Genomic DNA, 113,215 nt, shown 5'->3' with positions numbered 1-113,215 from the left:
TACATGTATCTATTCTTTTTCAGATTCTTTTCCCATTAGTTTATTACAGAGTACTGAGCAGAGCTCCCTGTGCTATACAAGCAGGTCCTTGTTGGTTATCTATTTTAAATATAGCAGTGTGTACACGTCAATCCCAAACTCCCAATCTTTCCCCCTGCCTTTCCCCCTAGTAACCATAAGTTCCTTCTCCAAGTCTGTCTCTGTTTTGTAAATAAGTAAGTTCATTTGTATCATTTTTTTTTAGATTCTGCATAAGTGATGATATCATATGATATTTGTCTTTCTCTGTCTGACTTATATCACTTAGTATGATAATCTCCAGGTCCACCCATGTTTCTGTGAATGGCATTATTTCATTCATTCCATTGTACATATGTACCACATCTTCTTTATCCATTCCTCTGTTGATGGACATTTAGGTTGCTTCCATGTCTTGGCTATTGTAAACAGCACTGCAGTGAACACTGGGGTGCATGTATCCTTTTGAACCATGTTTTTCTCCAGATATATGCCCAGGAGTGGGATTGCTGGATCATAGGTAGCTCTATTTTTAGTTTCTTAAAGAACCTCCATACTGTTCTCCATAGTGGCTGTACCAATTTACATTCCCACCAACAGTGCAAGAGGGTTCCCTTTTCTCCACACCCTCTCCAGCATCTATTATTTGTAGACTTTTTGATGATGGCCATTCTGACTGGTGTGAAGTGATACCTCATTGTAGTTTTGATTTGCATTTCTCTAATAATTAGTGATGTTAAGCATCTTTTCATGTGTCTTCTTTGGAGAAATGTCTATTTAGGTCTTCTGCCCATTTTTTGATTGGGTTGTTTTTTTTGATATTGAGTCACATGAGCTGTTTGGAGATTAATCCCTTATCAGTCACATCGTTTGCAGATATTTTCTCCCATTCTGTGGGTTGTCTTTTCATTTTGTTTATGGCTTTCCTTCCTCTTTTGTTCTCTTCTCTTGTGATTTCATGACTTTTAGTGTTGTGTTTGGATTCTTTTCCTTTCTGTGTTATCTATTGTAGATTTTGGGTTTGCAGTTACCATGAGGTTTTGATAAAACAATGTTGTTTATATATAGACTGCTATAAGTTGCTGGTCTTTTAATTTCAAATGCATTTCCAATATCCTGCATTTGTGCTGTCTTCTCACAGTTGCTGGGTTTGATATATCTGTGTGCAGATGATTTCCTCCTTTTTCTGTATGTTGGCCTTTACTGGTGAGCTTTTCCATTCATAATTTTCTTGTTTCTAGTTGTGGCCTTTTCTTTTCTGCCTAGAGAAGTTCCTTCAGCATTTGTTGCAAAGCTGATTTGGTGGTGCTGAATTCTCTTAGCTTTTGCTTGTCAGTAAAGCTTTTGATTTCTCCATCAAATCTGAATGAGAGCCTTGCAGGGTAGAGTATTCTTGGTTGTAGGTTCTTGCCTTTCATCACTTTAAATATATTGTGCCACTCCCTTCTGGCCTGCAGAGTTTCTGCTGAGAAATCAGCTGATAACCTTATGGGAATTCCCTTGTATGTTATTTGTTGCTTTTCCCTTGTTGCTTTTAATATTTTTTCTTTGTCTTCAATTTTTGCCAGTTTGATTGCTATGTGTCTCAGCATGTTCCTCCTTGGGTTTATCCTGACTGGGACTCTTTGCTTCCTGGACTTGGGTGACTGTTTCCTTTCCCATACTAGGGAAGTTTTCAGCTATTACTTCTTCAAATATTTCCTCAGGTTCTCTCTCTCTCTCTCTGCTCCTTCTGGGATCCTTATAATGTGAATGTTGGTGTGTTTAATGTTGTCCCAGAGGTCTCCTGGACTTTCCTCATTTCTTTTCATTCTTTCCTCTTTGTTCTGTTCCATGGCAGTGATTTCCACCATTCTGTCTTCCAGTTCACTTATTGGTTCTTCTGCCCCATTTATTCCTTCTAGTGTATTTTTCATTTCAGTTATTGTATTGTTTATCTATCTCTATTTGTTCTTTTAATCTTTTAGCTCTTTGTTAAACATTTCTTGTACCTTCTTGATCTGTGCCTCCATTCTTTTCTGAGATCTTGGGTCATCTTTACTATCATTACTCTGAATTCTTCAGGTGGATTGCCTATCTATCTCTTAGTTGTTCTTCTGGGGTTTTATCTTGTTCCTTCATCTGGGACATATTCCTCTGCCATCTCATTTTGCCTAACTTTCTGTGATTGCGGTTTCCATTCTGCAGGCTGCAGAGTTGTAGTTCTTCTTGCTTGTGCGGTCTGCCCCCTGGTGGCTGAGGCTGTCTAAGAGGCTTGTGCAGGCTTCCTGGTGGGAGGGACTGGTGCCTGCCCACTCGTGGGTGGAGCTGGGTCTTGTCCCTCTGGTGGGCAAGGCCGTGTCAGGGGGTGTGTTTACCGGGCAGCTGTGTTCTCAGCAGGACTTCAAGTAGCCTACCTGTTGATGGGTGAGGCTGCGTTCCCACCCTGTTGGTTGTTTGGCCTGAGGCGTCCTAGCACTGGCTGTTGGGTGGGGCGAGGTCTTGGTGAGAAAACAGTGGCCTCCAAGAGGGCTCAAGCCAGTGAATACTCTCCAGTGTCCTTGTCCCCACAGTGAGCCACAGCCACCTCCCGCCTCTGCAGCAGACCCTCCAACACTAGCAGGTAAGTCTGGCCCAGTCTGTTATGAGGTCTCTGCTTTTTCCCTGGATCCTGGTGCACATGAGACCGTGTGTGTGCCCTTCCAAGAGTGGAGTTTCTGTTTCCTCCAGTCCTGTGAAATTCCTGCAATCAAACCCTGCTGGCCTTCAAAGCCAGTCTGGGGAGCCTAACATGGGGCTCAGAACTTTAACTCCTGTGGGAGAACTTCTGTGGTATAATTATTTTCCAGTTTGTGGGTTGCCCACCTGGCATGTATGGGGTTTGATTTTATCACGATTGCACCCCTCCTACCGTCTCATTGTGGCTTCTTCTTTGTCTTTGGATATAGGGTATCTTTTCTGGTAGGTTCCAGCGTTTTTTTTGGTCGATGGTTGTTCAACAGTTAGTTGTGATTCTGTTTCCGTAAGAAGAGGTGAGCTCACGTCATTCTATTCCACCATTTTGTCTCCTCCCAAAAGCACATGTTATTTACAGCTAAGATGAGACAAGCCTTAACCTTACAGATGTAAATACATAAATAAGCAGATGGGACAGAAAAAATTCTGTTATAACAATGTCATGCAGTTCTTTTGAGTTGCATATCAAAAATCACAGTGACCTATCAACTTAACAGCTTGATGAGATCCTCCTTTAGCTTGTTGAAGACAGAGAACCAGAAACTACCTACCTTGCTAAGGATTCGTTAGCTAGGCACAATAATCACTCTGGTGCCCCTGAGGTTTTTATATTCCAGAGAGCAGTGCACCACAGTAAGCTGGATGAGACGTAAGGTTTTCTTTTTGTAAAGAGGAAGGAAAATTGCACAAGGGGGGAAGAGGGGAAGGAGAACTGGCTGGGTCACCCTCGGGTAGATCAGTTTTAGGACAGCGCACATGCCTGCACCCACGAGCCCCCTGGAGAGTGAAGACCAACGCTTAAAGGATTATAAAGCAGCTATGAAAAGACCATGACGGAAAAGCCCATAAAAGAATGCTTACCTGTTTACCTCTGTGTTCTTCAGAGTGGTGTTAAAAGCTGTGCTTTTGCAAAAGCAACAAAACAAAAAGCAGGCAGGTCCAAACATACAGTCTAAGCAGCAGCCACTCCATGCTGCCCCTGGAGGGGAGAGGGAGAGCTGTGGTGTAAGAAAATACAGTCTGCGTAAGCCAAGAGAATCTGGCATATACTGCTTCTATAACAGAGTGCAAAAGACCTGCACAGAATCTTAGCTACCAGCATGTATGTGTTTTAGTGATTCTAATTTTTCCATAGAAATAATGGAACATATGATTGGGGAAGGATATTTAATTCAGATTAGTATTTTTTAGTCATTTTTAAATGTATATATGTCCTAGTTCAAATTTTGTTTCCTTGATTCAGACTATTTACTGAGAACGTGGTTACCTTGTCATCTACTGCCGCCTTTCTGTTGTCCTTCCATATGAGGTCCACGTAAAGGATGTTTCAGCAGCTATGAGAGACCCTCACCAGCTAGACCTGGAATGCTGAGGGGTCCGAGGAGAACCCGAGTCCCCCCTTCTTGTTTAGTACAAACCTTTTGTCAGATTAATTTCACTCAAAAACCAAGAGTATTTCTATTAAAAACAGAGCAGATATTTTATATTAAATATAGTTTAGTATAAAGCCTTTTGCTTAACCCCATGGCCGATTTGTATGCATGGCTGTAATTACTATGTGCCAGTGCTTTACACATGCGACTGATTAGCTGTGTTCTCACAACCCTAGGAAATAGGTAATATATGGTCATGTCACTTGGAAGGTAGGAACCTGGCTTGGAACACAGAGCTAACAATGTTAGGAATTGAGTCTATACTGCCTTAAAATAAGTAAAACTCCCCAGAAGGTTAAAAATAAAATATGTGTGTGTCTCAGTATATAATGTTTTAAAGTAAACTTTAGTAGGAGGAAGATGTGAAACAAAAAAGCTTTGGTCTCCGTGGGGTCCTTCTCCAGAAGTTGTCTGATATGATGGAGGGTGCACAGTCCTGGCTTTTCTGATGGAATGGGGATGGTTATTTCCAACTTTGGTTTCATTACCTGGAGAATGTGTATCCAGACCATGGCCTCAAGGAGGACAGGCACCAGCTCTGGTTTCTTCCGTCATCACCGTAAGTGAGGTCGGTGTTGAGCGCCATGGATTCTGCTCGTGCCCGGGCTGTTGCTCCTTCCTACCACAAACCACGTTTCTTGGACCAAGTGAAGGACTGCAGCACACATGTTCATGTTAAAATGTGAATTTTAATTGTAAAAACTGTTTTCTGTAAATATATCAACCTCTCTGCGTACAATTTGGTTCAGATACATACACATATGATATACACAGATGTTATTTGTACCACAGAACAAAATCAATTCAAGAAACATTTACTCTTCGGGATGAACCCCAGCTTCCTTTAGGCCTTTAAAATGATCACCATTGAAGAGACAGAACAACATACCCAGATGCAGTATATTCAGGGTGAGATCTATGAACTGTCTTACTAATTTCATACTATGAGGTAAATACTCAAAACAAAAACAGATTTGGTTTCTCTTATTGCTGTAACTCTTACGCTGGGGTATTAATCAAAGTAGGGGTTTGACATTTAAGGCGACAGGGAAACTATGCTGATCCTAATTTGGAAAAAACAGAACTTTTCCCAAGGCTTACAACTATTTCTTTATCAGAAAAGGTTTCTCTCTCAGACCTATAAAAAAATTTAGCCAACAAGCTTGGGATAAACAAAGGAGGTTAGTTTTGTTTTTCCTCTACTCCGTACCCCTAAAGTCTCCTACCTAGTCTGTTCAAAAGCACAGAATCTACAGCTCTCCTCACTGGTCCTTGGAGGGCTAGACCGAAATGCATTTCCTGATGCTGCCTTCAAAATTTTTTGAGACTTTTATCTTTGCTTGATTTGGCCAAAGGAAGGAGTTTTCACTCCAATGTCCATGGTATATGTTAACAACCAGTGAACTCAGTGACCTGTGTGTGGATTTTTCGTTTTGTGGATCATCTCCGGCTAGTTCATAATACCCTACACCCCACCCCTGCATCCCCCCAACTGTCCTTAGAAAGCAAAGTAGACGTACCATTAGTCTAAAGAGGCATTCCACAGCAAACAGAGGTAATTCATACCTATCCTTCTATGGGAGCTAAATAAATTTTCTGAATTTAGATCCTATTACCTCTAAAAGCCCACTACGCTGAGCTTCTAGAATAAATGCTAAAGAGATGAAAGCAGGGCTTTACTTCTCCATCATCATTTCTCTATCTAGCTCTGGAAAATTCTTACTTCCTTTCTAAATGTGCAGTTTCACCAAATGGCTCCTGTGTTCCAGCGCCACAAATGAGTCAAAGTGCCAGTTGTAAAACTACCCCTGCCTCCCATCTCCCTCCAGCTAAGGGGCCTGGTAATCAGCGTGATCACATTCACCCCCGTTCATACAAGAGTCTCACTTAAGGCTGGTGACTGTGTGTCCTCCTCCATCGGACTGTCAACTTCATCTCAAGAGGCTGTTTGTTAGATTTCACAGGACAGTCCTTATTCACTCACCAAAACATTCAAATAACAAAACTCTTATGGGGTCTCAGCTGCTTCCAAATTGCAATACTGCCCGTTTCTTCTAGGATTATAGTTTTGAAATTTCCTTCCAACATCTGCATACTCAATTCATCACATATTAATATCGATATAAAAATAAACTTCCATTTCTTATAAGAAAAACATGAACTAAATTCACAGTTAGCCTTTTCCCACAGCACTCTGCACCCCAGTAGCTCCGGGGAACAGAGGTATATTGGTATACAAATGGAATATTAAAAATCCACGACTTGGGAGTAAAAGGAGCCCTGAACTCCTCTTCCCCTACCTGAATCACAAAAGGGCTTTCCCGAAACGAGAGGGGACGGACTGGCCTGCTGAAGTGAGCCCCAGGTGCAGGATCCTCACGGCAGGGCACTAAGTACCGCAGGAATGCAGGGAAAAGACCCGAGGACTGGCCCTTTCACAGAGTCTGAGCCCACCAGCCAGGAACCTAACGGGGAGATGAAAGCCCATGTGAGACACACTGGTCCCCGTACTAACCTTGCCTGTTTGAGAACTGTCATCACACCAAAGCAAGTTCACTGTCTTATTTTATTCAGCAGCGCCCTCCCCCTCCTCTACCTCTGCAAGTATGATCCGTCCTGGGAGTGGAGAAAGCATCTCAATTCATTCCCTGGGCTCTGCAGTTTCATTTAAAACAAAACAAAACAAAACAAACAGTCCCTGAGGTCCCCGCCTCTTCCTGGAGGGTTGCTGTACTGCTGTTAAAAGGTTAACTCATCACTGCCCTTTACAAAAGGTTCCCCAAAGGCCTCGGTTTAAAGGTGAATAATCTTATCTTTTTATTGCGTTTGAAGGGCTTTCAGTGTATCAAGACAAATAGCAAGTTCATCCTCATAACCACCAGAATGAAAAACAGTGATTCAGCTATGATTTCATTTATCTTCATCTTCTAGCTAAAATATCATAGGTAGTTACACTGATAAATGAATCTTCACACGTGGTATTGAGAATTATCTGCACCCTGTGCTATACTTAAATTTCCCATCTTGATTTTCACGTGGGACAAAACAAGGTAAGTTATAAATGCAAATTCCTATGCTAAATTATTTCTATCAATATATCAATGAATTTAGCTTCCCGTCTCCAGCCAAATGGAAGACATGATGCCAGGATGAATGATGGCTACGGGAGACAAATGCCTGCTGATGCACAGCAATCGTAACTCACTGAGGACTGTACAGGCACTTACGTTAGACAGGATCTACACCAGGCCTAAGGAGTGCTTCATGCTTAGCAAAAGCCAAAGCTAATTCTAAACTATTATTTGGCCCATACTTTTTGGTCTGGTGAAAGATAAGTCCTACCATTTCTGACTCCTGAAGAGTCCTAATCCAGAGGACAACTGGACATTGTCCCACAGTCTGAATGGTACCATCTGCCCAGCCTGCACAAGTGAAAAATCCATTTTACCAGAACTCTGTCGTATCTTACAGACATCAACAAACCCCGAGCCTGGATTCTAGGTCCCACAAGGACTCTCGCCACTGAGAACTTCTTCTAACTTGACTCAGGGATGACCTGGCAGCCCCCGTGTCTCAGGTCAGCAGTGTTTCCAAGTTAGGACGTGGCTCACAGCTTGGCGTTAGATCAGGCTTGAAGTTCCCCAGCAGGACCAAGCCAGCTGGCGCGGTGGGCGGTGGGGAGGGAGGGAGGTTGTCCAAGAGTCTAGAGGGACAGAAGGCCACCATCAGTCAACGTACCCGAGGTTCCCAACCTGCTCCAGAAGGTCACAGTAATAACAGTAAGCCCTGTCCCTGCGGAGGACAGGGAAGAGGGACATTCTCCAAAGCTTCCAAACAAAAGCAGATGGTTTCTCAGAAAATACTTCCACAGTGACACAAAAGCAGGTCTGTGTGGCTTCTAGCTTCTGCCGTCCCTGTGCAGGGAGTCTTGCCTGGTACCTCACCAACGAAGTCCCCTTTCCGAGACCTGGCAGCAAGTGACGCTGTGGGTACTGCTCACCTGAGAGATCAGGGAGAAGGCGGGAGCCTTCAAACGGTGACCTCTGACCTCGGAAGCAAGAGGCTCCACATCTGCATCTTTGGGGGACCACAGGCAGTGACGAGGGTAACTACAGGGCAAGCGCGCGCTGGCCAGCCCAGCAGAGGGCGCTGCACCAGACTCCTGCCCCCCAACCCCACCCCGCCACCCGCCCAGGAAGCTGGCAATGCAGGGAAGAACCGATTCTTGGGTTTCCTCTTCAAGGTCAGCCGAGCCCAGGGTGCGGATGACCTCAGAGTGGCACTGCCTCATGGGTGCACCCCTCCCAGGACCACCCCCAGCCCAGACCTCTGCGTGAGCATCGGGGGGACACACAGAGATGCCAGATGGACAGCTGCCTAGGACGGCAGGGAGCTAAAAGGAGCACAGAAGCCTGGGCCCACCATTCAAAGGGAAATACAGGAATCTCATCTTCATCCTACTACCTTTGCATCAGCACGTCTGAGCTTGGAGTTACAATACCACAAAAACAAAAGCGTTCACACGCAGAAGGCCTCTGGGGCAGAAGTGCTTAAAAAGAGTATTCTCCCAACAAATTCCCCAGTTGCACAGAAAGAGGGTCTGCCTGTGTCCTCCACGAGAATCTGACCTTCCCTTTTACGCCCACCCCTACTTCTGACCACCCACCCCCAACTTAGAAAGCCTTGAACCTTCAGATACCACTAAAAGTATAAAAGTAACCATAACTTGACCCAAGTTAGAAAGGCCGCTTCTTCTCCAGGGGCAAGAGGAGACAGTCACTCTTCCAGGAAAAAGGCAGTGAAGCTTCAGCTTCTAAACACAGATTCTTTTTTTCTTTTGTAAACATATGTATTACTGAAATGAAGGCTAAACCCACAGAGGAGAAAAATGTACAGTTTACAATTCAATGCCCAAACTTATTTATATACTTACATAAAAGATGCTACCTTGATTAATCAATGTCTGTTTGCATTTCCACATGTGAATTTCTTTAGTCTTGAATTCCATGTCAAGGAGCTACAGTGAAAATATTTTTAAATAAAGCAATAAGCCCTATAAAGCTAGTCTTGAGATAAGACATGTGATCCATCTAATTGGAAGTTTTTTCTCTCTGCTGTGTACATTTGCCTGGCTGGAACTTGGTCCCAGACATGGATATACTGATGGTTTTTCCAATAACAGAGCCAGGCAGGAATGGTGAGGGGCAAGAAGTTATTTGTCACCAACAACCCAGGATCCCAAGTCAAAATCCTAAACAGACCCAAAAGGCCTAAACGCTACTCCAGGAGCTAGCTTCTCTGGCTAACAAACTGTGGCTGTCTCACCTAAGCTGGCATCCACTGAACGCCCCAGCCAAAGAGAACAGGCAGGGCCGACAGGAGCTGTCCCAGGTCAGAACGTTCCAGAGCAAAGCAGAGGAGCTCATCGCTCACACTCAGGGTTCCCAACTACTTTCCTGGGTGGAGGGACTGCCACGTTTGCTCGCTAACAAACCTGTACATCTCTGGTCCCAATTACTTAGCTCGACAAATGTCGTCTCTGCTAAAGAGAAGTTTGTTTACGAGGGCTCCAAACTGGTACACACTCTTGTTAACATCGGCCTGAAGGAATCTGCCAGCCCGTCCCAAGAGGAGGGGATTCAGAGAAAAAGGACTATTACGTGGAGTGGCCGCCATTAACTCACTCAGAGAAAGGTTTCAAGGCTTCATTCTAAAATTTTAGTTCTCAGGTGACTGAGAAGCAACCTCTCCCAGTCATCTGTCCTTAGAGAAGCTCATACTTGGTGACAGAAATATCCTTTGTCCCTCTTTGAAGTCTCTTACCTACGTGAACAGAGAAAACACAGATTTACTCTAATAAACAGGAAAAGGGATTTGATCCCAAGACTAGACTTCCAGAACTGATTAAAATAACCTTGAAAAGCCACCTGGTCTAGCTTCTGCTTCGGGCAGGTGGACATCCAACGCCACACTGGAGAGTTCTCTTATTCTTGATATGTCAAGCGACAAAGACTGGACAGACTTTCTCAGCAGCCCAGCCCCACGTTTCCAGAGCTCGGCCCGCTCCTGGTGATATGCGGTCTTCGCCCCATCTCCTCAAGTCCCTCAACAAGGCAATGAGAGCATCTGCTCTGATAACTCCTAAGACCACACCGGCGGCAGCTCTGAAGGTGGTAGCTTCCAACGACCTACAAAACCAAGGTGCTCTCATCTTACCTCTTGGGAGGGAGGGAAGGAGATGCAAAAGTTACATTTGTTGGAAGTATAAACAGTGTTCCTTTGTGTCAACTTAATTAAAAATCAGGCCATCTGGGGCCTGGGTGAACTCATCCTTCCTATGGGCAACAGGGGTTGTCAATGACCAACATGACATCGATGCCGTAGGCCTCCAGCAGGTCCATAAGAAAGCTCCGGTCTCCTTGGGGGTCTAGACCCATGCCCCGGGCATGCTCAGCTGTCAGAGTTTTGTCTTGACTGGCGGACACCTCCAGCAAAGTCTGAAATATCCGATTGTTTTGCTCTAGGAAAAACCTGCATTCACAAGACAAGACGTGGGAAAGGGAGGGCAGAAAAGACACGAAAGCTCACCAAGTAAGCCGCACATGGGGAACCAAAACTACACTGCTTTGCTTGATATACTTTTAAATGGTTTCAAAACTCAGACATATCTTTTAAAAGAAGAAAACAGGATAAAAGTTAAACGGTTATTCAAGTGCCGCTAAGGTCAGCAAAGAACTGGCGTTAACCATGGTATCATGAGCAAAATCTCTAAGCAACTGACGGCCTGACTGCCAAAAATTTATTTTCCTGTTGAGAGGGAGGTCACTAGGGGTTTAAACACAGCTGTAGGGAGAGGCCCCCATAAACTCTGTTCCTCTCTTTCTGCTTAGTCATAAAGGGAAGAGAAGGACAGAAAACAAAACCAGAAAAACTGATAATGCAGTTCTGAGGTCAAGACTTTATGTGAGAAAGTGAAATTCACCTTCAAAGCCCTGGATGGGTAATTAGAGCCGGCAGCAGGAGGTGAGCCTTCCTAGAGGCAGAGAAGGGCTCTGAATTGGCTCTCCAGCCCCTGAGGTACCCACACAGAAAAGGTGGAGCTCAGAGGCACCGGGGCGGGCACGGGGCAACCTGAAGCCAGCCGTGCTGGAGCGGGCAGTGAAGGAGGAAGGGGAGTCAGCCTGGAGGGACCGATATCGCCATAGCTCAGCACCATCTGTACGCAGCTGGGTTCTTTCGATTGCTTTTTTTGTTTGAATTATGCAAAGAGCATGATTTGAATGTCACAAACTTACAGTACTGTATGAATATATGAACTGTAGTCAGAAAAGGCATTAACTGTCTAGATTTTTCAGCTGTGTTGCATAGAGCAAGGTGCCTAGTGCCCAAAGCAGCTCTGGGCGCTCTGGAATTTCAGATTCAATAGACTGTCAAGCCTTGATGAGACTGCTGGTTCTCTGCTCAGTTCCCAGATACTTTTACAGCTAAACAGCATGTATGCATTAGAAAGTATACTTTATTAGAATCAAAGTACTGTACCTTTGTTGAATTATCAAAGCCAATGTCAAAGCCAGAAACATTTCTAACTGCAAGTGCTATTCCCCACCCCCATCCCAGGAGGCGGGGTAGGAAGACCAAGCCGGAAGCTGGGAAAATTGTTTCTGGTTCAATTACAATTCTGTTCTTATCACTGAGCACTATTTCACACAGCTGCTTATGAATGAGATCAATGCAACGAGGTATAAAGGCCATGGCTCCCACCCTGACCACCAACAGCTCTGAAGGAAAGAAATGTCTTTCAATTCAAGAGTTAAGTTTCTGATTATCCCATAATACTCAGTACAAGGAACTGCTCTATTCAAAGGAAGCAATGGAATGAGAAGTCCCTGCATCCTGAGGGACACACAGAGCTCCTATGCAGCAGACATCTGGATGTAAATGCCCAACAGGAAGACAACTGCGGGGACTCCCATTTTCTCTTAATAACCTTCCCCTGCTGCTTTAACTTTTCTGGGTCCCCCTAACAGCATTTTGGGGCTCAGGTTGACTCTGTGTGGAGCCCAGCTCGAAGTGCCCTTGGTGGCAATAAAGGGCATCCTTGGGCTGCAGCAGGTAACACGGGAGGGACCCAGGCTAAAGCCGTTAGTGCTAAGGGACCCACGGGGAGGCCCACGACCACCGCCTGGGCCGACTTACAGCACAAAGAGGTCCTCTTCACAAGGGTTATAATCTTCTTCTACCTCCTGGGAATACAACAGCATCTGCCTGCCGGGGGGGGAGACGACCGTCAGCCTCTGGCGCAGCTACAAGGACCCCACCAATGGGCTAGGTCACCGGCCAGGCATCTGCACGGTCCACCGCCTCCCAGGGGGGAGGCTGATCCAGAGCGACACACGCACCCTGGCCCCCGTCCAAAGGCAGGGAGAGCGGCAGCAGCAAAGATCAACAGGGCTTGGAGTCCAGGGCTGGTTCTACCCCGTGTAATCCCACTCAAGGGACCACCTCTCCTAACTGTCATAAAATAGGGATGATGTGATGAGGCCATTTATTTCGCCACTGATACCCACACGCTTCCTCGGGCTTCACAGGTTCCAGAGGCCGCCAGAAAGGAGTCACCCCACACATGCCTGCTGCCCATCACTATATGCCTCAACCCCGGCTCCCGGCAGAGGGGCAGAAATGTGCCCAGAGGGAAGGGGCGGCAGGCGGGCTTGACGCGAGCCCCCCGGCTGTCCCGACAAGGGCGGCACCCCAGCCCCGGGCTCTCATCTACCTCTGCTCGTTGAGCCGCCGGTACTTCTCCCGGTCGGCACTGTTGATCTTCAGCAGCGGCTGCAGGTGGTCGTGGTGCGTCTTCACATTCTGATTGTCCACGTAGACGTCGTACAGCTCCCGCTTCTCCTCAAAAATCTTCTCGGTGGTGCCTGCGGGAGCTGGGGTTCAGGCGGCAGGACCCCGGAGGATGGCCCTACAGGGAACCAGCCCGACCCTGTCGGGAAATCGGGGCCCCGGGCGACCCCGCCAGGAACGTGCGGGCAGGATGGGGCAGGCCCCGTACTCACAGGCCACGTAGGACACCTCCACCTCCAGGCTCTGGATGTCGGCCACGTTCACATAGAAGAAAGGCTTGGACTCGGGAACGGTGCCCCCGATGCCCGGCAGGGAGACGTTGGCCAGGCAGCAGCAGCAGTACACTGCGGGGACAGCGGGGGTGAGGCCGCCTGGGGCCCTGCGGTCCCTCCCTCCCAGCCTGCCGGCCGGCTTCTCAGAGCTGTCAGCTCCACCAAGGCGCTCAAACCCAACGGACACGTTTCAGTCTTCGTCTCTCGAGGTCCTGCTTAGCATTTGGCGCTGCTGACCCTCTCCCTTCTCAGAACTCTTACCCACCGCGAGCCCCGCGTCTCCTGGTCCCCTCCCCTCTTCTGACTGCACGCCTACACCCCCTCTGCCTTCCGCCTTCACTGGCTCACCTCGCAGGCCCGCATCTTACACGCTGGCACGTCCCTCCTACTCACATTCTCCCAAAATGACGGCACCCCCCACCCCCGGCTATCAGCTCGGCCTCTGTGCCACCCCCAGGTCTGTCTCTCTGGCCCAGCGTGTCCCCCAAGGTCCTGACCCAACTGTAGCAGTGCCTAGAGTACCGCTCGAGAAGGCCTCAGAGCAGCAACTCGTCACGTCCAAGGTAACTCTGTCACGCTGCCCCCCACCTGCTCCTCCTCGGTCCCCCGCCTGGTGGCCTCACCGTCCTCGGCATCCTAGATTCTTCCTCCGTTACCTCACATACATCAGCACCTTACACCCAGACGCCAGACCTTGTCAGGTTTCTCTCTTAAACATATCAAGCATCCATCCTCTCTGCTTTAATCCAGACCCTTCTCCCTCACCAGACTACTGATGTGTTACCCGATCATCTTACATTATAGTCCACATTCTACAATACTAATCCAACTGTGTCACTCCCGGGCCTAAAACCCCCGAGGCCCTGATATGGCTCAATCCCTTCTGGCCTTGGTCAACACTGGAAAGACTGGGGCAGTTTCTGTTGCAGAGAACTTGGGAAGAGTCCCTGACTTTGGCTTCTAGTTACCTCTATAGCATACGACGCCCACTGGAGGGGGAGAAAATATCAAAATGCGCTTTCGAAGTAAGGCAAATTTCCAAAGGATGAGGATCTGCTCCCCAAAGAACTTAATAAACTGAGACATGCAGCCAGCTGGGTGTGTGATCTGAAAAAATTAAAAGGGGGTGGGAGGGGAATAACTTGTTAGAAATATTGCGAAAACTATTCAGTACAGGTGTGCGCTAACCACCCCTTCCCCTGCCAACAACGACAACAAAAAAAAGGTACCACCAAACAGATACAATAAGGGACGGTTACTTCCACGTAAAATGGTATTTTTCACTTTCAAAGTCTTATCTTTAAACTAGAGGTCCATCATTCAACAGCTCCCCTGATACACCGAAGTGTGAGTTTAGGGATCATTAAACTACTTTCCCCGGCGGAAGCGGTGCAGAGGAAGCGAAGCTGGACGTTAACTTCGGGGAGTCTCTCCGAGGTGACGGACACCTCAGTGAGAAAGTTCAGCTCCCAACACGAGTGAGCACCGGAAGGAAGAAAAGGATGCGCTGACAGTCCCGGGTGAGACCCCAAATGTACAGGGACCCGGCTCCCGTGCGAGGTGACGTGCTGGCAAGTCCCGGGTGAGACCCCAAACGTACAGGCACCCGGCTCCCGTGCGAGGTGACGTGCGGGCAAGTCCCGGGTGAGACCCCAAACGTACAGGGACCCGGCTCCCGTGCGAGGTGACGTGCGGGCAAGTCCCGGGTGAGACCCCAAACGTATAGGGACCCGGCTCCCGTGCGAGGTGACGTGCGGGCAAGTCCCGGGTGAGACCCCAAACGTACAGGCACCCGGCTCCCGTGCGAGGTGACGTGCGGGCAAGTCCCGGGTGAGACCCCAAACGTATAGGGACCCGGCTCCCGTGCGAGGTGACGTGCGGGCAAGTCCCGGGTGAGACCCCAAACGTATAGGGACCCGGCTCCCGTGCGAGGTGACATGCGGGCAAGTCCCGGGTGAGACCCCAAACGTATAGGGACCCGGCTCCCGTGCGAGGTGACGTGCGGGCACAGATGACGGGCTACCCCACGGGGCTCCCTGACACGAGCCCCTGCACCTAACCCCACCCCCGTCTCCTCTCAGTGTGGGATGCGAGAAGCCCTCAACCCTGAGGGTCGCCTCCCGGGACCCTGCCGCCAAGGCACATCCCGGGGTCAAGAGCTCGAGCTCTGACCCAGGGAAAGCTGGGGGCCAGTCCTGCTCTGCCCTCTACTCACAGGGAAGCCTCGGGAAAGCCAGCCAGCATTTTGGGCTCTCTTTCCTCATCTGTAAAATAGGGAGACTGCTGTCGCATCCTTCGTATGGCTAGAAGGACCATTTGAGAAAAACCGTGTGGAACCCTTGGCACGTGGGAAAAGCCACATGCAGCAGCCACAACTGTCGCCGACGAGACATGAGGCTTCAAGCCAGGTGCTTTGTGAGCCTTCTGGAAGGTCACTTCATGCTAAAGCGTCAGAAGTGATACTGCTCTTCAGCCGTTCGGGATGCAGGTGAGAGCACTTCTGGAGGCAGGTGCCACCGGCACCAAGGCCGCGCCCTGGGTGTGACACCTGGCAGCCCTCTGGGGCACCGCCACCCGAGCGCCGGGGTGGCCGCAGCGGTCCGCCAGCCCGCCTCCTCTGGGGCCACCCGGGGAAAGGGCTTCCCTACCCAAGGCATCGCCCCGCACCACAACCAACCCCCACCCCATGCCTGCAGAAGGGCTGTCCCTGAGGGGCCCCGCCTGCCCTCTGCCACTCCTTTGCCACCACGTCCCAACTCTCCAGGAGGAGGGTCAGCGCGAGACCACGGCTGCTCACGGCCTCCAATCACACTCTCTCGTGAAAGCCTCGCATCCTCTGCTTCCCTCCCTCCTCCTGACTGTTCCACCTCAGCCCCCGCCGGCCTCCACCCGCCAACCAGACAGAACAGAGCCAAAGCCCCTCAGGTTCTTCTCAGCGCCCACTCTGCTTATCTTCACGCCCTAAACGTGTGCTTCTCCTGCACGAAGGCCTGGCAGGGTTTTGTCCAAATGTGTCCTGGGCCCTAGAACCCTAGAGCAAACCATCAGTCCTCAATTCTGCCTGTACTTATTTATTCATTCATTCATGGACACGTGTGCCTTCTGGCAAGAAGCATTTCCTACGTGCTCGCTTTGTGCCCTGAGCTAAGCAGTCTGGTTCCCACAATGAACAGAAGGCCAGGCCCTGCCCTGGCACAGTTTACAGGCTGGCGGCAGAGGCGGGTGCACAAGCCCGTAAAGGCCAGGCTGATATGAGCCGCGATGGGGGGGATGGGGGGACGGGGGACTGCAGGAGGGCGTGCGGAGGCCTGCAGGTACGAGAAGCAGCCCCTCCTGGGCCCGGCGAGGGGCCCTCCTCACTTCGGAGAGAGGCGGCCCCGCAGGCTGCGCCTCGACCCTTCTCCTGTCCAGCTGCACAGCGCCACTGACATTTCTCCTGCTTTCGCTCCAAGCCATTTATTTCCCTTCTCGCGGCCTTGTAGCTTCTTCTCTTGACTTGCACAGTTCCCACCTCTGTTTTCCCTCTGCCCTTTCATGCCAGGTACGCTCTCCTCTTCCTGTTCCTTCACCATTGCTGGCAGGCCCCTCGGGGTTCACGCTTCGTCCCTCACCTTTCACCTGTATCCCCCTAGGAAATTCACCTGCTCCTGGGGCTCAGTCCCCCCATTTCTGTCTCTCTCCCACTTTCCCATTTCCCTGGGGGAACATTTACCAGCCACTGTTGGGCCTCTCAGAGAGACTGCGATCCTGCCTTCCTCTCACTTTCCAGGTTTTTTTTTTTTTTCCTCTGTAACAGTCTTAAATCTGACCTCTACTTTATAAGCTTATTTGAAATTTTTCTTTATGTATGTGTTCACTTTGTAAAAAATCCACCGAACTATATACTTAAAATTTCTTAACACGTTGCAGGTGCACAGTGCCAGCGGTCTGAGCACCAGCTGTGCAGGGCCCCTCCCCCAGCTCCTGCGGTTTTGATAATGTCACTTTCCCCTCTTTGTTACTCCAGCCCCGGGAGCACGTGGCAGGCAGCCTCCAAACCCCCAGGGACACCCCCCACCTATTGGTGTTTATGGCCTTATGCAACCCCCTCTTCCTCTTGAGTAACTTGCTTTTAACCACCAGAATACGGCAACATTGCAGGGCTGTGACTTCCACGGTTAGGTACAAAGGATTATGACTTGCATCTCGCTAACAGTCTTTTTCACTTGTTGGCTTTGTTGAAGCAAGCCATCATGTTGGAGAGACCCACTGGGGGCAACAAATAGTCCGCAAGGCGCTCAGTCCAACAGCCCTCAAGGAACTCAATCCTTCCAACAACCACGTGAGCTCAGAAGTGGATATTTCCCCAGTCAAGCCTTCAGATAAGACCCCAACCTTGACTGCAATCTCATGAGAGACCATGAAGCAGAGGACCCAGCTAAGCCATGCCTGGATCCCTGACTCACAGAAACAAATATGTACTGTTTTAAACCATTAATTTGGGGGCAATTTGTGATGCAGCAACAGATAAAACTAATATAAGGTGGTAGCCACTGTCTGTATTTCTAGTGTTTAGGTTATCTTGTTACCTTTCTGTGCCTTTGGTTTTCCAATTCCTGTATTACCAATTCCCTGTATTGACATATCTGACATAGTTTGTGTTTTCCTAACAAGACCCTAACTGGTACTTATTCAGGTTCAAATTCCATGGTCTAGTATCTAAGATTCTCTACAATCTGATTCCAACCTATTGTTCCAATCCTTTCTCTCCTGGCCAGCTAACGTTGAAATTCAGTCCCAGTCAAACTATTCTGCTCACATCCCATGAACTTGCCCTGTGCTTTCCCACGCCCACGACCTCACAAAGGCAGTGGAGCAGGGTAAGGAGTGAGCACTGGCCTTGGCATCAGGCCTGTGTTTACATCCTGGCTTTATCTCCTACTAGCTATAAGGCCTTAACCAAGTCACTGAACCTTTATAAACCTCAACTGGTTTATCTGTAAAAAAAAAAAAAAAAAAAAAAATCCACTTTAAAGAGTGCTGCAACAGGTACTGATAAATAGCCAGCAGAATGTCTAACTCACAGAAGGTGCTGACAAAGTGATGGACCATGGTCCCCACTGTTGCTCATGCCTTCCCTCAGTCTGGAACTAGCTTCCCTCACTTTCCCCCAGCCAAATACTTCAAGGACCAACTCCTCTTCCAAGATGCCTTCCCAGAGTTCTCTAGAACTCATGGCATAATTTCTCTACCAGGGAGCCTGAAATTTCCACTGAAGTATCTTGCGACCACCTGTAGGGGACGGGAGATGGGAAGGAGGAAGAGGACGATGGAGGAGGGGGCATGGGGGAAAAAGGAGGAGGAGGAGGAGTGATCTTTGTACCTTCCCAACGCCTAACACTTGGCTGGGTGTTTTGTTAATGGTAAATAAACATATTCTAGTATTTACAAAGTACTTCAGAAAAAAATACACAATAAAGGAATACCAAAACTACTGTAACTAAGAAATATCTTAACTGCTCAAACTCTTCATCTTTAGTTCAAATGTCTGCCTTTAAACTACCTGAAGCAATCACTAGAATCAAGTCCACCTCATCCCCACTGGAGTCCACCACAACTGGCCTATCAATATGGCTTTGCACTATGATTATAGAAGTATTAGAAAGCATATTAGTTTAAGATAACTTGCCTTATGTTTTAAAAGAATCAAATGCTTAGGTTACAATCCTATTCTATCAAAAGCAGACTTCGGGCATCAGCCTTATTCATTAAAACAATAATCAACAACTGCTGTCCCCAGACCTAAGTCCCGGGCTGTGTGAGTGTTTGGCTGACCTACCTTCATCTCGGGGTACATGTATCGGTGGATGGAAGGCAGCCAGTAGACAGGGGGCAGGCTGCCACCGCTCCCCGGACCGGCGTGGAGCACCCCCTTCTTGTCCTCGTAGAATGCCGCCAGATGAGAGTAATGTCCCGGCATCTCCAGCTGGTGTCTGCACGACACACACGCGCAGTGAGAATGGCTCTTCCCACAGACCTGCCACTCACTCCCTGGCCCCAAGGGAAGTAATACTTTGGTGGGGGTGGGGAGGGCGAAGGCCTGGATAAACAAAGAGACCCCCTTCTTGAGGTCGCCTAGAACGCCTCCTTTGGTGTTACAGAAGCTCCTTATGGAAAACTCTTACATAGGCTCTGAAACTCCCCAACAGTGCTGTGGACGCAATCTCCTCCTCTTGGGAAAGAGGGGGAATTAACAGACTGTGACTAATGTCTATTGTTCTCCAGCAAAGGATGCTTCCCAGAGAAGGGGTAACTTGGAAGACCACAAATTCCCTACTTGAAAGCTGCTCTTTGTTTAGAACGCATGCTCGTGTTCTTGCTTTGCTGATACAAAAGAATAAGATGAAGAGTACCCCTCAATGTCTCAAATAATGGAAAACAATTGCTGGATGTCACGAAGGGCTTATAATTTTTGCACCAAGTAATAAAGTAATAAAAAGCTCAGAACCTCTTTTTTTCCCCACCCTAGCCTGCTCGGGTGGCAGAGACTTGGCTGTGGGTAGTTCTGTCAACTGACCCCAAAATCAAGAAAGCAACATTGAGGCCCTGGAGCATCTGGACAATGGAGAATCCAATCCTGTCTTCAGGTCAAGCACAGGAGGACCATATTGGCACTATGATTACTGACAGCACAATGGGTTGAATTTTAAATGAGGCCATAATCCAGTATCACTGGTGTCTTTATAAAAAGGGGAAATTTGGAAGCAGACGCACACACACACATGAGAACACCATGTGAAAATGAAGGCAGAGATCAGAGTGATGCATCTACAAGCCAAGGAAGAGCAAAGACTGCAGAAGGTAGGAGAGAGGCAATGAATAGATTCTCTCTCAGAGCCCTGGGGAGAAACCAAGCCTGCTGACACCTTGATTTTAGACTTCTAGCCTCCAGAACTGTAAGATAATACATTTCTGTTGTTCTCAGTCACCTAGTTTTTGGTACTTTGTTAGAGCAGCGTTAGGAAACTAATATAGGGAGAAATAAAAGGCACTAAAACCTTTTTAGTCCATTTAAATTTCTTTAGAACCCTATAATTTCCATTCTCTTACACTGAAAAAGAATCAAAATACAGCTTTACTGAGCAAGGGGAGGCGTCGCTGATTACGGCTGGCCCTGGTACAATGATGACTGAAAGGCAACCTGTCATTGCCGGCTTCCTCCAAACGCTGACACAAACTCAGATTCAACATTCGCACAATCCAACCAGTACCCAGCTGCTCCCCAAACATCTCTGCTCCAGAGGGACGTACAGCTCCTGACGTCAAGGCTACGGCTGCCACTTCTTCCCTGTGAGATCTCGGTCAAGCTACTGAACTTTTCAAAATCTGCTTTTTTCCCCCTCCTTAAAAATGCAGATACTAGTAACACCGCGATATCATTCTGAGGTGTAAATGGAGTTAAGCAGAAAATGGGCCTCATACATCTCAGCCCCTCACAGTAGGTTCCTTCCTCCCTAGCACATGGGGCAGAGTCTAGCCAGGTGCACAGCGAGGGCTCGGAAACAGTGGGTAAATGGGGAAGATTCAGGGCAAGCCCTGGAAGAGAACTTCAGGCAAATTTACATTTTTTAAAAAAATTAATTTATTTTTGGCTGCATTGGGTCTTCGTTGCTGCGCATGAGCTTTCTCTAGTTGCGTTGAGCGGGGGCTACTCTTCGTCGCGGCGCGCGGGCTTCTCATTGTGGTGGCTTCTCTTGTTGTGGAGCACAGGCTCTAGAGCACAGGCTCAGTAGTTCTGGCACACGGGCTTAGTTGCTCCGCGGCACGTGGGATCCTCCCAGACCAGGGCTCGAACCCGTGTCCCCTGCATTGGCAGGCGGATTCTTAACCACTGCACCACCAGGGAGGTCCCAAATTTACATTTTTAAAAAGAAAAAAAAATCATCAAGTACACCCAAAAAAAGATTACAAAAATAAACTCTTCTCTGCGTGATAGCTCTCTAATCTGGGGGCTCCTATACATTTTATTTTAAGCTTTGCAAAAGGAGGCAGTTGTGTGATGTAATAACAAATGACCCTGGGGGTATGTGTGCTTATAATCATTTCTTTCACTCTTACAAACGTTCACACGCTAGATGGGAAACCCATGGGGGCTAAGCGTATCTGACGATTCTGATGGCCGACTTCAGACACCCTTCAGGGATGTGTCAAAGGGATAAAAGCTTGATTACTACAAAATAACACACAGACAATTAAGTTCAAAGCTGTGTTCATTAGGACCTAATTTCCTTAAAAAGAACCGTGGGAAGCATTTTATTGTATTTTTTTTTTTAAATCATTGTTTTTGGGTTTTTTTAATTAATTTATTTCTTTATTTTTGGCTGTGTTGGGTCTTCGTTTCTGTGCGAGGGCTTTCTATAGTTGCGGCAAGCGGGGGCCACTCTTCATCGCGGTGCGCGGGCCTCTCACTATCGCGGCCTCTCTTGTTGCAGAGCACAGGCTCCAGACGCGCAGGCTCAGTAGTTGTGGCTCACGGGCCTAGTTGCTCCGCGGCATGTGGGATCTTCCCAGACCAGGGCTCGAACCCGTGTCCCCTGCATTGGCAGGCAGATTCTCAACCACTGCGCCACCTGGGAAGCCCTACTGTATTTTTAATACTATATTTTGGCTACTATTTTCTAGGTTCCTTGTTGATTTGCCTCTGAATTAACTGTCTTACCTGTTTGACTACATTAAACTCTATACTTGAACCAAGATTCTAAAGAAAAGCTCACTATTAAGTTAGGGTCTCTTACACAAAAAGCTAGTTTCAGGATCCTGTTCTCTGACAGCCTATACCACTGGCTGATGGGACAGAACAAGGCAATCATATGGAATACAGAACACGAACACTGACATAAATATAAATTGGTAGTTCCTGGATAAATGTTAAACAACCGTTTTATGAAAGCCTCAAATTTTAAACACTATATAGATTTTGCAATAAACAAGATTGATTATCAAAGTGTTAACACCAAGATAAACCCAAAGGTACTGAAACAAGGCTGAGAGTGTTGGAAGATAAGCTGGGCTTCAAAGATGATTCATGAGGAGGCCTTCCTGGTGATCTTATCTACACAGACACATAGATTAAGGAACACAGCCCAAGTATCTATGGAAACTGCCCAAGAGACATGACAATGTAGAAATGAGAGAGTAACTGGCACAATATGCGCTACTGACCTGAAGCCACGGGCTCTGGGCCAGATCAAGGATTCCCCTGAAGGACCAGAGACACTGGGGTGCTACGTAAGCCCGCAGCCCCTTCACTGATACAACATAAGCTATGTGTCCATGCTGATGCCCACTGCAACTAACCCTCCCTTCCCCACCACACCGGGCAATAATGCACCCAATGTAACTATCAGAGATGCCTCTGTACAGCAATTACACTTCATCACTCCTGTGTACTCATTACTGCTCTGCACCAGTCTGTCTTCTGGCCTTGCAAGTACAGAAAAACAGGCATTCCCACTTACTGCTGGTGCAGGTACAACATGGTACCACCTTTCTGAAGGGTCACTTGAAATTTGTATCCGATTGTACCCTGTACGTACCCTGCAACCCAACGATTCCACTTCTAGGAACGAGGGCTAAAGATCTGTATATGGATATGAACAATCATTTACCCGTAAGGATACTCATGTTCATGGTGGTGAAAAATAAGAAAACGCCTAAAAGCCCAGCAACAGTGAAACAACTAAATAATCTGTAATTCGTCTGTATACTGAGATGCTAAGGAACCACCAAAATGACGATGAGGACTATGACTATTCATGATACACTGAAAGGTTAACATACCTGTCAGTTAGAAAATTTAGGTACTGAATGACCTCAACATTCTTTTTTTTTTTAATTAATGTGTATGTACACATTTATACAAGGTAAAAAGACCAGAAGGATATAAATGTTAACAGCAGATATGTCTGGCTCGTGGGATTACGTTCTTTTTTTCCTGTTAGCCTTTGTCCATTTTTCAGTTTTCTGCAATAACTCTATGTTAAGTTTATATTTAGTCTTTTTAAACTTTTCAATATGGAAAATTTCAAACATAAACAAAAAGTAGAAAGAAGAGAATAATAGACCCCCTTATCCACCACTTAGTTTCAACAATATTTTATCAATATGGTTACATCTATACCCTATCCGCCCGCCCACCCACCACTCTTTTTCCTGAAATGTTTTAAAGCAAATCCCTTATAACATTTTACCCCTAAATATGTCAGTATACATCTCTAACTAATAAAGTCTATTTAAAAAATAACATAACCACCACGGCATTATCTTGCCTAACAAAATAATGTGCCTTAATCCAAACTAATATCCAGTCCACTTTCAAATTATACCAACTGTCCCTGAAATGTTATTTTACAGTAGGTTGTTTGAATCATGATCTAAGCAAGGTCAAAAATGTGGTTTAAAATTAATCCTTTAAAACTATATAGTAGTTCTCCAATATCTTCTGATTAATAAGAAATAGTCATAGAAAAGACTCTCTAACTAGGGAGATATCGAAGCCAAGAGTTATAGATGAAATATTAACAAATAACGTTAGGATATCATAAGTAAGAATAAAAATAAAACATGGATACAGTGTTTTCAAAAATCAAGTCTAGGGCTTCCCTGGTGGCGCAGTGGTTGAGAATCTGCCTGCTAATGCAGGGGACACAGTTTCGAGCCCTGGTCTGGGAAGATCCCACATGCCGCGGAGCAACTAGGCCCGTGAGCCACAATTACTGAGCCTGCGCGTCTGGAGCCTGTGCTCCGCAGCGGGAGAGGCCGCGATGGTGAGAGGCCCGCGCATCGCGATGAAGAGTGGCCCCCGCTCGCCGCAACTGGAGAAAGCCCTTGCACAGAAACGAAGACCCAACACAGCCATAAATAGATAAATAAATAAAAACATCTGATTGTCTTTAAAAAAAAAAAAAAATCAAGTCTAGTTAATTTATATAAAAGTCATTGCTGCAGTCAAGTATCACCCCTGCCTAGACCTGGGCTTAACATCACTACGCTTCTTTCTTTTCCTCATACCTTCTCATGCAAGTCCTTCTCTCATGTTACCCTGAGCCCTCTTTAATCACCAAACTGCAAAACCATTCTAGCTATGACTCAAAATCTAGAGGCCATAGGAATATTATCGAACTCAAGGAAGAAAAACATCTGCATGACAAAAAGTAATGTTAAAAGACAAACGAAAAAGTGGAAAAAATATCACAAGAACGAATCTCCATATTACACAAAGAACTCCTAGAAATTAATAAGAAGAAGCCAACGATCAAAAAATAATGTAGCAGGGCTTCCCCGGTGGCGCAGTGGTTAAGAATCCGCCTACCAATGCAGGGCACACGGGTTCGTGCCCCGGTCCGGGAAGATCCCACATGCCGCGGAGCGGCTAAGCCTGTGCGCCACAAATACTGAGCCTGTACTCTGGAGCCCACATGCCACAGCTACTGAGGCCCGCGTGCCTAGAGCCCGTGCTCCACAGCAAGAGAAGCCACCGCAATGAGAAGGTCACGCACCGCAACGAAGGGTATCCCCCGCTTGACGCAACTAAAGCCCGTGTGCAGCAATGAAGACCCAATGCAGCCAAAAATAAATAAATTAATTAAAAAAAAAAATAATAATGTAGCAAAGGCTCGGAACAGTTCACAGAAGAGGAAATATAAATGACTCAAACATGTATGAAGGTGCTCGTCCTCACTCCTAAGAAAAATGCGAATTAAAATTATACTCGTGTACCGTGTTTTACCAATCAGAATGCCAAAAATCCACAAGTTGTATTTTTGTGTGGGCAATGCTGTGAGGAAACAGCATTCTCTTGCATTACTGCTGGGCATGTAAAATGGTACAATCTCTATGTAAAGCAATTTGACAATATCTATTAAAATTACAAATACATATGCTCTTTGAATCACCAATTTCATTTCTAGAAATTTAACGTACACATATACTACTCATGTGTGAAATTATACTTGCTCATAGGTATTCAGTGCAGCATCATAACAGCAAACGACTGGAAACAACCAAATGTCTATCAGTAAGCGACTTGATAAAGCAAGCATGGTTCTTTTATACAGGGCACGTAATACAACTGTGAGAAACAATGAAGAAGCTCTCCATGTACTAATACGAGAAGGTATCCCAGATATATTGTTGAATGAAAAAGGCAAGGTGCAAACAACATGCATAACATGCTACCTTTTGTATGAAAAGAGGGAAAATAAGAATATACATTTGTATTTGTATATACACATACACAAGCTTTGGAAAGATACATGGGAAATCAGCAGTGATTACTGGGATGACTGGATGGATATGGGAACTGGGTGAAGACTTCATTTTATGCCAGTGGTTGAGACTGCCACTCTCTTCTTCCCTTAGTAACAGAACCTTCCAAAATTTAGCTGGTCACATGGCCACCCAGTTAAGGACCCCATTTCCTAGACTGTCTTGCTGCTAGGTGTGGCTAGAAACTAAGAACAGGTCAATGAAATGTGGGCAGAAGCGATGTGTTCAATTTCTGGGATTCCTGTGTGTTTCCCCTTCCTGCAAGACCTAGTAATGGTGAATCAACTTCTACCATGTGGGTGAGGACAATACTCTAGCAGATGGCAGGATACAAAACAGAAAGACTTGGGTCCCAGAAATGACCCAGTGGAACAAAGCCATCTACCACACTGGACTACTTCCCTTCCTCTGGGATTGTCATGCTAGAAAAGCTGTACTTCTACCTTGTTTGAGTCACTGTATTTTGGGTTTCTTTGTTATAGCAACTTAGCCTGGATTTGAGCTAAAGCAGAAAATGATATTTAGGAATGATTTACCATAGTATCAAAAACCACACTGTAGCATTGGCTTAGTGGCTAGAAAGGGAAGATGATTAAAAAAAAAAAAAACAAGAAAAAACTTTGCTAGAACTTCAATAACTTGGAAGACAGGCCTTGTATCATCTGAACTTGTAACTTTAAGGGAAGCAGTGAGAAACAGAGCACTGATAGCTCCTTGATGTTTTTAGTTTTTAGTAGTTTTCATCTTACTACTACAAGAGCAAGATGAAAATAAGCAAGACTTGGTCAGTTTGCAAGCAGAAATGGTGGGATATACAGTGTAAGGGTGTACATTCTGAGTTCTGCAATATAAATTAATTGAGACTTGAAATATCTGGGACCCCACGGGACTGAAAAAACCAATTCCTCTGTACCCAAAAAGCAGGAGATAACCTAGAGAAATGGAAATAAAAATAAACAAATGGGACCTAATGAAATTTAAAAGCTTTTGCACAGCAAAGGAAACTATAAACAAGACAAAAAGACAACCCTCAGAATTGGATAAAATATTTGCAAATGAAGCAACTGACAAAGGATTAATCTCCAAAATATACAAGCAGCTCATGTAGCTCAATATCAAAAAAAAAAAGAACACCCCAATCCAAAAATGGGCAGAAGACCTAAATAGACATTTCTCCAAAGAAGATATACAGATTACCAACAAACACATGAAAAGATGCTCAACATCACTAATTATTAGAGAAATGCAAATCAAATCCACAATGAGGTATCACCTCACACAAGTCAGAAGGGCCATCATCAAAAAAATATACAAACAATAAATGCTGGAGAGGGTGTGGAGAAAAGGGAACCCTCTTGCACTGTTGGTGGGAACGTAAATTGATACAGCCACTATGGAGAACAGTATGGAGGTTCCTTAAAAGACCAAGCAATCCCACTACTGGGCATATACCCTGAGAAAACCATAATTCAAGAAGAGTCATGTACCACAATGTTCATTGCAGCACTATTTACAACAGCCAGCACATGGAAGCAACCTAAGTGTCCACGGACAGATGAACGGATAAAGAAGATGTGGCACGTATATACAATGGATCATTACTCAGCCATAAAAAGAAACGAAATTGAGTTATTTGTAGTGAGGTGGATGGACCTAGAGTCTGTCATACAGAGTGAAGTAAGTCAGAAAGAGAAAAACAAATACCGTATGCTAACACATATATATGGAATCTAAAAAAAAAAAAAGGGGGGGCTTCCCTGGTGGCGCAGCGGTTGAGAATCTGCCTGCTAATGCAGGGGACACGGGTTCGAGCCCTGGTCTGGGAAGATCCCACATGCCACGGAGCAACTAGGCCCGTGAGCCACAACTACTGAGCCTGCGCGTCTGGAGCCTGTGCTCCGCAACAAGAGAGGCCACGATAGTGAGAGGCCCGCGCACCGTGATGAAGAGTGGCCCCCGCTTGCCGCAACTAGAGAAAGCCCTAGCACAGAAACGAAGACCCAACATAGCAATCAATCAATCAATAAATCTTTAAAAAAAAAAAAAGGTCTGAAGAACGTAGGGGCAGGACAGGAATAAAGACGCAGACGTAGAGGATGGACTTGAGGACACGGGGAGGGGGAAGGGTAAGCTGGGATGAAGTGAGAGAGTGGCATAGACATATATACACTACCAAATGTAAAATAGATAGCTAGTGGGAAGCAGCCGCATAGCACAGGGAGATCAGCTCAGTGCTTTGTGACCACCTAGAGGGGTGGGATAGGGAGGGTGGGAGGGAGACGCAAGAGGGAGGAGATATGGGGATATATGTATACGTATAGCTGATTCACTTTGTTATACAGCAGAAACTAACACAACATTGTGAAGCAATTATACTCCAATAAAGATGTTTAAAAGAAAAAAAAAGCAGGAGATAAGAATTTCTCTCAAAGCCTCTATGAAACTCTCCCAGACACGGGAGTCTGCCCATTTATAAAGCCCAGATTTAGGCTACAGTCTCAAGGTAGTTGCCATTAAGACCAGGGCAAGATAGATACGCCAAGAACAGTGACCAGTAACTAGGCCACCATCTACTGACTTAAAAACTAAGACCCAGAGGAGATCTTGGGCAGTGGATATTTTTACGTGGGACTGACTGGAAGCAAACAGACCAAGAAGCCTATTCAGTTTCTGAGGGAACTGTATTGTCACATTCTTGTCTACGGCCATAGCACCCTGAAATCGCCGGATCTCGTCTGTATTGTCATGTTCTTGGCCTATATAAGCCGCTGACTTCTCAAACCTAGACCCCCAAACCCACACCAGCAGGAAACGTGTTCCAAAGCCATGCAGCTTTCCCCAATGTTCACCAAAGCCTGCTTCAAAAGTGGTTATGGCACAAAATGGATAAAGAACCCCCAGAAGGCAAAGCCAGGAGCCGTGGAGGAAAACGGACAAGGGGATTCTAGTGAGCAGGGCCCAGGTGTAGCCAGGAGCATGGCACTCTGTGAGGACAAGGGGTCTCTGCCATCCCTGCTCAGCAGAATTTCATTGTTATTATGGACTAACGACCGCTCATATTATTTCTCATTCTTCTTTTTCAAATGGGAGCTTGTATTGTGGTTCCTTTTCTACTTCTATTCTGCATTTGGGAGGTGGGAATGGAGGACGTGACGGTTCTTTCACAGCTTTCCAGGATAAGAGAACCATGTCCTGATTGCCTCAAATCACACAGAAACCCTGGATTTCAGACTAGAAACATGAACCAGATGAGACTCTATGATGTCTCGGGGTGGGAGGAATGTCCTCTGTGTCTGGGAAGAAGAGTACACACGGATACTGAGGTCGCCGGGGGACAAACTGAAGCAGAGGCTGCTAAAATTTCCTCCAGATCCATTCTTCTCTTCTTCCTGTTTGCAACAGGAGCCCCCGAATTTTAACTGGTCACAAGGTCACCCAACTAGAGACTACCTTTCCCAGTGTCCTTTGCTGTCACGTGTGTCTTTGTGATTGAGGACTTGACAATGGGATATGAGAAGTGATGTACGCAACTTCCGGGTCCTTCATTCCTCCCTATGGGCTGGAATGCAGACATAGTAGTGGTGAGCAGCTTCAAGCAGGTGAGAAGAACATCTTAGAACACAAAATCACTCTCAGGATATGGTAGAATAATAAGAGAAGCAGCGTGGGCCCCGAATTGCGGGGACGGCAGGCTGCTCGCCCTGACCACCCTCCTACTTCTAGAACATTACATGGGGAAGAATCTTCTGTCTTGTTTGAGCCAGTGTATTTTGGGGCCTCCGTTATCACCATTTAGCCAGGACTCTAATATAATACCTCCTTAGAATTTTTGGCTTTTGAACCACGAGAATGTATTGCCTCCTTGGGAAATTAATTTTTCAAAAGCAGTAATAATTTTTTTAAAGTGTCAAGATCCCAATAAAAAAAAATTTTTTTTTAATTCAATGTTACTTCTGAGACACAAAACTGAGGAAATATTTCAAATACAGAAAAATATGTATCACAGCTCCAAACTGTAGAGGAGTAGTTAAAACAATTAGAAGCATGCTAACCGCTTAACCATAGGGAATAATCGAGTAAACTAATGGGACAGCTCTAGCACTATAGAGCTATTAAAATAATCATCAAAATGAAAAATATGGAGGACAATGGGGAGAAACATATACATAACTGGTGTTCCTGAAGAAGAAGGGAAAATGCAGAGGAAAAGTTGAGTCCTTTATTGTAGAAGAAAAGGTTCCTGAAATTAAAAATAAATGTCATATCTATAGATAAAAAGGGACAAACTATCCCAGAAAAAAACTGTTCAGAAACATCACAGATAAAGAATCTATAGGGATCTAGACAAAAGAGACTTCTCTGAAACAACCAATATCAGAATATTGCTGCACAATATTTATAGCATCCTGAGAGGAAGAAAGAAAAGATTTAAGGATCTTATACCCAGCCAAGAGTAAAGGTAAAAGACCAATACTATCAAGCATGCAAGATTTCAGAGAAGGCAGCACCCATGATCCTTTCATGAAAAAAAAAGAAACAAAAGATGCTTGATGGCAAAATCTAACCAACCAAGAAATAAATCACGGGCTCTGGAACGTAGCAAGCCACAGTTAAGCCCTGGATGTGGTCGTAAACATATAACTGAGACTTAAGAATCATGGGAATCGGGGCTTCCCTGGTGGCGCAGTGGTTAGGAATCCGCCTGCCAATGCAGGGGACACGGGTTCGTGCCCCAGTCCGGGAAGATCCCACATGCCGCGGAGCAACTAAGCCCGTGTGCCACAACTACTGAGCCTGCGCGTCTGGAGCCTGTGCCCCGCAACAAGAGAGGCCACGACAGTGAGAGGCCCGCGCACAGCGATGAAGAGTGGCCCCCGCTCGCCGCAACTAGAGAAAGCCCTCGCACAGAAACGAAGACCCAACACAGCCAAAAATCAACAAATAAATTTTAAAAAAAAAGAATCATGGGAATTGTGATTACAGAACTAAATGTAATAAATCTCACAGTATATGAAAGTTGAGAAGTAAAGTCGGGGAGGCGTTCTGGGAAGAAGTATAAGACACCTGACCGTCTACAACTAAAACACAACCTAAAAACACCAATGACACCTATACAAAGATTTGTGCACTTTATTATATATACGTTATTTCTCAATAAGAATGACACTGTATCTTCATATTTTGCAGTCTTTTTTCTTAACTCTGAAGGAACATTCCAAGAAATAACGTATCTTACTGTGAAAAAAATATTAAAGTTTGACAATTCCTTCAGTTTCACTTACTCTTTTTCTCTGATATATACAAATAAATATATTTCAAACTAGCCTATTTGATAAAATTAAATCTTCATAAAATATTAACCCTATTTTTGTAAAATTATGTCTATTTTAGAATGGCATTCGCTGAATACTGACAATGGATATCCCACTGGGTGTTAAGATTTGGAAGAATTGTTAAAATTCATTTGTACGTTCACATAAATTTTTCAATAATAAACATTTTTTTCCCACAATTTCATATTCTTTCAAAGATGATCAAGATAGACTATTATATCAAAAATTAAAATAACAATAACTTTTAAACGCATATGATATAAAAGTATGTATGTCCTATGGTGCCAAGTATGTATATATTATTTTAAAGTACACACACATGGGACTTCCCCAGTGGCACAGTGGATAAGACTGCGCTCCCAATGCAGGGGGCCCGGGTTCGATCCCAGGCCAGGGAACTAGATCCCACATGCATGCCGCAACTAAGAGTTCACATGCCACAACTAAGGAGCCCGCAAGCCGCAACTAAAGGAGCGTGCCTGCCACAACTAAGACCTGACACAACCAAATAAATAAGTAAATATTTAAAAATAAATAAATAAAATAAAGTACACACACATGCATACCAGAAGAGAGGCAAATGTGCTAAAATTTTAACAGTGCTTCAGGGCTTAGGGGTAGATTTTCCCTTCAAAATCTGAAATGAAATTAGGTTACTCACATGATGAAAAAATATGAAGTAATTAATAGTTTTGCAGCTTCTGTTAAAAATTCCCTTCCTATTACCCCCAATGATAATAATTACCACCAATAATAAATGATTAGGCTTAAAAAAAAGTTGAGAGTCTATTTGCCTGGGGCAAGGAGATAATTACTGTGGTTTAAGGTAAGCAAAGATCACGTCAATGTCAACAAATTAATTCAACAAAATTGATGACAATATTAGTATAAGCTGAAAGCAAAATCTACCCCAGCTGTCATTCGAGGATGAAGAATCATTTACGCAGGACGCTGGCTGAAACACGAAGACCACCACCCGAGGTGTGAGACTCAGCCATGGACGCTCTTGGTGAGGCATCTGCCGTTCTGATGTACAGCCTTTACCCCTGAGGGCTCAGCCCAGCACACCAACTGGCAGGGCCCTGCCGCCTCTGCCCTCCCTGCACCCCACCCCGTATGTAAGCCACATACCGGACTTGGCTCTCCAGGAAGTGCATGTACCGGTACAGCAGGGTGTAGGATGGAGAGAGGATGCCCACGGATTTCATCCGGGCGCCACGCTCCAGCTCGCTTTCCACAGGCATGTTGGCGAAGCAGGCCAGGCCAAAGAAGGGCCCCTTTCGGAAATAGCTAAAATAGACCCAATGTGTAGCGTGGCTCGAAATCAGAGAGAGAAATTTCATTTTACTTTGTGTTTTGCCTTTTGAGATGCAGTCGCGAGCAAAAGACATAACTGTGTCCAGGGCTCTACCTGAGAAAACTCAGCCTGAGAAAAACCTTTTTTTAGAATCTCAGGGGGACTATCAGCCCAAGGCCCTCAACCTCACAGATGGGACAACCAAGGCTCAAAGAAATTGTGGAACTCGCCAAGGGTCATCCCGCTGGAGCCAGGACTTGATCTCTGCAAAGCCTGCCGCTCAGTTGCCCACGACCATGGTACAGCCCTTCTCCTCCTGCATAACAACTGACCTGATGGGGGGGACCTCTGTTTTATTAGCATAAACTGTGTTGATTCTCTCCTCGCTTCCTGAGTCTCTGATATTTTAAATAGAACATTTGACCAGAGCTGTCACTCTGTTTCCTTCCCCTTTCTCACACTTATGTCTGTCATGGTTTCAGCCCAATGAGAAGATGAAAGCTACTCCATCACCCTTACATTCTTTCAATGTGCTCCTCACAAGAATCTTGATTACACAGGACTACAAACTGGCCTTACTTAAAGCTCGAATTTCAAGTTTTAGCACATACATGTCTTAAGTTAACCCAAATGCAACCGAAACTCTATTCCTTTATTAAAGCCAAACCTCAAGCAAGGCCCAATCATGTCTTAGGAAAGGAGAGAACCTCTATGGCAGGAGTTCTTAACATTTTTGGATCATGAAACTCATCGAGAACCTAATGAAAGCTTGGGAACTTCTTGCTAGCAAACTGATATAAAAACACAAACCAGTATATATTTTCAGGGCATTTACACACACTTCCTGAAAGTGCCCCGATGACAGCCCTTATTCTCTGGGGGAAAGCACAGAGGCAGAGGAAATGGTACAGAGAAGACTTGCAATCAGCAGTACTTACATGAAATCAGACTGAATTTTATGGGACCCACTGGCCATAGACTTGAACTCAACGCCTTCAAGGTCAATATCTTGAGGTAAGCACCATTCCACCATGTTTCCTGTGGGGAAGGGAGGATACAAGTTTGAAAGAGACAAAATCATTCAAAGGGCCTAGTGCAGGGCTAAGTGCACATGGCTTCGGAGTAAATGTACTACTGACTTGACCACCAGGATGCTCAGGTGGCTCATCCCTCCATCGCCCACATGCCAGCAGAGTCCCTGAGCCATCCCGAGGGCCAGGAGATGGGCGTTGAAGGCACCTCCGATCTCTGCCTTCAAATGAACACAGTTCTTCCTAGCAAGGCTGCCGGCTTTGGTTCTCCCATTCTGCTTGGCCACCTCCAAATCTCCTTCCTCTTGCAGCCTCACTTCTAAGTGCATGTTTTGACCCTCTACCCCCATTTCCTCATCTCGTACTCTGTCCTTAACCCCTCGAGATCCTGCTTCCATCTTGCCTTTTTATGGCCACTAATGACTCTGACAAACCCCCAAACTCTTTTTAATTCGCATTTTCATTGATGTCTTTGTGGCATTTGATAATTCCTCAAAAATGTCTCCCCTTTTTCCCTTGACTCTCGTGATAGAATACTATTTTGGTTCTTTTCCTTCTTCTCTGATCAAATGTAGCTCTGCTTCCTTCCCTAACTCCTTCTCCTCTCTCCTCAAAATGAAGCTCTTCTCCAAGGTCCAGACACCAGTTCTTTGCCTGAAGAATTTCAGGGCTTATTCACTTATCCCTAATTACTGAGTTTCTACTGAGCCAGATGCTGGAGCTCCAAAGTCAAATAAGACACAGTCTCTGACCTCAAACAGACTAGATTCCAGGGACAGATATGGAGATAAACAAGGAGACCAGTGATTACAGTTCTGGGGGCCGGGGGTGGTGGTGTGTGGTAAATTCTATGACAGAAGATAACATGGGATTTTAGAACGTAGCGATGACAAGCAGCCATCAGATTGAGGGAATCAGAGAATTTCACAAGAGCAGTGTTTCCTAGAGACTTGAGAGAATGCTACAGAAGATGCCTTACTGTTTTCTTGCATATTCAAAAATATTCCAAATAAAAATACTAAGATACTTGTAAGATTTCACTTTAGAACAAACTTCTCATCAACACCTCAAACCCTAATTTCCCAGGCATTAGAAATACCATTACTAATCCCAGACAACAATGCTTTCAGATAATTGTTCGGGGCATCAGAGGTACCGCATATCAAGTCTACCTGGACATAACCCAGTCTCCGAATGGGGTGGACACCACAGGGGATCAGCCTATCCTATATTCAGCAGCCTAAGGCACTTTCAAGTAGTTTATTTTCAAAAGAGGACTCATAAACTCAAACAACTAATCAGTGGGCTAAAACAGAAAGCATGAAAAAAGGAATTAAGATTTCACACAACAGAAAGGCTAGAACAATGTTGTATCTGTCAGGGTTAAAGACAAGAAAAAGCATGCTGCACGCTGAATGAGGGGCGAACGTGGGGAGAAAGGTAAGGTTTCGCACACCGACTTCCCCCACATTCCTGTCTTTCTGCTAGCATCCCCGTCTACGGTCTCCTCGGTCCAGTGGCTTTCACCCTGTGTTGTGCATCAGGACACCCAGGAAGCTCACAAAGGTGCTGACCCTCACCCCAAATCTACACGATCATGATCTGTGCCACGTGGGTGCTTCTGTTGACGAGCCTCCTGCGCACGCGGTCCTAACCCTTCATGATGGCAACAGATGGCCAGCCTAGGAGAGGGACAGCCTGCGACGTCCCTCTGGCAGACTCTGTCCTCTCACTTACCTGCTTCTTCTGGTACCTGCTGCCTTGTTCCCCGCCCCCATGCCACTCCACGCAGGGTTCAACTTGCTCTTAGTTCCATTCCTTAACCCAGCCCGTCCATGACTACTCAAGGACTTGTTAAAACTTTAATGTACCTAAACTTTGTGCTGAAGGATAAGTTTAGAAAAGTGCACAGATCATAGCTATGCAGCACAATGAGTTTTCCCAGCATGAACATACCTGTGTGAGCAGAACCCAGATCAAGAAGCAGGACATGAGCAGCAAAACAGAAGCCTCTCTTCTGCCCCGTCCGAATCATTATCCCTCTCTCAAGGCTAACTATTATCCTGACTTCTAACATCATAAATTAGCTTTGCTGTTTATGAAATTTATATAAATGCAATCATAGTTTGTATTCTTTTGTGTCTGTCTTCTTTGGCTCAATATTTTTTTGAAAGATTCATCCATGTTAATGCATGTAGCAATAATTTCTTCATTTACTATTTCCATCCTATGCACGTAACACAGCTTACTTATCTGTTTAACTGTTGATGCACATTTAGCTTACTTCTTATTTGAAGCTATCACAAACAGCACTACTGTGAACAATTCCATACTTGTCATCTGGTGACTACACGTGCGGTAGCTTTGTAATGTGTGACCCGGCTGGGCTGATTCACATTTCTCAGCATTCCCATTTCCGTTTGAGACTGGGGAGGCGAAGTGAAGCAGTAGCCATATTGTGTTTATGTCGGAAGGCCAGTGTGAGGGCATCAGGTAACTCATGGGCGTTGCTGCTTATTTTGCAGGCTCATCGCACTTGGGGGGTGGCTGGCAGGCCTGCTGCCGATGGATCCACCTTCCCTGGGTCCTCTGTCAGCTTCTCTGACTCCCACCCACCCCAGGCGTGTGCTTAGTTCCATAATGAAGGGCACCATCTTCATCAGGTCAGGGCACCACATCATTAGAACAGGAGGCAGCGACACACTGACCTGGGTTCCCACCCACCCTCATGAGTTCCAGCTTGTTCTCCTTCTTCTCAACTTTACTCTCTTCTTCCTAACTGTCCGCTCAAGAGACTTCAAGCTCCACCATCAGACACAAGGCAACAGCTTTACACAGACTTTCTAACCAGCTCCCACAATTGCACAAGATCCAATCCCTGCAATAAATCCCTTTATTTATCTCCCAGTCGTTCTGTTTCTTTGATTAAACCTTGACTTTGACTGACACAGTATGCACACATTTCTGTTGACTACGTCCCTAGGAGTGGAACAGCTGTAAAAATGTTTGCATCACTGCAAACTAAGGAAACTTTAATAATTCCCAAAGCAGTGTTTCCCAAAGCTTAGGTGACTAGGGCTTCTGCAAAAAAACAAAATTTGTAAAAAGGGATTTTAGCCAAACAATCTTTGTTTAGGTTAAACAAAGACAGACATGTTCCTTTACTGCAGAACTTCTCAGAGCTTTTAATGTTTCTCTACATTACAAATCTCTACGAGATCAATACCATGCTAAATGTTTCCAAAATTATTTGGCCAATAAACCTATTTTTAAGGAGCATCTTAAGGGCCAAATTTTATAGAAGGCTTTTTTTTTTTTTAAAGAAATACCAGTGTATTAGGGGCTGCAAGTTGACCCTTAGTACATACCACTCCTCCTTTCTTATAGGGAATAGGACCTCCTATTCTTAGCCTGGCATATGGCCTTCCAAATGGTGACTATGTTTCTCTGGACCTTCTTGCAAATAGGTATGGCTACACAAGTAAATTCTGGCCAGTGGCATACAGGCAGAAGTGAGGTGTGTCTTTCCAAAACGTGCCTTAAAGGGAAGGAGTATGTAGTCCCTTCTTCCATCCTGCTACCTGGCATATGGATGTGGTGACAAGCCGTCTTGAATCATACAGGTGAGGGCATCAGCCCACATATCAAGGAGGGGATGATGGAGCGAGAGCAAACTTGAGTCTAGGTCCTTGGATGACCCCATGGATCTGAACTGGCATTCCAGCCCTGGACCGGCTATCTCCTGACTGTTAAGTGAAAACTAAACGCTTATCTTGATTAAGTCACTGTTAATTTGGGTGTCTGGTATTCATAGCCAAACATACGTCTTCTTACTTAATACAGGTGATCTGAAGAATAAAGCCCCCAATTCCTCAGCCTGGTTCTCAAAGCTTCTTTCTTATTCCTCTGTGCCTGGCCAATCCTCATTGTATAGGAACTGAAAGAATCAGACGAAGTGAATGATACCGTGTTAGTTACATCCTTCTCTTCTAGATGGATGCAAGCCCCTCTAGGTCGGGGAGAAAGGTCCATCAGGGTCAGGCCGGTGAATCACAGAATGGAGCATGGACTCCAGAACACCACTCTGGGAACAGTTCTTTATCCCACAGGAAGAACATTTCTGCTGACACACTCCTTGAATGAAAGGAAAGTAGATAAAGCTACTATGGCCCTCATCCCAGCCTAATACAATCATTGTCTTAGATATCTGTCTCCCCAGGAGACTGGACTTCTTAAAGGCAGGAACTCTGCTTGTTTATCTTTACATCCCAACACAGCACAGTGCTTACCACAAGACAGGATGGACACTAAAAACAAAAACAAAGCAAAAACCCAGCTTTATAGAGGATATGCATGTTTTTAAAAAGCTAGTAGTAATGACATTGTGGTTATGTAGAAAAATGTCCTTTTTCTTAGGAGGTTTATACTCAAGTATTTAGGAGTGAAGTCATGTCTGCATTTACTTTCTTTCTTTAAATTAATTTATTTTATTTACTATTTTTTATTTTGGGTTGCATTGGGTCTTCGTTGCTGCACGCGGGCTTTCTCTAGTTGCGGTGAGCGGGGGCTACTCTTTGTTGTGGTGCGCGGGCTTCTCATTGTGGTGGCTTCTCTTGTTGCAGAGCACGGGCTCTAGGAGCACAGGCTTCAGTAGTTGTGGCACGTGGGCTCTAGAGCGCAGGCTCAGTAGTTGTGGCGCACGGGCTTAGTTGCTCCGCGGCACGTGGGATCTTCCTGGACCAGCGCTTGAACCCGTGTCCCCTGCATTGGCAGGCGGGTCCTTAACCACTGCGCCACCAGGGGAGCCCTGCATTTACTTTCAAGTGGCTAAGGAAAAAAGTTTTTATCTGTATTTAGTCAATTCTAGTGCAATGCTTGCTGAGTTTGCGCCAACACAACTGATATATTAAGACCAATGTGCACATAGGGAATGTCACATCTGCTAAGCTATGGATTCAATGCAATCTCAATGAAAATCCCAATAAGCTATTCACGGATACTGACAAGTTAATTCTAAAGTTTACATGGAAAGGCAAAAGGCTGAAATCAGCCAATACAATCCCGAAGAGAACTAACACTGCCTGATTCTAAGACTCACTATAAAGCTATAGTAATCAAGACAGTATGGTACTGGCACAAGATTAGACAAATAGATCAATGGAACAGACTAGAGAGCCCAGAAACAGACCCACGCAAATGCAGTCAACTGATCTTTGCCAAAGGAGCTAAGGTAATACAATGGGAAAAAAGATAGTCTTTTCAACAAGTGGTGTTAGAACAACTGGATATCCATAAGGAAAAAAATGAATCTAGACACAGACCTCACACTTTGCACAAAAATTAACTCAATATGAATAGTATACCTAAATGTAAAATGCAAAATTGTAAAACTTCTAGGAGATAACATAGGAGAAAATCTAGGTGGACTTTGAGTTTAGCAATGAGTTTTTAGATACAACACCAAAAGAATCATCCATGAAGAAAAAACTGGTAAGTTATACTTCATTAAAATTAAAAACTTCTGATCTGTGAAAGACACCATTAAGAGAATAAAAAGACAAGCTAATGATGGGGCAAAATATTTGCAAAAACATATCCGATAAAGGCTTATATCCAAAATAAGAACTCTTAAAACTCAACATTAAGAAAACAACTCAATTTAAAAAATGGACAGGGCTTCCCTGGTGGCGCAGTGGTTGAGAGTCTGCCTGCCAATGTGGGGGACACGGGTTCGAGCCCTGGTCTGGGAGGATCCCGCATGCCGCGGAGCGACTGGGCCCGTGAGCCACAATTGCTGGGCCTGCGCATCTGGAGCCTGTGCTCCGCAACGGGGGGCCGCAGTGGTGAGAGGCCCGCGCGCCGCGGTGAAGGGTGGCCCCCGCTTGCCGCGACTGGAGAGGGCCCTCGCACAGAAGCGAGGACCCAGCACAGCCATAAATAAATTAATTAATTAATTTTTAAAAAAATGGACAAAAGATCTGAACAGATATCTCACCAAAGAAGACATACAGATGGTAAACGTGCATAAGAAAACATGCTCAATATCACATATCATCAAGGAATTGCCAATTAAAACAACGAGATCCTACTATACACCTATTAGAATGGTCAAAATCCAAAACGCTGAAAACACCAAATGCTGACGAGGATGTGGAGCAACAGGAAAGCTCATCCACTGCTGGTGGGAGTGCAAAATGGTACAGCCACTTTGGAAGACAGTTTGGCAGTTGCTCACAAAACTAAACATATTCTTACCACATGATCCAGCAATCATGCTCCTTTGTATATTTATCCAATGAGTTGAAAACTTAGGTCCACACAAAAGCCTGCACGTTAATGTTTATAGCAGCTTTGTTAATATAATTGCCAAAAATTGGAAGCAACCAAGATGTCCTTCAAAAAGGTGAATGGATAAACAAAACTGTGGGCTATCCATATAACAAAATACTCTTCAGCAATAAAAAGAAATGAGCCACCAAGCCACGAAAAGACATGGAGGAAACTTAAATGCATATTGCTAAGTGAAAGAAGCCAGTCTAAAAAAGCTATATTCTGCAAAATCCCAACTATGTGACATTTTGGAAAGGAAAAACTATAGATAGTAAAAAAGATCAGGGGGTAAGCAGAGATGAATAAGCAGAGCACAGAGGATTTTTAGGGCAGTAAAACTATTCTGTATGATACTGTTATGGTGGATACCTAACATTGTGCATTTTTCAAAACCCAGAGAATGTACAACACGAAGAGTGAACCCTTATGTAAACTATGAACTTCAGACAACAATAATGTATAAATATTGGTTCATCAATTACAATAAATATACCACGCTAATGCAAGATGTCAATAATAGAGGTAACAGGGGGGCCGGGCGGGCAGGTAGGGGAAGAGGGTATATGGAAACTCTGTACTTTCTGCTCAGTTTTCCTGTAAACCTAAAATTGTTAAAAATAAAATAAAATGTATTAATTAAGAAAGGTAATAAATTAATTAACCTAGGTTAATTATCCTAGGGGTAGTAATGATATTGTGGTTATGTAGGAAAATGGCCTTATTCTTAGGAGATTTAAACTTAAGTATTTAGAAATGCAATGTCATGATGTCTGAAAGTTACTTTCAAATAGTTCAGAAAAAAAAAGTATATTTATATATGCTCAGCTCTGCTATAATGCTGGCCGTATTTGTTCCAAAGCAGTCGATATGTTAACAATTCAATCATAGGGAATTTCATGTTTGCTGATATGTGATTTTGATCTCAAGGTTCACAATGTGAACACAGAAAACTGCACCCAGCTGTAGCTCTACACAAAACGCATCTCCACACAACACTCAAACATCTGCCTGCTACCTTGGTTCACCATGTGTGTTCTGAGCCACACTTATCTCCTCTAGTGTTACAACTTTCCATCCAATTTCACAAAGCCCTCTTCCTCTGCTTCATTATAATTCACAAGCTCAACCCTTCCAACACCCACCTTCATATGCAAAGCAGGTCTTTTTTAAGGTAGAGTGCCGTATTTTGAGTATTGATGTATTTCTTAATTATTTAACATACGTACAACCATCCTACCACTTTTATTATGTTCCTATCTTTCTTTAATGTGTCACTGACAAAGTTTTTGAGTGTTGTGCCCCTCACCCCATCTTCCCCATAAGCCCTGTGATTTTTACTGCATGATTTGCTTAGCACAGTGGTTTTTAGGAATGCGTATTTCACATTACTGTGGAACTGACTTTAGATAAAGCAAATATGGCAAAATGTCAACAAATGGGGGGTGACACATATATCTAAGTCAGGGATATATAGATTTTCACTGTACTATTCTTTCAACTTTTCTGAGGTTTAAAAAATTTCAACATATGAGAGGGAGACAAGATGGCAGAATAAAAGGACTTGAGCTTACTTCCTCTCATGAAAACACCAAGATCAAAACTAACTGCTGAACAACCATCAACAAAGAAGACTGGAAACTACCAAAAAAGTATTCTACATCCAAAGACAAAGAAGAAGCCACAACGAGACAGTAGGACGGGTGTTTTCATGATATAATCAAAACCCATACCCGCCAGGTGGGTGACCCACAAATTGGAAAATAATTGTATCGCAGAGGTTCTCCCACAGAAGTGAGACTTCTGAGCCCCATGTCAGGCTCCCCAGCCTGGGGGTCTGGCATTGGGAGGAGGAGCTCCCAGAGCATTTGGCTTTGAAGGCCAGCAGGGCTTGAGTGCAGGAGCTACAGAGGACTAGGGGAAACAGAGACTCCACTCTTGGAGTGTGCACACAAGGTTTCATGTGCACTGGGACCCAGGGCAAAGCAGTGACTCCACAGGAGCCTGGGCAAGACCTACCTGCGGGTCGTGGAGGATCTCCTGGGGATGCAGGGGTCAGCTGTGGCTCACTGTGGGAGCAAGGACACTGGTGGAAGAGGCCCCAGGGAATATTCATTGGCATGAGCTCTCCCAGAAGTCGCCATTTTGGTACCAAGACCTGGCCCCACCCAACAGCAGACAGGTTGCCTGAAGTCATCCTGAGTGCACAGCCACTTCTAAACACACCCCTTGACATGGCCCTGCCCACCAGAGAGACAAGACCCAGCTCCATCCACCAGTGGGCAGGCACCAGTGCCTCCCACCTGGAAGCCTGCACAAGCCCCTGAACCAACCTCACCTAATGGGAGTAGACACCAGAAGCAAGAGGAACTACAAACCTGCAGCCTGAGAAACGGAGACCAGAAACACAGAAAGTTAGACAAAATGAGATGGCAGAGGAATATGTTCCAGATGAAGGAACAAGATACAACCTCAGAAGAACAACTAAGTGAAGTGGAGATAGGCAATCTGCCTGAAAAAGAATTCAGAGTAATGATAGTAAAGATGATCCAAGATCTTGGAAAAAGAATGGAGGCACAGACCAACAAGATACAAGAAATGTTTAACAAAGAGCTAGAAGATTTAAAGAACAAACAAACAGAGATGAACAATACAATAACTGAAATGAGAAATACACTAGACAGAATCAATAGCAAAATAAATGAGGCAGAAGAATGAATAAGTGAGCTGGAAGAAAGAATGGTGGAAATCACTGCCACGGAACAGAATAAAGAAAAAAGAATGAAAAGAAATGCGGACAATCTAAGAGACCTCTAGGACGACGTTCATCACACCAACATTTGCATTATAGGGGTCCCAGAAGAAGAGAGAAAGAAAGGGTCTGAGAAAATATTTGAAGAGATAATAGCTGAAAACTTCCCTAACATAGGAAAGGAAACACTCAAGTCCAGGAAGTGCAGAGAGTCCCATACAGGATAAGCCCAAGGAGGAACATGCCAAGACACATATTAATCAAATTGACAAAAATTAAAGACAAAGAGAAAGGGAACCCCCATACGATTATCAGCTGATTTTTCAGCAGAAACTGCAGGCCGTAAAGGAGTGGCCTGATATATTTAAAGTGTGAAAAGGAAAAACCTACAACGAAGTATACTCTACCCAGCAAGGCTCTTGTTCAGATTCGACACAGAAATCAAAAACTTTACAGACAAGCAGAAGCTTAGAGAATTCAGCACCACCAAACCAGCTTTACAAAAAATGCTCAATGAACTTCTCTAGGCAGCAAAGAAAAGGCCACAACTAGAAATAAGAAAATTACAAATGGGAAAGCTCATGGGTAAAGGCAAACATACAGTAAAGGTTAAGAAATTATCCACACACAAATATGGTATCAAAACCAGCAATTGTGCAAAGAGGTGAGTACAAATGCAGGATATTGGAAATGCATTTGAAATTAAGAGACCAGAGACTTAAAACAATCTTGGACATATATATATATATATATATAGACTGCTATATCAAAACCTCATGGTAACCACAAACCAAAAATCTACAATATATACACACACAAAAAAGAAAAATCAATCCAAACACAACTCTAATGATAGTCATCAAATCACAAGGGAAGATATCAAAAGAGGAAGAGCAAAAAAAAAGACCTACAAAAACAAATCCTAAACAATTAACAAAATGGCAGGACTTCCCTGGTGGTCCAGTGGTTAAGAATCCACCTTCCAATGCAGGGGATGTGGGTTCAATCCCTGGTCGGGGAACTAAGATCCCACATGCCACGAGGCAACTAAGCCCATGTGCTCTAGAGCCTGTGCGCCACAACTAGAGAGCCCATGTGTTGTAACTACTGAGCCCATGCACTCTGGAGCCCACACGCCACAACTACTGACCCACACACTCTGGACCCTGCATGCCACAACTAGAGAGCCTGCGCGCTGCAACTACTGAGCCCACACACAACTAGAGAGAAGCCCGCGTGCTGCAACGAAGATCCCACATGCCACAACGAAGATCCCACATGCCGCAACTAAGACCCAACACAGCCAAATAAACAATTAACAAAATAGCAATAAGAACATACATATTGATAATTATCTTAAATGTAAATAGATTAAATGCTCCAACCAAAAGACACTGATTGGCTGAGTGGATACAAAAACAAGACCTGTATATATGCTGTCTAAAAGAGACCCACTTCAGATCTAGGGACACATACAGACTGAAAGTGAGGGGATGGAAAAAGGTATTCCATGCAAATGGAAATCAAAAGAAAGCTGGAGTAGCAATACTTTTATCAGACAAAGTAGACTTTAAAATAAAGATTGTTACAAGAAACAAAGAAGGACCCTACATAATGATCAAGGGATCAATCCAAGAAGATATAACAATCATAAATATATATGCACCCAACATAGGAGCTCCTTATAAATTAAGGCGAATGCTAACAGCCATACAAGGAGAAACTGACAGTAAAACAATAATAGTGGGGGACTTTAACACTCCACTTACATCAATGGACAGATCACCCAGACAGAAAATCAATAAGGAAACACAGGCCTTAAATGACACATTAGACCAGATGGACTTAATTTATATGTATAGGACATTCCATCCAAAAGCAGCAGAATACACATTCTTCTCAAGTGCACACGAAACATTCTCCAGGACAGATCAGATGCTGGGCCACAAAGCAAACCTCAGTAAATTAAAGAAAACTGAAATCATACCAAGCATCTTTTCCAACCACAATGCTATAAGATTAGAAATCAACTACAAAAAAAATTGCAAAAACACAAACACGTGGAGGCTGAACAATGTGCTACAACAAACCAATGGATCAATGAAGAAATCAAAGAGGAAATTAAAAAATACCTAGAAACGAATGAAAACGAAAGCATAAAGATTGAAAACCTATGGGAGGCAGCAAAAGCAGTCCTAAGAGGGAAGTTTACAGCAATGCAATCTTACCTCAGGAAACAAGAAAAATTTCAAATAAACAACCTAAACTTGCACCTAAAGCAACTAGAGAAAGAAGAACAAGCAAAACCCAAAGTTAGTAGAAGGAAAGAAATCATAAAGATCAGAGCAGAAATAAATGAAAGAGACAAAGAAAACAATAGAAAAGATCAATGAACCTAAGAGCTGGTTCTTTGAAAAGTAAACAAAATTGATAAACCTTTAGCCAGATTCATCAAGAAAAAAAGGGAAGGGGCTCAAATCAATAAAATTAGAAATGAAAAAGAAGTTACAACTGACACCACAGAAACAGAGTCATAAGAGACTACTACAAGCAACTATATGCCAATAAAATGGACAATCTAGAAGAAATGGACAAATTCTTAGAAAGGTACAGTCTTCCAAGACCAAACCAAGAAGAAATAGAAAATATGAACAGACCAATCACCAAGTACTGAAATTGAAACTGTGATCAAAAAAATTCCAACAAACAAAAGTCCAAGACCAGATGGCTTCACAGGTGAATTCTTCTATCAAACATTTAGAGAAGAGTTAACACCTATCCTTCTGAAACTCTTGCAAAAAACTGCAGAGGAAGGACACTCCTAAACTCATTCTATGGGGCCACCATCACCCTGGTACCAGAAGAAGATAACGATATCACAAAAAAAGAAAATTACAGGCCAACATCACTGATGAACATAGACGCAAAAATCCTCAACAAAATACTAGCAAACCGAATCCAACAATACATTAAAAGGATCATACACCATGATCAAGTGGGATTATTCCCAGGGGTGCAAGGATTTTTCAGTATCTGCAAATCAATCAGTGGATACACCCTGTTAACAAATTGAAGAATAAAAACTATATGATCATCTCAATAGATGCAGGAAAAGCTTTTGACAAAATTCAACACCCATTTATGATAAAAACTCTGCAGAAAGTAGGCACAGAGGGAACCTACCTCAACATAATAAAGGCCATATATGACGAACCCACAGCTAACATCATACTCAACAGTGAAAAGCTGAAAGCATTTCCTCTAAGATCAGGAACAAGATAAGGATGTCCACTCTCACCACTTTTATTCAACATAGTTTTGGAAATCCTAGCCATGGCAAACAGAGAAGAAGAAGAAATAAAAGGAATCCAAACTGGAAAAGAAGTAAAACTGCCACTGTTTGCAGATGATATGATACTATACATAGAAAATCCTAAAGATGCTACCAGAAAACTACTAGAGCTCATCAATGAATTTGGTAAGGTTGCAGGATACAAAATTAATACACAGAAATCTCTTGCATTTCTATACACTAACAATGAAAAATCAGAAAGAGAAATTAAAGAAACAATCCCACTTACCATCGCATCAAAAAAATAAAATACCTAGGAATAAACCTATCTAAGGAGGCAAAGGACCTGTACTCTGAAAACTATGAGATGCTGATGAAAAAAATCAAAGATGACACAAAGAGATGCAAAATATACCATGTTCTTGGATTGGAAGACCCAATATTGTCAAAATGCCTATACTAACCAAGGCAATCTACAGATTCAATGCAATCCCGATCAAATTACCAATGGCATTTTTCACAGAACTAGAACAAAAAAATTTTCAATTTGTATGGAAATATATAAGACCCCAAATAGCCAAAGCAACCTTGAGAAAGAAAAACAGAGCTGAAGGAATCAGGCACCCTAACTTCAAACTATACTACAAAGCTACACCAATCAAAACAGTATGGTACTGGCACAAAACAGAAATACAGATCAATGGAACAGGATAGAAAGCCCAGAAATAAACCCATGCACCTATGGTCAATTAATTTAGGACAAAGAAGGCAAGAATATACAGTGGAGAAAAGACAGTCTCTTCAATAAGTGGTGCTGGGAAAACTGGACAGCTATATGTAAAAGAATGAAATTGGAACATTCTCTAACATCATACACAAAAATAAACTCAAAATGAATTAAATACCTAAATGTAAGACCAGATACTAGAGGAAAACATAGGCAGAATACTCTTTGACATAAACTGCAGCAATATCTTTTTTGGATCCACCTCCTAATGAAAATAAAAACAAAAATAAACAAATGGGACCTAATGAAACTTAAAAGCTTTTTCACAGCAAAGGAAACCATAAACCAAATGAAAAGACAACCCACAGAATGGGAAAAAATATTTGCAAACAAAGTGACTGACAAGGGATTAATCTCCAAAATGTACAAACAGCTCATGCAGTTCAATATCAAAAAAGCAAACAGCCCAATCAAAAAGTGGGCAGATCTTAATAGGCATTTCTCCAAAGAAGACATACAGATGGCAAAACGCACATGAAAAGATACTCAACATCGCTAATCATTAGAGAAATGTAAATCAAATCTGCAATGAGGTTTCACCTCACACCGGTCAGAATGGCCAACATCAAAAAGTCTACAAACAATAAGTGCTGGAGAGGGTGTGGAGAAAAGGCAACCCTCCTAAACTGTTGGTGGGAAGGTAAATTGGTACAACCACTATGGAGAACTGTCTAGAGGTTCCTTAAAAAACTACCATATGATCCAGTAATCCCAATCCTGGGCATATATCTGGAGGAAACCATAATTCAAAAAGATGCATGTACCTCAATGTTCACTGCAGCACTATTTACAATAGCCAAGACGTGGAAGCAACCTAAATGTCCATTGACAGATGAATGGATAAAGAAGGTGTGGTACATATCAATATATGCAGTGGAATATTACTCAGTCATAAAAAAGAATGAAATGCCATTTGCAGCAACATGGATGGACCTAGAGATTATCATACTAAGTGAATTAAGTCAAAAAGGGAAAGACACATACCATATGATATCACTTATATGTAGAATCTAAAATATGACACAAATGAACTTATCTACAAAACAGAAACAGATTCACAAGCTTTGAAAACAAATTTATGGTACCAGAGGGGGAAGGTAGGGGGGAGGGATAAATCAGGAGTTTGGGATTACTACTATATATAAAATAGACAATCAACAAGGACCTACTGTACAGCACAGGGAACTCTACTCAATATTCTGTAATAAGCTATATGGGAAAAGAATCTGAAAAAGAATGGATATATGTATAACAGAATCACTGCTGTACACCTGAAACTAACAACACTGTAAATCAACTATACCCCAATATAAAAAAACAATAAAATTTAAAAATTTCAACATATGAATTAAGAAACATAACTGAAATAACAGAGATGCAAAAAACCATAAGCTAAGCATAAAGGACTTTGCAAAGGCAAAAAATAATTGAGACAATGTGTTATATTTAAGGGGATGAAACAGCATGATGGTTAAAGGTCATCCTTTAACAGAAATAGTACACTAGTCTCAAAAATTAGAAACCCGTTTATATATGGAACTTGTAAGAGGCTTAAAGGAAAGTGATTTGGCAGAAATAACAATCCTTGTCGTGAGCCATTTAGGGCCAGAAAAACCTCACACAGAATGCTGCCTACCTCAGGCTCAGCCTTCACACTCAGAGCCATTTGGTTTTACAAATTTCCTCACCACACTTTAGGAACGCAGCCAGGGAGCTGGGGCCTGGCAGGATTGAACAGAAGGGCTCATCCCAGGGGTAGGCAATCAAAGAGAGGAGTCAACACTGACAAGTGCCTTATTTCCTGACTTGCTCTCCTTCCATCTCCATGTCCCCCCCCTTGCCTTGGGCCCTGCCTAGCCTCTAGGAGGGATGGACATGACCGCACGAGGAACAAACGTGGCAATCTGCTTTGTGTGCATTCAGCCAGTCATTCAATAAATATTGATGGAACATAACTTGGCAGCCCAGTGCCAGATTCTGGGCTCAGGCAAAGGAACTTGGACTAAGAGATTACTGAGTTGGCGGCTCAGGTACCCAGGGAAGCCACAGGGCAATGCTGAGCCTGGCTGTAGATGCAGAGACGGCTTGAACCTCGTGGCCCTGTGTGCCAGGGCCTCCCAGAGCTGATGTTTCACAAGCTCCTACGCTAGGTGAGATGTACTCTGTCCTATCTACATGCAGGGCTGCCTCTGCCTTCTATTTCTGTGGAAATGTGAAATGACCACACCCCCAAGCATATTTGGATTTCACCAACCACCATTTCTCCAGGGGGAATAGATATTAGCTGCTACTGCTGCTGCCTGTTAAGAAAGCTGATCTCAGAATATTTAAAATGGAGAAAGCAATGATCTTGAACCAAAATAATCTCTGTCTAATGGGAAATACGTGGCCTTCCTTCCTCCTTTTCTCCCTCCGTGTTGGGCGGTTCCCAATCAAGAATTTCCTCCTGAGGCCTGGATTTCATAAGCAGTGGCTACCTCAGCTCAAGGTCCTGTTACGGCTCCTCTGACCTCAAGAGTGGAGCTCTGTACCAGTTCTCCCCTCTCCAACACGTGTGTTGATTTTTACTCTTTCCATCAGCTCTGCCCATCGGCATACACACAAGCCCTGAATCAAGGCAAGAATCCAGGTGTACTTGTGGTCTCCACTACTGCAGGAGGCCCCCAAATCCCAGAGATGGAAGAAACCTCAGAAGCTTATATGGTTCAGACTCTAACGCCAGAAAAGTCGACAGCCCGTATCACTCAACTCTGGGTCTTAAATAGTTTTGAATTGTCTTACCACCACCTAGGATGAGAGCATATCCAAAGCAAAGGAAGAACGAGTCAGTATAAAGAAACCTGAGGCAGGAAGAAATTAATCCCGGTGATTTCAAGTCAGCCATATGCCAATCCATGGCTGAATTCCAATGCATTAATTTTACATGGAAGAAACTTTCCATTTCAGGGGCCCCATATCATTTTGCGCCAGGCAGTGGTGTGGTGTGATGTGGGAAGAAGCACAGGAATTCTGCCCCTCTCTGCTCTGTGACTTAATATGACTTAACTGCCCTGTGCCCCTGATTTTCTCGTCATTACAGAGAAGATTGTTGAAAGGATTAGCTAGTTCCTGGTCCACGGTGGGCACTCAGTAAGTGGTGGTTGTTATGATTCCCACTCCTACTCTAGTTTCCATCCACTTTCAAGAGGAGAAACAGAAGTCCCTGCAGATGGTCACCAACTGACCTTCTCCCTGAAAACCGCAAGCAGGTGAATCACCAACAGCCTGGGAAAGAGTTTGCCAATGTGGGAATTAATGAAATTCACCACAGCTGTATTCCACTGACATCTGATAGAAACTACAGAGAAAGGATGCGGCAGCGTTAATCATTCGAAGAGGCTTTCTTGCCTAGGCTATCAGAACGGGCCTTCTCTTGGCCTAAGCTGGCCATTCGTAGGACTGCTCTTTGAGACTCAAAATGGCGCTCCAAATTTTCCATTCTCATTCTGCTTTGTCACGTTCCCACCAGAGGCTGGAGCCATTTATTATTTGCATGAGTCAGATGACCTGGGCAGCCCTCCAAGTTATGCCTCAGATGCTACACCTGGCCCTGTCTTGCTGCCTCCACGTCGCCATTGTTTAAAAGAAAATGCTTGAATTCTGCTGACTATACGGAGAATGTATGGGGGTTAAAATTAGTGTATGTGAGTGATTTTAAATACTACGCTCATTTGACATGAACACAGGAGCACTTCGATGCACTAAATTAAATAGGGGCTTAGATGTAATTTAGGCACTGGCTAGAGGGGTTGAGGGAGGAACAGGTAATTCATCCCTAATCAGGAAGAACAAAGGAAAAAGAGACATCTTACAAACCTCAGCAGGTTTTCCTCCACTCAGCCAACCCAACACAGACACGCACAGCATAGGAATTTCCCCCAGACACTCACAAAATAACTCTGGGGAAAATGCAGCTGTTGAAAGTGAATCTCTTATAAAGAAACAGTCCAGTGAGGCTGATTCACAGGTGTCATACATTGTAGAGCCAGAGCTCTACCTACCTCAGGCCCACACACAAGCCTTCAGTCACATGGCGAGACAGCTATGTCACCTTCATAGAGGGGATGGGGGAGCAGGCTGATTTCCAAGTGTGACAGTAACTTTTCCCTTAATTAAGCAGACCAAAGAACAAAAATTTTACTAGAGACCCGAAGAAGAGAATCAAAATTAAAACCCAAAGCTCTAAATAATGGGTTGGACACAATGAAAAAGCAATATTCTGGCTGCCAACCTCTCCCACTTGGCTCCCATAGTCGGCATCTGGGCCTGGTTTCAATAGCAGCTTTGTAGCCCACATGGCCGGCACCACCACCATCCCAGGGACTCCCTGCTCCAGATAAAGACTGAGTGTGTCAGGGAGTGAGTGAGAGAGAGACAGGGGAAGGAGAGTGTGTGTGAGAGAGAGAGAGAGCGCCTCTGCCTCACTTGACCCTGAAGCCCCTACAGACCTCACAACATCAGTAGATCCAACAACCATAATTTTCAAACCGTGACTCCAATGAAAATAACATTCTTTATAGCCCCAGCCTCTTCTGTGATTCTTTCTACAGATGCCCAACCCAAAATTAGTATCCAAAACTATAGGAGAATTACTCTTATTCCCATACACCGGTCTGGGAATCACTGAGCACATCCCTGCCCAAGAGCGTGTGAATGTGTGTGTGACCAGGATCCAACTCCTCCCTCGCACCCTCTCTCAGCACCCAGACCACGCACGCCCTGACACATGACCCACGGCTGTGGATTCTCTCCTCCCCCATCCCCTCCTGTACGCTCGCAGGCACATGTGCCAACAGTTCCCTATACCAGGTGGGAAGATGAGCGAAATACCCATGGCCTGGGCAGTAGGCGACTGGGGAGGTTTGGGGACAAGGGAGGAGCTCCTGGGGAAGGACACTGAGGACACAGCTGGGAGAGACACGGGGAGCAGACAGGCAGGTGCAGAAACTCTAGCCAGTTTCTCGCATGCAAGAACTTCTGTGATATGTTCTGATTTGGGTAAAGAAGCCAGTATTCACTTTACCACTTTGGGTATCATGGGCTAAGGAAGGCAAAAGCCTTGGTGGACCAAGATTAAATAATAACGTAGCACACCTGCCTCCACAGCAGAATGAGGAAGACACTGAACTATTAAAACCGGGAGACGAAAGTCTGGCCCCAGCGATGTCTCCCGCTCACTGGGCATCCGAGGGCCTCAATCTCCCCTCTCCAGACTGTGATTTCCTCAACCCTCAACCTTCACCCAAGGGACACTCCACGGGCTCTCTGAGGCCCTTGTCCTAGTGTCGACCTTTGCAGCCCTGGGAACCCCAGTAGCATTCATTCATTCCATCTTCTACTCTTAGAATTATACTGCACCATATAATTTTTACTTGCTATAGGTACTATCACAATTTTTTACAGGAAGTAAAGTGCCAATTGGGACTGAGAAGATGACAAAAGAGAGTTATGGGCAGGAAACAGCAGCTTTCCAAAAAAAAAACCAAAACAAAACCATCAACCAAAGTTAAAAACACACTCTCTCCCCTCCCCCACTCCTTCTCAGCCTCTCCCCTCTCTGCACCCAGTAAGATGAAAAGTTAGGGGCCAGAGGTTCAGGCAGTGTTGTATTCTAGAAAGACAACCAGACTCGGAGTCAAGTATTTATTAGCTAGTTAATATTTCCAAGTTACTTAATCATCCTTGGTTATAAACGATCATCAAATTACAATGGTGATGAGAATTAGATGAAAAACCATTATAGTAAAACGCCTGCACAAAGCAAGTGTCCAAGTGTCAGTTAAATCCCTTTCCACACTAACCTTAATCTGAAAACCATTACAAATACATACTTGTGCGTGTGTGTGCATCACACGTACACACAAATACCATATACACATACCCACAAAATCATGCTCACCAGCTGTGATTGACAAGGCAGGGGGAGGGTTCCAGCTCTGTGGTGCTTTTCAATGTTATTAACTCCATCTGTGGTTAGTGTAGTATTTTTTTTTTCTTCTCCTCTTCCCCTCTCTAGGCTCTACCGCCAGAGCGACCACTGCTAAATCAGACTCTGTTAGCGCTTTCTCTCCATTTCTTCTAGTTACTCTTAAACACTTTCCAGAATGAATCTCATGCTCACATCTATTTACTGTATGTAGGTGATGGGGTAGGGCATAAGGAATATTATTAGTTACAAAGTAGTATCTGTTTTTGTCTAGCAATAAAGTTTACTCTGTTCAAAAAAAGAACAGTTTTTCTGTCTGGGGGTCCCAACCATACATGAGTCAACCAGCCTATGTGATGAGCATTAAAAAAAAGAAAAAGAAAAATAGAAAATGCCAGTATGCACTACATGTAAAAGGGGTTAATACTATTTCATGAAACTTGTTTCAGTTACGTATGTACATATGTGAGCACACTGATTGGTATGTAAAATGAATTTCATATGGTGGGTCACAGTCAAAAATATTTGAAACCCACTGGGATGGGGCCAAGGAATAGACAGGAGTCAGAAAGGCCTAGTCTCCCCACAGCTGTTCCTACTTCTTCCTGGGTCTTGCTGGTTTATAATCCTGCCTGGATTGTATCTTCTGCCATCCCAAGACCCTCACCCTTTTTCCTCCCACTCCAGCGCACAGTATCAAGTTTTTCAGAATGGCTTCCACACCTCATCCTTGCCAGACCAGGAAGGGAACTCCAGAAAGAAACTGTTCTGGTTTTTTTTCCCCTAATAGACACTCCACATTCCAGCAACCTCAGTGGAGTTAGGATAGAAAGACACACCTGGGCTTTCTTAAACCCTAGAACCAAGACTACAGCTCTCATCCCTCCAATCCTGAGAGCAGGGTCCTGCCCCGACCACCTAAGGCTCTCGGAGGGAGGTATTTACTCATTCACTTTTGAACCCCATGAATTCTCTCACCAGTAAAATGCACACTTCCTTACTGGATGGTCAGGGTAAAGATTATGCGAGATAACACTTGAATTCTCCAAACATACCAAAGAGAGCCTACCTGAGGAGGCTTCTCTTTTCATCGGTCTCCAGCTTAATCCCTCAGTGCCACCCCTTAATGCTCCAGGCATCAATTCCTCAAAATAATACCGTCAGAGGGAGTGAACTTGGCCCCTCACAAAGTTACTGTGCAGGGAGGGATGGGGAGCAAGGGCGGGAAGCAGAGAACGTGGAAGCTGAGGACGATCCGTTTCGAAAGGAATTCACCTGGGGGGCGTTCCTCCTCTTCACGGGAGAGACCTTTTAACCGAGCCCGAAAAGAAAACAAAAGCCAGCGTGCCTGTGGCCACAAACAAGATCCTCTGTCACCGGAGAAGCGCAAACACGACTGTGGGGACGGGCGCGCGGGCTGGGGATCCGCTGAGAGGTAGCGGGACGCAACCGAGAGGGGGTCAGAGGCGCAGGGAACAAAGCCCCACGACCCGACCTCCCGGGGGCACCGGGCTCTCCCGGGGCAGCCCGGTCGGCGCGGAGGGGGTTGCACGTGTGCGGGTGCGCGCGCAGCGAGCCCCTCCCCCGCCGCCCCCGAAGCCCAGTTGGGGGCGACCCTCTCCCCGCCCGCGGTCTCGGAGCGGCTCTCACCCGAGCGGGGGTCGAAGGTGACCACGAATACGGCCACCACCTGGTCCTCCTCCACGTCGCCCAGCTCCAGGCGCCCGGGCTGCAGCAGCACCTGGGAGGGACCCAGCTCCTCGGGCTCCCGCCTCCTCGGCGGCTCCACGGCCGCCCGGCCGCCCCCGCCGCCGCCCCAGCCCCGGCCTCCAGCCTGCGGGTCCGGGGCCAGCGGCGGGGAGACGGCGGGGCCCTCGGCCCAACGCAGCAGCGGCGCCTCGTCTCCCCGCTCCACCATGGCGAGGTGAGGCGAGGCGAGGCGCGGCGGCGAGGAGGAGCCGCGGGCGGCGAGGGGCGGGCGCAGGGGCGGGCTGCGGGAACTCCTCTCGCCGGAGGGCGGGCGGCCGGCCGGCCGGGCCTCCGCGCTCACGCCGCGCCTCCGCCGCCCCAGGCCGGCACCTGCCCCGGCCGCCCCGCCCCGCCCCGCCCCGCGCCCGCCGCCCTCCCACCCAGCTCGGCGGCGTTCCGATCCTGCCCTAGAAGGCGTCCTCCCTACGGTCTTCGCTGAACTGCGTGCCTGGTTTGAGACTTCACGGATGCATCTGCGCGCCCGGGGATAGGAAAAGTGCGGTGACATGGACGCGCAGCCACTTGGATCTGTCTACCTGTGCCTTCTCACCTAGGATTCCGTGGGATGACTGTACCACCGTGAATTGTTACACGCCACCATGATTTTGAAAGTCCCCTGGTCATATGGACCGTGACAGATAGGTGTTACATAACCCTGGATGTGTGTTCAGAGCTCCCGCCGTGCTGGGAGTGAAGCAGAAGCGGGAGCCCCGGCTGCCCGCGTTGTTTGCGCTTGGGACGTGGCCTGATCCGCTGAAGCTATGGGCTTTGGTGTCCGGCCTGGAGTAGTTGTGTGTATATCACCCAGTCGGTGTGCCCTTGAATGTGCTGAATAGTGCCTGGCCCTGGCCTTCCTGGACCCTGCTTGGGGCTCCCCATCCATTTCAGTGACTTAGTCTCTACAGAGAGTGGTGGACGACGGTCACTTACTTGCCCTTGGGGGGTGGGGGAGAGGTTGATAAATATAGCCAAGATGAAAGCAGTCTCCATTCTTGAGGGTAAAATGCTGCATAGATTCTTTTATTGTTGTGTCATAGATTTTTGTCTGGAAGCAGCAGCCTTGGGCAGTCATTGATGATCTCCTTGGGAAGGAGGGTTAAATCATCTTGTCATTGCGTGTCTGGTACACAGATGTCACTCTTCATCAACACCCTCCGGGTAACACCTAGCATCCTTCTGAGGGCAGGCAAACCCCAGGCCTTCCTGAACTTTGGAGGAATTAGGTATCTGAACAAGTCTCTCTCCTCACCTCATGCTTTCTCATTATTTTAGTGGCTATTCCTATTTCTTTATCCCACCTCCTCTGATTACTTAACCACCAGATTTACCCCAAGGGGTGAGGCATTCAAAATGTTACTTCTAAATATAAAATGGGGAATTCATAAGAGATCCTTAATCCATTTCCAAAGCCATCAGCTTCAGTCTGACTTTCCTTTTTTTCCAAGGGGCTTCCTTTTCCTGATCTTTTGTGTGAGCCGCCCCCCCCCCCAGGCCCCGAATCCCCTAGTTTAATACCCTCAAGCTGTATATATATATATATGAAGAAATAAACTCATAATCTCCATCCCAGTCGATTTTCTGTATAAACAGAAGACCAAAATGTCCAAACCCTAAACCTAGCACCTTTTCCAATCTTCATTTAAGCATGTGTTCTAGCTCAGCAGCCATCAGGTCAATCTTCAGACCCTAGTGCCTTGCGTAACGGGTGCTCAACAAATATTTGTCAACTAAGCAAATGAATGAAAGTAGAGACTTAAACCTCTGCACAACTGGCCCCCCTCCTGCCAGGCTTAACCTGGTATCTTGCACATAGTGGGTGTTCAAAAATGTTAATGACGCTGATGACACTCCGCTTGACACACATTCACAGACTGAGAGAGGCCCTGTACCTGACCATCAGATTCATCATCTCTGTGTCTACTGAATTTCATGAGAGGATAGGGAGGGAATTAATTGAACTTAGCTATTAGAATAGATCTGGTGGGAAACTAGTGTTAAGGGCAATAAGAAATGAAGGTCGGTCACATTCAGAGACCCTCGGATAATGTTAAATTTTTTAATGAGTTCCCCTAGAATCCCATATGTCCTAATTTTAAAATAAAGTTATTTCACTTTTACAAATAATATATCTACATTATGTAAAACATATAAAATATATCTACACTATATAAATATCTCTACAATAAAAATACAACGTACATAAAATACATTATATACAAGTATTTTTGATCTATCATCTCACCGCTGGATTGGCCCCTGCGAAGATTTTGCTTATCCTAGCTCATCAGTTCTAGGATGCAAAATTTCTCACTTGTTAGGATTCCTATGGTGACTTATAACTGCTGCCGGCTCCACTGAGGTCCGGGTCTCACAGGGGAGATTTGTGTTTGCTTTTGTCAGCCATCTGGAGGACCACCAACCAGAGACTACTCTGAGTTAAATTCTCCGCTGGAGGTTCTTTGGACCATGCTGGTACTGTGAATTCAAAATACAAGCTAGTGCGAGCCCTGCCTTTTAATTCCTAGGTGAGATTTTTTTTCTTCTCTGCACCCAATGACAAAGTTGAGACAAGCAGTCTTCCTTGCCTGCCCCTCTCTGCGTGGGAGGTTTACTTGGCAAAGTTGTGTAGGGGGTATCATATTAGACTCCCCATCATGGGCATTTTTCATTCTTAGTGGCATGTAAAAATAATGGTATAATAATGGTATATCTTAAATGATAGATTTAGTTGTTTTTCTTTTCTGTGTTTACATGTTGAAATCATACTGTATATCAATTTTGTATTCTTTTTTCCCCTTAATATCAGACTGTGAACAATTCGCCATTCTATTAGAAACTTTTATATGCATCATTTTAATTCTTTCTCTTGTATGTGTGTTTGAAAATTTATTTACTTAACCATTCTCATTGTTAGACAATCAAGCTCTTCCCTTTTTTGTTGTGCCTAAATTTCACTCTGAACTAACACTAGGTTCCTATTCTATGCCAAGTCCAGCTGTGAAGAAAACAGACATCCCTTCGCATCAAGCTTATAGCCCAGCAGGGAAGGCAGCTATCAGGCAAAAAATGAAATCTAGAATGAGGGGTGACAGGCAGGGCAAGTACAATCAGCTATTCAGGCTGCTGACATGACAGATTGCCAGAGGTGGCAATACTGGATTAAGGTGTATCCATGTTTTGATTGTACTGCCAAATTGTTGATTCACAAGTGTACAAGGGCATCAGTCTCATTTCCCTCTTGTCCCAGTTAGATAGTGCCATTTAAAATCTTTTTTTTTTTGGCCAGTTGTCAGATGACCGTGGCATTTTGTTTTAAGTTAACGTTTTGTGACTGAATCTAATCATGGTTTCAAAATATATGTTGGTGATTTGTGGTTGCTCTTCAGAGCCCTGTCTGAAGACACTGAAGAATTGTTATCAATTTGCATGAGTTATTTGTGCAGTAAGAATATTAATCTTTTGTCTGGCATAATTTTTGTTAATATTACTTCCAATTTACTGTATGGTTTCAATGCTGCTTAATTGCTTTATGAAATATAGAAGTTCTAAATTTTATGTCATCAAGCTTATCAATTCTTTTTGTGATTTCTCACGTTGCTTTGACATTTATAAAGTTGTTCCCCTCCCAGAAATTTGATCAACGTTCACTTTTATTTTCTTCTAGTTATTTATGATTGATTTTCCACATTTGATCTCTTCATTTATTCAATGTTTATATTGATATGTGATAGGAAGTGAGACTCTAAAATTTTAAATATTACTGATATTTACTAAGCTATATATTCTTCACCACTGACCTGCCTATTCTACCTACAATTTAAAGTTCTATTTCTAGGAGAGGTAGTCTCCTCTGTTTACTCTTTTTAAAAAACCTTCAGCTATTTCTTTGACAATGATTTTTCCATGTGAAATTGAAAATCATTTTAGCCAGTTTCAAAAAAATGTGATCTTTGTTCATTTGAAACTGCATGAGAATTACAGTTGACCCCTAAGCAACACAGGTTTGAAGGGCACGAGTCCACTTACGCGTGGGTTGTCAGTAGTAGACACTACAGTGCTACACCATCCGTGGTTGGTTGAAAGCACAGATGGGGACCCACGATGCAGGGGAGGCTCAGATACAGAGGGCCGACTGTAAGTTACATGCGGATTTTTGACCCTGCCGAAGGTCGAGCCCCAACCCTTGCACTGTTCAAGGGTCATCTGTACATATTTACTGGAGAAGGGTCAACATCTTTATATAACTAAGCCATTTTATTAGGCCAGGTAGTCTTCCATCCATGTGAGGAATAGGTTGCTCTACCTCCATGATCAGTCTGCATAATTAGTGGACCAGGGCAAATACCAGTGGTCCAGACAGGAGTCCAGATTGTGGGACAAGCTGAGGTGTAACGCGGTGAAATTTAGAATGTGAATGGAGGAGACACATTTACTTTATACATTAGCCACACAACTATGACGTCAGCCCCATCTGCACTGAATCATCTGTGCTTCGGGCACTTGTTGGCAGGATCCAAGTTGAAAGCACAGCAAATCACATACTACAGAGGCTGAGTTCCAGTTGAGCCAGAAATGGTATAGGGATTAATAGAATAGAATATATATTCAAAATTACTAAGTTATTTAAAATCCACACATCCCTCACTTTTAGGCCTCTGAAATTTGCAATGGAGTTGGAAATTAAACATCTGAAACCTCATAAAAGGTATTCATTCTGCAGTAGTGTCCATCATAAGGGTACATAGAACACATAGTGTGTGCCTTGATTCACAGCACCTACTGTGTGCCAAGCCTTACTCCAGGTAATGGAAAAACAGCATCAAGCAAGAGTTAAGTCCCTATCCTCATGGAATTTAGATTCTATTGGGGGTGGGATGAGGGAGACAAGTTTTTAAATGAACCTTTGAATATATAATATATATGGTGGTAAGTGCTGAGAAGAAATGTGAAACAGGGTGAGGGACCAGAGAATGGGTGATGGGGTTGATGCGGAAGACCTCTCTGATAAATGACCTGTGAGCAGACAACTGAAGGAAGCGATGGGGTGAGTGAGACACGTGGGAAAGGTTTTGGCGTCTGGAGGAACAGTGAGGAGACTAGAGCAGAGAGCGGGTAGCAGGAATCAGACAGGTTGTTGGGTGGATCCTATGGCCCTGGGGGCCTCGTAGAGGGGCTGCTCCGTATTCTGAGTGAAATGGGAGCCCCGGGAGGATCTGAGTGCAGAATCCTTTTAGAAGGATCCCTTTGGCTGCTGGGTGGAGAGGGGCCAGGGGGAAAGCAGGGGATGCCAGTAGGAGGAGGCTGAGAGAACTGAAAGAATCTCTCATAGATTGGATGCACAGCTGCAGAGAAAGAGAGTAGTCAACGATCACTCGCAGATTTTTGGTATGTTTCCATTTACTGGGAAATGAAAAAATTGCGGGAGGAATAGGTTTGGTAGGAAAGATCAGGAGTTTGTTTTCGGACATGTTGAGACTGAGATGCCTGTTAGACAACCAGAGGGAGATTTGATTAGGCAGCTGCAATTCTGAAGCTCAACAGAGAGGTATGTGATGCAGATATCAATTCAAAAGTCACCAGCTTACAGATAGGGTTTAAAGCTATGGGCTGGATGATGTTCCAAGGAAGTGAGTGTACACAGAGAAAAGTTTGGGGGACTGAGCTCAGGGACCTCCAGGGTTCAGAGGTCAGGAGATGAAGAGGAGTGAGCAAAGTGATTCAAGCACATTCTGGACAGGTCTAAATATATATATATATATATATATATATATATATATATATATATATATATATATATATATATTTGGCATATATATACATGGCAAAGATTAAATAATCAAATTGCATGCAGGACGTATAATGAGTAGCAATCTCCTTCTCCTCCAATCCCCCATACCCACACTCTCTTCTGAGAGACTAATATTTTAAGTTTCTGTCTTTAGAGTTTCTGCTGGTCACCTCCTGTGGAAGAGCTTTAATTCCTAATCACACTTCAAAAAAATCATTAAAACCTTGCCCTGCTTAGTTTTATGAAGGCAAAACTTCAGTGTGGGGATCTTGTAATTGGGTCAGAAGTGTGAAGAAATGACTGAGAATGTTTGATCAATTCCTTGGGACTTCATGAGTCCCACCCCTCAGAGCAGAGAGAGAGAATGAGTCAAGATTGAGGTACAGTAGGTCCAGCTCTGAGAATGTCTTTTCCATCCCTACTAATTTCTTCCCATTAAAGCAGTGAGTGTGTGTGTGTGTGTGCGTGCACGCGAGTGTTGTGTATGTTGTGTGTGTGAGAGAGAGAAAGAGAGACAGAGGAGACAGAGATCTCGCCTCTGTGGCTGCAGGGCTGGCTTTAGACTCAGTCACATAGGCAACTACTACCTGCTCTAATTTTACAGAACCTGGGAATGGTCAAATGCCACATAAATTCTCCTAACTGTGGCCCATAGAGAAAAGATCAGACTAATGAATCTATATCATTTTAAACTATCTGCTCCTTAAAGTATGGGCAGTACATCAACCATCTCTAAATTATTGGGATATGAGGTTAGAACTCTGTACCTGTTCTAAGAAGAATACTGTCTTGTGAGTGGACAAGTAGTATATCTCTATTATAACAGCTATTTTGATGCATATCCTCTAGTTCTAGCAAATGGAAAACTCTGGCAAGAGAAGCAATTCGTTAGAATCTGATTACTCATTACATAGTTATATAGTAGATTTCAAATAAATAGATTAATCTAAGGATTTTTACTAACGGCACCAAAGTATTCATGGGTGAAAGGATATGTTATCAGTGATCTGCTCTAAAATACTCCAGCACACACTGCCAAGAAAGTTGTAGATGTAAATGAAACAAGACTGTAAAACTGCCCCCAATTTTTGAAGCTAGGTTATTGGTACATCAGGACTCATTATACTGTATTTCCTCTACTTTTGGTGTGTTTGAACATTTCCACAAGAAAAAGCAAAACAACAAGAAGCAAAGTATTCATGATAGACTCATAAGCTTTAAGATGACTTCCAGGCTTTATCTTACCTGGCCCACAATCTTGCCTTGGAATTCTGTTCTGCTGGGAACGCTACTCATTAGACATAGGTGTACAAGGACTTCAAAAGAAGAAATGTGGTGGCCAAATATAAGTACCGCTAGTGAATATTGTTAATGATTGTTGTAATTATCACTAGATTGACTGCAACTGACAGCCACTGCTTCTGTGCACTCCCTCTTGGTGTGGGAAGGAAATCAAGAGAAGGCCCCCTTCACGGTTCCTGGCTTTGCTGACCACCCTTGTCATGGGAAGAGAGCTGCTAGGAGTCCGGAGCACCTGAGACCCTTGATGGGACGGGTCCAGGCCCAGCCCCTGCTCACCGTCACTGCCGCTGACGGATCCGTCCAGGGAGCTGAACAATACACGTGATGAGCACGTTCTGCTTTTTTCTAAGGTATTGCAAACATTCCCCTGCGGGGTTGAGAAACACTTCCGGTTGTGATGAGAGACTGAGCACAATAAGGACAAGGAGGACAATGGGGTTGAAGTAGGAGGGACCTGAGAGATATCACTGCCTACTCGTCCTGCTTCCTCAGTGAGCTGGAGATTATTCCTCTATATGTTGATGAGGCCCATGGGCCCTTGTCTGAGAACACTGATGCTGCACTGTTGCCTCTACAGGGCACATTCTGGGGATAAAGGTCAACTTCTCTCCTCCACCACCTTGGAGTTCCCTCAAGTGTGTCTCTGGTCTTCAGATTCCAGGCCCAACAGTCCAAAGCCCAGAGAGTTGCTTTCAGCTTAAGCCTGCTTCAAGTCTTCACTTCCTGTCCTGGAATCTGCCAGCTTCCCATTAAGCCTGGCAGTAAAAATGTCCAATTCTTATCTGGGAAACCAGACCTCCCAATGGTTCCCAGTGGGGCAGTCCCATCAAATACATCATAATCCAGCATCGGTATTTTTTCAGAGTCTGGAATGAATCAGTCTTAATTCAATCTTCAATAAATAATGTGGTAGAGCTTCACTTTGGCTTGTTCAAGCATTTTTTACATTTCTCCCTCCTAACTGAGGAGACAATCAGGCTAGCATGTCCCTCCTCGGAGCAACAGACCCTCAAATATCTCATTTTCCACGGCCTTAGCTTTACTTTTGCAAAGGAACAGTCTACCTCGAAGGGAGTACAAGTTTCTACCTCTTGTGAATCCGATTTGAATTAGCTGGATTTTCCTGCTTCTGTCCTTCCCATCAGTGTCTCAAAGGCCTCAGAACTGAGGTTTGGTCAGAGTGGAGCTCTGAGTCTAGGAGCTTTCTCATCACTCTGCAATATCTGCAGAAGGAGAGTTTCCCCCAAGCACACGGTTTGGGGAAGCCAGCCCTAAGATGCAAAGCTGACTTCCTCCTTGTACCTCTTACTCCTGGGAACATTACTTTCCTGCTGTGCAGAAATCCCTATAACAATATGAAAAATATTCCACCTTCAAAAAAGTCAAATACTGAGTATTTTAAACAAAATGAGATACATTAATTTTACTTTCCCAAGTCCATTCAAAAATAGTTTATGGAAAACCCACATGTGTTCCACATTAAGGGAAAAATCCTCCCTCCTTTTCCTTTTATTGCCACAGATTATTTGGGTTCCCCTTTTGACACCTCATCTCAACTATGATGCTAAGCTTTGTGCCTGGGACGGATGCCTGTGGTATTAACATGCACTGGAGTAAAGACGGAATCTTTCACAATGTGAAGAGGCTAAGGACAGAGGTAAAGCATGACACCAGAAATAGTGGGGCTGCAGGCCAGAGGCCAGATGTGCACCTCCAGGGATTCCCTTGGGCCATCAAGGTCGGCAACTGCCCAATTCTCATTGTTCTATTTTCCAAATCAGGAATATTCTTTTTGTACTTGTTATTATACCTTTCTTATTCTGAAGCCTTAGCCACAATCATCTGCTGAGTGATAATACATGGATGGTGAATGGCACAAGTTATATACTTGTGATTGGTCATCATGATGGCATAGTTGCCTCCCTAGGCAAACAGTGCAGTCATAGGTAAAGGTAATTGAGAATTCTAGCAAGGCAGAGAGGAAAGGCAGGGGTGATGATAAAAACCAACCTACCCTACTGGGTAACACCCAATACACCAGCCCCTGTGCCCTGGCTGCAGGCCCGTGATACAGTCAGAGGGTTTCAGGTTGGTCCCATCCTGCCTGAGAGCAGAGCCAGCCTCTAGCTGGCCTGGAGAGGTGAGAATGACTAGCCATAGCCTTGAGAGGGGAAAACTGATCAGCACCAAGGCTGTAGTGAAGGAATTATATCACATGGCCTGCTGGTTTGTAAACAAGAGACTCACTCCGAAGCCCAGAATCTCAGTTAATAGGAATTTCTTTACCGGCCTCCCCTCCCTGTGGATGACTCTATTTTCCTTGGTCCCTGTGGGATGCCGAGTCTCTGACAAAGGTGAGCAGTGAGCTACCTTGTTGAGTGATTTGGAAAGTTTGCGTGGCCGGAGGGACTGGGGAAGGACAAAGGAAGGATTGGGTGGTGTGCGCACCTACAAAAAGCTGGGGCGTGAGAAGGCGTTTAGCTGCAGAAACATTTTCACAATCACCTCCACCCCAGTTACTCTTCACTTGGATTAACCTTCTCATGAGTTCAAGTGGGAAATGGGAAAGGAGTGAGAAAAAAGAAAGGGGTGGAGGGATTGGTGAAGAGAGAGAAGATGGAAGATGGGTGACAGGCAATGGGTAACCAAAGACTATCAAGAGAAGGGACATTGAATTTGTTTCAGTCAAGACCAAACTCATCCTCAGCACCTCTCTCTCTTTGGGTCCACGTTTGTCGTGTAAATAATTCCTCAGGTCCAGTCCCTCCAGAGTCCCCCCTGAGGGCACCGGGGGCTCATGTACATGATTTTCCTTTTTCATGTAGTGCCTTTCACATGGTTTCTCCTACAAAGTGATATTGGTGGCCTTTTGCTTTCTTCAAAGAGCTTTTTTTTTTTTTTTAACCCTCTCCATAGGGGCCTCTCTGAGAAAGAAATTGAATAAGGTATGTTAAAGATATCTAAACAGTAAGAAAACATATTTTACAAAATAAGGTGACTGGGGCCCAAGTAATTGCCATTTTCAAGTGATACATATATCTGCTTCTCTGTTTGCTGATCTTTCTACCTTTCTTTTTTTTCAGTGTGAAAATGTGTCCAGTTCCCTAAAAGCTTTAACTGCTAATACCTGGGGGTGGGTGGAGGGTGTGGAGGTGCCTGAATTAGGACAGGTGTGTCTGGCAGAGATGTCAGGTGTGTCTCTATTAGGGAGATGAACTCCAGCCAAGATATATTAGGGGCTGTTTAAGGATCATTATGATATCCAGGTGATACTGAATTCTAAGGAACTGCTGCTAGCCACTGGGTAGGTGGGAACCAGGGGAGAGGAGAGGGTGATATTTCTAAATGATAGGTGTAAGAGAATGAAAATAATTTCTTTCCAATAATGAGCTTGTTCCCAGTTGGCTAACATGTATTTTTAAAGCCATGCTAAATTAAAGAATCCAACTGTTTCCCTAGTAGTTGCACATGGGTTCAGGGAGACTGTGGGATATCCAGAAGAGTTCTATACATAATTGGATTTAATTGCTCAAAGAGTTACTGGAGCCTTCTTTAATCAGAATGGAAATGAGGAGAAGCTGAGATCACACAGATACGTGGTACTTAAGTGAGTAAACCAATGGTGTGTCTCCATGTAGCTGTTAGTTGGCAGAAGGAAAGCCAGGCCAGAGTTAGGGAACTTGCCAGGTTACTTTCTTGTCTCCTCCTTATTTCTGCAGCTCTGTAGTGTTTCCTGCGGTGAGGCCTTCTTGCCTAGGTTGTAAAGCTCTTTGGCTGAGATGGGTGACAACGACGAGGACAAAGAACTGAAGCAGAAATTAAGCTTTTCCTCTTGTGAGGAAGAGCATGAGAACGAAGGACAGAAGGAAGCCCAGGAGAGCAAAGAGGCCCAGAGCCAAACCCCAGAGAAGTCTGGAGTTCAGGATTCAGGATGTGTCCAGGAGGCAGAGCTTACACCTCTCAGAACTCCCCTTAGTAACGTGCGTGACCTCAACACATTTCAGGAAAAAGACCAAGCGAGTCCGGGTCAGGGTCTGAGGACTCCAGTGTCACACTCTCTCGCACGTCCTGAAACCCCAGCCCCACCAGACAAGGGCAAGCCGCCACGCTGCGAGAGCCCCTTCACTCCCAAAGTAAGTCCATCACTGGGGAGGAGGGAGCCCGGCCGCTGAGGTCCCTGCTCCTTCCGTTCGGCGGACGGAGAACGAGGGCCCAGTCCTATGTACGTGTGACAGCTCTGTTTCACAGGCTGTGTCTATCTTCAGTTACGTATTTGCTGGTGAAAACGAAGAAGAGTTTAAAGTTACCGGAAAACAGAATTAAGTGTCTTGCCAGCTGTCTTCTTAAAACCATTGGTGTAGGCCACAGATAAATCTTGGGTGGGGAAAAAGTTCCTCGTGAAAGAATACTGGAACTGGAAAAAATATTGACATCTACAGCCTGACCTGTACTCTACCTATGAGAAAACCAAGGTCTCAGGAGAGAAAGTGGCCTGTAGCTCAGCCAATGGCAGAGAAAGGACTGAGAAACATGATCTTTGGGGCTTGGTCTGCTGTTCTTGCCATTACGCCAACTGGCTCTATTTTTCTGTGATTATTTACTAACATTTCCTAATATAAGAATGTTCACATTCACTGTTTAACATATTTTTATCCCTTTGCCGCTGCTCTTTCCAGAAAGAAGTCCTCTCCATTCCTTGGTCTAGTGAGGTACAGGCTCTTATATGTGAACAAAGAGGTAACTTGTTGATACTACTTTATAAGCTGAGGATGGCAAATAGGTAAAGGTCCCAAGTAAGCAGGTTCCTTTATCCTTTCTGTGATTGATCTCCTATTATATCATTCACGTTATTAAAGCCAGGACTGGGGCAGGGTTACCTCTAATAGACTGGTGCCGTGGTGTGTGAGCCTTAGGCCTGGAATTAGCTCTGCTTCCCGCTGGCTCAGCTTGAGGTGCTTAAGATCATCATAATAACATCTGTGCTTCTGATGGCAGCACAGTCACTGTCAGCAGGTCTCTTTTGTCCCTGCTGAGTATGGGTACCACAACTACCAGGAAATACTAAGCTTCTCGTTTGACTGGTAGACAAACTACTTTAATACGCTCATGTGTCTGTCTGGGTTTTTCAATGGTCCCAATAACCAATCAATCAACCATTTATTTTCTGAGAACCCACTGTGGGCTGGAAGCATGAGGTAGTCTCTGGCAGGGGAGATATGCCTACGGATACTACGTGATAGGTGATTCAAGAGTGGTCAGAGTTCTCTGGGTGGACCGCTTCTCAGTGGGTAGTCAGGAAAGAAATGCAGGTGAAGGAAACATATGATGGGCAATGAAAGTTGGTATGGTTTTTTTTTTTCTTTGAATTTAACTAAAAATGTTCACTTTATTAAATATAACAAAATCTCAAACATTTTTATTTATATACATATTTCTTGTCCAGCTGAAGTCTTTTGAACTTGAAATAACCTGCCCTTACAGAGTATCCTGATATTGGTATGGTTTTAATACATGGAAATTAGGGGGAGAGTGGGCTAGAAGCATGTAGTTCAGAGCAAGAGTAAGCAGGCAAGGAGACACGGCACGGTATGTGTATTTCATCCACTCATTGAAAACTTAACTGAACACCTTGATATGCTAGCAGACCTTCTGCTGGCAAACCCTTCACTACCTCAAAAAGTGCCTACGGAATGAATAAAGGTAAACAACAACGGTAAATAAAGTTCAGATCAGATATGCTAGAGGACTTGTAGAGCATGATGAGAAATAGTGGGGAATTAAGTTTCGAGATATCCAGGACACCTTTCCAGAGAAAGTAATGTTTGAGAGCGGTCTTACAGGATGAGTCGCAGTTTGCTAGGAAAAGAAGGGAGTGAGAGCTTGAGGCTGAGGGAAAAGCATCTACCGAGCTATGGAGGGGAAAGATCACGCTACACCTGGAAAACCGCTTGTTGTTCAGAGTGGCAGGGATCTGGCAGTGAGGCCAGAGTAGGTAGGTAGGAGCTACACTGAGATTTTATCCTGAAAGTGTTGAGAGAGCCATTAAATGGTTTTGGTCAGAGGCAGTTTTGAAAAATCATGACCTTCATGTGAGGGATGGAATGGAGCAGGAGAGACCATGGGGGCAGGGCAGAATTCATAATAGATCTACTGAGAAAAAAGAAGGGCCTGAACTTGGATAGTGGTGGACAGTGGTAAATTGAGAGATGTTTAGGAATTGCTAACTGACTTGATGGAGGGGTTGCGGGAAAAGGAGGGACCTAGGGTGTTGTGAGGCTTCCTGCTTGTTTGACCGAGTAGATGGTACCTTGAATCAAGGTAGGTGACCTTAGAGGATGTACAGGTTTGGAGAAAGAGATGTGGTGTAAATCGTTGGATAAGTGGTCCTGCTATGCAGGAAAACCACCTAAGCTGGAGATCTATATTTGGATATCATCAACATTTAGGAAGTTGTTGAAGCCATGGGTGTGTATAAGTTTACATAGTCCGTGTGCCAGAGTAAGAAGAGGAGTGGTCCAAGCTAGGGACCCTAGAAATGCCAAGATTTGAGGGACAGAAAGAAAACAAAGTTTGGGAAGGAAACTGGAAATGCAACTGGGAAAGTACACACTTTACGAAAAATATAGTTTGGATCAAGGTCAGAGGAGAGAGGCCAGGGTGATGATAATTCATAATGTTGTGCTAAAGACAGGGATGCAGAGGAAAGGAGGATTGGCTTAGTTCAGCCTTGCCCAAGGGATAGGACCAGAAATCATGGGAAACGACTTCAGGTCCCCATAAGGACTTCCTAGCAGAATTATCTAGAGATAGAAGAGCTTCCTTAGGAGGTAGTAAGGTCCCTGTAGCTAAATGCATTCAACGCTATTTGATGACCACTTGGTAGAAACACTGTACCAGGGATTCAAGCATCAGGGAACTAATTGTACCAACTGGGCCTTTAAAGTCTTTCCCAGTCCCTGTGATGTTGTGTCTTAGTGGGAGGTTGCCACCTTCTCCTCTCACCATCTTCTGAAGTCAAGGAGCTATTCCCCAAATTTCCTTTCTCTTAATCATCTGTAGTAAGAGCTGTTACTTATATAGAATTAGCTACACTCTCTGCAACACATTTATACTCTCAACCTGGTCATCTTTCCAGAAATTTTCAGTCTACTTTACTTCTAGGCAGAACTCACTTTCATAAATCTTGTTGCAACCTGTGTTCTTTTAGATTTCAAAAGTATTACTCAATTCTACCATTCTGGCAATAAAACCCATATTAACATAATATCATTTGCTATATTGTAAGTGGAGTTCACAAAATCTATCAGCCTTCATATTTCCAGACTAGGAATTCTGATAGTCTTCCTTGATATGAATACTTTTCCTTGCTTTTATCTGACAAGTTTCTAGGCCTTTTTGTTGTCCTTGAACTGTAGCAACTGGAGCTATGTGCAGCATACCAGGTGTGGATGCCCCACTGTTTCATATGTGACAGATGCATTTTATTTTCCATATGATAATCAGCATCACAAAAAAACTGTTTCAGAAAATGATTTACTATAATTCTAAATTCATTTCCTGAATCACATAGACAACTGAGAAATATCATATAGTACAGTTTTATTTCTTTTGAACCAATACTCAACCCTTACAATAAACTTATGGGAAAATTGTTTGTCATTGATGGCTTTGTCTGATAATATCCCCAGGGCTGTTGACCCTCTGAACTCTAAGACATATGTAAAACCCTTGGCAAAACTCTTGACTGTGTCAAGTTTTCTTCACTTAAAAAAATGTTAGGCTACTATGTGTACTCTATAGCTTCCTTCATTTCTGTTTCTATCAGTCATTTAATGAGTATTTATTTCTGCTTCTATTGTTAATCTAATAATGAGTATTCATTAATAAGTTTAATATCCATTCTTTGTAGCCTCACATTCTTTAATTACATTTTTATATAGTGAATCATATTGTAATCTAGCTTCTGCTTCTACACTCGAAAGTCATGTGCAGAGAATATCAAAACAGAATTCTTTTCCAAAGAGCCTCATGGTACAATGATTACACTATGAGGTTACATCATGGCCCCTGTGTCTACTACTGTCCTCTTGAGGATCTATTATGCAGCTATTCCTCTGACCCCTGGCACTTAGGTCATAATAGCATTCTGCTGACTCATCAGAATTCTTTGTCTTTGATTTCTCCCCTCTGTCGTTTGATTTAGTTCTGGTTAGGTTTTAGGCTGATGTTCTCTTACTGTATCCCACTTGGAGTGGTAAGCCCTGCACATTTTCCTATTGACTGGTATGCTAGTTGTAGCCACTGCAAAGCCTTGCATCTTAAGGGCTTAGAGTATTACTTTTCAGTCTCCTTACCCAACTTCCTGGAACTTTTCTCAATTTGTGCTACATTCTTAGTGGACTTGGAAACTTCTTTTTCCATGTTTAGATAGTCTATGAAATCTTTCCCTTACAAAGTGATTATTTCTGAAACATCGCTGAACTGCTGATTAACGGACTGTGCATTCCTTAAGAGCCAGAATTCACCTCTGGACCCTTCAGCACCTAGCCCAGCATCTGCTACTTAGTAGGTACCAAACAAATATTGGGATGAATAATTGAGGAGAAATTAACTATACAGTCTGAGAACATAAGCACCAGGTCTTCTAGAGTCATTTTCATTTGTCTAAGCTGAAAGGTCATCTTTAAAAAGCTGGAGGTAGGACTAGAATTGGTGGTCTCATTGCTGACTCTCAGAATCGCCCAGGGGAAGAGGGTGGAGCTTAACAAAAGTACAGATTGCTGTGCTGATCCCAGGAATCAAAATTTCTAGAGGTAGACTGGGAGTCTGTATTTTTCATAAGAGAACCAGTTACAATGTTTGCAGTGAACCAGATATCCTCTAAGGTCCCTTTCAGCAATAACTTTCTTTGGTTCAAATATTAACTAACTGATACAGAACCATTTTTTTAAAATTACCTCCATTCTGATTTGCCTTTTGTCATCCTCATTCAGGGCCAGGTGAGCCAGCCGGTGATCTCTTCAACAGGGAAGCTCCCCTCCCGAAGCTCTAAGCATCTGAAGCTCACACCTAGTCCCTTCACCGATGAGATGACCTCACTCGCCCTGGTCAATATTAATCCCTTCACTCCGGAGTCCTATAGAAAACAATTCCTTAAATCCAATGGCAAGCGGAAAACCCGAGGCGACCTGTAAGTGTCCTGTTGCTATGACTTTTGAGAACTGATCTTACTATTACCAAGTGGAAGGGGGAGTGTTAAAGATTAGGAATAAACAAGAAGTCTTTCTGAATGAGTCGACATCATGTTTATATATTCCCTCCTTTCTAAATGTCAGCGTTGGCTTTAACCTTCTTTGTCACAGAGATCGTAACACCTTTCCATTCTGAAGTGTACCGTAAAGTGCCTTCTCTTTGAAAGAACAGGGCAGAGTAAGCAGTAGATCTGTCTTATATTAGGAAGTTGAATGGGCTATGGAACTGCACTCAAGGGCTCCTCTCTGGTTACTACGAGTCCAGCAATTGGGGAAGGTGTAGTTCTCATTCCAGAGAGTATATTGCTGTCTTGAGTCTAGTGGTGTGACTGGTGATGAGAGCTATAGAGCAAGGATTTGAACTTCTCTGCAGGTGATGGAAGGCTGGCTGAAGAGAAAAAGAGAGTACTGCTTTTGGAGGTGCTAATAAATGGAAAGCCAGCTGCACTATTCCATAAAGGCCACTGAATGGTAGAAATCACCTAAATAAGGAGAGTGCAGATTACTCAAGGACAGTTCTTTACTGTATCCTCAATGCTGCTTTTTTATAGAATGGGAGCACCTCTAAAACAGGCCAGTCATTTATGCTTAGGTGTACTCAGCAAAATAAATGCACAGCTAACAATCTAAAAGCCTGTAGAACACTTAATGTGCTGTGTTCTTTTGGAATCCATGACTACATATTAATCAGCCTTGTAGCCAGAATAGGTTTTTCTCAATACTATTTCCTGGATCTTAAGTAAACAGGACTTCAGCACAGGTACACTGGTCTATTCTTGTTACTGAGTATTCCACTGCTTTTAGCTCTTTAGAATTCTTTGTAAACCTTCAGAGTGAATGGCTTCACCTCTCACTGAAGCTAGCAGGAAAAGACTGCTGATTTGAATTCCTGGCCCTGAAAGTGGTGACATTTTAGTACAATAACTTAGTGATTCTGAGAGGGTATTTTCCCCTCTTCTTCATTGTGGCGTTGTTCTTTTATAAAGTGTTAGAATGTAGTATTAAATGTAAGTCACAAGTGTCCTGCATCACTTAATTTGCATGAGTGTAATGTCCTCCACTTGCCACTTCTACCCTGTACTTGTCCAGAAGAAGAACCTAGCTGGCTGGTCTAGAAACTGAAATTTTGCTTAAAGATCCAGGATGCATCTGCTCATGCCAAAGAGGGTGTTCGTCAGAGACTTCAGCTTAATGAAAAGTAGTTGAAAACATCTTAGCCAGGATTAGAGCACATTCTGCTATACTTACAGTTGGCTTGTGAACATAAGACAGGCCTGGTTCTAAGGGAGGCAGGTGTTGCAGGGGAAGTGTTGTATCCTGGCGAAGAGCCCTTAGAGTTTCAGGTATGTTCTGTGCACTCTCTTGATTCGCATCTCAGCATACCGTGTTCTATTTGCCTAAAACCCTGTTCTTTTCTCTTAGCTGGTTCCTACTCATTCTTGGAATCTTAGCTACATGTCCTCTTTTTTGGGAAAGGCTTTTACTCTTCAAATAATTAATTGGGCGCTGTCTATGGTATCCCTTGATATCTTGTTTTTATCCTGTCCTAAGTTCTTGTATTGAAAATTTCTGTTTATCCCTGTGCCCAAATATAAATTGAAGAGGGGAAGTAATTGTCTTATTTACTTGTAGAGCCCCCAAACCTAGCATAGTACCAGGCTCAATAAGTGCTAATCATACTCTGATATTACTTTTTTTTTTCCAAGTGAGGAAGCTGGTCCAGGAGAAGGCAAGGTAGAACAAGGGCTGCCTGCCAAGGTGAGCACAGTTCTTTGGTCCAGCTGTCGTAACACAGTCATTTCATCCTAATGCCTCCTTCTTTCTCCCTCCCTCCCTCCTTTCTGCCTTCTCTCCTCTCCAACCCTCCACACACCTTGTAGTAAATATGTTTTTCAGCTAAATTTATCTGGGCTCTCATCAGGGTCTATATTCTTAGCTAGTTGTTACTTTACCAGACAGTGTCTAACACATATATTGCTGAACCATTACCTTGGAGTATTCTTAAAGGCTACTGCTACAGTCTTTGATCTGGGGAAAAATTCTATACTCCAGAAGAAGTGAAGGGAAAATCAAGATATTTAAGGTCCAAAAATGAATAAGACAAAACAGAGAAAAAGGGCATAAAGCCAGAGGTCTATATGTAAAAATTTAGCTCTTAAATGTGCAGTATCTATTGATTTTTATAATTTTGATCTAGTATCCCTCATTTGATAATATATACTAAGAAAATAATGCTGTAAATATTACCACCAGAGATGTTTGTTGCTGCCTTAACTGTAATAGCAAAAAAGAAAAAAAAAAAAAAAAGGGGGGGGGGAGTACTAAATGTCCAATAATAGAAGAATGGCCAAGTAAATTATAGTTTAAAGTCAGTGGAATATTAAATTGCCATTTAGATGCTTGAACATAGGCATGTTTTCATGATGTTATAATGTTCAGTGCATGTAAGTGGGGGGGAGGGTCGGGGAGGGGAAGGGGGGAGGGAGTGATATGGATGGTAAGGTGGTACTTGGTGTCTGAGATGAGGATGGTAAGGTAGCAGGTAAGCACTACCAGCGCCTTCAGGCCTCTGAACAGAAGTGTGGATTCCTCATGGGAAACAATTAGGTTTGTCTGATTCTACAGCATCATTTTGCAAAAACAATCTTCCTATTAGAGGAGATGGAGAGAGGGCTGGTAGCTGCAGCAAATCCAGACTTGGAGGAAACAGAGCTTGAGACTGGCTAAGGGCAAGGGAAATTATAGATCTTGTTGATGAAGGCTGGTTGGGACTGCATGTTGAAAATGAAGAGCTAGTAAGAGTCAAGATATTTTAAACACTTAAAGTTGGATGGCAAAAGTTCTTGCTAATGAGGACATTGGGAAAAGATGAGTTCACAGAGATGAATCAGCTTGGATTGAGATTCATATAAATCTCTGGATATTTCTGTCATCATAGCCACGATTTACTGAGAATTTTTTATATATATATATATTTGTAACATATATAATTCTCATGTGATGTTTGAAAGGACCCTGAGGCATAGTTGCTATGATCCTCATCTTACAAATGAGAAACTGATAACGGAGTTCAGTGACTTGCTCGAGTTATTTACTAGCAGAGCAATGAGTGATGTCGCTAGTTGGCCAGTAGCGGGAGTGGTTGCTATATCTGAGCACACATTCTGAAATAATCAATTTGACAATTTTGTTCTCCAGACTAAGATTTTTGGGGAAGCAAACTGAACACAGTATGTTTATTCAACTTGAGATGAAGCATCAGCAGCCAGAGTGTGAGACAAGTAAACAAGAGCCAAAGAGAGGTGTTCCCTTTGTTTAACATCCGCCTCCAAGAGCCCACCCACTCCTCCAGCTAAGGACAGTAGCTCTGGCTGTGAGTGAGGTGTCCCCTCTAGGCACATATAGGGAAGAAGAGTATGGCCAGACAGAGGAAATAATATAGAAAAAGATGTAATAATATAGCAAAGAGAAATGTCAGTACAGAGTTGTATGACAGGTTATAAAGAACACAGAGAAGGTAGTCAGCAATTGTGGCAGGGTTGCAGGGGCGTTTGCTACCAAGAATATTGATGGGTTTGCCTCAAAAGTCTTTTTGAAAACTTAGAGAAATTTAGGAATAATATGCCTTAATTTTATTCTCACAATATGTTAGGGAGAATTATTTTTTTTACTGAAATATTTCAGAGATGTGTTCTACGAGAAACCAACATGGCTTCCCGCTATGAAAAAGAATTCTTGGAGGTGGAAAAAATCGGGGTTGGGGAATTTGGTACAGTCTACAAGTGCATTAAGAGGCTGGATGGATGTGTTTATGCAATAAAACGCTCCACGAAACCTTTGGTAGGATCATCAGATGAGTGAGTACCTTTAAAATGTACTAGAAATACACACTTGGATTTGTCAAAGCATTTTGAATCAGGGCACTGATGTCATTTGCTACTTTTTTTTTAATCACCCCCCCCCCCAACCCACTGAAAGTTGTCTCACATTCATAACCTTTCTGAATTTTCAAGATCAGAGATAAGTTATTTCCTGAAATATACCATGAGCATTTGGGATCATGTTGTGCTTTTGTTTTGTTTTTTGTAGTTCTCCTGGCTTTTACTACTGGTCTTACTGTTTTTTTTAACGAATAGATTTATGGAATGATCTTCTGGTGCCTGTTTAGTTCATCAGAAATATTACCAAGTTATTGTTAACTCACTGGTTATCTCTACTTTGCATTAATAATAAATTCAATAGTCAAGTTTCAAAGTGTCCTTCCTTGTAAGCAAGGAAAAACTAACAAAAATTTAAATTTCATTCCCAGAACTAAATGTTCAAAAGTTCTTCCTTTCCACAAGGAAAACAAATATTTTCAGATTCAGCCATTGCTTTTTATGAACTCTGGGGAATATAATACTAAAATGCTGAATCTGACATCAGTCTTTGGAATTCTTCATTTGAATAATGAAATTGATCAAGTACTATATTTTGCTTCTTTTGTGTTGGATTTCCTATTGCATAATGAATATCTGCCCCCAAGATTGTCCCTGTGACTACATCATACTGGCTGAGTTTAATATTGACTATAATGATTGTTTAGCCTTCATAGGGAAGGTAGAGGGCCCATCACAATATCCACAATCAAGTCCATTTCTTCTTAAGCCCCCATCACAATATCCACAATCAAGTCCATTTCTTCTTAAGCCCATCAGGGTTTTTAGATTGTGATACAGTGTAAATAAGAATCAAAGCCAGTCTGGGCTTCCCTGGTGGCGCAGTGGTTAAGAATCTGCCTGCCAATGCAGGGACATGGGTTCAAGCCCTGGCCTGGGAAGATCCCACATGCCACGGAGCAACTAAGCCCGTGCACCACAACTACTGAGCCTGAGCTCTAGAGCCCACAAGCCATAACTACTGAGCCCACGTGCCACAACTACTGAAGCCTGCGTGCCTAGAGACCGTGCTCTGCAACAAGAGAAGCCACGACAATGAGAAGCCCGTGCACTGCAACGAAGAGTAGCCCCCGCTTACCACAACTAAAGAAAGCCAGTGCACAGCAATGAACACCCAACACAGCCATAAATAAATAAATAAATAAATACATTTATTTATTTAAAAAAAAAAAAAAAGCAGGTCTGCTGCTGAGGTAATAACCACCTAAGATTCCTCTCTACATATGTCATGTTCAATCAGAAAACCATGGACTTTGGTCCAGGACAACCAAGGTTCTGGTCTTAGATCTACTATCACCAGGTTGACTTTGGGTCAGTCACTTAACTTTCTAAAGCCTTAATCCTTGCCACTATATCATACTGAGGCGTTACAAACATTAAATGTGATAAAACAGTAAGCAAGCAGTGAGCACTCAGTAAATGTTCTGCCATTGTTAATAATGCCTCATAGCTTGTCTTTTAAAAACCTTTGTATGTCTATTATTTTGATTCAATTTTCTCAGTGCTTTTCCATCTCTTAGGAATTTGGCTATGCATGAAGTTTATGCTCATGCGGTGCTCGGGCATCACCCCCATGTGGTACGTTACTACTCTGCATGGGCAGAAGATGACCACATGATCATTCAGAATGAATACTGCAATGGTAAGTACGTGGTCTAATATCTGTGGAGAGGGAGATGAACTTTTAAGGCTTCAGAAAAAAATCTCTGCCTCCTTCTTGTAGTTTATGGCAGGTATATTAGAGTCATACCTAAAAGTCTGTACTACTGTTTTGTTTGGAAGCAGAGAGCTGGAGAAAATGAGTTAAGCTGGAAAGGAATTTCAGGCTTATGCTGTTATGTATTTCTTTCAAAGCTGATGCACAGCTAATACACAGAAGCTATCATCACATCCTTCACACTTTAATTAATACTTAAAGAGAAAACTTTCACCCTGGTGGTTTGAATGGTAAATCATCCTTTTACCATTTACTAGGTATTCTAAAAGATGTAAGCCATAGTCCTTACGATTTTGGGGAAGGGGTGGTAAACTTATAGAGCCAACTTTTGATTAATTTTGAAATGGATTCCTGTGTTTGGGGATTGTTCATGTTTCTTGCTGCTTCTTACCTTTGAGCTTTAAGTATTCTCACAAGAGTAAGGGCATGGGGTGGGGTGCTGGGACTGAAACTTGGTGACTTCAGGTATATTCTCCTAGGTCCTTCAGGACCATATATACACCGTAACCAGTAAAACCTTTTTTTTTTTCTGGGCTACTTAAATTATAAAGAGTGGTCCTTTGGATTAACATATTTCTAATCCATGATTAATATTTCTAATCTATGATTAAGGGGTGACATAACAGTAGTTGTGTATTGTTATTCTCGGAAATATATTTTCATCAAAATGTTCAGTGGTAAAGTAGAAAAGTGCTACCAGTTGAATAGAAGCTTGCCATCATTTTAGGATGCATCCATAGTTTGCAATCCATATTTTAGCCACAGTAATATTGGATAACGGCATCCCCCCCAACATATACACCCACCCTGAGCTTCTTTAATAGTACAGTGTGTCTTTGGGTAAGTTTAATGGCCACTGGATAGCCCTGAGTATGTATGTCCAGCCTGGCTTTTGAGAACAGTGATCAGTGATAAAGCTCCATCACCGTATACATGATTGATTTTACAAGTCGGTAAGTAAATAACATTACGAGTTGCTAAAAACATAGAAAATGGTATAGAAGACATATCCTATAAAATAATGATTTGGCATTTCCCTTATTGTTTCCTTCTAGCCTGATTTTCTCATAGCCTTACCTGTGAACTTCATGAGTTTTTTTCCTTAATAAGCTCACCCCAAATCCCTTTTTCTAACAGTTTCTTTGGGATTAAAAAATGGACCCTTTCCTTATACTTGTGATTGAGATGTTGAGACTTTCTTTTCATCTTCTCTTCTTAATTTCCTCTTATCATAACCTGAGATTCCCTATTCTTTTTCTCTCTTCCCTCTCTCTATAAAGAAGATTGATTTTATTTCCATGACATTTAGCTACTAACAAAGAGAATATCAAATTAAAAAATTAATAAAGCAAAACACAACTAATTTTAACCTGCGGGCAATGTAAATTTTAACTGGGCAATGTAAAAGTTTCAAATTTTCAAAAAGAATAAGATGAAGTGATCTATTACAAATCATCTTCTAATTCTTTTCAACATTTGAATACCTTCTATAGGCTCGACACTGTATTAAGCTCTAGGGTGAGAAATACTGTAGAGTGAGATAAGGTAAGTAAGTCCTTATCTTCAAGGAGCTTCATTCCATCTGCTCTGTTAAAATGAATACAAAAGAGACGATCTGATGCAAAGCCATATGGTACAACTGTGGATACAAAGCGTTCGGAGAGGATGAATGTGAGCAAGAGGCAGTGTGGTGGGATGCGCCTGGGCTTTAAAGTCAGGCAGACCTGGGTTCAAAATCCAGCTCTGTCACATAGTAGTTGTAGGACCACTGGGATGTCATTTAATCTCACTGAGTAAAGAGACAGTAATATTTACTTAAGGGGGTAGTTTGCAAATTGGCAACAATATATGTCAAATGCTAGCACAATATCAAGTCTCAATACATAGTAAGAACTTGATAATACTTGTCATTAGCATATCCGGAGAAAATCTCATAAAGGAGGTAAGACTTGAATGAGACCTTGCAGAAGGATTACTAGAGTTTAGGCAAGGAGAGGGAAGACCACCCAGTTAGGGGAACAGCAGGCCGGCTAGGAGCACCGGGGCTGGGAACGGGGCTGGCCTAGCAGACGGTAAGGAGACGAACAGGCCTGAGGTGACCCTACAGGAGGAAATAAGATCAGCAAGGTAAAGGGTGGGAAGACTGCAGTGGGCCGTGAAAGCCAGGCAGTGGGTCTGACTAGATGGGATAGATTACGGGGAATCATTGTTTGTTCATCATGGAAGTTCACTAACTTCACTCAACACTTGCCAATTAAAATGGGACTGTGATTTAGCAAAATGTAATTCACATACATTGAACCTTTCAAATGTGAACTGATCACGGAAAATAAAGCATGCCCTTATACCTTGTTTGTAGTTAAGGATAATCCATGTTGAGACTTTGCCTGATGGCTCTAAGTAAAGGATAATAAGCCCAAAGTATGTGTAAAGTAGCAGAGTAGTCAGTGCCTCATTCCTTCCACTCCCTCCCCACAGCATCCTCTCCCTCTTTCTCACCTCTTCATCCTTATGCCCTGTTTCCCCATGCCCACCCTTACCCCTCACCCTTAGCCTCTCATAGCAGGCCGGCTGGAACATGTACTGTTATGGCTTTAACTCTGATTATAAGTTAGATGATTTTGATAACTTAGATTTTAACTATTAGAGGCTAACAGTTATCTGATTTCCCCTCCTGTCCCTCCTGAACCCTGAAGTAATCAAAAGTTCCCTCCTTCTCTGCCACCCTAGCCAAGATCCCCTACAAGCCACCTCTGGGCCAGCCTCAGAAATCTGAAGGTTTTCCGGTAGCAGGCTGATTCTGCAACAACCAGTATTCTAACTGATTCAGGACTGGATGATTAATCTCTCCCTAAAGGCAGTATTTTCTTTTGACGTCTCTGTCACAGAAGTTTTACAGGGCATGTTCCCCTAGAATGGTGGTTCTCATACTTGCTCAAGTGATGTGACATCCAGAAGTGTGTCTTCTGTGGAACACCATGAATACTGGTTATATTTTTCCACCAAATAAGGAACAACTTTACCAGCAGAAAAATATGCTTTGTGCTGTTGGTGGCAACATAAAATCAAGATTGTGAGAATACAAATATATGAACATAATATCCTGTTGAATTGTTGGTCTACTTTTTGCATTTCATTGTTGGAAGGCATTTGCTATTTATTTGTTTCGGTATCTGTTAGGCCTCGCGAGCAGACAGGAAAACGTGGATATTTTTTTCTTAAGTTTTTTTTTTTTTCCGGCCAAGTAGGGCGACTATCTTTATTTTATCTAAAGGAAGGAATTCAGCAACTCATCTCACAAAGGTGATTTGAAAAGAGCTGCCAGGAGCTGGCTTGCTTCCTCCTAGGGCGCCATGCTGGCAGGAGCCAGCTCCAGTGGGGGTACCTTGGGTTACAGAGCTAAGGCTCCAGGGCAGCTGGGTGAGATTAGGAGGGATTAAGTTTACAGTTCATTCAGTATTGCTATGTCTATAAACACATACTTCCTTGTTAGTACTATTTAGTAAAGAACAGTTAACTATGCTCTTCTATAAGAGTGTGTGGACAATCGCTTTAGCTCTAGCAAAATAAGGATATTCTAATACAGTCGTATAAATGAGTACTTTCCAGTAACTTCTACTCTTCTAATGACCTCTTGGCTATCTTTAATATTACCTATACAGATTCTAAGTAACTACAAGTGCTGCTAGTACTGGTCTAGTTACCCTTACTACATATCTGTAGCTCTTCAGGGGATTAGAAATACCTCTGCTTATAATCGAAAGGAACATATTAAGTGGATCCTAAGTAACCTAGGATGCTTCTTTCTTTCCATACCTTTCATAGGGTCCTTGACTCAGCCTTTCTTTTCCCTCTGTTGCCAGAATAGACATTCAGTTCAGAAAATACTTATTACGTGCCAGACCTTGGCACAGTGAAGATGAATGAGCTGTGGGCCCTGTCCTAAAGGAACACTCGGGCTAGTGGGGACCCGGGGGCTTTGTCGCAGCTCATAACCTTTTCTGCAAACTTAGTATTGAGGTGACTGCATTTTTAACAAGCACACACACTCTTTCTTTACTTATTCTTCCTTTTTAATTAATGTCTTTGACAGTCCGTAAGTTCTTTCCTAAGAAGACTCCCAGGGCGGAAAAAAAATAACCTTTACTTTAGCCCTTTTTGCGTTTCTGAAAGGGGCTGAATTCTCCTTTCTGAACTTATTTTAACATGGCAGCTCAAGCTTTAAATTTAGTTTTACGTAGGATACTTTAAAATATCAATTTCCTTAAAAGTACAGTTACCATCTCAGATCCTCCTGTTCTGATACACACTTGGAGGGTGGAGCTGTGGGCTTTCTAACTGACAGGGGGTCCCAGGAGTCTCTAATTTGACTGAAGAGGCTGCCAACAAATGCTAATTAATGAAACAAAGGGTTCAGAAGCATTCTAATACCTTAGGACAGGGGCATCTAAGATCAGGTAGTCAGGTGAGCCGGGGCCTTATCTTTTTATTGATAACAATGATAAATAGTTGATATACAAACACGGTGGCTCAAATAGGGTTTAGGTGTATATGGAGGTTTTATATTTTCCTTGGGTCAGCAATCATTACATGTTCTTATTTCATGATATATATTTTAATGGAATGAAACTTGAAGTCAATTACATTAAAATTACTAATGGCCTATAATTACTAGCTTGATACCAACATGGAATTATTCATCAACACCATAGTAGCTACATGACTAGGCCTGATTGGCCTTCTGGTTAATAGCTAGGTAAAACTTTTAAAATGTTAGTTGGGGCATACTCAAAGCAATAGGGCCACATCTTGGATACCTAGGATATGGTATTTTCTTTTCCTCTTTAAAGGCCCTTAATTCCTCTTTCCAATATGTCTATGGTATAGACAGGGAGCAGATATCATGTTTCAAACTGACACTGAAGCAATTTATACTTGCTGAACTGCGTTCACTCATGAGGAATTTATTGAATACGTACTATGCTTTCATTTATAAGATACATACCTTTTCTCTCATTTTGCGGGGCTACTCTCTGTTTTTCTTTCCCAGGTGGGAGCTTGCAAGCTGCTATATCTGAAAACGCAAAGTCTGGCAATCATTTCCAAGAGTGCAAACTCAAAGACATCCTTCTACAGATTTCCCTTGGGCTTAAGTACATCCACAGCTCTGGCATGGTGCACCTGGACATCAAACCTAGTCAGTACAGCTCTCCTCTGTTCCTCTGGCCGTATTGAGTTCTTTCCCTACTGTTGTCAGAATCTGTGCGTGCCTATCAAGTGTCAAAGATGCTGTTTGCTGGCAGAATCCCTTTCATCAGTTCCCCTTTCCCCCTCCCCTGCCCAAATTTCAGTTAAAGAGCTTTAACCATTTCCCCCCTGGGCCTAGAGGACAGAGAGTAAAGACTCCCAGATAGTGAAGCAAAAATATGAAGATAAGTGTTTAATTTACCGCATAGATAAGTGACAGCATATTGGCTGCATCCTGACTTTTTACAGCTAGTGCTCTACTCTTTCTAACTCAGCCCTGATCGAAGTGAGCAGAAATGAATGGTTTAGGCACTCATTAATGTGAAATGCGAGGAAATGTTGTGACTATTTTGTGGTTTTGATAATTTCTTTGTTTTGAGGCCACCAGCCTCTTCAGAGGATGGAGCATGTTTGAGGTTTAAGTTTCACTGAAATAGGTATTATCAGTCACTCAGCTGTTCAGAAGTAGTGTGAGAGATTCCATGGAAGAAAGGAAACCTTGGTAGTCTTGTTACATGCACACAGAAAAGGAGGGTGACTGAAATGTTATTTACAGAAAAGAATCTCGGGTGAAAAAGCTTAGGATTCATTACTTAATGACAATTCTGTATTTTTTCAGGTAACATCTTCATATGTCATAAGATGCAAAGTGACTCTCCAGTAGTCCCAGAAGAGATTGAAAATGAAGCTGATTGGTTTCTCTCTGCCAATGTGATGTATAAAATTGGTGAGTCTGTCTTGTAACCTGGTTGGTATAATATTATCCTATAAAATTTATGCTGACAACTCTACTCCGTTTATTCCAGTTTTAAGAAAGACATGCTTTTAAAGAACTCTACTTCTTTTTTTCTTTTTCTAGGTGACTTGGGTCATGTGACATCAATAAGCAAGCCCAAAGTGGAAGAGGGAGATAGTCGCTTCCTGGCTAATGAGATTTTGCAAGAGGTATAGATTAGGGAAACGGAGGGTATTTTATAATCCATTGAACATTTTGAGTCTCAAATGAACGTTGACAGCGCAAGAAATGAAAAGTATATATTTATAATTTAAATTTATATTATCCTTTTTCTATCCAGAATGGAGACCAAAGATAGGAGAGAAACTTTTGCAAAAAAAAAGTGTGGGGAAAGCTGGCTCAAACATGGATTAAGCAAAATTTTTACTGTTTTTCGTGAAGGTCCTTTACTGTTTCTAATACTTCTTAGAATTCTTAAATTTACGGATTTCCTAGTAGGAAGGAAGCCGTTATTGGTCGAACCCATCTTCATCATGCTACTATCCTTTTGATAGCACCTCCAGCTTTGGTCATTGGAATGACCTTCAGTTATTGCTCACCTTCTAAGATGTCTGTGAGTCTGGCCTAGGAAGGATATAACTTTCTACAGGATAATAATCAGGGGGGAAAAAGAGGAGTCTTTCCTATCTGTGATCAGCCAATCTATGCTTCAAGCCTCTTTGAGCCTGAGAGAGCAAAATGGCGCTGAGATTCTGCCTCAGACTCTTTGGGGCAGGGCAGTGCTAATCAAGTGGATTTGTGCTCTGTCCTGTCTTCCCTAGAGATAGACCACTAACCACAGCAGATATGACCTTGCCCACTGCTTCTGTTTAAGTTCACGTGCATTCAAATGAATCTCTCTTACCAGTTGTGTTTTAGTCTAGACTCACTTCACTTGGCGAACTAACTGGCCTTCGTGTCTTCTGTTTTGAAGAATTATCAGCACCTTCCTAAAGCAGACATATTTGCCTTGGGATTGACCGTTGCACTGGCTGCGGGAGCAGAGTCATTACCTACCAATGGTGCTGCGTGGCATCACATCCGAGAGGGGAACCTTCCAGACATGCCTCAGGAGCTCTCCAAAGAATTTCACCGACTACTCAAGGTGGTTTCTCTAATGAAATGAAGAGAGGATAGAAATGTCTGTTTTTTAAAAAATGTAATGGTAAATAGGTGGGAAAAGGGAAATGGTGGTGCCATTGACAGAAGGGAAAGGAAACATGACTAGGAAGCCCAGAAAAAACAGGACAGACTGAAAGGTTCTCTAGGAAACTTAGAGCATATCATGAAAACCTTTTGTTATAGTTTAAAAATCCTATTGTATTTTTCATTTACCATTCCTAATAACCCTGTGAGGTGGGCAGATGAGGAAACCAAGACTCAGAGCAGCTCCTTGACTTGTATTTCACTTTCGATAATTGATTAACTCCAAAATCAAACCTGCTCTTAGGCTCCTATTTCAGGGTTTTAACTACAGTCAATGGTAACAGTGATATTACTCAAAAAATTGAATTTTGCGTGTATAGAGGAAACATAAGTTACTTTATTGATGGATAACTGACAATCCCCCCAGTTATTTGAGCAGAAGAAAGGCATAATGTTAATTTAGGAATCTGTGTTCCTTGTCCTTAATGATACCTGAGTATGTGAAGGGACAAGGAAAGGAAGGTATTATGTTGAAACAAAGAGAGGTACAAAAATACCTACACTGTCAAGAAGCTAGAATTATACTAGAAAAGCAATGTATATGTAAGACTTACTTCATGGCTTAAGGAACAGGATTGGTTAGAATCCCTAAAATAGCCTTAGAAATATCTACTCTCTTGGAGATTAAATTTGAGTTTCACAGTTTACCTGAACACTTCAAATTTAGTTCCAAACTTGTCCTTCCTCACTTCTGCTTTCCTGAAAGAAGGCAAACCTTTCCTCACAGTGGTCTTCTGTTCATAGTCTAATCACCTATTTCTATGTGTAAATTGATCTTAGATTTAGTTGATTCTGAGTACCTCAATGCTGTCCCTGTGCTAGGTAATACTCATATGTTAATTCATTTAATTCTCACAATAGTCCAGAAGGTGAATATCGCTATCCTAAATATAGGAAAGGGAGACTGAGTTTCAGCAAAGGTACGTGACTTGCTCAAGGCTACATAATAAGTGGTGGAGCTGGCTCTGAACGTTGCTCCCCAAATGGAAGGGTCAGTGTTTTCTTCATTATTCGACACTACTAATTTCCGTATATTAGGTATTTTCTACTGTATTCCAGTCATTATAGGCTATACACATCCTCTATCTGAAGATAAATGCTGTAGGAATACTGTCATGGTGGGATATCCTTAATTAATTTTAAGTGAAAAATGAGCACATTATGGTAGAAAGTGAGCTGAACTAGGAGTTGGGTAACCCGAGTTTTAGTCTTGGTCCTGTCAATAACTTAGACAAGCCACTTTTTGTCTCAGGACCTCAGTTTCTTCCTGTTTAAAATTAAGGCAGTTAAGCTGGTTCATCATTCATCCAGCTCTAAAATATGATACTTAAGGACAACTCAAAGGTATGGATGACTGATGCTACCAGATAAGGATGATATTCCTGTCCCAGGTGGAGCTAAGTTTTCATTTATTTCTTTCCTTTGCACAAAGGAGAAGCGAGTTTCACAAAATCCACCAGCAGAAGCTGGGTTGGAGTTGGCTTGGGTGGGGAGATTTTTCCCAACAGTGAAGTTCTATTTCCTCCTTTTTGGTCCTACCTCGTCAGAACATGATCCACCCCGATCCAGCAGAGAGACCTTCTGCAGCAGCTCTGGCCAAAAGTCGAGTTCTCTGTCCCTCCCTGGGGAAAACAGAAGAGCTTCAGCAGCAGTTGAACTTGGAAAAGTTCAAGACAGCCACACTGGAAAGGTAGATTTTGGATGCTGGAGTTGAGAAAGAATCTATTTATGTACTACTCACAGTGACATGACTGGTCTGATGTGTCTTCTCTATGGATTCGAGTGGAATCCAACAGTATGACACAGGGCCCCTGCCCACAAAGAGGCTAGTAGCATGGGGCCCTTTGTAACAAGGGGCTGGATGCTCCGTGACTAGACGGCTTGAGAGAGAAAATTCCAGTCAATGCAAATGAATACAAGGAAATACAACTGGTAAAGAAAAATTAGCAGGATTCTGAGTGACAAGAGTTTTAAAGTAACTGGTGGATGATCACCCGATATAAGATAACCATAGTTAAAGAGGGAAGATATCTATTAGAAATCCATTAAATCTTGGGGGCAGGCAGATATTGTCTTGGCAAATGTTTAGAGAAAGAGGTATTTTTCCAAGCCAAAGGAAGCAGTCCTATTACTTATGCATGTAAGCTTGTATTCATGCATGCATTTATTTATTAATCTATTCCTTCATTTAACAAATTAATTAATTAGATAGGGTGGGCTTGGTATTATAAAGGTCAGGAAGTGATGTTTGAGCACGGTTCTGAAGGCATTTTAAAGTAATTATTACATACTGTGAACTGTTGAAAATATAAAAGCAGATGAAAAATGGTCCTTGTCTAGAATAAACTTAGAGGTCCAATTTCTTTTGGATGCACAACCCATCTTAAAATGATTAGTTTGAAAAGTCCCCCAAATGATTTCTTGGCAATGAGCTGTGGAAGCTCTAACTGAGCCTTTAGTCAGGTAATCCTTCCTAATAAGCAACTCAATATTTTTTTGCTTTTTGAAATTGTCTAGACCAGGGGTTGGCATACTTTTCTGTAAGAACAAGATAGTATTTCACCCTTTGTGGGCCATATGATCTTAGCTGCAACGACTCAACTCTACTGGAGTGATGTGAAAGTGGCCATAGACCATATACAAATGAATGGGAATGGCTGAGTTCCAGTAAGACTTTATTTACAGAAACAGGTGGCAGGCCAGATTTGACCCATGGGCTGTGCTTCGCAGACCCCTGGAGCTTTCATATATAGCCTCTAGAGTTGTTCTCTTTTTTTTCTTTAATTTTAAAGACCATTTATGCCCCAATCAGTAGAATTCAGTATGCCGAGCCTGCTGTGTGTTGAGGCACGTGTGTGCTAGCCATTTTTTAAGATAATCACAGGAGCTAATTTTCTATTCCGTGTATAGTTCAGGCTTGTTTCTATAAATACTAAAATAAAAAGAAAAATCTATATCAGTTTTTTTTTCACTTTATAGAAAATTTTTAATTTTTTAAACATCTTTATTGGAGTATAATTGCTTTACAATGGTGTGTTAGTTTCTGCTTTATAACAAAGTGAATCAGCTATACATATACATATATCCCCGTATCTCCTCCCTCTTGCATCTCCCTCCCATCCTCCCTATCCCACTCCTCTAGGTGGTCACAAAGCGCCGAGCTGATCTCCCTGTGCTATGTGGCTGCTTCCCACTAGCTATCTATTTTACATTTGGTAGTTTATGTATGTTTATGCCACATCTATATCAGTTTTGATCATAAATATTATCTCTAATTTAGGACCAAGTAACGTACATTTTTCCTCTTTAATTCCAGGGAACTGAAAGAAGCCCAGCAGGCCCAGTCCCCCAAGGAATGCCACAGTGTCCCTGGGGTCTCTGGGACCCCCACGGGATCAAGAAGCACCAAACGCCTGGTGGGAGGAAAGAGTGCCAAGTCTTCAAGCTTCACCTGGGGACAGTCTTCCCCATAAGAACTCCTTTCACACCAACTCACGTTTTATCCCCAAAATAGATACCAACTGTGTCAACCTTTCTCTTGTAAAGGGAGAAACTAATGGACTTGGGTGCCCAAAGATTTCAAAAGCCACTCCTAATTTAGCATTTTCAGCCAAGATCCTACAGCTATCAAGACTTCCTAGCAGCAGTGGTCGTAGGTGCTATCATTGGTAGCCATTTCTCTTCTCTCTTGCTACATTCCTAACACCACCTGTCGACAGTTCATTCACTTCTCAGATGTGTTGATGCACAATGGGAAAGCATGGACCTCTGAACTGAAAGCAGCCCTTTGTGCAGCCTGTGGACTATGGGGCTGCCTACCTACCTATCAAGGATCCCAGGGACTCTCCGGGCAAACAGAAAGGAATTCAATTTCGTTTTGAGTTGAGGTAACAGCTTACAAGAAAGTGTGCCTGGATTTCAACAACATTTCCCAGGTTAGATGATTTTATTCCTCAAGGAGTTTTCAGCCACTTTGAGCAAGTAGTTTTCCTACTGCATTCTCTGAATGGAGCCAATCCCCTTCTCTGATATTGTATTTATTAAGTAAATGACTTCACCATCATATGAGGTGGGTAGAAATAAGACTCTACAGAACTTCAAATTTCTGAGCTGGCTATTAACTTGTGGAACAAAACCACTGGGTAGAGGGTTCAAGGGAAATTTGATGTGGTTTGTTGTCCCTCAATCTATTTGCTTTGAGCCTCTTGTAACTGTTATAACTGGTTCTGATTCTCTGGCTGTCACCAATTTCTCCTTGATTTTAACAGAAGTTGGCTTTGCTTCCTGTGATTTAACTTATTTTATCCAAATCCTTTACTCTGTATATATATTTTTAAAGAAATAGAATGTTTGTAAATAAAGGTTTTTATCTTGTCCTAAGCCAAATATGAGTAAAGCACTCTTCTTTATAAATATGTAACTAACAAAGAATAAGAAATTTATGTTGGAAACCATGAGTAGATAGGAGAGAGAATTCAATAGGCTGGTACTAACAGGTCTTGGCTTTAAAGCCCAGCTTCACGGCCCTAAAAGCTAATAATGGCCAAGCTATGATACAAAATAATGTTGGTCATAAAGGCATTTGAGAACTCCTAGTTGTGTCATATTAATGACGTTAGCCTCTTCATGGCTTGTAGGCTTTTTGGCTGCCTTGTTTTCTTCTTTTCCCTTAATTTTTAAAAGCAAATTAAGAAGTTTTTAAAATTGAATAAATCATTGAACAAACCATCACGTCATTCTTCTGTTTTGGAGTAGCAATTTCTTCCATGCAATTAAGTGGGGTATAGTGCTCTGTATTGCCCATTGACATTTTAAAAAATGAGTCTTTATTTAGGTTTTTTTTTTTCCCCTGAGCTCTTATGTATTTTTTTTTAATTTTTATTTTTTTTTATGTTGGAGTATAGTTGATTATTCAGGTTTTAAAACTGAGTTAATTTATCTCTTGCCTCCCTGACACCAGCCATGTCCCTTGTGGTACAGTGCTGCAAGGTCAACCACACTTTGCGATTTATAAGCAGGTATATTATTAAGAGTATGCAATGTATAGCCCAGAATTCTGTGGTTACACTTTTCTTCTTAGGCATTGACAACTACTATTAGGACCTACGACCCCTTCTCTACCATGTTCCTCAAAGATTGTTCTAGGACCTGAATGGACCCGATGCCAGACTGTTGGTTTCTCTCCATTTCTCTCTGCTGGGCTCCACGGTAGCAGGAAGTCACCAAAAGAGCAGGCAGCTGCACAGACACTGAGTGTGAGAGGGACTGGATCCTCAATGGGTTCGGGATTTAATCCCTTCCATTTCAGTTGGAAGTTGACCCCTGGCCTCAGTGAGACGCTCCATCCTCAGTCATGAAGTTCTGTTTCTTAAACGTGAACACTGACGTTAAGGTGCCAACAGACAATCTTGAGTAAAAGAAATCTTATAAAGAAATTCTACTGTGCTTTACTAAGCTCTAACACATCCAACAATTTATAGAAGCTATTTCTCTAAAGCTGTAGAAAGATGAACACTGAAGGATAAATGTCAACATTTCAGCCTGAACAGTTAGGTATCTTAAAAATCTCTGTATGAACCATACTGTCAATCTTGAATTGCATAAAAACTGTCAGGTTGATTTTTTTTAAAAATTTAACAAAATGCAAATCAAAACTACAATGAGGTATCACCTCACACCAGTTAGAATGGGCATCATCAGAAAATCTACAAACAACAAATGCTGGAGAGGGTGTGGAGAAAAGGGAACCCTCTTGCACTGTTGGTAGGAATGTAAATTGATACAGCCACTATGGAGAACAGTATGGAGGTTCCTTAAAAAACTAAAAATAGAACTATCATACAAACCAGCAATCCCACTACTGGGCATATACCCAGAGAAAACCATAACTCAAAAAGACACATGCATCCCAATGTGCATTGTAGCACTATTTACAATAGCCAGGTCATGGAAGCAACCTAGATGTGTATAAAATGGATAACTAATAAGAACCTGCTGTATAAAAAAATAAAATAAAATGCAAAAATTCAAAAAGAAATTAACAAAAAAATAGCCATAGTAACTATGGAGTATTGTTAAAATTGCTTTTGAATCAATGTAAAACATGATAGTAATCAGTTTAAGTAATAAGTGCTGTAATTTTCTAATAGTTATGAGGCTTGAGGAAAAACTGATTTAAAAGCAAAGTGAAAACTTGATTAAAGTATCTAAAAAATGTTATTCTACAGCACTGAAATTGTCCAAAGCTTCCTATCTGTGAGAAAGCATTGCCAACCCTGGTCTCTACCACTTGATGCCTATAGCTGAGACTTTTTTTAATTTAGGGGGGGAAAAAAGGCAAGGCCAGTGCTTGCTTTGGCAGCACATATACTAAAATTGGAGCGATACAGAGAAGATTAGCATGGCCCCTGCGCAAGGATGACACGCAAATTCGTGAAGCGTTCCATATTTTTAGCAAATATGCTTTCACAGCATACCTTGTGTATATGTAAAGATAAGTATTTAATTCTTACTGTTCACTTTTCACTGACAAAGGAAAAAAAGTGAAAACTACAGAAACTGTGGTAGAACCTTACATGCTGTTCTGGTCCTAGTTGTACCCACCTTCGGCCAGTCACATAGCTACTCAAGAAATCTTCCCAACAGAGTACAACAGTATGAGAATCTGAAATCACTTCCAATATCCCCTACTAGATATTGACTATTATATCAAGTAGTAAATGATAAAACTTTTAATTGGCAATTAGTATAACCGTGGATGACTTCTGATTTTGTTTTTAATTCTGTGGATTGTGTTTAAACAATTCCAAAGTATGTTCCTGATTTTGAGATACTAAGTGGTATTGCACAGTTGTCACTTTATTGAATGTGTACAACAGTTCCATGAAGTTTATAATGCACACCCTTGTATAGCTTCAGGTGTTAGAATTAAAACTGATCTGTTATCATAAGGAAAAAAAAAAAAAGGCAAGGCCAAAGATAACTTTGTGGACTTGAGCATATATGATAGACATGTCTCTTTCTCAGCTAGCTTTGCAAAGGATGAAAACCCTGAATTATTCCACTGTTGCCAGGGGTAACTGTAACTGATTAAAGCCATGATGCTTTCACCCCTTCTCAGCATTGGGAAGGTACTTTCTGGGTCCATGGATGAACTACAGAAAGTTTATGATTATGTTAGAGTGTGTGCAGGTATATGCACACCATGAAGAGGTTTCAGGAATTCCTCACCAAAATGAAAATTGTAAATTCTTGTAAAAGTGGTATGTTTAATTAAAAAATACATTTCAGCTACTCTTCTAGATTCTTTTTTTTTTTTTGAAATTTTCTAATTCCAGGCCTATTTGAGTATCCTTCTAGGTTCTATTTCTCTGTTCTGGCCTGTGGTCTGTTCTTGTTTAAAGCATAATTGCCAACTGGATATTCACAACAAGGTCCCTATTCACTAAGAGCTCACAATCAATGGGGAAGAGGAGGCACCTTCATGGGCATTTAAATTCTAATACAAGATAGACTGAGTGTGTAAAGAAAGTGAAATGGGAGAACAAAGGAAAGACGATTTGAGTAGAGAATTTTGAAAGTATGTGGAAAGGACATTTCTGATGCTGAAGACAGAGTAAAGCAACACTGAAGTATTTGTCATATTGTGAAGGAGGATCTATTTGATGACAGAAGAAAATGTTTCAACTCTGTTCTTCCATGACATTATACATCTTAATATGTTTTTCTTTGTCAAAGAAAACAGCACTTGCAAATTTCTCCAGCCAACAGTCTAAGGAGAACGTGTATTGGTAACTCCTATCTGAGAGAGAATTCAGATTAGCCCAGATTCTCCACTGAGATGTTATTCATAAGGTTATAAAAGTTTGCCAAAGGTGTGTCTATTTTCAATTTGCATGGTGCTTTCTTATTTTTAAACAAACTTTTCCACACTCCTTACCCCAAAGTGTTTGTGAACAGAAAGAAAGAGGGAGAGATCTGTGGCCTAATGAAGATAGAACTTTTAGGGCCAAGTGATTGGATATGGATGAAACAGATGTAGGTGATCAGTGAGAAGTGTCAAAGATGATTCCAAAGTTCAAATCTGGGAGAATTTTGGTACCATTAAAACAGACAAGGAGCTTAGAAGGGGGAAACTGGCTTTGAAGGAAAGGGTGAATTTGGTTTTTCACTTGACTCAACAGCTCTAGTGGAAATAGGATTTTTAAATAGGAAATCATCAGAGGGTATGTTACAGTAGTAACACAGTGGAGTGTGGGATTAATGGAGTGTGGGATTAATGCCTGTGCAAGGCCTGAAGGCAGCATAACATGGTATGTTTCCAGGACTAAACATCTTGAAGGTGGAAGTAAAACAGAGGTAAGCATCAAGAAATATACCAACTACTAAGTCATATCCTTAAGAGTGGGTTAGGGTATGTGTTGGAAACCACATGAAGTAGTTCGTGTTCTTTCCTTTTAGGGTAAGAATGGGCCATTGAAAGGTTTTAAGTAGGGTCCTGAGGAGGAGATTTCCTTATTAGAATGATGTGGAGGGTACCTTTTCTAGAAGTTGGACAGTGCCAGGACCAGGTGATGGACAGGCCTGGGGAGGTTCCCTCTGGCCTGTATTCTGCAGTCTATGGGCCTCCATTCCCCTCTTCCTTACCAAGGCCAGGATTAGGGGGAACGAGACAAAATTTAAGGGGGGCCAAGAAACCCAGCATTCAAGATGAATGCTACTTTAATGCAATATTTTTAAGATATTAAAATTAATGAAAAATCCACAATGAACAAAATATAAGAATTCTAAATAAAGGCAAGATCAGTGAGCTGAAGTTAATGCCACTTCCTCAGGAAAAATGATCAGGCACGGCAACTCTTGCAATTGGAAATAAAGTAAGCAAAGAAGTAGACTTCCATTAAAGCCAGGAAGGTAAAATTATGTTTTTGGTATAAGCAAAATATTTAAACTTAAAGCAATGTTGTTAGTTTTAATACACCTAATTTTCAGATGTTCAATATTTCTTCAAGTACTTTAACGTTCTTGGAAAGTTTTTTTTAAATACATAAAAACTTGTATATAGGGGCACACGTTTTTCCTGGTGCCTTAGGATCCTATCTGGCTCAGATACTGTATTTAATAAAAATTTTCATGTTTTATTCACGATTTTTTTGCCTTAATTCTGACTTTTGAAAACATTGCATTACTACTTACTTTGATTCCCATTTTTTTGGTGACCCTTAAATTTTGCGCTTTCGGCTCTTTCGCCACTACTTTTTCAGTTTTTTGTTTGTTTTTGTTGTTGTTGTTTCGTTTTTTTCTTCTTGCTTTTGGAGGCCTGAACCTTTCTAGTTTTTTCCAGAGACACAACTATCCTTTGTTTCGTCCACCGTGCCGAGTCCCGGGCCGGGCCGGGCCGGGAACCTCTTCAAATAGTAATTTCACTTCGCTAGAAACTTGCAAACAGGTTAACTGAACCTCTTGGCGGCGTTGACTCATTCGCTCCCGCGCAGAACGAAGCTCTCGGAACTACCGCGTTAAGGGGGCGTGTTTCCTGCGGCGCCGGCCGGCCTCATTTCTACGACGCACGCAGCGGAATTTCTATTTCCTCCTTCTTCTCGCGAGTCTTGCGTCCCAGCAGCAACCGGAAATGATTTCTTTCCTGGAGGCTGTCGGAGCTTGAGCGTCAGGTGAGGGAGGGAGAAGGGGTGGAAGGCCCGAGTCCTGCGTTAGGTGTGCGTAAGGCTCTGCGTGGGTCCTGGAGGCGGTACTGTGTCGGTGTGTGAACCTTGTCTTCTCACTGGCGCAGAGGACTCCGTGGTTTCGTCGCCTCTCTCAGTTCCCCTATGTTGTTGGTTGGGAGCGTCATTTTGGAGAAGGGGCGCCCGCACATCTCGGCGGGGAGGCGGCGAAGCCCAGGGATCTCCTTGGTCTTTGCTGACGGGGCTGGAGGCGGTAGTTTTTGCGGCCACACGTTTCAGATTGAAGCCCCATGCTAACATTTTAATATTTATTGAGCCCTTACTATGTCTTGGGAACTGTTTTAGGGGTATTGGGTGTACCAGTGAATAAGTCCGACAGAAGTCCCTGCCCGAAGGGAACTTGCATTTTAATAAAATTTGAGAAGACAGTGGAACGGAAATGGGGATGGAATCAGGATTTTTTGGTGTGGGTTGGAGGAAGAGGAAGTTAAAGGGGATCAAAGAGACATGAAGGTGCGAGAGGGGCTTTCTGGGAGCAGGAGGGAATCCGTCCCGTCCTCTGTGCAGGGCTGTTGATGCGATACGGTCGCAAGGTGGGTTGCGTAAAAGTCGTGGATGCAGTTAGGCACTTAGGACTCAGTGAATTCATGTTCTTGCTGTAGGACTTAATTGATCTCTTTTTTCTTCAGGAACAGGTTAAAGGTTAGATTGTAAGAAAAGGAAATAGAAGCCATGTTTCGAAGACCTGTAATGCAGGTAATCACTTCTTCGTATTAGTGTTGGGGTGTGTTACTATAAGCCATAGTGATCAAATTTCTTTAGGCTTTTGCCTGCACAGGCAAAAGTCCTTTGAGCCCACACACCTTGGTGTACTTATTTGACATGAGGATTGGGGACAGATTTTACTTGGGTAAATAATGTTCACTAAAGCAAAACGAAACTTCTCTAGTGTGTTCACATATATCATGGGAGTAATTACTTTTAAAAACATGTGCTACTTGCACGTAGATCAGTTAGCATTGAAAGTCGTTGTTGATCTGCAGACTATGAGAACCGTTGTTCCAGATTTTTATTTTTTATTATTTTTTTTATTTTTAATAAGACAGGTGGTTTCTTTTCTGACCACGTGCCTCAGGTGTTGTCAGCCTGCCTCCCCACCCCGCCCTGCCTCCTTGTGCTGAGGAGAGCAGGTGAAGTCTCAGCATCACTACACGTTTACCAGGTCCAGGATTGCTTCTCACGTCACCCAGTCAGACTTCTCACCTGATCTCCTGTCAGCCTCGCCAGCCTTGAGCCAGCCTAGACCCCTTTTTGCTCGCTTAAGCTCATCTGGGCACCAAGTTCTATAGATTCTCCTTTAGAACACCTCTCTCGCTCCTCATCTTGTGAAGATGAGGAAGAAGCAGTTCCTCCGTGAAACCTGTTCACATTTCCCCCGCTCTGCTGTAGAGTTGGCCCTATATTCTTGGATCCGTACTAACTTATACATACTTTTGAAACATATACTTTTTCATGTGTTGAAATGTGAAGCATGGAAAAGTTATTCCTGTCTTCATACACGATTCTACAGTATTACTGGCAGTAGCCCTTACACAGAATGTCCTTAAAGAGGCAGCAGAGGGTAGTGGGAAAAGCGGCAGCCTTGGGGTCAGACGGCCCTGGGATCTCGGCGTGACTTGCCACTTATTTCCTGGAGGATATTGGACAAGTTACTCTTTCTCTTTGAATTTCATTTTTCTCATCTATAAAGTGGTGGTAATTTTACATAGTTTATAGATTTAGTCTGAGGAATAATTGATGAGAGGTAAAGCAGTTAGCGGGTACTCAGTAATGATAGCTGTTGTTATCACTGAGTGCTGCTGTTATGTGACAGTGATTCCCTTTGTCTGACAGACCGATTGGGGCAGGCATATCTTTGCACTTTATCAAAGAACCATGTTTGTTTATCTTAGACTTTTTTCTTTGGTCTGTCGAAAGCATGACTTTTTCCAACATGTATTTATTTACCTTTTGTGTGCAAACACAGAGGCACCATAATCAGGAAGATTGCCACAAAAGAAGCGGGAGAGGACTGTAAATGAACTCTCTTGGGTATACCGTGTAGTGCCTCCTTTGTACCTGTGGGCTTCTGCAGTAGGCTGCCCTTAAGTGTTTGCATGGTCCTCCTGGCTCTGTGTGATGGGCACGCCTCTTGTCTTGTGTGGATGTATGCCGTAGGAGCTACTGACTGGATGGTGACCACGTGTGAATGGGTCTTCTGTTTGTATTTGCCTTTCCCCCGGATTAAAGCTGTTTTACTAATTTGTTCCACTTTAGGTCCTTCATCAGTTTGTAAGACATGAGTCTGAAATAGCTGGCAGTTTGGTTCTCGAAAGATGTAAGTAGTAGCTGATTTCCAAGTTTAAAGTGTGTTATTTATAGCAGTATGCTAATATTCTCAGTGTTGCACAAGAGGTGTATTCGTTGGGTTATAATCTGTTAATCATCACGCTCTTGACTCATATTTGCCTCTCAGATCTTGGCCTTGCCCCACCAGGCTGCAGGGGCCTCGTGTAAATTGGGCCCTTCTTCCTTTACCAGTCAGTTTTTACTCGCTCTTGTTGTCACTTTCCTGCCAAAGAATTTCCTTGAGTCCTGTTTGGTTATCTAAGTCTTCCAAGGGTATGTGCTATTTGGCTGAAGTAGTGAATGTTTGTGAAAGCTGTTGTTTCACAGAAATAGTCCCTTGTATTTATAAAGATATTCAGATTTGTTCTTTTAACTCTACAGACAGTTTAAAGAAGTTTTTTTAGGTATTTAAAAGAAGAATTTAGATAAAGAGCTTAACGTTTGTTTTGTGGGGCTACTTCCTCTGAATATTTTCTCCTTTCTTGCCAATCCTTTTTCCCTCCCAATCTCTTGTCTATTTGCTCCTTCAACTTATTTTCAAACCTTCTAGAACTTGGGTTTTGCTTAATGCCAAGACTGAAGTTGGAGTAGTGTTTGTAGCTGTTCCTCCCTGGACATTTCTCTCAGTCTCATTTTATCTACACATTGCCTTTCAGCTCTGAATCGTGTGCAGTTACTTGGTCGAGTAGGTCAGGACCCTGTCATGAGACAGGTAGAAGGAAAAAACCCAGTCACAATATTTTCTCTAGCAACAAATGAGATGTGGCGATCAGGGGAAAATGAAACACACCAAATGGGTGAGTACAAAAGCCCGGGCTCTTAATTTTATCAGCAGTAAATAGACATTATTTATTGTGAATTATCTAATTAGATACTTTTAGAAAGGACCTTCTCTAATTCTGTTCTGCTCTTTTAGAAATTGTGGCATTGGTTTTGCTGGGACACGTTGTCCTTTGGCATTTGTCTTTTGCATTTGTAACCACATTCCCTATTCTTGTGATTTAGGTGATGTCAGTCAAAAGACAACATGGCACAGAATTTCAGTATTCCGACCAGGCCTGAGAGATGTGGCATATCAGTATGTGAAAAAGGGGTAAGTTGAGGAAGGAAGGATCTTACAGATTGAATGGTTTAAAACAGGGGTCCCCAACCTCCAGGCCACAGACCGGTCCCGGTCCACGGCCTGTTAGGCACCGGGCCACACAGCAGGAGGTGAGCGGTGGGTGAGCGAGCGAAGCTTCACCTGCCCCTTCCCATGGCTCGCGTTACTGCCCGAGCCACCCGCCCACCCCCTCCACCCGCTCTACCCCCGTCCAGGGAAAAATTGTCTCCACGAAACTGGTCCCTGGTGCCAAAAAGGTTGGGGACTGCTGGTTTAAGAAACTGGTAATGTGTTCTCATGGACTGTGTAGCTCCTTTATTTATGTAGTACCACTAATTACTCTGTGTTAACCCAAGAGGTATTCATTCAATGCTTAATACTATAAACATAGCGCATTGCCATATGTGACTAATTTAAAGGTTTTAACATGGTTTAGCCTTTTAACAACTTATAATTTAGGGCAAAGACGATGTGTACTTAAATGGAGCTCATGAGGTAAGAGAGAAGGCAAAGGGTACCGAGTACCATGTGAGCAAGTGCCTCCACGGCCAGGGATCCTGAAGGCAGGTGTCTTGCCTCTTGGCATCACATGATGGCCTAACAGAGGGTCTGGAATGTCAGAAGCCTGACACAGTGAGGTATTATGGTAATATTCACAACAGTTATTTCATATTTGATAATTTTATGTAAGCTTAGTAGTTCCCTTTTGGAATGCTTGGATTGATTATGTATAAAAAATATCTTTTCCAAACCCACAGAAGGACAAAAGGATGTGTTTAACAGCAGTTGTAGTCATAGTATGTTTAGAAATGTACTTGTTTTATAGAAATAAAACATTTCATGTAAAATAATTTCAGCAGTAACTAAAATTTCTATTTTTTAAAAATAAGTGCATACCTTTTCTTCATATGTACCTCCATTGTCATGTATGTATGATATGTGCATATATATGCATATAAACACAGAGGAAATTTCAAGGAAAATGTCTATATGCAATTTCACCTACTGATGGATGAATCTGTGTGACTGTTCCCTTTGGCACCCAGTCATTTTACCAGTCTTGTCTGTTTTCTGTATTGTACATTTTTGGTGGTGTTAGACTCTGAAGATTGGTGTCATTATGGCCATTTTCTACTCTTTGAAATCAGAGTTACAGTTGTCTTCTAGTTCAGCCTTCTAGAGAGTGCAGTATAGTCTTAGTAATTAACTCTGAGTGAAATACTAAAACTGAAAATTTTGTATTTTAATAATCTAAGTCTTTTGAGAATAAGTTTATGAACCTCAATATAGAAAGGAACTAACTAAAAAATAAATGAAAAAATCAACAAATCTGTTAGAGAATCCAAAATCAGAGGTGACGGAAAATAACACATTGGAAATTAATCATAGAGATTTAAAGGATGCCACTAGGTTGCTCTTCATGGTCTTAAGGTTGCTTTTTTTTTTTTTTTTTTTTTTTTTAAATTTTGGCTTAAACTTTTGAACAGCTTTTTTTTTTTTAAACTTCCATAAGGACCACAGTTAGTTCAAGGATGAAAACATTGTCCTTTTTCCTAGGTGTGGCAAGTCTCTGCACATTCTGTTTCACTACTTTTTCTTTTTGGCTGTACCACGTGGATTGTGGGATCTCAGTTCCCTGACCAGGGATTGAACCTGGGCCCTGGCAGTGAAAGCCTGGAATCCTAGAGCTAGGATTCCCTAGGAATCCACTAGACCACAAGGGAACTCCCTGTTTCAGTACTCCTAATTCTGAATTTTGAGAAGTGGTAGCAAAAATGAGGTTCTGTATGATTATCTGTGTCATCCTTAATGTATACTTACCCTCTCTGACCTGACTCTCTCCTGTAAAGTACATTAGAATCTCCAGACTAAAAACTAAATTTTATTTATATCAGGTCTCGAATTTATGTGGAAGGGAAAGTAGACTATGGTGAATATATGGATAAAAATAATGTGAGACGACAAGCAACAACAATTATAGCTGGTAAGGCTCTTGTGATAATAGCTATTCTTTTTTTTTTTTTTTCTTTTTCTCCTTCCTTTTTTGAAAGCTTGGCTATGTTGTAACTTTACCCGAGGCTGTTAGTACTGATGCTAATGAGATTGTAAGGCATTTCACCAGGAGAATTCCAAGTGAGGTTTGTGGGCTTGCTCCAGGTTTCTGCATTTATCTCTTCCTTTAGAAAATTATCTCTGTACTCACAGTTTTAGTTCACAAGTAACTTATCAGTTGAACTGTCTAAGCCAGTACTTACTATTTGGACTTAGAAAACCTTTAATCTAGTGTCTTTGAAGGACATGGCCTAAACAGGGAAAAAGCATGTGTCGAGACAGAGTTATACTAAAGTGAGTGGCATTAGACATTTGTGCAGATTTGTTCAGAACCTGTTTGGTACTTAACATGATGATTTTGTTTTAAATTCCTTTTGTTCTCATTAAACAAAATACAAAACAACATAGAAAAGATGGACACACGAAGCTTCAGGAGGTTAAGAAAATATCCTCTAGAGCAGAGTTTTCAAACTTTTCTGAAAATTCTACAAGAATTTTGAAAATAATATACCCCTTTGGACATGTTTAAGTTGACATTAAATTTTTTTTTAATGTAAAATTATGTTACTCTCAAAGGTATTAATGGATCTAAATATTATAGCAATTTGATATCCATCATCATTAAAAAAGATACAAACACCTCAACACTTGGAAATTTTACATTATTCCCTTTTCTCTGAACTTGCTTTTCAATTTCATTTTCTCCTCAGAAGTGTACCTTAATATATTGTATAGTCAAGACTCTTTTGTCATTCATTCAGTTAATTGTAACAAAAGTACATGCATAAATAGAAATTTAAAAATATTAAAAAAAATTCTGCAACAGTAGAGCTCTAAATGTTAGGTTTCTCCTTGAATTGGGTTATCATTACAGTTGTTTTTAGAACATAATTGACCAAAACAACTTTAGTATATATGTATACAAACTAAAATTTTATTGAAAATGTATCTTAATGAGATAGGTGATGCATTTTTTGCCTTTTGGATAAATTGCTAAAATAGTTAAGTATTCATTCTGTTCTCTGGTTTTTTATCGATATAAAAACTGGGAAATCTTGTTTTGATAAATAAGTAGACGGGAATAAAAGAACTTTTATTATAGTAGTATCTTAATATTTATGAACTTCTGAGGTATGCCCAAATTAGATATCATTTAAAAATTAATTTTTTTATTATGGAAAATGTCAAACATATACAAAAGGAGAGAGAATAGTAAGAAACGAAAGCTCCCATCATGCAGCTTTAACAATTATCAACAGATGGCCAATATTATTTAATCTATGCCCCAGCCCCCTTTTCCCCCACCTGGATTATTTTGAGGGAATCTCAGACATTATATCATCCAGAAATATTTCAGTAGGTATCTCTGAAAGATACAGATTCCTTTTTAAAACATAACTATAGTGCTATTATCACACCTAATATTAAGAAATTATTGTTAAATTTTTTTTTACCAGATGTCATAGTATTGAAATTTCTTTGCTTCATAAATACCAGTCCATACATTATATTACATGGTTTATATGTATCTTAAGTGTCTCTTATTTTCTTTTTTTAAACAACAGAAATGAATTTTCTCACAATTCTGGAGGTGAAAAGTCTGACAACTTAAGTCTCCTAATTGACAGATTTTCCTCTTTCTCTTTTCACTTGCTCCAGAGTTTGTCTTAACTACTGTGCCATATGGATAAATTATAATTTGTTGTAAATAATAATCGTATATTTTCTTACTGGTTTCTTTGAAAGTATACTGACCTTGATAACTTAGATGAGGTTTTTTCTGACCAGTTTGCTTTCATAATTCTTGAGTGTTTTGACAGTAAATTACTTCCTGCCTGCCCTGTTCCTCCTTGGGTCAAGCCTCCAGACGTATCTACCTATTCAAAAATTTTTTTCTAGACCTGTATATTGTATAGAACTACCCCTGTGATTTCAGCAGTGGAAGATCAAGCTTTCTAATAAAATAATTGACAGTTTAAAATCTATTGATCATGTATTTATAAGCATTTAACACTTTAATATTCCACTATAAACCTATTGTGAGGGCAAATTTTGGATTGTGCGAATTGTTATAAACCAGGCCAAACAGAAGCATTTCAAATTATCTGTCTTTTTTTTTTTTTTTTCTTGTCACCAGTATTCACTAGCATGAATGATTAAGCAGTTAACATAGGTTTATGGCTAATAGTAAAATTGAACGGGTCTTTAGTGACATTAGAATGGAAGGGAATAGAGTTTTAATTTGGCTGATCTGTTTTATAGGCCATATTTTTTTATCCTTTGGATCAATGTAGCTTAAAAATAACCACCAGCAGGTGGCACGCTTGTCGTTTTTACACAGTGATGTCAATTCTGATAATCTCTTCTAAAATACTAACCATTCTGTACCAAAACATTCTAGTTTTAGAAGACTACAGTCGTCAACAAATATTCAATTACTATATAACAACCGTTTTTGAATAATTCTGAAGTTTTAAGAATGTAGATCTTTCGGTGTTATACGGGAGATACTACTTCTTTTCCTTTTCTTGTCCTAAACTAACTCTTTCTGCACAGTATTTTAAGAGCAATGTCTGATGTTTTTGGATAAAAATGTTCTCTCTGAAATACTGATTAGTAAAAATTTTCTCGAGTGAATATATAAAACTCATTCTCTTTTAAAATTTAAAAATAAAACGTGTTCTATGTAATTGTTCAGACTTAAAAAACATAAATAAGTCTGTCTGTGCGATGGGGCCGTTTGTTGAACCCTGCCCTTCCTCCATCCCTGCAGCCTGTGGACTGGGATGCCGGCATCCTTTTCTCTGCGAGGATGCGCTCCCTGGTTTCATGGCATCTGTCTGAGCACTGCAAGCGTCAGAATTTGTGACTAGCTCTTTTGTAGAAAGTTGTTGCTGAGAAGACCTTAGCTGTCTTCAGGGAAGATGAGAAGTGTCCCACCTTTTCTCACAAGGTCTGAGTTGTCGATAAACGGTTGAAGCCCAGCTTTTAGCTCCAATATGCCTATTGTATATACCTCTCAAGGACATAGCAAGCAATATAGCAAGAACATAATATTTTGAGAATTTGTCTAAAGTCTTTTCAGTGAATAGCACTAAAATATGTATGTGGTAGAGGGGAATGATTAACTGAGATGGAGAAAGCGTTCTGAAAATAACATTTATGCTTTGGCTTCTTTACAGATAACATTATATTTCTGAGTGACCAGACGAAGGAGAAGGCATAGAGTGGACGATTCTTCTTTGGCCATTGTTTGGTACAGTCTCATTTCCAAATCTTGATAGTCTTTATAGTTTCTGAGGGCAAGAATTAAAATACTCATGTAAAATGAGTGATAATATTTTTCCTGACTGCTGTTCTTCCCCTTTTTGTGTCATGAACCTTGGTAGTTCCTGTATGTTATGGTATTCACTAGTTGTTTATTCTTTAAGAGATGGTTTCTATGTATAAGTATACAAAGTAGTGAACTGTTAGGTTCATCCGTGTTATGGCAGAGGGATAACTGTCCTTTCGGAAGGCCCCCCGCCCCCCTTTTTTGTGCACACTTCTATTATAGTATTGATTTAGCCACTCAATGTGTATTGAGCATTGCTGTACGTCATACATTTATCCCATGGTTGTAAATACTGATTTCTTTATCTGTTTGGTTTATAGACTAGAAGGCAAGAACTGTATCTTCTTTATGTACCTGCGTCTTAACCATTGCTTGGCACAGAATAGGCAATAAATGTTGACACATGAATGATCCCAACGGGATATTAAGCTTTAGCCTAAACGGTAGGGACTTGCTGAACAGTGGTTAATATCTAATCTAAATAGCTTCAAGATGAACCTACATTATTCACGTCTTCTGTTTTTGGACAATTTCACTAGTAGCATTTGTGAAACAGAGTTTACTAGCAGTAAAGACCTAAAGTATAACTAGGGATGAAGTAGTCCATCTCCAGGTGATGACATAGGCTCTGGTTTCACTATTTTCTATCTTTCTAAACCCCATTCTCTGTCCTTTTCGTCTCATACAGAGCTCTCAGGGGAGTCCCTGCCTCTCTAGGTTAGCGCCCCAGGTATGACATTTTCCTCTTATTTTGTACATGGTCTCTTGATGTACATACTGTGTACAATTGTGTACGCACAGTTACCTTTATTATAAGATTCTGACAGAGTACTAGTAATTTACTAGTAAAGATTACATAAAACGAACTCAGTTTTTTAATGCATCTTTTACTTTTACATGTCCTCTCCCCTCTGCCTGATAGAGTGTGGTGCTAACTGTAGCTTAGATCCTGCTGGACTTTAACAGGTTCAGAATTCACATGTTATTTTATGGACCCTTGACTTTTTATTTTAAGGTATTTTCTGCACACATCAGCAGCATTTTGTACTCACAGTTTGGTTAAGGAAAAATGGAGTTCCTTAGCGTTATCCTTTCTTTTGCCCAGGAACAGTAGAAAATTAATTACTGTTTCCTCATATCAGCTATCTTTATTTATTTTTAAATTTTAAGTTTTTTTTTTCAACCATCTTTTTCTTTTTTTCCTGTAGCTGGGACCATTAATCAGCATATTAAGTTTGCTCTCTTGAGTTCCCACATTAAAACTGTCTGGTGATGTAGTCCTCACTCCTTTACGCCACATTCCTTAAACAAAATTGTAAAGTAGGTAAAATTTGTCTTTTGGGCAACTTTTTGTTTTTTTTCCTCAGCAAAGGTACTTTTATGCTCCTTCAAAGTTGTGAGAAGTTAATGCGGATTAGTATTCCTGTTTAAACTGAGTGATGAATCTGTGCTTTGGGAAAGTGACATGGTGAACAAAACTGCTTAATTACCAAACCCAAGCGATTCTGAGTCCAGGGTGCAGGGGCAGAGAGTGTGTCCTCCAGGATCCCCGTGAGCCGAGGGGCTCTCCTGCAGACTCCCACTGGAGATTGCTTGAGAGGCTCTGCGGCTGGGCAGCAGGGCTTTCAGAGTCAGGTGTTCAGTGCGGAGGCCTCAGCATGCGCGTGATACCGCAGACCCGGGGTCCACGACCGGGCAGGCTGTGGGAGCATAAACTCTGCCCTCCCCCGCAGGCAGCCCTGTCTCCTGAGAAACTTTCTACTGTTCCCAGCCTAGTCTCAGAGTAGATCTGTGGAATCTGATAGCAGTAACAGACCGTAGGGGTCTTCTAGTCCAAGTTTTGTGTCCTGCATTTCCTTTTTCCATGTTCTTACGGTGTCAGGGAATGTACCTGCAGAAAACTGCCCTGTGACTTGGATTTTGGGATTTTGGGTTAGGTAGAAAGATGAGTATGATCCATGGAAGTGTGGGAGAAAAAGTATCAAACAGCATGTGTGGTGTTATTCCCATATTTGAAAAAGAAGTAATTGATATAAATACTTAGAAGAGTCTGGAGGGAGAAAAATCAAAATGCTCTGATGATCTCTGAGAAGATTATGTATGATTTTCCTTACTTTTTACACTTTTGTAGTTTTTTCTTTTCTTTTCTTTTTTTTTTTTTTTTTTTTTAGCATTGAGTATGTATTACCTCTATAAGAAGAAGAAGTAAATAAAGCTCTTTACATTTTGGGGGAAAAAAATCTTTCCATTATTTCCAAGCCAGGCTTGCTCTCCTCATTCACCTTAAGCTAGTACCACTTCATGTGCTAGAGGTGAACAAGATATTCTTTCATGCATTTTTTTCCCCCATTATCTGTATTGTAACATCTCATGCTTAAACACTTCATTTCTTTTTTTTTTTTTTTCTTTTTTTCTTGTATTCTCCTCTTAATAAACGTACACAACCCAGAATGGCTGACTTTAAAGACCAGCCCAGATAAGATCCACTATTTGCTGCAAGGTGCAGTTCTCAGAGAGTCATCCTTTTCTTAAAAATCGCTGGATGATTGATCAGTCCAAAGACATCTGAAAACACCAAAGACATGTTTCTGTGGCTGTTTTGGGGATTACTTGTCATTGCCAACTGGGTTTCAGTCTAACCTTTGCAGCTCATTTAGGGGAAATTAATGGTAATTTCTTATTGTTCCCAAAAGATATCGTGTAATTCTTGAAGGCAGTGTTGTTTTTTACTCAGACTACCCTTTTGCCCTTGTCCAGCTCAGCAGAGCACAGTGACATTTTAGGGCTTTGTAAATGTGTGTTGTTCAGTTGGATTGCCCTGAAACATCAACATGAAAGTGAGGGCAGGATCACTTTACTTACTTTGCTGTCAGGGTTTGCATTATGTGCCCTGAAGATTTGGTGGGAGTAACAGCAAGCAGATCATTGTAGAAAATGAGAGATAATCCCAAGGTTAATGCGCTACAGAGAAAATATCTTACAAGGTAACAGTAATCATATTAACGGCTGACATTTATTGTGTGCGTACCACCTGCACACAAGGCCCTGAGCTAAGTGCTTTTTATCATTGTCTCATTTAACTATTACCCTAAGAAGAAGGTAGTATTATCTCCATTTTACAGGTGAGGAAACTTGAAATGGAGAGGTTAAGAGACATGTCAAAGTCACACAGCTTGTAAGAGGCACACCTGGGGTTTGAACTTGGGTACGTGAAGTTTGCATTTTGCTTTCTGCCTACAGTCTCCCTCCTGCTGCCTTCCCACTTGCATTGGCCCTACATAACCAGAAACCCCACTGCTGACTTCTGACCAGCGCCCTATGCAGGGTGCATCTGGGTCACACCAGGAGTTCAGTACATAATAGGTTTTGGTAGAGGGGGAGAATTACGAGTGAGGGAGAAATACCTCTACCTCTTTATTCTTTCTCATCTTCAGTCCGATGATCCCACAGGAAGATAAGTCACACTTAATTTCTCTACCAGGTTATCTTTACATATTCCTCTTCCTTTTTGTCAAGCAGTGTCTCTTTACTGGTTAAAATAAGTTCAGTGTCTGCTCCTTTTATTGTTACCTATAATTGTTTCCTTCCTACTGAGTATTGAAATTGTCAGGAAGATTGTTCAAGAATTTGTCAGGCTCACTTTTTAGAGAGTGAGGCTTTTGGCCTGCACCAACAGCACTGAAGTCCCTTCTCAAAACTACTATACTTGGCCCCTGTGCTAGTCCCACAGTCTGTGATAGGATGATGTGTAGCTTTTTCGGCTGTCAGAATCATGCATCCACAATATTGAAATTTTTCTTTTTCTCTCTTTACCCTTCATCCATTAGCTCTCTGCCATGCTTTGGACCTTAGGGTCCTATTTGTCCAAATAAGTGTACATCTTTTTTAGTTTTTCTGCTGTACCAGTCATTTGGGAAAAAGGTGGTCTGTCATAATAGTTCACTTAAGGCTGTGCAGTCAGAAAGCCTGCATTTGAATTTTTGCTTTACTCGGAGCAGCTGGGTGAACTCTGGTGCGTTTCTTAACTTTCCATGCCTTTGATTTTTGTTGTTTTGTTTTCCTGTGAATAAAACAGGGATAATAGTAGTCGTACTTTTATAGGCCTACTGTGAAGAACACAGTAAGTAATACCTGTAACTTACTTAGTTAGCACGTAGTAACTGAATCAAGTGCTCAATACTTGCTGGCTATTATTACTGTTGTTGCAGTTATTTTAAACAAGGTGTATCTCTCTTTCAGTCACCATGCCTGTCTCACCAAGTCTCAGGAGATACTCAGGAGAGCATTTTAATTTCAGTTTATCGTACTTGACTTTTTTTTTGTTGGGTTATTAATGTCCGTGGATTACTGAGCACGTATTCCACTTTGGTCATTTTTTTTCTTTGGTTTGTTGTTAATCTTCTGTGGCTGTTTACAATTAACCTGGGCATCTTTTTGGACTCAGAGGCCATGTGGGCACCTGCTCTATGCCATGCAGCCGTACAGCGTGGATGTAGGGGTGACTATGACAGGCCTCCTGCACTGAAGGGACTCGCAGTGTAGGGTGGGGGGGGGTTGGGTGGGGGAGGTAAAAGCAGGAGTGGTGTAGACAAGTGTGATACGGTGGGAGGGACACTCTAGTCACGGTAGAAACAGAGTCCTGTGGGGCGCAGAAGAGAATAGTTAGGTTAGTTTTCAGCAGAGGAAACAACACGAACAAAGGTCCAGAAACTTAAAAGTATACGAAGCGTTCAAAGATAAAACACGAAAGGTATTCGAGGCTAGATTGTAAAGGGCGTTGAAAGCTTGCAGAGGACTTTGGCAGTGGGATCCATAGAAGGTTTTAAAAGAGGGACATCTCATCAGAATTGTGCTTTAGAAAGAACTGTGAAGACAGTTGAAGGGTTAGAAGGAGCGAAGCCTGGCGGTAGTTAGGAAGCTATTGAATAAGCCTGGAAAGGTTAGTAAAGTGGGGATGAGAGGTGACACGAGGGATGTTTAGGATTCCCATTGACTCATTCATCGCGTACCAACTATGTGCCAGGTCCTGTGCTAGGCTCTGGGTTGGAGATAACCGAGAACGCATAGCTCCTGTCCAGGATCTAGTGGTGACGACAGCACAGGTGTTGGTGGTAAGAGAAAAGGCAATCAGAAGATAATTTTTTTTTCCTAAATTTTAATACTTTTACTTAAGCCAATGTATACAAAATATTCCAACATGTCAATATAAAAAGTCATCAAGGGAATATCATACACTCCCCTCCCATCTGTCCTCAGTCTTGGCGTCCGGTGTGTGTTACACTTACTCCCGGTCACGCTGTCTGGCCGCAATTTAGAGCTCGGTGGCCTCTAGTGACCCCCTTGGTGGACTGCGTGGGTCTCCCCGGGTGCCTGAAACCGTCCCAGAGGCCACTTCGTGGGACTCCAGAAGATAATTTTGAAACTTCTGCTTGGGCAGCTGTGTAGATGATGACGTTTTATTAGAGACTAAGGAACATGGATGTGGCAGCAGATTTGAGAAGAGCGAAGATAATGAGTTTAGTTTTGAAAATAGTTTAACTGTAGATTTTCTAGCTTATATTTGGGAGGGTGAAGGTTAACGAGTCTGGCACTCAGAAGAGACGCTGAGGCAAGAGTGACTTTCTTTTTCTTCTGCCAGACACATTGTAAGCAGATTTTTGTGAGATAACTTTCAGATGATGCCAGGATTCCAGCTTCCTGTTGTGGAAAACCATATTGTGGGAAGGATTTCCAGTTGCCTACCTGTTTTACGATGTACATGGGATTTGTTCTAATCAGGAATGGTATGATGACAGACACAGAGACAACTGCCTTTGAACAAAGAGTTTATTACTTACAGTTCTCAAGAGGAGGGCGTGCAACACACCATGCCAGGACCACACGGAGAGGTACCAGGGTAGGTCAGGAGGCAGAAGGAGCGAGGGAAAAGCATGGGTCAGAGCTTTTATTGTTTTTTTCATGGGGAAAGAATGGGTGAGACAGGATAGGAGAGCTGAGCAAGTTTAGGATTGGACAGTTTGAACACATTTCAGCAGGCAATGGGTAATAAGGGGTGGTCCCTAGTTGTCAGGTACCTTGCCCTGGGGTGATTTCAGGCAGAGGAATAGTGTCCTGGACTTCAGAAGCCTGATGAAAGGCTAATGAGGGGTATGAACTCAGGGTTGCTTGGTGTGCATATCAAAGGCATGCTCGTGGACAAGTCCTTTACTATTTCTAGGAATCCGCTATCATTTGGGGGTGGAGTGGGGAAAGTCCCTCCCAGGGTCTGCCAGGCCCCAAGATTTCAAAGCATCATAAAATACAGAAAATGAGAAACGTCATTAAAAAAAAAAAAAAAAAGAAGAAACGTTGTTATTATGATACCCAATATCTATTACTCCTACATTTACAGAACCCATATTTTATTGGGGATGACAGTGTGAACAGCTAAAATATTGTATTTCTATTCTCCTTTGCAGTTAAGGATTGCTAAGGGGCTATAAGCAGAAGTTATTTGATGGTGTTTCCAGGGAAGTTCCTTCAGTGAACTAACTCTGTTGGGAGGCTCATCCTGTGTGCTTCTCTAAACCCTCATTTGGCTTTTTCTTGTCTGAAATGTGGACATTGTGGCTGAATCTCCACTAGTGGTCTTGGAGCATGATACAATCTTCAGGATGGAAGACAGAAGAAGATGGAATCTGTGATGACCATGGAACCACCATACCAGTCCTGGACAGTCTACTTCTGGACTTCTTTTGGAGACACAAATAAATCTCTACCTTGTTTAAGCTACTGATTTGTGCTTTGCAGTTAAACCTAATCCTTACGAATTTACACATTCTTACCTTTATCTCCATATACATGATCAACTCATTACTCTTGCCTTTCTCTTGTACGACTTCCACTGTAAGTAGAAGTAAAATCTCACCTCGGCTCCCACAGTCCTTCAGGCTTTTAACTTACTTACGTCTCATTCTAAATTTGAGGAGGGGATTGGAACAAAGACACACAAAACCTTAGCAATTAGCCTTAAAAAGCATGAATATGAGCACACTCTCTCTTCAAATAAATATTGTTTAATTTTGCTTGAAGTCCCTAATGAGGACCCTTAGTTAACAGCCCCCTGTTAAATAAAGGAACACTTAAGAACAGAAGTACTGCCCTTATGCTCCTCCTGGCAGTGTAGCAAACTAGATAATCTGGAGTGAGGAAACTTCCCACAGGAAAATAACCGGATCCTAAGTATAACATAGTTTTTATTTGCATCACTGGATGTCTTAGTTGGGGCTGCTATAACAAAATACCATAGGCTAGGAGATGTAAACAACAGGCATTTATTTTCTCACTATTCTGGAGGCTGGAAGTCCCAAGGTCAGGGTACCAGAATGGTTTCTCCTGAGGCCTGTGTTCCTGGCTTGTAGGTGACCAGCATCTCACTGTGTGCCCACATGACCTCTTGTTTGTGAGTGTTGGCAGAGAGCGAGAATGAGAGCTCTCTTGTATCTCTTTGGAGGAACTAATCTGTTGTATCAGGGCACAGGAAGGGAAAGAAAAAGTTTTAAGACAGGAAAGGAAGAAAGTTACAAGGCTGTGATTACATAGAAGATACAAAAGAATCTATGGATGAGTAAGTAATTAAGAGTTGCTGGAAATAAGATCAGTATACCAAAGTCAATGGCAAACAACAGCAGAGAAAATGTAGTTTTAAAAAGATGCGTATACAAGAGCGTCAGAAGATGAAAGATGTCTCCTGGTATGTGGTCCCTATGGAGGACATAAAACTTACTGAAATACATTAAAAGAAGACAAACACATTGGTACACCATTTTTATTTATTGGAAGCATCAAAATGTAAAGATGTCAACCTTCCCCAAGTTGATGTTTACAGATCAAAAATTCCCAGAAGTGTTTTGGGGAAACTGGACAAATTGATTCTAAAGATGTACTGTTGAGCAAAGGTCTAAGACCAGTCAGCATGTTCTTGAAGAGGAAGAGTGAGATGGGGGGCTTGCTCTGCCAGTTGGCAAGACAGTTTTTCTTTTCTTTTTTGAAAGTAACGTTACAGTGATAAATTAAGTATACTATGGATGCAGGAATAAACAAATGGAACAGTGGTGTAGAATAGAGAACCCACAAACAGACCATGCATATATGGAAAGGATATATGATGAAAGTGGCATTCTAGATCACTGGGTAAAGTATAGATTATTCAATAAATGATGCTAGGAAAATTTGTCATCCATAAATCAATAGGAAAAAGTGAAATTGGATCTCTACCTTACACCTTAGGCAAAAGTCCATTCTTGGTTATTTAAAGAGTAAAAGGAAAAACTAAAAATTTTGGAAAAGGGGAATTCCCTGGCTGTCCAGTGGTTAGGACTCGGTGTTTCCACTGCTGGGGGCCTGGGTTTGATCCCTGGTCAGGGAACTAGGATCCTGCAAGTCGTGTGGGGTGGCCTAAATAAATAAACAAACAATAGGTAAAAATTAAGAGGGAACTTTCCCCCTTTAGAAAAAAAATTTGGGGGGAAGAAAATATAGGACAATGGCTTTATAATTTGGGGGTGTGGAGGTTTTTTTTTTTTTTAAAAAAAACTTGAATGTAGAAAAGTGATAAATTTAACTTAAAAATAACCTTGTTTTAAACCAAAAATCACCGTAAAGAAAGCAAAATGACAAGTCACAAACTGGCAGAGAAGATATTTGAAATAATATAACTGAAATACAATCTGAAACATATAAAGACCTACAAAGCAAAAAGAATATGATCTAGAATATATGAAAACCTACGGAGCAATAAGAAAATGACAGCTTAGTACAAAAATGGTCAAAGACACAGGCATTTCACAGAGAAGGAAATATAATCCATTAATATATGAAAAAGTGGTCAACCTCGTTAATCCAGGAAATGAAAACCAGAAACTGCAATGAACTTTCAAGACCTCCATGCTAGCGAATTTCAACACATTTGAAAGAACAAAGTGTGAAGGAGGATGTTGTAGACCAATGGAAACTAGTGGGGGGAGTGTAAATTGGCACCTCTTTTTGCGGGAGATGAACTTGCCTTGTTTGAGAAATCATTTTGATATTGTTGAAATTTCACCTAGTTATTCCACCTTTAAGGTACACTCTATAGGAAACTCTTACCCATGTGGCCCAAGAAACAGGTCCAAAGGTGTTCATAGCAATAATGTACATAATAGTACAAAACTGCAAACAACCCCAAGGTTCATCCACAGAGAATGGATAAATAAATGCTCACACAGGAGATTATCATACAGCTGGGTAAATGAATTACAGTTATCCTGTAACAGGAATAGCTTTTATAAACATAATGTTGCTCTGGTTGCAGAGGATATTTGTTATAGCATGTTATTTTTATAAAGGTTAAAATCAAACAGGTATACAATATTTTAATGGATAGATATCTATATGATAAAACTATTCAAAAAGGAATGATAAATACAGAATTCAAGATGAATTACCAATGGAAGCTGAGGGAAGGAACAAGGGGTAGGGCACAGAAGAAGCACACATGTGCCATGGTACCACTGGTGATGTTTTACTTAAGTTGGGTGGTGGGATTATGGGTACTTAATTTGTTTGCTTTATAATATACCTATATGTTACATGTATTTTTATATGTATTAAATATTACATTAAAAGAATAGCAGTTTTCATAAAAATATCCTAAGTATGGGTAATGTATAGGGCAGTGACCCTATTAATAGCTAACATTTAAAAAACACTCCTGCATTTTACATTTTTATAGTCACTATCTTATTTAATCACTGTAACAATTCTGTGAAATAGGTACTATTATTATGCCTATTTCACAGATGAGCAAATTTAAGTTTAGGCAGATGAGCTTGCCTAAGGTCACATAGCTAATGAGCAGTGGCACTCAGATTCAAATCCAGGCCTGATTCCAGAACCCAGGTCCTTAAACCATTCATTCATATTGACTCTCTGCTACCTCCTCATTTTATGTATTTCCAACCTGAGGATCAGAAAGATCAAGACATTTGCCTGATGTCACATAATTAGCTTAAAGCATTTCTATGGCAAGGATGCAAGTATCCTAGGTTACTATCTTCCGGGATTTTTTCCAATTTACCGTAGTGGCAGATCCCTAATTGATAAAATGTGTTATACAGATAAATGAGGAGTAATGTTAAAGGAAGAGAATGGGACCCAGAGGGTTCTCAATAAAACACCTGTTGGTTTGAGGTGCAGCCCATGGTTTGAGAGTTTATAGGGATCATTAGGAACCAGAGCAGATGATGCAGTGTGATCTAAAAGAGAGGGGATCTAAGATCTTGTCTCTGACATAACATTACTGCTCAAGGCCCCATTTTTTTCTTGTATTTATTGAGGTGTCATCAATAGGTGATTTTTGAGGTCTTTAGTTAAGGCAGTGGATTCTGAAGCCAGAGTGCCTGGGTCAGAATCCTTGCTGTACTGATTACTAGCTCTATGAGAATCTCTGAGCCTTAGTTTCCTCCTCTTTAAAGATGGGGACAATAATAGAACTCACCTCATGTGTTGAAAATTAAGTGACTTACTCTAGCTACCTTAAAACAGTGCATTGCATGTAATTAAGTATTATGTATGTTTATTATTTTCTTGCTTGGATAGTCTGTGGGTATGTTGGTGGATAAATCATCATCTATTTCGGTAGTGCATGGAATTCCCATTTCTTTACCTTGCCTGCCAGGTGAACTGCCATTTATTTTAAAAAACATATCTCAAATGTTATCTCCTCTTTCAAGCCTGTGACTATTCCAGGCAGAATTTGGTCCCTTCTCTGTGCAAACATGTATATTTTGTATCTATCTCTTAAAACATTGGTCACATCGTTATGTAATTTTTTGGTAGATATGTCTCTCTTGTTTTCTAGTCCATGATTTCGTGCACCTGGTACACTTCCTGTCACGTAGTAGATGCTCAAGAAATGTTAGATGAATGAGTGGCAGTACAGAAATAAGATTTAATTTCTAGTTCATTTATTTTCCATTATTTTTCCTGAAATCCAACGATATTAGAAAGTGAATCTAAAACTTGAGATAAAAACAAAAGTGAAACTTCTAGAAAATTTATTTATTCCATATATATTTATTGAGATTCTACTATGTTCCAAGGACTGAGCTTAGGGCCAGATGGTATTCAGTGAGTAAAACACCAAAAGGGTGCATTATTAACAAATTACTCGGAGCAACAGGCACCTAACCATAATTGTCCTGGACAAACTGGGAAATATGAACACTCTTCTTATAAGAAATTTATACTGCAAAGATGAAAGTCGTCCAAAAATAACCCTAGGAGT

The 113,215-nt window shown here is 42.5% G+C and overlaps 3 protein-coding genes and 1 non-coding gene across 12 annotated transcripts; 3 read left to right on the top strand and 1 right to left on the bottom strand.

Moving 5' to 3' along the window:
• Positions 1-8,831: 8,831 nt before the first annotated feature.
• On the bottom strand, positions 8,832-54,296 carry DENND11 (DENN domain containing 11). The gene is made up of 9 exons (XM_059933202.1): positions 54,029-54,296; positions 33,163-33,262; positions 32,059-32,217; positions 19,107-19,260; positions 14,257-14,395; positions 13,229-13,360; positions 12,940-13,090; positions 12,363-12,431; positions 8,832-10,697 (listed from the first exon to the last, which is right to left on the bottom strand). The coding sequence occupies exons 1-9, from the start codon at positions 54,294-54,296 to the stop codon at positions 10,502-10,504; spliced, it is 1,368 nt and encodes a 455-aa protein (XP_059789185.1). The 3' UTR covers positions 8,832-10,501.
• Positions 54,297-64,996: 10,700 nt separating this feature from the next.
• Positions 64,997-86,824, top strand: WEE2 (WEE2 oocyte meiosis inhibiting kinase). The gene is made up of 11 exons (XM_059932621.1): positions 64,997-65,350; positions 70,211-70,407; positions 72,175-72,226; positions 74,153-74,325; positions 75,927-76,048; positions 81,174-81,320; positions 81,990-82,097; positions 82,230-82,315; positions 83,080-83,250; positions 84,899-85,041; positions 86,668-86,824. Exons 1-11 carry the CDS (start codon positions 64,997-64,999, stop codon positions 86,822-86,824), a joined length of 1,710 nt encoding a protein of 569 aa, XP_059788604.1.
• Positions 86,825-89,696: 2,872 nt separating this feature from the next.
• LOC132372277 (U6 spliceosomal RNA) lies at positions 89,697-89,803 on the top strand. The gene has a single exon (XR_009505145.1). It is a non-coding gene; the product is annotated as a U6 spliceosomal RNA (small nuclear RNA).
• Positions 89,804-92,958: 3,155 nt separating this feature from the next.
• SSBP1 (single stranded DNA binding protein 1) lies at positions 92,959-108,681 on the top strand. Of its 9 annotated transcripts, none has more exons than XR_009504939.1 (9): positions 92,959-93,022; positions 93,724-93,790; positions 95,351-95,411; positions 96,079-96,219; positions 96,428-96,515; positions 98,420-98,508; positions 101,759-101,832; positions 107,750-107,806; positions 108,535-108,681. XR_009504939.1 is itself a non-coding variant. In XM_059933200.1 (8 exons), exons 2-7 carry the CDS (start codon positions 93,767-93,769, stop codon positions 101,800-101,802), a joined length of 447 nt encoding a protein of 148 aa, XP_059789183.1. In that variant the 5' UTR covers positions 92,959-93,022; positions 93,724-93,766; the 3' UTR covers positions 101,803-101,832; positions 108,535-108,681. The 9 variants fall into 9 exon arrangements, 5 of the variants coding, with proteins under 5 accessions (XP_059789183.1, XP_059789180.1, XP_059789184.1 ...); XR_009504937.1 differs by having other exon boundaries at positions 108,369-108,681; XR_009504940.1 differs by lacking the exon at positions 107,750-107,806 and adding an exon at positions 102,599-102,640.
• Positions 108,682-113,215: the final 4,534 nt, after the last annotated feature.

This window comes from Balaenoptera ricei, chromosome 9, assembly GCF_028023285.1.
Source record: "Balaenoptera ricei isolate mBalRic1 chromosome 9, mBalRic1.hap2, whole genome shotgun sequence".
Lineage (NCBI taxonomy): Eukaryota > Metazoa > Chordata > Mammalia > Artiodactyla > Balaenopteridae > Balaenoptera > Balaenoptera ricei.
This window is presented reverse-complemented; position numbering and strand designations above follow the sequence as displayed.

What these genes read in the sequence shown, in the direction of transcription:
- DENND11 (XM_059933202.1), bottom strand. Translation starts at nt 54,296, where the DNA reads ATGGTGGAGCGGGGAGACGAGGCGCCGCTGCTGCGTTGGGCCGAGGGC. An exon ending in CACCTTCGACCCCCGCTCGG is followed by an intron (nt 33,263 to 54,028) that starts GTGAGAGCCGCT and finishes CCTTCCCCACAG; the next exon opens with GAAACATGGTGGAATGGTGC. An exon ending in CGGCGGCTCAACGAGCAGAG is followed by an intron (nt 12,432 to 12,939) that starts GTAGATGAGAGC and finishes CCCCCCCGGCAG; the next exon opens with GCAGATGCTGTTGTATTCCC.
- WEE2 (XM_059932621.1), top strand. Translation starts at nt 64,997, where the DNA reads ATGGGTGACAACGACGAGGACAAAGAACTGAAGCAGAAATTAAGCTTT. An exon ending in CGGAAAACCCGAGGCGACCT is followed by an intron (nt 70,408 to 72,174) that starts GTAAGTGTCCTG and finishes TTTTTTTCCAAG; the next exon opens with TGAGGAAGCTGGTCCAGGAG. An exon ending in TTGGTAGGATCATCAGATGA is followed by an intron (nt 74,326 to 75,926) that starts GTGAGTACCTTT and finishes TCCATCTCTTAG; the next exon opens with GAATTTGGCTATGCATGAAG.
- SSBP1 (XM_059933200.1), top strand. Translation starts at nt 93,767, where the DNA reads ATGTTTCGAAGACCTGTAATGCAG. An exon ending in CAGTTTGGTTCTCGAAAGAT is followed by an intron (nt 95,412 to 96,078) that starts GTAAGTAGTAGC and finishes ATTGCCTTTCAG; the next exon opens with CTCTGAATCGTGTGCAGTTA. An exon ending in AGCAACAACAATTATAGCTG is followed by an intron (nt 98,509 to 101,758) that starts GTAAGGCTCTTG and finishes GCTTCTTTACAG; the next exon opens with ATAACATTATATTTCTGAGT.